Here is a 144,179-nt window from a genome sequence, read left to right as displayed (position 1 = left end):
ATTACATATTTCATTCAGAATTTTTTGAAAGGTAAAACCAATGATTGAACGTAGTTCATGGGATGATCTGGTCCATATTCATCTACCATGATTTAACAAATTTTTTTTCTCATCTATTGATGAGGAAAAAATTAAGGGGAAATGTAGAAATGTAAGGTAAATGATCTGCAAAGAAATACACACAGGAGGTATGTGGGAATGTAACAGTGTAGGTCCGCAGGCAAACTAGGTGAAGGAGGAAGGTGAGGAAGAAAGGCATTTAAGACTTACTCTTTCTGTTTTCTTCTCAATTTTAAAGCCTGATGGAATATAATTTTCTCTACAGTAAATGTTGAATGAAAATCAGTTTTGTATGTGTTAATAATGACTTCACCAAGAGCATTTGAAGCTCTGTCTATCATATTTTGATGCTCAAAATAAAACATTGTTTTTATAGCTTAATAGTCTCATACAGTCAATTATTGCCTCCCCTCCAGACTGACACTTTGAACATTATTATTAACACTGCTGTCCTTAAACCATCATCGGCCTGCAGTGCAGACAATTTATTGATAGCTAATAAAACAGTGTTCAGATGCTGCCTGAGGGCAGGATTCAGAATTGTCATACCTATGCATAACCACATTTGATCTTTTGGAACAAGTTCCATTACTTAAAAATTATGGTTTCATTTTCTTATTTTTATATCTAGATTTTAACATTATATGCATGCCTATATAAGCATTAAATATGTTATTCAGTTATGTGTGAGTGTAACTCAAATTTCTTGTAAAGTGTATGTACAGTTTAATATAAGACAGATTATTGATTAGGAAATAGTTAACAATTAATAATAGACATTGGCCAACCTCAATTACTAAACCAGAAAATAAGTTTATTTATTTATTGTATTATTTTTTTATTATACTTTAAGTTTTAGAGTACATGTGCACAATGTGCAGTTTATTTAAATGTATTGACTGTTTTTTAGTCACTACACAAATCATCTAAAAGAAAATACCACAGATGAAACCTGCAGATCCACTAACTAGTTATCAGTTTATCAAGACTGATCGTGTCCACTCCCTTCAGAAATCACATGGATTTGTGCATTATGCAGATCTTTTTTGGTCTTCCCCATCTTTTCCCATCCTGAACTAGAAGTAGAAGCCTATTGCATTTTTATCTGGTACTTTCTTTTGCATTTAGTAGAAATACATACACATACTACCCTAGGCTACTCCGCAGTACATTAAAATTTCCTTTTGCTTTCCAGTAATTTCAAATATCTCAACTAAATATCTCAGTTGAAAAATCAAAGTTTTAATTCTTATCCATCTTTCAACATAAAAACTTTTAATATTGATTATAATGTGTTGCCTGCACTTTTGTTTTTTTTTTGTTTTGTTTTGAGACGGAGTTTCACTGTGTTGCCCAGGCTGGAATGCAGTGGCTAGATCTCAGCTCATTGAAATGTCCCGAGTTTAAGCAATTCTCCTGCCTTAGCCTCCTCAGTAGCTGGGATTACAGGCAAGCACCACCATGCCCTGCTAATTTTTGTATTTTTAGTAGAGATGGGGTTTCACCATGTTGGCCAGGCTGGTCTCAAACTCCTGACCTCAGGTGATCCTCCCGTCTCGGGCTTCCAAAGTGCTGGGGTTACAGGCGTGAGCCACCCTGTCTGGCCCAGCACTCTTAATAGATATATAAATCTTACTCTATTAATTGAACTAAGAACATCTTTATAATTTTCCAAATATCATTTATAATTATTAAATATTAAAACACATTTATTCTGCTTAGCAAACTTTGCATCTCCTCAGAATGCCTAAATATTTTGCCATATGAAGGTTCCAGTGGAAGTTTCAGACAATACATTTTGATGGCAAATGGTGAATTTTCCTATTGAGAAATATGTTGATTACAAGAAATAAGAGAGACAGTAGATTTTCAAAACCTTTTCAAACTATTTCAGATGAATATTCAGAATTATTTTACTTATAGATTGCACTCTTCTAAGGCACTTACATATTCTGACAACTATGTGTTTTTGAAGCAAATTTTGACTGAATTAATAAATGACAGCACAGATCAAAATTTAAAAACTTACAAAATTCTCAATAGATTTCACAATTGTGCAAAGTCCCATGCTTTCTTTTAATATTGTATACTTACTATACTTTTAAGGGGTACTTTTTAACAGTTGATTTATTATCAAATAAACTTTCTATAATTTGACAGAACAACATAAATTCTTGTTTTTCTCCTTTCTACCTAGAACATACATATGATAGTTGAGAAAGACACATATTCTGATCATGAAGAAATAAACACAAGTTAAATATGACTAAGCAGAAAGATGGAAGGACCAGGAACGGTGATGCTAACTTGGAACCACGATGCAGGCTCTAAACTCCTCTACAATCATCCCCCCTTGTGAGAAAAATACGTAAGTCACTTTTAAAATAAATAGAAACCTGAACACACTTCTTAGCTGGTTTAAGTATTTTAAAAACATTGATGAATTAAACACAGAAATATGGGGAAATCTCATTACTTACCTTAAATTTTGAAATTTTCTTTACAGATCATGAGTTACTTAATGCTCTTTCACTCCTGAGTTTACATTGTAAATTAAAGTTATGTCAGCTTTAAAAAATAACCAATTAAAAATAATGATCTAAATTTATACTTTAATTTTAACGAATAGTATTATCTCTTATTATTTACCTCTGATAAAGTCCAAATGTTTGTAGGCCTATAGCTCTGGTTATATACAATGAAATATCTTTCTCATGAGTGTAGAATATCTAGATTATATTTAATGCATTTACTTTTTGAGGAAAAGGAAACCCTTAATAAAATAGCTTCAAATATTTGGTTTTAAAAAATGAGAAAACAAATACATTACAGGACTTTTGGATTTATCACCAACATGTGAAGGGCTCAGAAGTTGTCATTCCTGGCCTTACAATAATAATAATAATAAAAGCTATACAAATTGAAAATCAATGACATTTCCACAGTGGGAGACATATTTTATTTAGGAGACAGCAGTCTATTTAGTTTTTGAGAGCTTAATCGATAGATAGTTCAGGTTTTCTAGTGAACCAAAATCTAAATGCCTACCCATTGGTTTTGGTAGCCAACGTCAATATCCAACTGCTCTTTCACACAACATGACTTCAAAGGCTATGTAACTAACATCATGTCACTGCACCTATGTCTTTTTAAAGCCAAGTACCTCTAGTGCCCCTCATTATAGCTCATATTTCAAGGTTTTCTGTTCCTGCATTAGTTTGCTGAGGATAATGGCTTTCAGCTCCATCCATGTCCCTGCAAAGGACTTGATCTCATTTCCTTTTATGGCTGCATAGTATTCCATGTTGTATATGTACCACATTTTATTTACCCAGTCTATCATTGATGGGCATTTGGGTTGATTTCATGTATTAGCTATTGTGAATAGTGCTGCAATGAACACACACATGCATGTATCTTTATAATAAAATGATTTATATTCCTTTGGGTACATACCTAGTAATGGGGTTGCTGGGTCAAATGGTATTTCTGGTTCTAGGACTTCGAGGAATTGCCACAGTCTTCCACAATAGTTGAACTAATTTACATTCCTACCAACAGTGTAAAAGCATTCCTATTTCTCTGCAGCCTCAACAGTATCAGTTGTTTCTTGACTTTTTAATAATCACCATTCTGACTAGTGTGAGATGGTATCTCATTGTGGTTTTGATTTGCATTTCTCTAATGATTAGTGATGTTGAACTTTTTTTTTGCATGTTTGTTGACCACATAAATGTCTTCTTTTGAGAAGTGCCTGTTCATGTCCTTTGCCCACTGTTTAATAGGATTGTCTGTTTTTTTCTTGTAAATTTGTTTAAGTTCCCTGTAAATTCTGGATATTAGACCTTTGTCGGATGGATAAATAGCAAATTTTTCTCCCATTCTGTAGGTTGTCTGTTCACTGTGATGATAGTTTCTTTTGCTGAGCAGAAGCTCTTTAGTTTAATTAGACCCCATTTGTTAATTTCTGCTTTTGTTGCTATTGTTTTTGGCATTTTTGTCATGAAATCTTTGCCTATGCCTATGTCCTGAATGGTATTGCCTAGATTTTCTTCTAGGGTTTTTATAGTTTTGGATTTTACACTTAAGTCTTTAACCTATCTTGAGCTAATTTTTGTATAACGTGTAAGGAAGGGGGTCCAGTTTCAATTTTCTGCATATGGCTAAAGTTCTTCCATAGTTCTTCCAGCACCATTAATTAAATAGAAAATCCTTTCCCCATTACTTGTGTTTGTCAGGTTTGTTGAAGATCAGATGGTTGTAGCTGTGTGGTCTTATTTCTGAGTTCTCAATTCTGTTCTATTGGTCTATGAGTCTGTTTTTGCACCACCACTATGCTGTTTTGTTTACATGCTGGTTTGGTAGCCTTGTAGTGTAGTTTGAAGTAAGGTAGCATGATCCCCCCAGCTTTGCTATTTTTGCTTAATATTATCTTGGCTCTACAGACTCTTTTTTGTCCATATGAATTTTAAAACAGATTATTCTAATTCTGTGAAAAATGTCAATGTTAGTATAAGGGGAATAGCATTGAATCTATAAATTACTTTGGGTAGTATGGCCATTTTAATCATATTGGTTCTTTCTATCACTTCCCTTCTTAGCTGTATTCCTAGGTATTTTATTCTCTGTAACAATTGTGGAATTGGAGTTCTTTCATGATTTGGCTCTCTGCTTGTCTGTTGTTAGTGTGCAGGAATCCTTGTGATTTTCACACATTGATTTTTTATCCTGAGATTTTGCTGACAATGGGGTTGAGACAATGGGGTTTTCTAGATAAAGGATCATGTCATCTGCAGAGACAATTTGGCTTCCTCTCTTCCTATTTGAATACCATTTGTTTCTTTCTCTTGCTTAATTGTTCTTGCCAGAACTTCCAATAATATGTTGAATAGGAGTGGTAAGAAAGAGCATCCTTGTCATGTGCCTCTTTTCAATGAAAATGCTCACAGCTTTTTCCCATTCAGTATGATATGGGTTGTTAGTTTGTCATAAATGGCTCTTAATATTTTGAGGTATGGTCCTTCAATACCTAGTTTATTGAGAGTTTTTAAAATGAAGGGATGTTGAATTTTAACATGAAGTGTTGTTGAAAGGCCTTTTCTGCATCTATTGAGATAATTATGAGGTTTTTATCTTTAGTTCTGTTTATGTAATGGATTACATTTATTGATTTGCATATGTTGAAACAGCCTTGTATCCCGGGGATGAAGCCAACTTGATTGTGGTGGATAAGCTTTTGGATGTGCTGCTGGATTTGGCTTGCCAGTATTTTATTGAGGATTTTTGCATCGATGTTCATCAGGGATATTGGCCTGAAGTTGTCTTGTTTTGTTGTATCTCTCCCAGGCTTTGGTATCAGGATGATGCTGGCCTCATAACATGAATTAGGGAGGAGTCTCTCCTCTTCAATCATTTGGAATAGTTTCAGAAGAAATAGCACTGGCTCCTCTTTGTACATCTGGTAGAATTCCACCATAATTCCATCTGGTCCTGGTCTTTCATTGGTTGGTAGGCTATATATTACTGCCTTAATTTCAGAACTTGTTATTGGTCTATTCAGGGATTCAACTTCTTCCTGGTTCAATCTTGGGAGTTTATGTGTCCAGGAATTTATCCATTTCTTCTAGATTTTCTAATTTATTTGCATAGAGGTTTTTATAGTATTCTCTGATGGTTGTTTGTATTTCTGTAAACTCAGTGTTCATATCCCCTTTATCATTTTTTATTGTGTCTATTTGATCTTCTCTCTTTTCTTATTAGTGTAGCTAAAAGTCTATTTTGTTAATTTTTTTCAAAAAAACAGTTCCTGGATTTGTTGATTTTTTGAAGGGTTTTTCCTGTCTCAATCTCCTTTAGTTTTGCTCTGATCTTACTTATTTCTTGCCTTCTGCTAGCTTTGGGGTTTGTTTGTTCTTGGTTCTCTAGTTCTTTAAACTGTGATGTTAGGATGTTGACTTGAGATATTTCTGATGTGGATATTTAGTGCTATACATTTCCTCAATGCTGTTTTAGCTGTATCCCAGAGATTCTGGGACATTGTCTCTTTGTTCTCATTAGTTTCAAATAACTTCTTGACTTCTGCCTTAATTTCATTTTTTACCCAGTAGTCATTCAGAAGCAGGATGTTACATTTCTATGTAGTTGTGTGGTTTTGAGTGAGTTTCTTAATTTTGAGTTCTAATTTGATTGTACTGTGGTCTGAGAGACTATCAAGATTTTAGTTATTTTGCATTTGCAGAGGAGTGTTTTACTTCCAATTATGTGATCGATTTTAGAGTAAGTGCCATGTAGCTCCAAGATGAATGTATATTCTGTTGTTTTTGAATGGAGAGTTCTGTAGATACTTATCAGGTCCACTTGATCTACAGCTGTTTGAGTCCTGAATATCCTTGTTAACTTTCTGTCTTGATAATTTGTCTAATATTGACAGTGGGGTGTTAAAGTCTCCCACTATTATTATGTGAGAGTCTAAATGTCTTTGTAGGTCTCTAGGAACTTGTTTTATGAATCTGGGTCCTCTAGAATTGGGTGCATGTGTATTTAGGATAGTTACCTCTTCTTGATGAACTGAATACTTAACCATTATGTAATTCCCTTCTTTGTCTTTTTTTATCTTTGTTGATTTAAAGCCTGTTTTCTCAAACACTAGAATTGCAACCCCTCCTTTTCCTGCTTTCCGTTTGCTTGGTAAATTTTCCTCCATCTCTTTATTTTGAGCCTATGTGTGTCTTTGCATATGAGATGGTTCACCTGAATACAGCACACTGGTGGGTCTTGACTATCCAGTTTGCCAGTCTTTGTCTTTTAATTGGGACATTCAGTCCATTTACATTTAAGGTTAATATTCTTATGTGTGAATTTGGTCCTGTGATTATGATGCTATCTGGTTATTTTGCAGACTTGTTAATGTTGTTGCTTCATAATATTATTGGTCTGTGTACTTTACTGTGTTTTTGTAGTGGCCGGTAATGGTTTTTCCCTTCCATATTCAGTGCTTCCTTTAGGAGCTCTTGCAAGGCAGTCTTGGTTGTGATGAATTCCCTCAGTATTTGCTTGTCTGAGAAGGATTTTATTTCTTCTTTGCTCATGAAGCTTAGTTTGGCCAGATATGAAATTCTGAGCTGGAAATTCTTTTCTTTAAGACTGTTGACATGAAGTCCTTGCCCATGCCTATGTCCTGAATGGTAATGCCTAGGTTTTCTTCTAGGGTTTTTATGGTTTTAGGTCTAACGTTTAACTCTTTAATCCATCTTGAATTGATTTTTGTATAAGGTGTAAGGAAGGGATCCAGTTTCAGCTTTCTACATATGGCTAGCCAGTTTTCCCAGCACCATTTATTAAATAGGGAATCCTTTCCCCATTGCTTGTTTTTCTCAGGTTTGTCAAAGATCAGATAGTTGTAGATATGTGGCGTTATTTCTGAGGGCTCTGTTCTGTTCCATTGATCTATATATCTGTTTTGGTACCAGTACCATGCTGTTTTGGTTACTGTAGCCTTCTAGTATAGTTTGAAGTCAGGTAGCGTGATGCCTCCAGCTTTGTTCTTTTGGCTTAGGATTGACTTGGCGATGCGGGCTCTTTTTTGGTTCCATATGAACTTTAAAGTAGTTTTTTCCAATTCTGTGAAGAAAGTCATTGGTAGCTTGATGGGGATGGCATTGAATCTGTAAATTACCTTGGGCAGTATGGCCATTTTCACGAGACTGATTCTTCCTACCCATCAGCATGGAATGTTCTTCCATTTGTTTGTATCCTCTTTTATTTCTTTGAGCAGTAGTTTGTAGTTCTCCTTGAAGAGGTCCTTCACATCCCTTGTAAGTTGGATTCCTAGGTATTTTATTCTCTTTGAAGCAGTTGTGAATGGGAGTTCACTCATGATTTGGCTCTCTGTTTGTCTCTTTTTGGTGTATAAGAATGCTTGTGATTTTTGTACATTGATTTTGTATCCTGAGACTTTGCTGAAGTTGCTCATCAGCTTAAGGAGATTTTGGGCTGAGACAATGGGGTTTTCTAGATATACAATCATGTCGTCTGCAAACAGAGACAATTTGACTTCCTCTTTTCCTAATTGAATACCCTTTATTTCCTTCTCCTGCCTAATTGCCCTGGCCAGAACTTCCAAAACTATGTTGAATAGGAGTGGTGAGAGAGGGCATCCCTGTCTTGTGCCAGTTTTCAAAGGGAATGCTTCCAGTTTTTGCCCATTCAGTATGATATTGGCTGTGGGTTTGTCATAGATAGCTCTTATTATTTTGAAATACATCTCATCAATACCTAATTTATTGAAAGTTTTTAGCATGAAGGGTTGTTGAATTTTGTCAAAGGCTTTTTCTGCATCTATTGAGATAATCATGTGGTTTTTGTCTTTGGCTCTGTTTATATGCTGGATTACATTTATTGATTTGCATATATTGAACCAGCCTTGCATCCCAGGGATGAAGCCCACTTGATCATGGTGGATAAGCTTTTTGATGTGCTGCTGGATTCGTTTTGCCAGTATTTTATTGAGGATTTTTGCATCAATGTTCATCAAGGATATTGGTCTAAAATTCTCTTTTTTTGTTGTGTCTCTGCCTGGCTTTGGTATCAGAATGATGCTGGCCTCATAAAATGAGTTAAAGCAATGGCAACAAAAGCCAAAATTGACAAATGGGATCTAATTAAACTAAAGAGCTTCTGCACAGCAAAAGAAACTACCATCAGAGTGAACAGGCAACCTACAAAATGGGAGAAAATTTTCGCAACCTACTCATCTGACAAAGGGCTAATATCCAGAATCTACAATGAACTCAAACAAATTTACAAGAAAAAAACAAACAACCCCATCAAAAAGTGGGCGGAGGACATGAACAGACACTTCTCAAAAGAAGACATTTATGCAGCCAAAAAACACATGAAAAAATGCTCATCATCACTGGCCATCAGAGAAATGCAAATCAAAACCACAATGAGATACCATCTCACACCAGTTAGAATGGCAATCATTAAAAAGTCAGGAAACAACAGGTGCTGGAGAGGATGTGGAGAAATAGGAACACTTTTACACTGTTGGTGGGACTGTAAACTAGTTCAACCATTGTGGAAGTCAGTGTGGCGATTCCTCAGGGATCTAGAAGTGGAAATACCATTTGACCCAGCCATTCCATTACTGGGTATATACCCAAAGGACTATAAATCATGCTGCTATAAAGACACATGCACACGTATGTTTATTGCGGCATTATTCACAATAGCAAAGACTTGGAACCAACTCAAATGTCCAACAATGATAGACTGGATTCAGAAAATGTGGCACATATACATCATGGAATACTATGCAGCCATAAAAAATGATGAGTTCATGTCCTTTGTAGGGACATGGATGAAATTGGAAATCATCATTCTCAGTAAACTATCGCAAGAACAAACAACCAAACACTGCATATTCTCACTCATAGGTGGGAATTGAACAATGAGATCACATGGACACAGGAAGGGCAATATCACACTCTGGGGACTGTTGTGGGGTGGGGGGAGGGGGGAGGGATAGCATTGGGAGATATACCTAATGCTAGATGATGAGTTAGTGGGTGCAGCGCACCAGCATGGCACATGTATACATATGTAACTAACCTGAACAATGTGCACATGTACCCTAAAACTTAAAGTATAAAAAAAAAAGACTGTTGAATATTAGCCCCCAATTTCTTCTGGCTTATGGGGTTTCTGCTGAGGAGTCCACTGTTATTCTGATGGACTTCCTTTTCTAGGTGACGTGGCTCTTAACAATTTTCCTTCATTTTGACCTTGGAGATACTGACAATTATGTGTTTTGGGTTGATCTTCTCATGGATCTTACTGAAGTCCTCTGAATTTCCTGAATTTGAATGTTGGCCTGTCTTGCTGGGTTGGGGAAATTCTCCTGAATGATTTCCTGAAGTATGTTTTCCAACTTGGTTTCATTCTCCTCATTTCTTTCAGGTACCCCAATCAGTTGTAGGTTTGGTCTTTTTACATAATTCCATAGTTCTCTGATTATTTTTCATTCCTTTTCAGTTTTTTCTCTAATCTTATCTGCCTGTCTTATTCCAGCAAGATAGTCTTTGAGCTCTGAGATTCTTTCCTCTGCTTGGTCTATTCAGTTATTTATGCTTGTGGTTGCATTGTGAAGTTCTGGTGTTGTGTTTTTCAGGTCCATCAGGTCATTTATGTTCCTCTATAAACTGGTTATTCTGGTTTACAGTTCCTATAATGTTTTCATGGTTATTAGCGTCTTTGAATTGTTTTAGAATATACTTTAGCTCAGCAAAATTTGTTATTACCCACCTTCTGAAGAATACTTCTGTCAGTTCATCCACCTCAAGCCTCCACCCAGTTCTGTGCCCTTGCTGGAGAGGTGTTGCAATCATTTGGAGGAGAAGAGGCATTCTGGCTTTTTGAGTTTTCAGCATTTTTGCATTGATTCTTTCTCATCTTCATGAGCTTATCTATCTTCGATCTTTGAGGCTGCTGATCTTTGGAAGGGGTTTTTGTGGGGCCATTTTTGTGGATGTTTTTGTTGTTGTTGTTTTCTGTTTGTTTGTTTTTCTTTCAACAGTCAGACCCCTCTTCCTTAGGGCTGCCGCAGTTTGCTGGGGGTCCACTCCAGACCCTATTCACTTGGTCCCTCCCCTACCTGGAGGTGTCACCAGTGGAAGCTGCAGAACAGCAAGGATGGCTGCCTGCTCCTTCTTTTTTGAGCTCCATCCCAGAGGGGCACTGATGTGATGCCAGCAGGAACACTCCTGTATAAGGTGCCTGGAGACCCCTGTTGGTGGTCTCAATCAGTTAGGGAGTATGTACAGGATCGGGGACCACTTAACAAAGCACTCTGGCTGCCCCTTGGCAGAGAGGGTGCACTGCACTGGAGGGAATCTCCCTTGTCCAGAATGTCCAGACCCTTCAGAGCCAGCAGGCAGGAAAGACTAAGTCTGCTGAACCGCAGAGACTGTGGCTGTCCCTCCCCACAGGAGTTCTGCCCAGGAAGATCAGAGTTCTGTCCATAAACCTCTGGCTGGAGTTGGTGAAATTCCCACAAGGGGGCCCCACCCAATGAGTAGGGATGGATCCAGGTTCCACCTAAAAAAGCAGTCTGGCCATGATCTGCCACAGCTGCTGTGCTCCCGGTCTAAACCTCCCTGTCTCCCCAGCACCACCAGGGGAAAACAGCCAACTGATGCCACAGTGATAGCAACCACCCCTTCCCCTGGGAACTCAGTCATCTTAGACAGTCTCCAGTCTGCTGTCACTGGCCACAGCCTGAGCGGTGATGAGAGTCTGCACAGCTCTGTGCTTGGCACCCAAGGCCCTGGTGGTGTGGACTCACAAGGGGATCTCTTGATCTGTGAGTTGCACAGATCCATGGAAAAAGCATGGTTCCTCAGGAAAGGGAGCACAATCACTCACTGCCTCCCTTGACTGGGGGTGGGAGTGCCCCTTGCCCCATGCAGCTCCCAAGTGAGGCATTGCTCCACCCTGCTTTTCCTTGCTCCCTGTGGGTCAGGCCAATCACCTTGTCACTCCCAGTGAGAGAATCTGGATACCTCAGATGAAGGTGCAGAATTCACTCGCCATTTTTGTTCTTCTAGATGGGAGTCACAGACCACAGCTGCTTCTAATTGGCCATCTTGGCACCTCCTCATTTAACCTTCTTTTCTCATCTAAAGGGGATAAAGGATGAAACTGTCCCAAAGAAAAGTTTATAAACCAATTAAGGGAGAAAATAAAATTCAACTAGGCTTGCAGAATAATCAGTGGCAATCATGAAATCCACTTCCCAATTTGGCCTACTTCCTTGTAGCTAGTTACTTCTTACTCCCCCAAGATAGTGTAGCCCTTGTCACAAGAATGTGTTCCTTTTCTTTTCTATAGATAAGATCTAAGGCACATGAGATGATATGCTTTCTGTTTGAGTTTCTCCTTTATGTTACGCATACTGATAAAATTGTTGATGCCAGTTGATCTGAAGGTCCCAGCAAGGAGCCGACTCACAGAAGAATGCAGTTTTCACATCATGATGATTTAATCTTCCTTGACCTGAGCAATTGACAACCCCAATTCTCCAGAACCTCACCCGCCACAATCCCCTTAAAAACCCTGGCCCAGAACCCCTCAAGCAGACAGATGTGAAGCTTGAGGATTCCTTCATCTCTTTGCCCAATGGCATTGTGATTATTAAACTCTTTTTCTGCTGCAAATTATGATGTCTCAGTGTATTGGTCTATTGCTGCTCAGTGGGCATATGAATCTGGCAGTCCTGTAATAGGGACAAAAGATAAACTACTGGCAAAACACTCGTAAAAGTCATAACCTAAGACATAGGCCCACTGAAAGGCGGATATTCAATCAGAGCACTGTAGAACATATTTCTCTGCTCATACCATAAAATTTAAACCAACATGACTCCAATATAAGGAGACAGACAAAAGAGCTATAAGAAACAGACACTGTTTGAAGATGAGTACTTAAGGAAACCTAAAGTTAAGGGAGGAGACAAAAACAAGGACACTAGAGGAATTTGAAACCTTCAGAAACTTGAGCTATAACAAATATTAAATGCAGTTCAACTCCAAGACAGATTAACATATATCCTCAATTAACTTTATCTCAGTATCAATTTATCTCAGCATCAATTTATCTCAATATCTATTATGGATACCACATGTCTAGCTCTCAACAATGGCAACAAAATTACAAAACATGGTAAAAGGCAAGAAAAAAATTAACAATCTGAAGAGACAGGATGATCATCAGAACAAGACTCAGTGATGATGATGCATATTTTGGAAATAGCAATCAAGAAATTTACATAACTATGATTAAGATGTTAAGGACACTAGTGGAAAATGTAGAAAATATTCAATAAAAGATGATTAGTATAAGCAGAGAGATGAAAATTCTAACAAAGAACCAAAATAAAAGGCTAGAAATTAAAATAACGCCAATAGATTTTTTTAAAATGCTTTCAATGGTTTCATTAGTAGACCAGACATGTTTGGGGAAAGAATTGGTGAAACTAAAGATAGGTCAAAAATACATTTTAAAACAAAGTGCCAAGAAAAAATAAACGGAAAAAAAAAGTGAAGGACATCAAAGACCCGCTGGGCAGTTTCTAAAGTTGTACAAAATGGGAAACTGGAATAGCAGAAAGACAAGAAAGAGAGAAATGAGGAGAATCTATCTAAATGAGTAATGGTCAAGAAATTTTAAAACATAATGACATGAAACAAACAACCGGTCCGGGAAGCTCAGAGAATACAATTCATGACAAACAACAAAAATACAGCACCAGACATAGCATTTCCTATATGTAGAATAAAATAAAATAAAATAAATCAATAAATAGACAAAGAGAAAATCTTGACAGAATCTGGAATGAAAACTACATTCCTTGTAGAGAAAAAAGAGCAAGGATTTCAGCCCACTTCCAGTAAGAAACCAGGCAAGAAAGAAGAGAGTTGCGGGAAATGTTTAGGAATAAATGCACCAACTTAGAATTCTACATCTAGCAAAATTATACTTCAAAAGCAGAGGGGAAATCAGAATTTACCAGACAATAAAACACTAACGGAATATATTGCCAGAAAACTTTCCTGCAAATGTGTTAAAAGAGGTTATTCATGGAGGAGAAGAGTGATATAGATCAGAAACCTGTATTTACAATAAGAAAGCAAGTATGTTGAAAAAGGAAAAAAAATTTTTTATTTTTCTTATTGTAAATCTTTTTAAACTACATGTTTGTTTAAAGTAATATTAGTAAATGTTTTGGGCAATTACAGCATGTGGGTAAGTGAAATGCCTGATGGTTATGTTACAAAAGATATGAAGGATGAACTGGGACTATTCTATTAACGTGTCCAGAATTGGTGGGTTCTTGGTCTCACTGACTTCAAGAATGAAGCTGCAGACCCTAGTGGTGAGTGTTACAGTTCTTAAAGATGGTGTGTCCGGAATTTGTTCTGACGTTCAGACGTGTTCGGAGTTTCTTCCTTCTGGTGGGTTTGTGGTCTTGCTGGCTTCAGGAGTGAAGCTGCAGACCTTCGCGGTGAGTGTTACAGCTCTTAAGGCAGCACGTCTGGAGTTATTCATTCCTCTCAGTGGGTTCCTGGTCTCACCGGCCTCAGGAGTGAAGCTGCAGACCTTCCCGGTGGTTGTCACAGCTCATAAAGGCAGTGTGGACCCAAAGAGTGTGCAGCAAGATTTACTGCAAACAGCAAAAACACAAACCCTCCACACCACGGAAACGGACCCAAGCCGGTTATCACTGTCCCTTGTGGCAGCCTGCTTTTATTCCCTCACCTGACCCCACCCACATCCTGCTGATTGGTCCATTTTGCAGAGAGCTGATTGGCCTGTTTTGACAGGGTGCTGATTGGTGCATTTACAAACCTTGAGCTAGACACAGAGTGCTGATTGGCGCATATACAATCCTCCAGCTAGACACAAAAGTTCTCCAAGACCCCACCTCACTGGGGAGCCCAGCTGGCTTGCCTAGCAGATCCTGCGCTGGGGCCGCTGGGGGAGCTGCCCGCCAGTCCCACGCCAGGTGCCTGCACTAGTCAGCCCTTGGGTGGTTGATGGGACCAGGCGCCACGAAGCAGGGGGCAGTGCCGTTGGGGAGACTCCCGCTGGCCGCTGGGAGCCCACGGGGGAAGGCGCGGGCGGGGAAAGGCTCGGGCATGGCGGGCTGCAGGTCCCGGGCCCTGCCCCACAGCGAGGCGGCTGAGGCCTGGCAAGAATTCGAGCCTAGAGCGGGCGGGCTGGCAGTGATGCGGAACTCAGCGCATACTCCGCAGCGGCTGGCCCTGGGTGCTAAGCCCCTCACTGCCCAGGGCCTGTGGCACCAGTCTGACCGCTCTGAGTGCAGGGCCGCCCCCGCGTGTGCCGCGCGCAGCCTCAGTTCCCGCCTGTGCCTCTCCCTCCACACCTCCCCGCAAGCAGAGGGAGCATGCTCCGGCCTTGGCCAGCCCACAGACGGGCTCCCACAGTGCAGCGGTGGGGCGAAGGGCTCCTCAAGCGCGGCCAGGGTGGACGTCCAGGCCGAGGAGACACGGAGAGCGAGCAAGGGCTGCCAGCACGCTGTAACTTCTTATTAAGGTACCTGCACTATATGTGAACTGGTGGAGTGCTATTTGAAGGTGATCTTAGATTAGTAACAAATGTGTATTGGATACTCTGGGGAACCACTAGAATAGTTGAAAAAGAAAGCATGCTTTACATGTAATGAGTGACATTAGGTTTGATAATGGATTTTTAGATATAATATTAATACGAAAAGTTCTAGCTACAAAAGAAAAAATGATGTTAGAGTTTGTTAAATTTAAAATGGAATTTTCTGCTCTGTGAAAGACTCCAGAGAGTTAAAAGACAAGCCACAAACTAGAAGAAAATATCTGTAAACCATATATCTAATAAAGTATTGGTATCTAAACATACAAATAACTCTGAAAACTGAATAATAAGAAAGCAAACAAGCCAATTACAAATGTGCATAGAATCTGAAAAGACACCTCACCCCTGCCCCCGAAATACCCATGGCAACTGGCATATAAAAATATGCTCAGTATTTTTTTTCTTTAGAGAAACACAAATTAAAACAATTGTGATACTACCACACATTAGTTAAAATGGCTTAAATCCATGAACCGAAGTATTACAAATTCTGGTGAAAATGTAGAGCAATAGTAGCTGTTTGCTGAAGGGAATTTTAAAAATGGTACTGCACGCTGGAAGACAGATTGGCAGTTTCTTACAAATCTAAATATCGTCTCACCACGTACTTCAGCTATCATTCTTCTAAGTATTTATCCCAATGATGTGACAATTTATATCACATAAAAATGTGAGTGTTTATCAGAGTTCTTTTTTATAATTATCAAAAATGGACAGCAACCTACATGGCCTTAAACCTTAAGTAAGTGAATTGATATACTGGTACATCCAGAAAAAAGAAATAAATATAAATCTACAGGAATAAATACATGAATATTCAATATTTATTGCTCTGTGAAAGAAATTGGTCAGCAAATGCCTCGTATTATATATTGCTAAATATATGACATGGTAAAAAAGGCAAAACAATATAGTATAAAAGATTAGTGCTTCCAGAGGTGAGAGGAGAGGAAGTAGGGTTAAATATGTGAAACATGAAAACAAATTTTTTACTGTACTGAAACTATTTTATATGATATTGTAATGGTGGACATAACATTATGCATTTCTCAAAATCCATAAGAGTTTTTGAGCTTGAGGAGGAAACATTAATTTATATAATTTTAAAAAAAACTATCCTTTAGGAAGTAGAGGGATTGCAAGATGGAATGCAGAGTGTGACAAAATATTATAACTGTATTGAAAATATATGAAACAACCTCACTGAGATGGGTGGGAAAAAATGCGTTGAAATAAGTAATTTCAGAAATGAGAGGAGACTGTAAAATTAAAGGTGAAAGGAAGTGTATACAAGCACAGTGCTCCAGTTAATAAAGTTGTTTCTCATGGAAGTATGATGTAACGTTTCTGACATCACCGTATATGTACACTGTGAATGAACAATTAAGAAAGTGAGTGATGAATGGTGGCCGGGAACAAGTAGAGGGTTATTCTTGATATTCTCCTCAAATTTCTTTAATTAATTAGTAAATGAATTAGCAAGTCCCTAATGGCCTTTAGAGTCTGCTGAAGGAGATGAATAAACAGCTGACTATTAATATAGCATAATATAATATAGTGTTTAATATAAACAAAGGGCTATGTGAGTGTGGACCAAGAGACTATTATTTTCACCTTTTATCTAAAACCTTGAAAAAGTTGGCACTTCTACCTTACCTTAGATAGTAAGCAAGAGTTAGATAAGTTGAAATGACACATTTTTCATGCAGAAAATATTACACACGAAGACATGGAGGTTCAAAATTTCCAGGTTATAGGGAAATTGCAGGATGCTGAAAAATGCAGGTTGCTGAAAGGAATGCAGTATGATGCAAGATATTTGATGTTGGGCAAAAATAATTTTAACTTCTATTATACAGTCTGTAGAGAATGGGCAACATTGAGGGGTAACAGAAGCCTTTGTTACTCCATCTTTGAAAAATAAATAATAATAATTATCCCATTTAGATATTAAAGATTAAATAGGTTAGTGAATTCAAAGTATGCCATATAAATTCTGGCAAATAATATGTTCAAAATAAATTGTAACTTTGATTATTAAAACATATGTATACACACACGTACATATATATGTATGTGTATATGTATGTGTATGTGTGTGTGTATAACAGAATTAATTGTATATCATAGTTGAAGTAAAAGAATGGGAAGAAAAAATACTTTAATGGGCCTCCAAATAGGACAAGACTATATACATATAGTCTTGCATATATATATATATATATATACACACACATCTAAATAAAATGTATCAATACACACACACACACATATTCTCAGTACATGGGGATAATCAGAAAGATGGCTACAAAAATACAACCCTCTTAGTTTTATATAACCCTTTATAAATATATAAAACTAAGAGTAGAAAGAATGCCTTCTGAAGCACTGTAAACTAACCTAAGCGGGGTAAAGTCAGAGGATTTTACTATGTTGGAACTGAATTTATTAACATAGTTATAGAAAGAGTCTGTCAATGAAAGGAGAATTAGTTGCCTATGGAAACTGAGCTACAGATGAATCTTTAAGGCATAAATCTCTTTTCCACCTAAGTGGAAGTCCAATTCCTGAGGCAGGAAGTCTGGGCAAGTGAAATTGCCAGTTAAGTTGGTAAGCCTTCCTACAATAAAAATAAATGCATGTGCACATTTATATTAGCTTGATGGTGTTAAATATTCTAATCATTGAACTTTATTTTTCTGATCTAATACATACCCAGCTATCATGTGACTACATTTTGTTTTCCCATACAGATGTGCGTTTGGGTGGAAAGTATGTACTGTTTATGCTGAAGTAAGAATTTTATTTTATATAACATAGTTCTTGTTATAAATTAATAAACTAACATTCTGATTGTTTATAGTCATTGTGTGTTGAATCGAGTCTCCAAAATGAAATACTAATCCCAATACTTGTGAATGTGACCTTATTTGGAAATAGGTTATTGCAGATGTTATTTTGAAACAGGGTCATATTGAAATGGGATGGGCCCTAATTCAATGACTGGTTTCTTTATAAAGAAAGAAAATATGGACACAGAGAGACATAAAGAAATATAAGGAAGAAGGCCATGTAATGACAGAGGCAGACAGTGGGGTGATGCATGCACAAGTCAAGGAACACCAAAAATTGCTGGCAACCACCAGAAACTAGAAGACACATGTGGAACGGACTTTAAGTCAGAACTTTTCAGAAGGAACCAATCTTGCCAACACCTTGATTTCAGGCTTCTAGCTTACAGAGCTGTGAGACAACAAATGTTTGTTTTTTTTTTTTAAGCCACCTATATTGTGATACTTTGTTATGGCAGCCCTAGAAAGCTAATACAATAGTCAAAGGGAAATAAATTATCTCCCTGTAGCCTAAAACTTTAAAATAATTTTTTTTTCCCAGAGGCCTTTTCTTTCATTTGTTGGTTTTGGTTTCTATACAATAGATCAAACATCTTCACTAATAGTTTTCTTAGACATTATTTTTGGAAACATTTTTAAAGGACTCATGGAAATCTATAATCTATGCTGATTGACTACTTCCATGTAAAGAATTTGATATTTTTCATAGTTACTACTGGCTGTTACTGTGCTATTCCTAATTGTCTTGAATGTTGCGTATGTAGCATGAAATCCCAATTTTTATTGAAGTAGGATATATATATATATAACTCTTCTATGGTTGTCTTCAAGCCGGAGCCTATTTGTTAGCACTGCAGGGCATCGTGTGTGTGTGTGTGTGTGTGTGTGTGTGTGGTAGAAGCTACTATATGAGAAATGTGGAGATACGCCTTTAGTTCAATTCTTTAGCTGCTAACTAATTTAGAGTTCTTACTGTTGTTTTAGTCAGGAAATAATGAAATATATCATCAATAAAAAGTTAAAGGAACAAGGTGAATCAGTCCAATGGGAGAATCTAAATCTTCCCAGGGATCTGTCCAAATCCATAAAAAGAGTACCATTTGATAGGTAACAGCAGGGGATTAAAGACTGAAGCAGTTTGCTGCAGGCTATGAATGACCTGATCCCTTAATCCATCTGTCTTTTTATATGAGAATGTTATGCTAATTAGCTGAGTAAATTGTTTCCTGATGATATTAATTTTGTGCCTTTCTGTTATTCTAGGCTTTGACTTTCACTGTGATAAAAATATACGAAGGGGCATTTTCAATTTAGATGGTTCCTATCCTGATAAATTCCAACACAGCAATGTTGTGGGGGAAACATGTATAAATAGCAAACTTAATCAATCCCGAGGATAGACATAGATGACTTTAGCTTCCTATATAATCATTCCCTTTAGCTTCTAAAGCATTACATTAACACACTTGAAATGTTAAAACATAATTCAAGGAGAATTTTAGGAAATGCAATTTTCATTGCCCCATTTTCTTTGGAGAAAATCAAGACTTGAATTCATTAACATGGAGGAAGTAATGGAACAGATAGTCGTGATGTGAAATCCTGCAGGTGTTGTGTTCTGATAATGCATATCCTTTACAAGTTTGGGTAAATTATTTGCTTTGCATATAAATTAACTCCAAAGCTGAATCAACATTAGAATAATAAAAATGTAGAGAATATTTTTATTCCAAGGAAGCAAAGATTTATAGCAAAATATATCCAAATCCTAGATGCAATTTCAGGAGGATAGATTTAAAAATATTTATCATACTCCAAAAAGAAAAAGGAGAAAGAAAAAAGGAAAAATACATACAATTGAGAGAAAGGAGGAATGGTTTTGGAAAATACAATATTATGTTATTATTGTTACATTAGGGAGAAAATAATTGAGAATCGATACATTTGTTTTTCAGTATAAAAACAAAAAGATGGCACTTATTTAACAATTCTTAAGTGATGTCTTCTGAGCTCCACTTTATTGGGTATGTATTGTTCCTAAGCTAAAATCTAATTTCAAAATATTACGTATTACAGGTGTAGTGTTGTCTTGGTCTGTGTTGTGTTGCTGTAACAACACCTGAGACTGGGTAATTTATAAAGAAAAAAAGGTTTATTTAGCTTATGGTTCTGGTGGCTGGAAAGTCCAAGACTATGGCATTGGCATCTGTTGAGCTTCTGATGAGAGCCACATGCTATGTCACAGCAAGGCAGAGAAACAAAATGGAAATCAGGCAAATCATTGCTTTATAAAAGAGGCAACTTTCTTTAGAATGACCGGCTCTTATGAGAACTAATCCATTATCATGAAAAATAACCCAGTTTCACCAGAAATTTATTAATTTGTCTTAATGACCTAATCACCTCTTCAAAGCACGATCTCCTAACACCTTACATGGGAAATTAAATTTCGACATGAATTTTGGAGAGAATAACCCATGTCCAAACTATAGCAAGGGTAAAGACCCCAAATTTACTTAGACATGGGGATTAATAATCATGTGTCATTGCCAATAAACGTTTTCTTTCTTTTGCACTTCCAAAGAATTTTTTCACCACCTATTTTCCTCTATGTTTTTCTTTCTCTAGTATTTCTTTCTCTAAAAATTTGTGCTTGTGTAAATAATTTGCAAATGCAACTTTTTTCTTCTTTGAAATGATAGCTAAATTCAAATTACTTTTATCTTATTCAAAATTCAGAGAAAAATTCAGAAGTGACCTATTAGATGTTTGAGAATGTGCTATACTACATCAGGTGCACAAGTTCCTGTGAATAAGAAGCAAAAAAGCTAGCACTTTCCCCACTTCTGTTTTTAAAGAATAAGCTTATCAATGGATATTGAGGAAAAAAACTACTGGTAATATTTAAATGGTAAAATGGGTATGGTAAAATAATATTACGAGCATTTTTTCAAGTAATACATTTTGAACTTTAAGTTTTCTTCTGTTAATTTTATCTGTTTATAGGAGTAATCCTGTTTTGTTCACTTCAGTATATTCACTATTCCTTTCCCTTACAGTCAAGCATTGGACATGGCCTTGATATTGCTGGTGATTACCCATAGGGCTCAATGTTCATCTTTTGTTTCTAAATTCCAAAAGCAAAGTTGATTCTAAAGGATGATAATAATCATTAATAATTCATAGAATACCTATCTCCAAAACAGAATCAGGAATGCTATAGACAATAATAAGCACACATTAAACCAACTGGGCACTGTGCCCAGAAGATCAGCCAAGTACACACAATAGGCAAGAAAAGAGCTTGTATGTGTGTAAGGAGAAATAAGAAAGGGAAAGCAACGCGTAAAAGGCTTCCAAACAGAACAACCAGGGAGTCAACAGATTTTCAAACTTTCACAGAAACCAGAAATATTTTGAAGTCATTTCTGCTGGGTCTACTAACTGTCTTACAATGTAAGATAGCCATGAACCCCAATGGAAGAAGTAGAAGCAAATTGAGTATATTCTAAAAAATTCAAAATTTGTAGGCATATTAAGTTTTAGGTTTTACAAGCTTACAAGTGGTGAATTACAAGACCACAATATAGGTGTAGGTTTATGGGCTTTTTTATTTGTGATGATGACTTAAACCAACCTTCTTTTTTCTATATGATTTGTTGAAATTAAAGCACTGTACATGTGATTATGACAAGGAACAAGGAGTCTCATGTATATGTTTTCTTATATTATAAAACAGCACCTGAACTTTTTCATGTCAGATCTCTGCTGGCAAATTAAAGGAGGAAAATACCCCCATGAACTGAAGAAACCTATGGAAGTTAGCTTATTGAAATGCTGCCGGAGTCTTCATTTAGAGGGGTTTTTATAGGTAGTAGGTCTAAAGGATACTAGCAAACAAAAAATGCTAACAACATTTTTTTTCCCAAGGGAGAAGTACCCCACCAAATTTATTCCATGTAGGCCTGAGGGTTGGATACTAATTTACTTACCATGTATTTATTATAAAACACTACTTAGGCAGGTGTGACCAAGCTATAATTGGCAAGAAACCAGGGATGTACATTTGCTTTTGTTATTATAGCTAAACTAGAAGAAGACTAAATCCTTTAATAGGAATAAAAAGTTAACACAATGATTTAATTTAGTTCTACTTAGTATAGATAACATTTGGTAGAGCTTCAGGAACTTACTATATATTTTAGCCCTTAATTTGTAATGAAGGCATTGACAGTATAAATCTTGGGATAAACTAGGTAAATAAATTACTTTTTTTGAATATGAATGTTCTTTTTTATTTATCCTGGAGTCATATTCAGTGAAGTGAGAAATGCATTTTGTTAAACTGACACCTAGATTTCAGGGAGAATATACTCAAATGATAAAATATTTATATCAAGAAAATAACTTTTACTCCATGACATTATATTATTTATCAGATATAAGTGTCATTAAAATTCATTTTCAAACTGTGTAAAAGAGAATGATTCCTATGCCAATGTTTTCTTACAGTGTGAAATCTTATATTGATAAAAGTACAATATTTATATATGAAATTTTGGAAAGCTTTGAGCATAAAGTTCTCAGTCACATCATAACATTTTCTCTGACAGTGTGTGTGTCTTAGGGTAGGGAAAGAGAGTGGTTGAATGTCCATATCTTACTAACTAAGATGGTATGCCCACTGTCTTAACAATTTACTTCCTGTATTGACTCGACTAATTAGGCTGCCATAACTTTATTTCTTAATTGTTAATATGTTGGGGAAATTATCAATAAGTATAGAAAATGACAAAGTTATTGTTTCTGAAAAACTATGAAAAAGAGGATAGCCTTACTTATGCAGAGCCTATTAAAAAGAGAGTACTTTTTCTTCTTAAAATGCATAGCTTGACCAGCTCCATTTAACACTGTTTTTTAAAAGACGTGTTAATATCCTAATGGTATAAATGAATTCAGTCATGACTAGTTGAGTCAAAGAGATTTAAAAATTATTTGAACTGTTTTATCAAATTTCTAGCTCATTGTTTAGTGCTAGATATTCACAAAACAAATAGTTAAGTTCCTAAGATTATTGTTGCAAACTGTGGGAACTAAAAGTCTTTAATTACATTACTTTGAAAGCAAAAAGTGATTTCCATGCAAAATATTTTAAAGGATTTCTACCCAATGTCAAATTTTCTCATCTATTCATTTAATAAGAATTGATTAAATATCTGTTGTGTCTTAAAAATCAATGACGAATAACATCCTAAACTTCAGCAAGCATATGGTTGAACACTAAATAAAGAACAAAAACCAAGGTAATTACAGTAGAGTGTTTCAGTGATATATTACCACCAAGAACAGAGAGCTATAAAAATCACTGGAAGAACAACTAACTGAATCTTTGGGGAGTGAAGAAAAGCTTTCTTTGGAAAATAACCTCTAATCTCATATCTAAAGGACCAGTAGGAGTTATCCATAAAAAGGAGAAAGAAAATTCCAGGTAGTTGAAATGGCTTGCTGAATTGCAAGGGCACAGATTACTAAAATGTTTAGTAATACTCATGGTAATTTTGTTTATATTTTTGAAACAGATATCATGTAGTCAACACAATAGGTCAAATCAGGACCTTTGGTACACATAACCCTTTTTCTGTAAGGTGTTGATAGGTATCATTTGAATAAAATTGGTGATATTTAGTGTTTATTGGTGTTTGGGAAAAACATGTGCTTCCTAAAATTTTAGCATATTTTCCTATATGATTTCTCATTAATAAATTAATGCACAAAGCAAATATCCAGGAGGTGTTAATAGTAAGCAGTAATTTCCAAAATTGCATGACCAAGAAACTTTTTACTCATAGAATAACTGAAATACTTTTCTCAGGAATATACTTTGAGAAATATTGCTTAAATACATGTGGAAAAAAAGTGTTCTAAATCCAAGTTCTTTATGATGGAGATTACTGAATCCAAGTGTTCTAAATCCAAGTTCTTTATGGTGGAGATTACTGAAAAAGTATGGGAGAAAATTATACATTTTGATAGAAAATCGTAAGAGTTGAATGGTGTTTGCCCAAAAGGTTTGTCCACCCAGAATCTCACAGTCTGACCTCAATCGTAATAAGCATCTTTGAAGATGTAATAAGGTAATAAAGTGTGCTCATCCTCTATTACAATAAATTCTAAATCTAATGAGTGTCCTTATAAGAGATAGAATAACAGAAAGACACAGAAAAAGCGGGGAGGCATGTGAAGACAGAGTCAGAGAGACTGGAAAGACAAAAACCGCTAAGAATTGCTGACAGCATGGAATGGGTTTTTTCTGGGTCTCCAGTGGAAACCAATACTGCCAACACATTCATTTGTCTTCTGGCCTCCAGACCTGTGAGAGAATCAATTTCTGTTGCTTTAAGTCATCAAGTTTGTTGTAATTTGTTATGACAACCCTGGAAACCTAATACAACAATGTGATGCTTTAGAACCAGTTGTGTTCGAACAAATTTAAGCCTTAACTCATATTCTTACCAAACAGTCCCCAATGAATTATGGATGTCCTTTGATTTCATGTCCTTGCATTATCCTCCCAACCAGACAATAGATTAGCCTTGTGAATTAGTTGAGCCATGAGAATGCAGCTAAAGAGACACTGTATAAGTTTCAGTCCTAGGCTTAAGGAAGCTTTATAGCTTTTGTTTACTCTGTCTTTTACCTTGAGCCACTGTGCAAAGATGTCTAGGTTAGCGTCCTTGTGGATGAGACACCTTATGATGAAAAAGACCAGGAGGAATGAAAGACTGGGAAGATAGAGAGGAAGACCCAGTTAGTTTCTAGTCATTCCAGCACAACATATGAATGGGGCCAGCTAGGATCCTCCAGTCCCTATGGAGCTGCCTCTAAATACAAACATATTAAATAGTCCAGCAGAAGACACCATCTAGGGAAGAGATGAGCCACCCAGCTGAGTTCAGCCCAGATTGAAGAATCATGAGCAGGTCCATCTGTGCTACTTAGCTGTTTTAAGCTGCTATGTTTAGACTGGTTTATTATGCAGCAATAGAAAGCTGTAACCATCTAATATGATTATCAAGTATGTGTTTTTAAAACAAAGACAAAAAAGATGAACAGATATAAGATTAGGTTGTGTGCTGTAGCAAAGGTGGATTTGACCTTTTTTTAAGTTAAGAATTTTGATAATCTACCATACATTTTTAAATTCTTTCTTGCATTAACTTTATCTCTGGATAAAAAATTCAGGCCACCCGTAAGTAAATAGAAACAGTAGGCATAAATACACAAAAGGAAAGTTATATTAAAATTCTGCAGAAATGTAACAAGAATAAAAAAGCTGAACTGGATTTTTAGGATGTTCTACACTCAGCTTTTATGAGAAACAGACAAATGACAATCTCATGCCAAGGATTTGTTTTAAAAGGCTGTATAACAGGTAGACCATTGACTAACACATGTTTTACCACCTTTATCTTCAGAGTACTGCAGACAAATGATATTCATAATGACTCTACACGATACTGAAATGGTATCTGAATATTAACAACTAAATTCTGACCAGTTATGATTTAAAACATTTAGCTATTTATTGATTGTTATTTTTTTAAAAACTTGGAATGTGCATTATATGTATATTTAACTATAAAGTCACTGAACATTTAATTAACATATGTCCTGTTTTTCAATCATTACTAGGAGTAATCTTTATAGAAATACAAGTAGCAACCATTACCACAAATGAATTCTCATAAGAAACAGTTATTCAAGTCTTTTTCTCTCTCTCTTTGTCAAACGCATGTGCACACACACACACACACACACACACTTTGTATGCCTGTGGATTGTGTGAGAGAGAGAATGAGCCTGTAAATACAGAATTATATCAGAATTCTTGTAGCAAATAAGCTATCAGGAAAATTGAGCCAACTTAGTCTTGGTCTTGTGAAGGACATTTTCTCTTTTCTGACCTAGTCTTTTCTATTAAGTGAAAGATGTCACACAATGACCACTCATCTATTTTTGATGGATACATGAATTGTACATTACATGGAAAGAAGAGAGAAAATAATCCTAATTTTATATAATGTACAGGTTAGAAAGCCTGATACAGACTAATATAAAATTAATGCTTTGAATAAATTTGTTTATACTATTGCTCTGTTAGTGTTGCTACTTTTGGTTTGTTTTTCAATTGTTTTTCCAATATGTATTTAGTTTGATTTTTAATAATCTTCTCTCTCTCTTTTTTCTTTTCTTCTCCTTTACCTCTTGCTCCTCTTCCTTACTCTCCTTGCCTTCCTCCTCAGTCTCCTCATCCTCATCTTCCTCCTCATCCTCTTTCTTTGTTTTCATTACAAAATAAAATAAGCAATCAGAAAAGTTCATACAGATATTGTTACTTGTCTTTAGGGACCTGGATCTAACTTAGTGCTGTTGCTTCTGTTTCTTCCCTTTTGTCCTCCTCTTCTTTTTCTCCTTTGTGTTCTGTTTTACTTTTTAAAAATAGATGCCACAACTCTGATTTTTAATCTGATTGTGTAAATGATCCTTAATAGTAAAATCAATTTTAATATCTTACAAAACAGAAGCACAGCAAAGCATTTTGCAGAATTTACCATAAAGTAAATAATAACCATTCCTAGTATGATAATGCTGCAACTATTTTTCTTTCATCCTCTGCAACATTTTTATCTGACACAGTCTCTGCTGTTTCCAAGTTCAACGTCCTGCAGCAAGCCTTGCCAGCAATACAGAATACTTTCAATTAGTAGTTCTCTACTTCTCTGGTAGCTAAGCAACTGACCTGTGGTGAAGAATACATAATGATCTGCATAGACACCTTAGAGCAATAGAAAGTACAAGCTTCACAATTTCATTTGCTCTCTTGTGTTGATGTTACAATAACCAGTTAAATGCATGGAAATATTTGATAGTAGTTTGCTATAATAAACTTTAATAAAGATTAAAAGAAGCCTTGGAGAAAGGTAGAAATAAACACAACATAAAATATTGTATTTGTCATTTGTTCATGTATGTCATTTTATTGTTTATAGGGAGGGCAAGCAATCAGGTTAATATTTTATTAAATGTTTATATTCTAGCTACTGTTTAAGACAGAATTCATCAAGTAGCAGAAGTGATGGAAGGGCCAAGGGGAAGAAAGATGGACAAAACCTGAAAATTGAAAGTGCAATAAAATGAAAATTACAAATGAAAACCAGTATGCCTGAGTTATACATGACTGTTTAGTAGAGTGTCTTCATGTGGGTTAAAGAAGAAAAGGAAATACCAGCTGGAATCAGCAGAACAGATTTAGCACTTGACCCTTGGATACTTTTCATTCTATTTATCTATCATATTTTTATTGGTTTGTATTCCATTGACTACTATATGCACCGACCCTCAGCAAATTCATTCAATAGAGAGGAGAGATTATATCTCCACTGTATCAGTGGAGCTGCTTAGGAACATTTCTCCCGCTTCTTGCATGTATTTTGTCCTATTTGTACATTGTATTTTATGAGCTGCTTTAGAATAGTAGAATAACTTTCCTTTATATGGTATAGAACTTTTGATATATCTCAAATAAATTTTTTAAAAATGATCAATTGAAATGTATGTTCTCATACTGTATGTGCAAATATCAGTAGTACAAACACTAAGGATTAATGAAAATGAAAATCCTAATATATTAAACTTAGAAAAATAGACTAAATATTTACTGAAAAGAAACAGATAACCAAAATTTCGTGATACACAATGAAAAGCCTTGAGACATTAAAGAGGACTTTCACTGCCTTTGATGATGTCATCCTTTACCTATTAGGTTCTTCTAGCATGGTAACTAGAACTAAACTTTTAACTTCCTTTTAAACCACACACTGAATGCATCTGTGAAAAAGACCTGCATACTACAAGATAACTTTAATTACATATCTTCTGTGGGGTCCGTGCTTTTAGTTTAGTATAGGTTTATGCAAAGTGATACTATTGGTAATGTGTAATTTAAACACACACACAAACTAACAGGCCCTGCCGCCTATCAATGTCTGGGTGATATCAGAGAAGGCCGTGTGGGAATCTAGAACTTTCTTCTCTGCCAGGTAGTTACAATGTGCCCCGTCCTTCTCCACCAGATTCCTTAGGTGTCAAAGTAAACTAAGTGAGAAGTTGGAACTTTCACCATCATCTAGTGGTAAAAAGGTCCAAGGCCTCCTGATGTTTGCCTTCCCTTCAGTGTAGGCCATAGTGGGAGCAGAAACAAGAAAAAAATCCCCCACTCTCCAAAGGTGGTTGAGCAGGGATAAATTTTTATCACCACCTAGCAATAACAAGGCACCCCCACTTTCACCATGTGTGGTGTCACAGGAGGTTTATTTCCAAGAGTTAAAATACAGAGCCTCATAGCATAATATCCAAATTACCCTAGATACGTTGAAAATTACTCAGCATATCAAGCACCAGAAAAAAAATCTCATCTTGAATGAGATAACACATGCCAACACAGTGATAACACATAAATTAGATTTATTCACAAGGATTTTAAAGCCACCACCATAAAAATGTTTTAATGAGCAATTGCGAATATGCTGGAACAAATGAAACAATGGAAAGCTTTACAAAGAAATAGAAGATGCCAAGAGACAAATAGAAATTTTGGCACCGAAAAATATAATTGAAACTTTAAAAAATACTTGATGGCTCAATAGGGTAATGGAGGAAATAGAGAAAAGAATAAGTGAACTTGAAAATAGGACATTAAAAATTTACTAATCCAAAGACCAGAGGGAGTATAGACTGAAATTGAAAAAAAAAAAAAGAACAGAGCCTCAAGGACCTATAAGACTATAGCAAAAAATCTACTATTCATGTCATCAGAGTCCTAGAAGGAAAGGCAAAAGTGGGTTGGGCTAAAAATATATTTGAAAAAATAATGTCCAAAACGTTTTCGAGTTTGGCAAAAGACATACAACTACAGATTCAAGAAATGAGAAAATCTAAAACGGGACAGATACAAAAAAATCAACAAAGAAACAGGTCAATTTCAGAAAACAGCAGAAGAAAAAATCTTGGAAACAGTGAGGTAAAACAATGCTTCATCTCTCCAGAAGAAAAACAATTTGAATGACAATGATTTCCTGTCAGAAATAATGGTGGCCAAAAGGAAGTGATATATTTTTCAAGTACTGCAAAACAAGAACTGTCAAACCAGAATTCTGTATTAGGCAAAAATGTCCTTTAGAAATGAAGGAGAATTAAATAAATTCTCAGAAGAAGAAAAATTAAGAATTGGTTGCAAACAGACCTACCCTAAAGAAAAGCAAAAAGTTCTTGAAACATAAAATGAATAAGGGGCCTGAAATCATCAGAAAAATGTAAGAGTAACAGAAAGAGCAAAAATATGAATAAGTACAACAGATTTTTCTTCTTGAGTTTTCTAAATTATGTTTGACTTTTGAATCAAAAACTGTAACATCGAAATGGTTATCAATACCTAAATGAAAAATTTTTAAAATTATATAAACAAGGATGGGTAAAGAGACTTCCAACGAGATAAGATTTTTACACTTCACTAGAAGTGTTAGATATTTTGATAGTGGTAGTGGTCACAAGAATTTACACATGTAATAAAATGACAGATGTATGCATACACATTTTTTCAATATCAATTTCTTGGTTTTAATGTTTTACTGTAGCTACAAAAAAAATGTAACCACTGGGGAAACTAGGTGAAGAGTATGAGAGACCTCTCTGTACTATATTTGCAACCTTCTGTAAATCTATAATAATTTCAAATCAACAGTTAAAAAATAAAAATATATCTAATAGACCAATAGTTTCATATGGAGGGCAGAATGATTTAAAAAAATGAGATATTTTGTTTATGCATACCTGTAAAGGCATCCATGAAAGGTATTATTAACATTTGAAATTATGTAAGTCCAATGCTGCAGGAACATGGGCATACTATAGCTTATTTTAGATGCTTTAGAAAGCCAAAGTCATCTCTGGTAAGTTCTACATTGATGATAATAACCTGAGAGACTTCTCAGTCTCCAAAATTGCACTATTTCTAAAATATAAGTAAATATTCCCTTCATCCTAAATCTTTCAAAGTTTAAGAATGTCATTGATAGTCTTCGCTTTAGAGGAAAATACAGAGATCAAGAAAAAAGGTCTGGAAAAATGAAAAAAATAATTTTAAAAGCTTCCTCAGAGAGAAAGAGTTTCAGACGGATATAGTTTAACTATATTAACTCAGCCATGAATTTCTTACTTCTCTTCTAGTACCGGTTACTCTTTTGCTGAATGAATCTACCTTATGAACACAAGTTAAAAAAAATGTACCCATGATAAGTAAAACATTATTAAATACAGCTATTTTTATAAAAGTTTCAAGTCAAAAATGGATCCATTTCTGTTCTTCTTCTTACAGGGAGTTGCTTATTTCCCATCCTTCATTAAAAGGGCCAAAAAGTATACTCATCTGTAGTAGAGAATATGCATAATGTTTATTAACTCATGCTTATTATAATGTTAACACATTATCTGCCACTCCAAGAATGTGGGCATATTTAGAAAATGTTCAATATGGTATCTATAAATTATTCTATGGCAGACTTTGATTTAATTCTTTTCATCTTCATTTAATAACAGTGGAGTGGTTCTTAATATCATATTTTCATTATTTGCATGTCCTTTGCAAGAAGGCTTGGGAACCTATTTACCCCAAAATAAGTTCCAAACAGGTCAGACTTCTAATTGTTCATACAAATAACTAAGGATTAGAAATATAGATGCTATACAATTCTAATATAAATCTTTTGGTATTAACCCCTCACCATTGAAAACACATTAACTGACTTGTAGTGTTTGATCGTTTCCACACAAAGAAGATGGATCACTGTATGTCTCTTAATATCTACATAGCCTTAAACCAGAAGATAGAACATGATTGTTCAGGAGAGTCACATGATTTCAATCAAATTATTGTAAGTATGTCATTTGAGCAGAAATAACACAATGTGCAGAATACTGCAAGTGAATTTTCTTTTCGCCAAATAGTGTGAGCTAAATCATGTTTACTATAGTGATAATATTAATTATTCGATGGATATGCTAGAATTATTCTACTGATCTTATGTTGTTTTCTGACCACATTTTCCAAAACACTTTAAATTGTGCTTTACCCTTTCATACCCTTTTATTGTTTACTGATTCATTCCACAAATTAAAATTAACTATTGGTACTAATGTGTACTGAAACAAAAAACAATAATGTCACTTCAGATTGTGACTGATTCTTAAAATATTCTCCATGGTCTTCATGGCCTAATGGTTTTAAGTTATACACACAGTATTTCACTTAAAATATTATGGAAAGCAGCACCTGGAGCTTTAAACAAGTTACTTAGTTTATATCTGTAGTTTATAAATCATGATGTGTTAAACTTTATTATGATCTTACAATTTGAATTTAATTCTTTTATAATGTCTCTAGGTCCTCCTGATGATAGATAGATAGATAGATAGATGATAGATAGATAGATAGATATTTTCCTTTTAGAAAACCTCTTGCTTTTCTCATATCCCACTCTCTGACAGCATTATATTCAAGAGCAAGGGTGGGAAATGTGTTTACTGCCAAGGTATTAGATAGCTAGGTTAAATGCCAAAATTAAACTGATATAAAAAGTAATACAGAAACAAGAAAAAAAAGTGGAAAATGAAAACATAACCTTGTAAAGTTTTTATTCTAATATACAGGTATGTTAATGAAAATAATAGAATGGTTTCTGAAAGACATAAATGGACAGTATTGTTTTATGAATACATCAGTAAGAAAATACTTTAACAGGAACGGGAAATTCTCCAGGTTCAGTGTGAGATTTCCACCTATAATTTTCATTTGGCTGGCGAGACTGACTTGCGTTACTTGAGTTATGCTATTTTAAAAGTATTTGTCACCAGTATGTATCCCTTCTTTGATATTTTTCCTCCCTTCTACAGTGACTTTTAAAATCCAAATCTAATCAAGCTGCCACTGAGGACATATTGTTATATTAAACATACAAATGTTTAAGCCTTATTAAATACAGACTGGGTTTCAGTAAATCAGAAATGGTTAAAAAAAACAAACAAAAAAAAGAGGCCAGGCGCGGTGGCTCACGCCTGTAATCCCAGAATTTTGGGAGGCCGAGGCGGGCGGATCACGAGGTCAGGAGATTGAGACCATCGTGGCTAACATGTTGAAACCCCGGCTCTACTAAAAATACAAAAAAATAGCCAGGCCTGGTGGCGGGCACCTGTAATCCCAGCTACTCTGGAGGCTGAGGCAGGAGAATGGCGTGAACGCGGGAGGCAGAGCTTGCAGTAAGCGGAGATCGCGCCACTGCACTCCAGCCTGGGCGACAGAGCAAGACTCCGTCTCAAAAAAAAAAAAAAAAAAAAAAAGTGGATGAAAAATAGTATAAAAGGAATTACTCCCTAATTATTTATATTGTGCTAAATAAAATTCCCAGTTCCAAAACCAAAATGTAATGACTGCACCATTTTTCACTTTTTCTAGATGTGGTCAGAGACTTTAAATGAGAGAAATGATACATGCATATACTTGGAGAGTAATAGGTATTGCTGAATAATATAAAGTTTGAGAATACACTTTTGCTTAAAACGTAAAATTGGTGATTTATATTATTTTATTTTTAAATGTAGAAATAGCTAAAGTATAAATTTTGTATAATGCAAGTGCTTTTCCTAGGTTTTAGTTTTGTTTTAATTTAGGAGTAAGGGTAAAGAAGCTATTTATAAATAGTACTAAGTCCGTGTGTTCTTTTCTCTAAATACATCTTGATGTGTTACGAAGATCAAATGTTCTGAAAAAGCAAATTTCCTCTAAACCTGAGTCCTCTCTTTCACTAGCAGAGAGAAAAAGTCTCTGCTAAAGTTACTGGATGAAAACAGAAACTGTATACTTGACTCTATTAAAGGAAAAAATAAAATGTTTTTTATAATATTAAGTCAACTTGAAATAAAAGAAAAAAGTTAGCTATTCAGGCCTGTCCCTAACATTTGTGGAAGTTCAGAAGTATTGCAAATCTAGACCCACATATTAATGACTACATATTTATAAGACATCAATCAAGCTTAAGAACTGTTAAAGTGTATTGAAATTCCTACATTGACAACTTCATAACAACTTAAAAAATTAAATTGAAATCTGCATTCTTGGACTGCCAAGAGAGGTCCACAATGGAATGTGAGGATTGGAAAGAGGCCCCAGGTCATAGCCAATTTCATTCTCTTTCCACCCCTCTTTCCATCTTGCTGGATGAGGGGTTTGTTACATCCAAGATACTGCAGCCTATTTGTCCAGCATCTCCTCATGAGACATCCCTTTGACCAAGGGTTGTACACACCAGTCCACCTTCAAAAAGGCTGATGTAGGGAATGGCCTTGAATAGACCTTGAAAGCAATCTTAGGACCTTTTATTTCTCCTAAAGAGGAATCCAGAGTCTTGAGTATTGGTACATTGGCATAGCACATGGATGGGCATGAGTCTTGTTTCACATGAGCACATTCACTTGTTTTGTGGACTCATCGCCACTTCCCCTTCTACTCTCCTTCCCAGCCCCCATGGGAGGAAGGTGAAAGTGGTTTGTGGTTCACTCTAAAGGGCTGGCCTAGAACCTGAGTTCCTCTTCCCTTTAGTCTAAGTTTAGCACTGCAACTATCTTGTTCCACTGTTCACATTTACCACGAAATGGGTCAAACATACAAAGAGAGCCTAAAGACACTTTTAATACATATTCGTAAATGAAAGTTTATTAATAAAATTGAAGGAGACGTATCAACACATAGTCACTTCTTTTCTAGAAAACACTCCCTACTTTATAGAATTGCTATGTGTATAGTTCCTCAGTAAGTGCTATGTGTGAACAGAAGATGTAGAATACAGATCTTTTATCTTCAGGTCACTTAATATCCAAGTCTGAACATAAGAAACATAAACACAAAAAAGTAACTTTCAGAAAAGTGCTATGCAATATATATTGGGGATCTTCTAAGGAGGGAGATGCCATCGTGGACCATGATGATCAAAGAAAGGTTAATAGAGCTTCCTATTATGTGATACTCTTCAACAATATGGGGAAGAGGAAAAGTGCATTATGGATTATTCAAAAGACAAGTGCAAATTTGGTGATAAGCATAGAAAACATTCAGAAGTATAGAATGCATACATTAGAATAATGTGATTGTTTCAGAATATTTGAATATACAATTAGAAGTAAATGTTGGGACAAATTATGAAGGATTTAGAATATTAGATGTGAGAATTTGAACTTTATTCATAAATAATCAAAAAAAGAAAATGATTTTAAATTGCTCAAAAAAGGGCTATCCATCAAAAGGAGAGTCAGGGAATAACATGTATTTTGTGCATTCAAAAAAAAAAATCAAAAGACTGTCTTCCACTTTCACCTTTTAAGTGTAAGGGTCACAGAAGGTAAAGAAAGTAGAAATAAATTTGAGAAATCATTGAAAAAAAGAATTTAAGTATATGAGTAGGCATAGGCAAACCAAGGTAATGACAATGTCTGTGACCACAAATTTTTGATCAGTTTGACAATAGTACCTTTGACATAAATAGGAGAAACTTGAGTCAGGAACTTTGTCCTTTACTCATAGCACCTGGCATAAGAGCTGGAGCCAGTTTTATGTTTTTGCTAGTTTTTGTTTGTTTTCTTTATACATAAAACAAAGTAAAAAATGAAAATGGCCAGAAAAAAGTTGGAAATTTGAGACTGGATCTCAGGATAGGTATTATGATGTATTTTTAGTATACTCATTTACATAGAGATGATGGTTTACACTATTTTGAGAAAAAGTAATGGTTTAGATGGAAAGTTAAAAATCAAGAAAAGAAATAAAGCATTAGACAGAAACAAAAATATTCAGGATAGGTTCATGTTATAGAAGCCTTAAAAGGACAGGTTGATAGATTTTAAAAATATTACAGTAAATAATAATGTTAGAAAGAAATTGATCACAAATTTCTCACCAAACATGCTATCACAATCAGATTACCTCAAACCAGAATGTAATCAAAACCATTGCCTCTTTCTCTAACAACAAAGATTACTATTTACTACTGCTGTAGCATTTTGATACCTTCAGGTCTATAGGAAAGGAATAAAACACCAAATGATTCTCAGCACAAAAATGGATAATGAATATCCATTTATTGTTATTAAAATAATGGGCATGATTATGCTAATAGGTAACATTCTTTCTTTAGTATGAAATTGCATTGTATTGTGTCTAAGAAAAAGTGTTGGTTGTTTTTGCAAAGTATAATTCAGGAGATTAATTGTATTCACCAATCCACAGTTTTCACTAATGAGAAGTGAACTGGAATTTGAAAGCACATACACTTTTCCCCTTAAACAATTGCCCACTCCATTTTGCAAGCTGAGAAATGGAGAAAGAGGGATATCAATCTAGGTAAAGTCTGAGGTGCTACTTGTATTAACAGGACTCAGGAATCAAAAATCTGTACTTCCTCCCATAAAAAGGGGTGCGATTTTTCCCTGTAGACAGTGAGTTAATGTGGCTGCCTTCAAAGGCAAACAGACTTCAATGTGACTAGAAGAAAAGGACAATGGAGTGTCCCCAAAAGAGAGGCATGTTTTTTAATGAATGAAAAACCAGAGATACTTTTCAAAATAATAGAATAACATGGCTTAGTTATTTTCATTACATTACAATACATTTAGTAGACTGTCCTGTCCTTCAGAAATAAGAGCCACAGTGAAATGACAATAATACATAGTAACACTTTACTGTGAGCCTAACACTAAAAATATTACTTTGTATTTATTGTTTTATTTAATTTTCACAAAAATATAATGCCTATACTACCAATACACACTTTTGCAGATGAGAAAATTGTATCAGAAGATGTAATGAAATTCTTCAACTTTACATACCTAATAACTGCTAAGATTGACATTTGAATATACTTTGTCTGATTTTAGAGATTGTGACCTTAACCACTATGTCATACTTCCTTCCTGAAGTGTTACTGATTCACATAGACACACAAATCTGGGCTTGGCTAGGTTCCTTTTCCCAAAGAGAGAGATGGGAAAATCTACTCCTTAAATGGACTATCAAACCAAACTTTAGATATCTTAGTCACAGAATACTATAAGTTAGTATATTTTATTTCTTAGTAGGTTATTAATGAAAAATTTTAGGAAGAAACTTAAAGCATAACAACACATTGTTACAATAGGGAGTTAGAGATGAAATATTTTTAATAAAGGAAGGACTATGTAATAGTAGCCATATCAAGGAGGTCTTTTGGAATGGACTAGCATGAGTCTGCATTAGTACAGGAGGAACCACAGAGGATTAACAGCTTAAAGCTGATAGAGAATATTTGATGCTAGAGATAAAAGGAATTGATTGAATTTAAAGTTCTAGTGGAAAAGTTAGTCTGGACAATGGGCACTGAAAATTCAAGAATGGGTGATTTCAAATGTAGGAAAATGTGAGCTAGGATGATTTATAGGTACATAAAGGAGCTCTTTATAGATGGTCACTGATGGTTTCAATAAAGTAGAAATGAGTTCATTTGTCAAGAATAAAGAAATTGGGACCATTGGGAGCTTAAGGTGATTAGGCAAAGCTTGGCATAGATGCTGACAGAAGTGTATCAGAAACGTAACAGGTCCAATCTTACTGATCTACCTTTATTGATTCATTTGTTTACTTGTTCATTCACTTTTTATTTAACAAAGAATTTAGTCATAACATTTTATATTATATTTATGTATATATTTAAATTATATTTATATTTATTTAGCTCCCCACCCCAAACAGGCCCCAGTGTGTGATGTTCCCCTGCCTGTGTCCATGTGTTCTCGTTTTTCAACTCCCACTTATGAGTGAGAACATGCGATATTTGTTTTTCTGTTCCTGTGTATTTTTGCTGAGAATGATGGTTTCCCACTTCATCTGTGTCCCCAGGAAGGACATGAACTAATCCTTTTTATGGTTGCATAGTATTCCATGGTGTATATGTTTCACATTTTCTTTATCCAGTCTGTCATTGATGAGCATTTTTTTGGTCCCAAGTCTTTGCTATTGTGAATACTGCTGCGTAAACATACATGTGCATGTGTCTTTATAGTAGAATGATTTATAATCCTGTGGGTATATACCCAGTAAAGGGATTCCTGGGTCAAATGATATATCTGGTTCTAGATCCTTGAGGAATCACCACATTGTCTTCCACAATGGTTGAACTAATATACATTCCCACCAACAGTGTAAAAGCGTTCCTATTTCTCCACATCCTCTCCAGCATCTGTTGTTTCCTAACTTTTTAATGATATCCATTCTAACTGGCTTATGCCAGATGGCATCTCATTGTGGTTTTTTTTAATTATACTTTAAGTTTTAGGGTATATGTGCACAACATGCAGGTTTGTTACATATGTATACATGTGCCATATTGGTGTGCTGCGCCCATTAACTCATCATTTAACATTAGGTATATCTCCTAATGCTATCCCTCGTCCCTCCCCCCACCCCACGACAGGCCCCGGTGTGTGATGCTCCCCTTCCTGTGTCCATGTGTTCTCATTGTTCAATTCCCACCTATGAGTGAGAACATGCAGTGTTTGTTTTTTTGTCCTTCCGATAGTTTGCTGAGAATGATGGTTTCCAGCTTCATCCATGTCCCTACAAAGGACATGAATTCATCATTTTTATCTCATTGTGGTTTTGATTTGCATTTCTGTAAAGCCCAGTGTTGAATTTTTTTCATGTGTTTTTTGGCCACATAAATGTCTTCTTTTGAGAAGTGTCTGTTAGTATGCTTCGCTCACTTTTTGATGGGATTGTTTTTTTTCTTCTTGTAAATTTGTTTAAGTTCCTTGTAGATTCTGGATATTAGCCCTTTGTCAGATGGGTAGATTGCAAAAATTTTCTCCCATTCTTTAGGTTGCCTGTTCACTCTGATGATAGTTTCTTTTGCTGTGCAGAAGCTTTTTAGTTTAATCAGATCTCATTTGTCAATTTTGATTGTTATTGCTTTTGGTGTTTTAGTCATGAAGTCTTTGCCCATGTCTATGTCCTGAATGGTATTGACTAGGCTTTCTTCTAGGGTTTTAATGTTTTAGGTCTTATGTTTAAGTCTTCAATGCAGCTTGAGTCAATTTTTGTATAAGGTGTTAAGGAAGGGGTCCAGTTTCAGTTTTCTGTATATGGCTAGCTAGTTTCCCAGCACCATTTATTAAATAGGGAATACTTTTCCCATTACTTGTTTTTGTCAGGTTTGTCAAAGATCAGATGGTTGTAGATGTGTGGCATTACTTCTGAGGCCTCTGTTCTGTTCCATTGGTCTATATATCCATTTTGGTACCAGTACCATGCTGTTTTGGTTACTGTAGCCTTGCAGGGGTTGCAAACCTAGTATCTGATAAAACAGACTTTAAAGCAACAAAAGTGAAAAAAGACAAAGAAGGACATTACATAATGGTAAATGGATCAATGCAACAAGGAGTGCCAACGATTATATATATATATATATATATATATATATATATATACACCCAATATAGGAGCACCCAGATTGATAAAGCAAATTCTTAGAGACCTACAAAGAGACTTAGACTCCCACACAATAATAGTGGGAGACTTTAACACCCCACTGTCAATATTAGACAGATCAAGAAGACAGAAAATTAACAAGGATATTTAGGACTTGAACTCAGCTCTGGACCAAGCATACCTAGTAGACATTTACAGAACTCTCCACCCCAAATCGACAGAATATGCATTCTTCTCAGTACCACATCACACTTACTCTAAAATCGACCACATAATTGGAAGTAAAACACTCCTCAGCAAATGCAAAAGAATGGAAATAATAACAAACAGTCTCTCAGACCACAGTGCAATCAAATTAGAACTCAGGATTAAGAAACTCACTCAAAACCGCACAATTACATGGAAACTGAACAAGCTGCTCCTGAGTGACTACTGGGTAAATAATGAAATTAAGGCAGAAAGAAATAAGATCTTTGAAAACAATGAGAACAAAGACACAACATACCAGAATCTCTGGGACACAGCTAAAGCAATGTTTAGAGGGAAATTTATAGCACTAAGTGTCCACAGGAGAAAGCAGGAAAGATCTAAAGTTGACACCCTAACATCACAATTAAAAGAACTAGAGAAGCAAGAGCAAACAAATTCAAAAGCTAGCAGAAGACAAGAAACAACTAAAATCAGAGCAGAACTGAAGGAGATAGAGACATGAAAAGTCCTTCAAAAAATCAATGAATCCAGGAGGGGTTTTTTTGAACAGATCAACAAAATAGATAGACCACTACCCAGACTAATAAAGAAGAAAAGAGAGAAGACTCAAATAGACACAATAAAAAATGATAAAGGGGATATCACTACTGATCCCCCAGAAATACAAACTACCATCAGAGAATACTATAAAAACCTCTACACAAATAAACTAGAAAATCTAGAAAAAATTTATAAATTCCTGGACACATCCACTCTCCCAAGACTAAACCAAGAAGAAGTCAAATCCCTGAATAGATCAATAACAAGTTCTGAAATTGAGGCAGTAATTATAGCCTACCAACCAAAAAAAAAGGCCCAGGACCAGACGGATTCACAGCCAAATTCTACCAGAGGTACAAAGAGGAACTGGTATCATTCCTTCTGAAATTATTCCAAACAATAGAAAAAGAGGTACTCCTCCCTAACTCATTTTATGTAGTCATCCTCTTTTTAAAGTACATTCTTATCATGATAAATAAAATAGGAATTTCTTGGTTTATTTTATCTAATTATTTTATCTTGCCCTAATCTCTAATCTCTATTTTTATTTCCTTCTGCTTCTCCCTCTTACTTCAATTGCATTCATGTGTTTGTGGTAGACCCTTGAATATGCATTTTTTGAAAACTATAAAATTTTGTGGTTGTTTTTGAGTTATATGTTGTATATATAGTTTTTACTTTTGTAAATCCAACACTATATTATTAAGACCTATTATTGTTATCGTGTGTATCTTTACCTCATTTTTTTTTCATGCTGCACAGCACACTATTACTTCTTCTTCTTTTTTTTTTTTTTTGAGATGGAGTCTCGCTCTGTTGCCCAGGCTGGAGTGCAGTGGCGTGATCTTGGCTCATTGCAACCTCTGCCTCCCGTGTTCAAGCGATTCTTCTGCCTCAGCCTCCCGAGTACCTGGAACTACAGGCGCGTGTCACCACGCCTGGCTAAGTTTTGTATTTTTAGTAGAGATGGAGTTTCACCATATTGGACAGGCTGGTCTCAAACTCCTAACCTTGTGATCTGCCCGCCTCGGCCTCCCAAAGCACTGTGATTATAGGCATGAGCCACCACACCTGGCCTGTATTCCATTTTTATAAACAATTGTGTGTGTGTGTATTACAGTGATAGATTCTTTGCCTCCTTCCAACTTCCTGCAACAACAATTGTCTCTACTGGATATCATATCCTTTCATGAGTTTAAACTTAAGTTTATTTGCCATGTGGATCAAGAGTAGGACTGCTGGTTCATAGGTTTGGATTTCATTTCACTCCACATTGCTCTCTGGATAGTTGCATCAGTCTGTACTCCCATCAGCAGTACATGTGAAGTCTAGTTTTCTAAATTTAAAAAAAAATTTGTTATTATTTGAACATTATCTTCCATCTCACTAATGAGCACTCCTCAAATTTAACCCTTCTGCTGTTTATACCATATATTTAATCCTTCATTTCAACAGATATGGTTTTCATACTGAAAAAATATTTTATGATTGCTAATTTCTTCTTCAGGTTCAAATATTGTGCCTTATGTCTTTGAGAACATTTACTATACATATTTTTGGATTTATTTTAACTTTTTTTTTTCTTCAGAGACAGTGTCTTTCGGTTACTCAGGCTGGAGCAAGTGCAGTGGTGACAGCCTCCTAGCTAACTGCAGCCTTGACCTCCTGGGCTCAAGAGATTCTCCTGCCTCAGCCTCCTTGGTAACTGGGACTACAAGTGCATGCCGCCACACCTAGGTATTTTTTTAAATTATTATTTATTTTGTAGAGACAGGGGCTCTCTTGGTTGCCCGAGCTGATCTCAAACTCCTAGCTTCAAGCAATGCTCCTGTCTTGGACTCCCAAAGTGCTGGGATTACAGACGTAAACCACCACATATGGTCACATATTTTAAACTATTGTTAATTTTTGTAAATCTGGTTGTCTTTGATATACATGTATTTTATTTTAGAGTCATTGAATTCCTTTGAGGCCTATTTTTTCCTAGTAAGATTTATTATGCTGATTAAGAATACATGGCACTAAAATCAGGCTCAAGATTGACCCACCAGAAGTGTTTAGAATGAAGGACTCCTTAGGAAATAACTGGATTCTGCCACCCTTTGTTTGCCTTCCTCCTCCATAAAAGTTGGTGTATTCACGTGTCCTGGGTGGTGCTGTTTACCAAGACTGGTCTCCCTCAGTTTTAATCACCATCCTAACACTCATTGTATGGAGTAGCTGGGTTAGAGGAGAATGCCTAGGGTTCAGATGGTCTTTCTGCATTTGTCACTATTTCCTCATTTTCCAAGCTAGGTTGAGTCATATTCTGCCTGGCCGACTCCAAAATGGCTTTAAAGGAGTTAGCAGTGGTCTCTTTTCAACTCTAGTTTTGCTAGAATGGGAGCTCCATTTGGTCAAAGTTTTGTCTTTCTGGCTCTGTAGTGTATTCTCAGTATTTAGAAGAGTGCCTTGCACACTGTGGGTACTCTAACTATTGAAAGAGCAGAAAAAAATACAGGAATGCAATGAAAAGGAATGATGACCACTAAAAACTTCCGCCCCAGCATATTCTGGTTTCCTTACATCTCAGTTTTCTGCTCTTTGCTGTCATTTTTTTCTCTACTCGCAGACTTTACTGTAGTTTGTAACTGCAAAGGTTTCTCACATCTTTTAGTATTAGATGCTGATTTCTGTGTCATTTCCAGGGTTGTGGTCACAGAAAGAAGCCCACATCATGTTAGTTCTCCATCTTACCAGATAAAGCTTAGCTTAATGTACTTCTATGCCAATTTCTTTGAATAACTAAACTTTCAATAATTTAATCAATCACTGATTAATCCAAGATTTGTCTCAGATGGGGCACAACTTCCACAACCTAATGTAGCTTCCACAACCTAATTTTTAATCCCCAAAAATGAAATTTACCGATTATTTTGTTAAATCATACAAATATAAAAATTCTGAACAGTGAAATAAAGAAAGTATCTCAAAAGTAAGAGTACTCTTGGACAACAATAGCTAAAAAAGTGTAACAAATATGAAAATATGCAGGCTCTGTTTCTGACCTTTAATCATTCTATACTTCTGGGGAGCAGTTATTTTGAGACTCAGTTTTTACAGAAGTAAAATGGGAACAAAAACAGTTCCTCTGCCTGGCTCATAGAATTTCTGTGAGAATAAAAGACAATTAATCTTTCTAAAGATATATTACATATATTGTAAAGTACCACAATTATAAATACAGGAGAATACTTGCTTCTCTTCGTATCCATTTTTCTGTTTCCAATGCTTGTTTGGTTTTTAAAATTTAATAGTATTTTCCTGCTACTCAATGTTTGACTACTGAAATTCTTATATAAATGTTTTCTGCAAAAAAATTTTATGGACATAGAATAATAATTGTATGTGCTCAGTTGCTTGATTAAAATACTTTATTGTGATTATTTTGTAAAGAAAAGAATTGCACTATAATTTCGATGTTGTGCAAATTATAATAATTAAATATTTAGGCTAAAAAAGATAATGCAAGAAGGCTAAGTTGTATTGTCATATTGTTAAGATTACTTTTTATTTAATGTTCCTAATCAGAAGTGAACCATTATCTATGTAAAAATAATTTAATTCAGAAAATTTTGGTCTCAAATTTACATAATGCCATCATTACCCTTTTTATGTTCTGGAAAATTTATTCTAAATTACCTAGAAAAAAAGGTTGATTCTATAGTGTTATTTTTTATTCTCTATATCTCAGGTAAGAATAAAGGGAAACGAGTAAGTAAAGGAAAAACAAAGATGAAAAAGGAAATTGTACTCAAGTCACATAGACACTGAAGTCTCAGATGTATGTGGAACTTTCTGTTTGGTAGAGGATATAGAAAAGAGAAAGGGATATCGAATTTCTGACAACCTACGTGCTTAGTGCTTTGTCTACCAATGTGATGAGGACATATTTATTTTTTCCTTGTGCTTTCTGCATTGAGACAAGTACATTATAAGCTTATCATACAAATGATTCAAAAAAAATACTCGCCATTTATTTTCTATTAGTTCTTTTTCTCCCGAGGTTACTGCCCTACAAGGAGCTATTTTAACCTCCTCCTGTCTTTGCCAGTGAGAACATCTTGACATGACTCCAATTCCAATTCTGATGTACTGGAAGAATAAAAACACATTTATTTAAAAAATCTAAAGCATATTAATGATGCCATAGAAAGACATCTTGCTTAAGATAAACCCATTAATTTTACCTTTGTAAACATGTTTCAGCATGACTGTGTGATTAAGGCTTCATTCTGTGCAGACTACAACTGTAGTAACGGCAGCAGCCAAGAAAAAATAGCAAAATATTTTTAAAAACAGAAGCAAACAGCAAGGCTTTCACAATCCATTGTTTAAATTCATCTTTTATATCTTGTTTTATTACGTTTTTCTCTCTTACTTTATGTGTATAATGAAATACCATTATCACTGTCATCATCCCCAGATTAAAGCTTCGAGAAAGAAAGAAAGCCTATCCTAGAATTGATTTTTAGGCCATTTTGCTTGAGATGATCGACAATAAGAGGATTTTCATTTGCTTTGTCAGTGTAAGCTGGCTGCTGTGCATCTGCAGTGAAGGCAGCACAGGTCTCTGTTTGCATTCTGCGGTTTGTTAGCAGCAATGACCTGTCACAGAAAGGCTCTACAGCACAATATTTACACAGATCATTAGCAGAGCAGGCCCTGTTTGCCAGATCGCTAATCAGTTTTGTGACTGCCCCAGTTTCATCAAGACTATAAATAAAATAAGCCATCGGAAAAAGCTCCAAAATGGGCATTGTCAGAGCTGGTGACACTTCTGGCAGCTCTAGGCATATAAATCCTCTGATAACAATGCAGTGGTAGTGACAAATAAAAGACTGCATTTAAACTATGAGTCTGAAAATGAGTGTGTGTGTTACTTCAAGAGGACCTTCTTTTCTTTATACTCTGTCGATTTCAGCTTACTCTAGCCCTATGGTGTAAACAAGCTAGCAATAGTCAAGTAGGATTTGCTTTTTTCTCCTTTCACTCACGATTGAAATTTGTTTACTGCAGTTTGCGATGTAGAGTCCATGACATGTGAACCCATGGTGAAAAGCCACAAAAGAAGGGGAATTCGTAAGTGAGAGGGCACGCTGGACTTACTGGCCTGTCTGACCTCCGTTGAAAATATTACTCACAGAATCAGTAGCATTCAAAATGCTGACAGAAAGATTGTAAGAGGTCAGCAAAGGGTGAACCTGTATAAGAGCCTAGGGACCAACCTTTAAGAGTTATGATAAACTATTAGCTGTATGGTGGCCACAATTGAAATGCAACTATTTATTTATTTCTCTTTTTTCATTTTTTGATATGTGCCCAAATCAATAGTGATTGCTTTCTCCTTTGTTGTAGAAAAAAAGTATATAAAAGACTCAGAAGAGTCAAGACCTGGGATGTTTTAATAAGAAGTTGACATTGAATAAAAACATTATTTGCAAAGAGAGTTTATTAAAGTCTTTCAGCTTTGCTCCCTCTGTCTCCTTTGTCACTTGACTCTTACTGAGAACCACAAGGCCATCTAGTAAAGATTACATGGTAATCATTAGTAGACAGATGCAATTTTGTCTGCCATGTAATCTTTACTTTCTGTTCCAGGAAAATATGAGTATTTTTAAAGTTAGTGGAAATTTACAGATTTTCTATATACAGGGCATTGGCAGGCCAGAGAAACGCTAATTAATTCATGTCATAAATGTTTATTGTGCAGCTACTATGTATACTGGATAGAAAGTAGTATCTGACAGACATGTTCCTTGCCCTCTGAAACTCAGTTTAGAAAAGAGAATACAGGTTCAAATATAATGAACATTTGTTTTATTTTATATTACATAATATCTTTTTTTGTTGTTGTTTCTATCTTCATTTTCACCAGGGGAAGGGAATCTGTGTCTATTGGAACTCTTTTCCTATATTCGTTTTAGGATTGCCATACCTCTGGTTTCCCAGGTATAGTTCATCAAAACTAGGGACAGATCTAGTCTTTATGGGAACTGCAACTTATAAAATGTGGAGTTCCTCTTTAGGAAAAAGGATATGCAGCCCTAGAAAATGAAAGGATCCAAATTTTTGAAGAAAATGAACTTAGTATGGTATATTCTTACTTTTTTTCTGAGTGAAAGATATCTTATATATCATACCAATTCCCAATAAGTTTCATCCTTTTGTCTGCGTTATTTTCAGTTTTCAGTAAAATAAATGTGTGTATACCACAACCTCTAAGTACTTCCTTTAGACCTTATGGTTTGAATTTGGTATGAAAGAGGAAGCTTCTAAAAGTGTTTTCTATGTGCATGATGATTTATAGGCAAATATACCGGCACATATAGTTACCTTAAAACTTAGATATTTAAGTATATGTTGGATGAATGAAAAAATTGAAGAACAGAAAAATGTAAAAACAAAAGAAGGTAAGTCAAACATTTTGAGAGAGTTCTTGGATGAAAAGTAGAAATTTAAAATGTAAGGTTGTAAAAAATAGCAATGTCCAGTAAATGCATGCACATAAACATGAAATAACTTAAATGTCATTATGCTAATTTTACTTGCATAAACTTTCAGGACATGAATACAGATAAGGACATAATTACAGTAGTTAGAATGATTAAAAAATAGTATGCCCCATACTATGAATTTCACACACAGTTTGATTACTGGGAGACATTTAGAGCAGCAGACTAAATGTATAGGTGCTATACTGTAAATTGTAAGTTGGATGGGAGGCCATCAACTTTGGTATTGGCTATAGCACTTCAATTAAAGAAAAGTGGCTGGGCCTGGTGGCTCATGCGTATAATCCCAGCACTTTGGGAGGCTGAGGCTGAAGGATTGCTTGAGCCCAGCAATTCAAGACCACCTTAGGCAACAAAGTGAGACCCTGTCTACCAAAAATTCAAAAAATTAGCCAGACATAGTGGCACGTGTCTGTGGTCCCAGCTAAATGGGAGGCTGCCTTGAGAGGATTACTTGAGACCAGAAGGTCAAGGCTGAAATTAGCTGTGATCATGCTACTGCACTATAGCCTGGGTGACAGAGTGAGATCCTATCATAAATAAATAAATAAATAAAATAAAAAATAAAGAAAAGTGTCATTTACATCTTTTTACGTTTTTTAAAATCCTGTTTGAGGTATTTTCTTATCACTATACAAAGTCACTAAACATATGCATTCTATAATAGGGTAATCAAGTAAAAAAAAGAGAAATTTATTTTTTCATAATATTTTTGTTAAAATTCATTGAAGGATATCTTACAGAAAATGTGACATTCTTACATTCTGATTATCAGGGCACAATTTGATAAAATTTTATCAAGTGAACAATAATCTGGTAATCAGAATGCAGATTAAGAAAGAGAACACTAAAACCTCATAACCCTACCTTCCCTGCACTATTTACTCTAAACTCCATTCCATCCATTAAAGATAGTGATGACTGAATTTTTTTTTTTTTTTTTTTTTGGCTATTCTTCTGACTCTAGTTTCTGAGATTTTTTTTTAAATTATACTTTAAGTGTTAGGGTACATGTGCACAATGTGCAGGTTAGTTACATATGTATACATGTACCATGCTGGTGTGCTGCACCCATTAACTTGTCATTTAGCATTAGGTATATCTCCTAATGCTATCCCTCCCCCCTCCCCCCACCCCACAACAGTCCCCAGAGTGTGATGTTCCCCTTCCTGTGTCCATGTGTTCTCATTGTTCAGTTCCCACCTATGAGTGAGAATATGCGGTGTTTGGTTTTTTGTTCTTGCAATAGTTTACTGAGAATGATGATTTCCAATTTCATCCATGTCCCTACAAAGGACATGAACTCATCCTTTTTTATGGCTGCATAGTATTCCATGGTGTCTATGTGCCAAATTTTCTTAATCCAGTCTATCATTGTTGGACATTTGGGTTGGTTCCAAGTCTTTGCTATTGTGAATAGTGCTGCAATAAACATACATGTGCATGTGTCTGTATAGCAGCATGATTTATAATCCTTTGGGTATATACCCAGTAATGGGATGGCTGGGTCAAGTGGTATTTCTAGTTCTAGATCCTTGAGGAATCGCCACACTGACTTCCACAATGGTTGAACTAGTTTACAGGTGATGACCGAATTTTAACATAGACTCAGTTTGCCTGGTTGGACATTAACGTGTGTGTGTGTGTGTAACTCTTATTTTTATATACTATGTTTTTTTGAGATGGAGTTTTGCTCTTGTTGCCCAAGCTGGAGTGCAGTGGCACAATCTTGGCTCACTGCAACCTCCGCCACCTGGGTTCAAGCGATTCTCCTGCCTCAGCTTCCCGAGTAGCTGGAATTACAGGTGCTCACCATCAATTCAGGCTAATTTTTTGTATTTTTAGTAGAAACAGGGTTTCACCATGTTAGCCAGGCTGGTCTCGAACTCCTGACCTCAGGTGATCCACCTGCCTCAGCCTCCCGAAGTGGTGGGATTACAGGTGTGAGTCACCACGCCCAGCCATTTTGACATAATTTTAAACTTAGAAAGAAGTTGCAAGAATAGTAGAAGAAAGTCCTATATACCCTTTTATCCAGATTTTTTTCTAAATTACATTTGAATATATTGGTAGTGTGCTCTCTCTCTCTCTCTCCTTTCTATACTATTTGCAAATTGGAGCCATCTTATTATTTTAATCCTAAGTACTTTATTGTATATGTCCTAAAAACCAGAACATTCTCTTAGGTAATCACATTTTATTATATAATTCCTACATAGTTTAAAAAATCAGGAAAATTTAGACTATATTTTAGTGTTTTTTAAAAATATATACTAAGTATGAATTATTTCTTAATGGGTTAAACATAGACTTGGAACTAAAAAACTCTAACTAGGGCCACTCTTTCTTTATAGAAGTTATTGACATTTTCTCAAGGAGAACAGATGAAATCCTAGGGGGCATGCCTTGCAAATTCATCATTTAATATGAGAACTGCTACTGGTAGAGCAACAGCTATTTGGCCCTATATTTCAGTGAGGCCCTAAATGGCAACAATTTTAGAATTAATGGCAAATGTAGTCCCTGATTCTTTTTGTTTGTTTTTGTTAATAGACTCACTTCAGCGTCCATCAAATATTCCATTAAAGTTTGTCTTCTTGGTTTCTTGATGTAGTTGCTGTTGGTGATATTTCTTAATATATTAAGATGGAACAACTTACCATTCCATTTTGAGTCATATTTTAATTCATTAAGCTAAAATGTTTGAGTAAATACAGGGTTTAGCATAGTATTTTGCACAGAATACTTTAAGAAATACAGATGTTTAAAAAGCAATCTTGCTCTTAAGGACCTTCAATGCTAATAGAAAGACCACTCCTATAAGAAGAATATGTGATGTAATCCCAAGTGCACTAAGGATTTTGATGAGGGAAAAATTATTTCTCCTTGGGTTTATCAGAGAAGATCTTGAAAGAGCTGGCATCTGAGATGTGCTGTGAAGTTATGTAGGTTTCTACAGGTGATAATAGAAAAAGAGTGTATCGAAATGGGTATGTGTGTGATGCCACAAAGAAATTTTAGTAGAATTTAAGGTACTGAATAGTTTGATGAGAAGGTGGTTTAGCATGAGCAAGAAAAATGAAATATTACCGGAACAATTTTGAAAGGCTGTAAATTACTGGCTAAAGAGTTGGATATTTCTCAGAAAATGTAGGGAACCGTGAACATTATTTTTTGAACAGGTGATGCATTTACATGATACAGAATTGGAAAATTCCACATTCTATCCTTTTCTATTGTCTGCCCAGTTCTTACCTCTTAACAACAGCTTCTTGGTGTCTTAAGTATTTTATGTATATATAAGAGATAACAAAATACATTATTGATTTCCTTTATTTGGACAGCATAACACGTATCCTTTTGGCACATTGCTTTATTCGTTAGCAATTTATCTTGAAAAACTTTCCACGTTAATACATATAGAAAATTTTCAGTATTTTTACTATTGCAGAACATCAAAGGGATGTGTCATCATTAAGTCGTACTATATTAAAAACTTTGTTGTTTTCAGAATCTTGTTCTTATATATTTTTCTGCAATGAATATAGTCATATATGTCGTTTTATATGTAAGTAGTTATTTAGGATAATCTGCCTAGAGTATAATTGATTGGACATGCACACATGCATTTTTTATTTGATAAATATGTACTAATTTATACTCCAATCATGTGGATGCATGAATGGTAGTACCTACTTCTCTATATGTTTGCTGAAGTTTGTGTTATTAAATATGCTATTCTAATAAGTGAAAGAATATTGATAGAGTTTTATTTGTAGTTTTATTATGGTTGAACTTGAATACACTTTTGTATACTTAAAAGTCATTTGCATTTACTTAATTTTTTATTTTTATTTTATTTATTTATTTTTTTGAGATGGAGTCTCACTCTGTTGCCCAGGCTGGAGTGCAGTGGCACAATCTTGGCTCACTTCAAGCTCCACCTTCTGGGTTCACGCCATTCTGGGCTCACTGCAAGCTCCACCTCCCGGGTTCACGCCATTCTCCTGCCTCAGCCTCCCGAGTAGCTGGGACTACAGGCACCCGCCACAAAACCCGGTTAATTTTTTTTAGTAGAGACGGGGTTTCACCGCTTTAGCCAGGATGGTCTCGATCTCCTGACCTCGTGATCAAACCGCCTCAGCCTCCCAAAGTGCTGGGATTACAGGTGTGAGCCACCGCGACGGCCTGCATTTACTTTCTATCAATTGTTTATATACTTGCCTATATTTCTTTTGAGTTTGAGTCTTTTGCTCATAAATTTCTAGAAACACTTCATATAGTAAAGAAATTATACTATATGAAGAGTAAATATTATTCTTTACTTGATTACTTGTAGTTTCAATTTGTTTACAATATTTCACTTGATCTTAGCCAAAAGACTGAGAAGTGAATGTTTACAATATTTTTTCATGAAGTTATTGTTACTGTATTCACATATACCCATTTTTTAATCTTTTAGCTTCTAGACTTTTAGTTATAATTACTTATACCTTAACCACTTAAAGGTTATAAAGGAAATGTCCTATGTTTACTTCTAGAGCCTTTGTGGTTTTATTTTCTACATTTAATGCTTTAATCTCTTTAAAAATAATCTTACACGCAGTAGGGGCATATGAATCTACCCATGTTATTTTTCCACAAAGTGGTAACTCATATTTCTTTACTGGTTTGAGCATTAATATACACTTTTTGGGATATTCTATTCTTTTTTATTCACCAATCTAGACTCTATTAAAATTCTCACAGTCCTGCTTTAAAAAAAAAAACTTATTTTTTCTTTTATGCTGTCCTCTATCAGTCACATTTATTTACATCTTTGGCCCTTCTGGTTTTAATTTGAAAACAGCCTGTACTTTCTCATCCCTAGTAGGCAGAAAAGAATAGCTGTTCACCATTTCAAGCCTCTTTGTTTGAAAAATGCATTCAGTGCCAGTGAGATTTACATACATTTTTAGTAATAAAAAAGTAAAAGTTTTTTCCTTAACGGCACAAATCAACCTGAGTTACTGTAAACTACTTTATGAAATACTTTTATAAAGTATTAGTACTTGCTTACAGCTTATACCCTGCAAATAAAGCCCACCTAAACAATGAAGAGATTGTATATTATATATTTGAAGTAGATAGGTAGAAAAGTTTTCAGCTCTGCTTGATTTATGGTTCAGAGATCTCAGCAAGGAAGCACATTCTTTCTGCCTCTCCACCCTGCAGTTCACCTATTAGCTTCATCCTACTTCTGCTTCCCCTTGTAGTATGCAATGGCTGGTAAGAGCAATGAGCAGTACAGGATTTCTCATTCAAATCCAGTGAATACAAGGGAAAGAGTTTTCCCCTTTTATGAATAGAAGTCTTTCCTTCTTTATATTATAATAGAAACTATTTGCACTGTCTGGTTATTCCCAGATAACAATTTACAAACACAGGTACTGACTGATGTATGTCTGATTTTTTGAAACAACCAGGAGCAATGGGAAAATAATTACCCACATTGTCTAAGAGTAACTGAGGCCCAACTCTGGAACTGGGGAGTTCTGTTTATTTTATTCAGATATCCCTTCTATGGATAAAGCTGATCTTTCCCTAAACACAGGGACGATTTACAGATAGAATGGATATCTGAATAAAATATGGATTCTGTTAAAAAAAAGAAAGATAAGGAAAATGTAAGAGGGTTAGGCAGCCAACTGTGTGCACTAGAAATTGTTTTCTTGAGAATTCCATCAGGGGCATTCTCTGCATTCTCTACTTTATATTTGTGGTTAATCCACTATTCTGTCTCTCAAAGAATGTATCTATGTGTGAACTGGTTTTGTTACTCTAATTTCTGTGTGTCCAGAATGGCAGCTAATTACTTGGTAACTTTCTCTAACCTAAGATTTTGAATAGCTCATAAGACATATTTCTTTTAATTGCGGAAATGAGAAGCTAATGACTTGATTATGATGTAAAAGTGAGTTACTGTGTTCACCCGCATTTTATGTTATAGTCTATATTATGACACATATATCTTAAGATATATTTGCTCAATCCAAAGCTATGAATAAAACGGTAAATACTTTTACTACAGGAGAAATACTTAAAGTAATATATTTTTTTTGGATGAAAAGTTACTTCATTAGCTCCAAAGTGAATTTTATATTTTTAGTACACTTAAATTCAGGTTTGCATATAAATTGAGTCTGTGATATCATCTCAGAATTCACTAGGAGTAAGAGTTCTTCTTTAACACAGCCTTTGTGAAGCTTTGTCTCTTACTCTTCCTCATTACTTCCCACTTGTTCTTTTGAAGCTGCTCTATTCTACAGACTTTTGAGGCATTTAGGGGCTGAATGATTGAATTTATTTGCTCTCGTGAGATAAAATTCAAGAGTTTTTTGTTTTTTTTTGTTTTTGGAAAACATAAATCCTTCTTCGTTGAGAAAAAAAGGATGGGAAGCAGATCTGCTATCTAGGCTCTTCCTTTATATAGAGGACAAGGAAATAAAAGTCATATCCCTGTTGTTATGAAATAAATCAAGTTCCCCTATAACCTATATGTTGAGTCTCTAACCCGCAAAGTGACTGCATTTGGAGATATGGCCTTTAAAGAGGTAATTAAGGTTAATTAAGGTCATATGAATGGGACCCTAGTCCAATAGGACTGGTGTCCTTTTAAGAAGAGGAAAAGACACCAGTGAAGTGCTTGCATCAAGAAAAGGCAATGTGAGAACACAGTAAGGAGGCAGCCATGTGCAAGCAAAGGAGAGAGGCCGCAGGAGGAACCAAACCTGTTGACACCTTGATCTTAGACTTCTAGCCTCCAGAACTGTGAGAAAATAAATTCCCACTCTTAAGCCACCTGGTTGATGATACTTTGTTATAATAGCCCTAGCAGACTAATACATTTGTAAACATGCTAAAAGCAGACTTTTTGCAAACAAGCTAGTTACGTTAGCTAGTGGGAGGGTTTTTATCTGCAAGGTGTTTTTAGCAGCATGTACTTGGTTGTTTAGCATCTCCTGTGTTAAAAAAAAAAAAAAAGCAACCCTAGAATCTATGGATATATGGGGCATCGCTTCCTGGAAAATATTATGCATCCTTTGTGCCTATTTGATTATAAAATGGAAGTGTTTATTACTGATACTTTTTATCTTTTGTGTAAGTAATGTGTCAGAACTTATTTATCGTAGTAGGAAGAGATCCAGTGAATACTCAACCTCTCACCTTAGTTCTCCCTGAGCCTCTAGACACTAGACTTTTATATCCTAAAAATGATTAAACATTTCTATTTCATATGAGTCTAATTTGACAGTTGAATTATTTGTACCATCTCACCGATGATAAAATTAGCAGTTATATTGTGTAGAATATACAGATAGGTAGGTTATAATTTTTCTATGTTAAGTTTATATAGAGAAGAACAAATGCCACTTGTAACTGGTGATGAAGCATAGAACAATGACTTTTCTACATATCTAATTCAATAAAAGAGTTTACATGTGGAAATTCAACAAAGTAACTATACTCTGGCAATGCACATCAACTTAACTGGTGGGAATATTTCCTGAGGTGGAAATACTTCAGTTTTATGGTATAATCTACCAAGGATGAGTATAGTATAATCCACCAACTAAGATAAATTGTCTCCAGTTTTATTAATCAAATGAATATTATATTGGAAGTGAGCATTTAATATTTATATAGTTGTCTACTTCAAGAGTTTCTGATTATATACATCAGAAAAATAAAATTTTTGATAATAAAATATATTCAAAGGATCCTCCCAAACATCCCACAGTAACACAGCACATGATCTAACAACCCTAATAGTCACAACAGTCCACATAATGTCTCATTGTATATGCTTCCGGTTTTAATTTGAAAACAGCCTGTACTTTCTCATCCCTAGTAGGCAGAAAAGAATAGCTGTTCACCATTTCAAGCCTCTTTATTTGTTTGAAAAATGCATTCAGTGCCAGTGAGATTTACATACATTTTTAGTAATAAAAAAGTAAAAGTTTTTTCCTTAACGGCACAAATCAACCTCAGTTACTGTAAACTACTTTATGAAATACTTTTATAAAGTATTAGTACTTGCTTTTAAAAGTTATGCTGTTCAAAGAGATTTTGAAAATACCTTAATGAAACACACAAAGTGATTACCTGTAGGTTAAAAGAACCATCCTAGATGGAAGAAACAATGTAATGTATGTATTTATTGTTAAGGATTTCTATCTTGCCCATATCTCTATCTTAACCACCCTAGCTGTATTAGTCTGTTTTCACGCTGCTGATAAAAATATACCCAAGACTAGGCAATTTACAAAAGAAGAAGGTTTAATGGACTTACAGTTCCAGGTGGCTGGGGATGCCTCACAATTGTGTTGGAAGTTTAAAGGCAAATCTCACATGGCAGCAAATAAGAGAAGAGAGCTTGTTCAGGGAAAGTTCCCTTTATAAAACCATCAGGTCTCATGAGACTTATTCACTGTCACCAGAGCAGCATGGGAAAGACCTGCCCCCATGATTCAGTACCTCTCACTGGGTCCCTCAAACAACACATGGCAATTCAAGATGAGATTTGGGTGGGGACACAGCCAAACCTTATCATTTCACCCTGGCCCCTCCCACATCTTATGTCCACACACTTCAAAACCAATCATGCCTTTTAAACAGTCCTCCAAAGTGTTAACTCATTTCAGCATTAACTCAAAAGTTCACAGTCCAAAGTTTTATCAGAGACAAGGCAAGTCCCTTCCACCTATGAGTCAGTAAAATAAGAAGAAAATTAGTTACTTCCTACATACAATGGGGGTACAGGCATTGGGTAAGTACAGCTGTTGCAAATGGAAAAAACAATGGCTAAAACAAAGGCCCCATGAAATTCTGAAATCCAGCAGGGCAGTCAAATATTAAAGGTCCAAAATGATCTCTTTTGACCCCATGTCTCATATTTGGGTCACACTGATCCAAGAGGAGGTTCCCATGGTCTTGAACAGCTCTGCACCTCTGTCTTTGCAGGACACAGCCTCCCTCCCAGCCACTTTCATGGGCTGGCATTGAGTGTCTGCAGCTTTTTCAGGTGCACAGTGCAAGCTGTCGGTACAGCTACCATTCTGGGGTCTGAAGGATGATGGCATTCTTTTCACATCTCCACTAGGCAGTGCCCCAGTGGGGACTCTGTGTGGGGGTGCCCACCCCACATTTCCATTTCACAATATCCTAGCAGGGGTTCTCCATGAGCACCCTGCCCCTGCAGCAAACTTCTGCTTGAACATCCAGGTGCTTCCATACGTTCTCTGAAATCTAGGCAGAGGTTGCCAAATCAATTCGTGACTTCTGTGTACCCTCAGGCTCAACATGTAAAACCTGCCAAGGCTTGGGGCTAGCACCCTTGGAAGCCACGGCCTGAGCTGTACCTTGGCCCCTTTTAGTCATGGCTAGAGCAGCTGGGATGCAGGGCACCAGGTCCCTAGACTGCACATAGAGGGAACCTGAGCCTGCCTCATGAAACCATTTTTTCCTCTAAAACCTCCCAGCCTGTGAGGAGAAGGACTGCCACAAAGGTCTCTGACATGCCCTGTAGACATTTTCCCCATTGTCTTGGTGACTAACTTTCAGCTCCTTGCTACTTATGCAAATTTCTGCAGCCAGCTTGAATTTCTCCTCAGAAAATGGGATTTTCTTTTCTATCACATTGTCAGGCTGCAAATTTTCTAGACTTTTATGATCTGTTTTCCTTTTAAAACTGAATGCTTTTAACACCACACAAGTCACATCTTTTTTTTTTGGGGAGTCTCACTCTGTCACCCAGGCTGGAGTGCAGTGGGGTATGATCTCAGCTCACTGCAACCTCCCCCTCCTGGGTTCAAGCAATTCTCCTGTCTCGGCCTCCCGAGTAGCTGAGACTACAGGCGCACACTACCATGTCCGGCTAAAAAGTCACCTCTTGAATGCTTTGCTGCTTAGACATTTCTTTTGCCAGATACCGTAAATCATCTCTCTCAAGTTCAAAGTTCCACAAATCTCTAGGGCAGGGGCAAAATGCCACAAGTCTCTTTGCTAAAACATAACAAGAGTCACCTTTGTTCCAGTTTCCAACAAGTTCCTCATGTCCATCTGAGACCACCTCAGACTGGATTGCATTGTCCATATCACTATCAGCATTTTGGTCAAGCCATAGAACAAGTCTCTAGGGAGTTCCAGACTTTCCCACATTTTTCTGTTGTTTTCTGAGCCCTCCAGACTGTTCCAACCTCTGCCTGTTATCCAGTTCCAAAGTTGCTTCCACATTTTCAGTTATCTTTAGAACAGAGTCCCACCCCACTCCTGGTACCAATTTACTGTATTAGTCTGTTTTTATACTGCTGATAAAGACATACCCAAGACTGGGCAATTTACAAAAGAAAGAGGTTTAATGATCTTACAGTTCCATGTGGCTGGGGAGGCCTCACAATCATTGCAGAAGGTGAGAGGCATGTCTCACATGGCAGCAGACAAGAGAAGAGAGCTTGTGCAGGGAAACTTCCCTTTATAAAATTATCAGATCACATGAAACTTACTATCATGAGAACAGCATGGGAAAGACCTGCTCCCATGATTTAATTACCTCCCACCAGGTCCCTCTGACAACACATGGGAATTCATGGTGAGATTTGGGTGGGGACACATCACTAGATAACAGCAAAGCTGTACAATTCTTAAACATTGTCATGGAAAACTAATTCCACAACTCTACTTTGAACTATATGTGATGTTGTTTACATTCATCATACCCTCTTTATGCTAAACTAAAATATTTAGCTGTAATTTATGATAACTATTTATAGTTCCTCTTTCTTTCCCTCTCTGAACTTCCTGCAATACCCTGCAAAGTTGGTATATTATCTACCTTTTTCCTTTACTTTTACTATTTTTGTGAACAAAAATGTCAGAAGATGAAGTATTTTAAGTCAATTTTTTTTTAAATGGTGAAAAATTTTAAACACTGTGAGGGGCCAATAAAAGAGATTATTTTCATTGTGAGGGACATTTTAGCATGAGTCAAATCACATGACAGTCAATTTTGTTCTTTGATTAATGTACAGGTACAATGAATTTAAGTTATGGGAGAACTTCTCTTTTTCCTTTGACTTATTCTCTCAATTTTTGCACTCTCATTTTTGTTTTTTTGTTTTTTTGTTTTTTTTTTTTTGTAAAGAGTTTCTAGTAAGGACTATGTGTTAATCAGTTTTAAGAACACAGATTTTATCAAAGAAAATTATCTCTGTAAAATATTTGCACTAATGGAAAAATATGTGAACCACCCAGTCTTATTTTATTGGACCCCAAGTTAGTTTGTGTTTGTGTGTATGTGTGGGTATTTATCTGATATCAACCATTATCTTTTAACATCAGCATGAAACAACATGCTGGTCTGAAACATAAAAATATATATCACTCTTACCAAAGCCAGTCTGTATTTTAATTGCTTTTTCCTGAAAGTGGAATCATGTAAAACTTAAAAACAGATTGAAATGAAAGGGAAAAATTTGATTCTGTAATTAACTTACCATGTGACCTTCACCACACTGATGGTCCTTACAGATCTAAATTTCTATATCTGTAAAATAAAGAAGGTTGATTTTACATGATTTCAAAAAATATATCATTTTTTTGACAGTCATAGAAGTTTTATATAATTCTCTATTCTAGTCTACTGCAAAGGAATAGCAGCAGGTGAAAACTATAATGTTTGACCCTGAAGATTATTATGTGATATGTGTAAGGGTCTTAATGTGTACAATTCCATTTTTAGGGGCTCAAGAGATAAAATTTCTTTTCCAAAATGGATAAATACAAAATCATTTTTGCAATAAAAATGTATTGTGAGGGAATCTTTTGAATCAATGTGATTACTTATTGTGGAAGATACAGGCCATATCGCATAGCGTCTTGCCTCAAGGATCTTATCACTTAGTGAGTGAAATAAAACAATTACACAGATAACTGCCAGTAGGCAGCACTAAATGTCTTAAGTGATGGATAGACAGAGAGGTAAGAAGGGTCCAATCAAATGCTGAAATGTTAATAAAACCCAGATCACAGGCGGTGATGATCAAATGAATTGAACAGGCTTAGGAGAAATCCGTGAAAGAAAGAAATCTGTATCCCTGGGATCTTTCCATTTTTGAGAATATATTACATTTGAATCTCTTAGGGATGTGTGATTCCCCTTCCCTTTAAAATAGTTACAGTATAACTTTCATTAAAATCTTGGATTTTGTCAGTCATAGCAGACAATAGCATTTTATGTCCTGTGAAGAATTGTATGCATAATTTTGGAAACAAGACAAAGGAAAGAGGCTCTCTAAGCTGTTAGAAACAAAGGATTTTTAAAATCTTTCTTCTCTCATACCTCCATTAAGGTTGTCTTTTCTCCTTTAAAGCTATAAGAAATATACTGAATACTAATGTGACAGAACCAGATGCAATCCCCAAATATCATATTTACTTAATATAAATTCATAGTCCTTACCTTTAAGGAGATTTGACAATTCACTTTGTCTTTTAGCCTTGGGGTAGTCAGGAAAGTTAGGCACAATGTTTTAATGCTCATTCCTTCTCTTTTGCTCTTAGCTGTCATTAATCCCTAATGCCTGGAACTGCATAAATTTCTTCTACAAAGGAAGCCCACAGGTCGTTTTTATTTGGAGCACTTTTTTTAATATGCGCCACAATATATTCCGGTATGTATTACCTCGTCTGAATGCAAAACTGTTTTATATGCAGATTTAAGGTAGTGAGCAGTCAAGTTTAAAAAATGGTTCTGGTATCCTGTAGCTTCTCAATAATAATATACTCTTACATTCCAACAGAGAAGGATGGATTATGGGTTTTTCAATTTGCATCAGGCATATTAATTGCAGAGTAGGGCTTCCACATAAAATATCAATGTACTGGAACAAACTGTTAATGTACCAGAATATGAACACTTACATTCATTTCTGGAGCTTTAAAAGGAATCATCCCCCTCCCCCGCTTTTTAATATCTATACCTCTGGAGATGGTACAGTTTTTTAGTCAGTTAATGAGAACTATGTAACCACCATTTCTCCAAAAATCCCTAATTAGATTAAGTGCAATAGGGCTATTTTAGTAATTTCTGCTGGGGAAGAATACAACAAGCCATTAGGGAAAGAGAATAATTTAGAAGGTTTGAAAGAAACTTATTTTAGAGTTACTTTTAAGAAACATGACATGGAAGATCAACTTTATGTCCTAGTTGGAGGCAGGGAGGCATACTCAACTTTTATTTGCATTATATTTCTCAACTATGAAGAGAATACCTAAACTAGTAAAAGTTTAATTGAAAGTTTTATAAGTAATTTTCAGCTGACGTTTAGCACTGTAGGTTTGATTGTAGAGAACTGGTACTTTATTTCATGGGAGTACTTGAATTATATATTCTCTTGTAAGCATAAAATTGTGAATGTCCATATTTTAAAAAAGCATTATAATAATAAAAACTCTTGTGTTTTAATTTGTCTAATACATTTGGTAACTAATATAAATTATAGATACTCTGGTTAGACTAGAATATAGATGAAAATATTTTTAAATATGTTCTCTTTTTTCTTTAATGTGAATATTTCTTATTTTTCAAAAAATAAAGCAAGGGGAAGAAATAAAGTTGAGATTTAAACACGGCTACATTTTTTTCCCTGAGGCTTGTACTTAATATGCAAATGCTAAGTATTTGGTAAATATTCATTAAGTAAATATCAGACCTTTCACATTTATATTTCACTTTTCATTTTTGATACATGACAAAATTTGTGATTTTATTATTTTCTAACAAAAATAGAATGGGGGCCCACTTTTCAAATCCATTCTGCAAAAGACAATGTTTGAGTTTTTATACCACAGCTGTCCTAAGTAACGAATTATCTCACCAGAGAAGAGAAGAAATGCTAACCACATAATCCAACAGGAGACTTGATTCATTTTGTGTCTGGAACAGTCAGTGCAATGTTACAAACTGAAATGAGTTTCCTTTTCAATCTTCAGGTGAAAAAAGTAGTGAGAATGTCCCGCTTTAAAAAAAAGAAAATCAATGTGACCTTTTTTTTTTTTCATCTTCCTTGAGAAATAATGTGTGTTTGTGTGGGGGGGTGTGTTTTATTTTGCAGTGTTAGTTTTGACCTCATTATGCTCATTATGCTGTTGTAAGGCTAAGTATGTCATGGGTCAAAATGAAGGCAAAATAGACCTTTCTCAGCATTAAAGCACAACCTAATTTATGGTAAAAGTAATTTCCATACTGTTTTAAAGAAATAGCCCTGGACAACATGAATCTTCCTTTGCTGTAGCATGCTGGCTGAAAAACGGGTTAGATATGCATTCCATGAAAAGAACAGGGAAAATCACTAGAACTGTAAACTCTGCATTTGCTGGGTGCTAACATTTTGAGAAATGCTGAAAGTGTGTTATTTTGGTTTTGTATTACATTTAGTAGGTGTATTTTAAACTCAAAGAATTTGATTTCCAGTAAGAAGCCCAAATCAAGTGTTGCAATTGTTTTATTTAAGGTCAATTCTTTCAACTAAACACCTTTTATTTCCAGATGTGTTTTCCCTCTTGTTTGAAATGCCACATGACACAAAATGCTGCCTGTTTTGTGTGCTTTTTTCTACTGCATGCATAGATAGAAAATAGGTTCAAGTGCTTCATTTGAAAATCTTTTACTTAATTCCACCAATTGAAACGATGACATCATGTTTTCAGAGTTTACCTTTCTTGGTAAACATCACCAACAAAAGGTTAATGTTTATGAAGGACATCTTAAATCTTAATTTGATGCATACAATAATTTAAATTTTTATAAACTTTTACTAAATTAAATAAAAGCTGCTTTGAGGTTGTAAGTGATAATGCTAGAGGTAATGATTAAAGGCACCTGCCCCTCCTCCTGATGCATCTACCTTCTGTATCCTCTGATAAAAATCAAATGAAAATTAATCTCAGGTTCAAAGTGGTGTTAACTGTATTCAGGAGTCTTAGGATGTCCTTTACTTCCTTTGAAGCATTACCTCATGACCTAACTACAATTTCAGCATAGCTGTTGATTTTTGATTGTAGGTTTTATTTTGTTTTTTTATTTTTACATTCTTGTGGGGAGGGGGATTTAATCTCTTAAACTTTGTTGGCAAATTACATTGATGAATGTGTTCTGACAGGAAGCTTTACTGAAATGAAAAGGAGTTGTGTGTAAGGGTGGGAATAACTATTCTAAGAGCTTTTTCATGGTTCTCGTTGCCAGGGAAACCACTGCTTTGTCTGTACATGTTTGGAATGGCTGCCTCATTAGAACTCAGGCTCCTAGACAGTCACTTGTAATACTGGTAAAGTGAAAGGAATGAACCTATTTTAGTTGATTAACTTCAAATTAATAAAAATAGCATATTTAAAAGATAGATGTTTAAAAGCTAAACATATAGAATTATGGGGGAACAATGAAGTTAATATTGATTAGGCCTATTCAGCCACTTGTGTGAGTGGAAGAATAATTTTATTTTTTACTTTCTCTTTGCCTTTTTACATATTTATGGGGAGTAAGCAAATGGACTATTATATGTTAATGCCACCAAATAAACTTGGGATATGATAGATCCTGATTTTTTCACAAATATACAGATTTTTTTCTTATGAATTCATTTTTTTTTCCTTGCCATGACTGGCCTGTGTCATGGCTAAAATATTATCAAAACAGACTGGATTTACTGGCTCTCAGGGGCACAAAAGGTAGTGAAAACCTAGATTGCAAATCCATCTCTGGGTAGTTTCATTTTTCTTGAAAGAACAAAAGAAGCAGCACACTAAGAAATTATATGAATCAATATTAAAAACAGAGGATAATATAACAGATTATTGCTCTAAATTTAAATTATTTTTAAAAAGACAAGAAACGGGCATAGACAGAAACATCTCAAGTTCAAGGAGCTGAGACTAACTCTCAATATACTACTACTTCTTCCTTTTTTTTACTATAAGCCAAATTTCCTTTGGAAATTTATTGACATTTAAAATGTTTGTTTTTAACTCATGACAAAGAGATGAAATCTTTTTATAAGTTTTTTTCTTCCAACAACAGAAGTTCTTTAAATTTCTTGTTCTATCATTCTATCTAAATATACTCAAAGTACTATAATCTTAAATATTATTATTTAATACTCTTTCCTAAAGGAACAAAGAAAAACAAAATCCAAAGATCTTTTTAAAAAGTCTATATTATTCAAATAAGTTTGCTTCAAAAAATTGGCAATACTGATTTTTTATTTGTAGTACTATTTTAGGAAAAAATGTCAAAATGATATTTTGGACTTTGCAAGTCCTGTTTTGGGTAGAAATGTCAAAAACTTAATTTTATGTATGTTAAAACTTGAAATGGCCATTAGACATTCAAAAGAAGATGTTTAAAAGGAATATTTTATAAATGTAGGATTCATGGGATGTGGATTTTATTTGAGTGTGGAATAAGAGAAAGGTGAGGATAAAGTCTGGGTTTAACATGACTCCCAGTCCTGGATGAGCAATTGTGTGGAAAACAGTGCCATTCATTGAGATGAAACTACTAAAGCAATGGTTTTCAACCTTGCCTACACATAAGCATCACCTGCGGAACTTTAAAAAAATACGAATTCCTGAAATCCAACCTCAGAGATTCTTATTCAGTTGAAATGGGTTTGGGTCTACAATAGTATTTAAAAATTGCTCTCCTGGTGATTCTAATATGAAACCACCTTTGAATACCCTGATACTAAAATTCATTCTTGTGCTTCCTAACTTTCAGATTGCCTGAACCTTTTAGGGGCACCTGAAATATTTTTAAAATCTCAATGTCTAGGTACCCCAGATCAATTACATCAACATTTCTGAAAGTCAGACTCAGAATTTTATTTTTATTTTATGAGACAGAGTCTCTTTCTTCCTCTGTTGCCCAGGCTGGAGTGCTGTGGCACAATCTTGGCCCACTGCAACCTCTGCCTCCTGGATTCAAGTGATTCTCCTGCCTCAGCCTTCCTAGTGGCTGGGATTACAGGCGTGCACCACCATGCCAGGCTTAATTTTGTATTTTTAGTAGAGATGGGGTTTCACCACGCTGGCCAGGCTGGTCTCAAACTCTTGACCTCAGGTGATCCTGTCGTCTCGGCCTCCCAAAGGTACTGCTGGGATTACAGGCCTGAACCACTGCACCCAGCCCAGTCTCAGAATTTTAAATTTCCTCAAGTGATTCTCATGAGTGTCAGGGCTGGGGAATCATGATACTAAAGAAAGAATAGTTCAGGTGGAGAAGCTGCTGTTTGACAGAAACGTGGTATTTGAGGTGGATCTGGAACACCATTCTGGAAGGACTTAGTAGGTTCTTTTTTTTTTTTTTTTTTTGAGACGGAGTCTCGCTCTTTCGCCCAGGCTGGACTGCAGTGGCGCTATCTTGGCTCACTGCAAGCTCCGCCTCCCGGGTTCACGCCATTCTCCTGCCTCAGCCTCCCAAGTAGCTGGGACTACTGGCGCCCGCTACCACGCCCGGCTAATTTTTTTTTTTTTTTTTTTTTTGTATTTTTAGTAGAGACGGGGTTTCACCGTGTTAGCCAGGATGGTCTTGACCTCCTGACCTCGTGATCCACCCGCCTCAGCCTCCCAAAGTGCTGGGATTACAGGCGTGAGCCACCGCGCCCAGCCATTAGTAGGTTCTTAAATGTGAATCTGATGTTATACAGCAAAAGTCTGTACGGGCTACAGAAACATAATGTGTAATAATGGAACCCTGCAAGAGGAGGGAGTCATGAGGGTGCTTACAAAGAAGGACGAAAAAGGAGCAAAGAGCAGAAGGTTGGGAAACAGTGGCCTTTGAGAGGAAGGAAGGATAAAAAGAACCAGAACTGAAAACTGAGAAAAATATAGAAATGGATTTCGAAAGAATGATGTCATAGAAAGCAAGGCTTTTAAAGAAAAGTTGAGACTCAGTATGAAAAAATAATACAAAAACTAAAAATAATTAACTGGACTTGGAAATCAAGGGAGATATTAGTGCCCTTCAAAAGAACTGTTTTAGGGGAGAAGTAGAAGTAGAAAGTATTTGGAGTACATGAGAGAGGAATGAGAAACCATTGTCTGAGTTAGTAGAACAGTGGTTTCAAAATACGGCTGCGTATAAGAATCACATGGGAAGGGCCGGGCACGGTGGCTCACGCCTGTAATCCCAGCACTTTGGGAGGCCGAGGCGGGCGGATCAAGAGGTCAGGAGATTGCGACCGTCCTGGCTAACACGGTGAAACCCGTCTCTACTAAAAAATACAAAAAATTAGCCGGGCATAGTGGCGGGCGCCTGTAGTCCCACCTACTCAGAAGGCTGAGGCAGGAGAACGGCGTGAACCCGGGAGGTGGAGCTTGCAGTGAGCCGAGATCGCGCCACTGCACTCCAGCCTGGGCGACAGAGCGAGACTCCGTCTCAAAAAAAAAAAAAAAAAAAAAAAAAAGAATCCCATCCCATGGGAAGTTTAAAAACAAACAAACAAAAAACAAAAGAGAAAACCACAACAACAACAAAATTATGCCTGTCACTGTACCCTAGACCAACGGAATCAGAATTTCTTGAGGAGGGAAAAGGACATCAGTGTGGCTCAAAACCTCCCCAAGGTGACTCTAATGTGCAGCCAGATTTGAAAAACATTTCATAGAATATTCTTTTCAGAAACTTGACTGAAAATGAAAGGCGAGGATTTAGGGTAGTTTCTACTCGGAGGTGGAAATTGTGAGAGAAAAATAAGAGACTTGACTGTAAGAACTATGACAGAGCCACCGTGTCTGAACATTAGTTGAAAATACTTGAGATCAGAATTCAGGTTATGGTAGAAATGAAAGTATAGAAATCAAAGTCACTGGTGGAAAAATCCCCTCTAAAAAGGGAACGGTGAAAAGCTCATCCTGTGGGCCTATAGAAAAAGATGTGAAAATGAGTAAAATTCTAATTCGGCTGCTTTTCTTTTTATTTGTTATATAAAGAGATACAGACAGGACATTGAAGGAATCTTACTAATAACCACAATTTCCCATATGATTATATTCACCCTTTGCATTTGTAGCGGTGGAAATATGAGGGACTTGAGGTGCTTTGTATCCATTTGGAATAACTTATGTGGGAAATGGAAAAGGTGACTGATAAAGATCATGTTTAACTAGTTCATATAGACCAGATGAGGTTTAGAGTGTCATAATCTACACAAATACGTGGTTTCCTCTAATGTCATTCTGATATCAAGATACAGAAAGAGAAAAAAAATTGGTACAGTGATCCAGTACTTGTGATCATCATGGAAGGTAGAACATAAATGAAGAGATTTAAACACTAAGAATGTGGGCATGAAATTTCTGTTTTAAATGGTCCATCATTTGTTTAGATGAAAGAAAAACTATGGGGGGTGCTTATAAACTGAGATAAAAAGGGAAGAATCTGAATCTTTCAATTGTACAAAAAACAGATAGATACAGAAGTACAATCTTCTTTTAGTATTTGTGAAGTATTGGTTTCAAGACCCCTCAGATATCGAAATCTGCAGATGCTCTAGTCCCTGATTAAAAATGGTATAGTATTTACATAAAACTCACACACATCCTCCTATATAATTTAAATAAACTCTAGATTACTTATCATGCCTAATACAATGTAAATGCTCTGTAAATAGTTGTTATGCTGTATTTTTGTATTATTTTTATTGTTGTATTGCTATTTTTATTGTTTTTTTCTCAAATATTTTCAATCTGTGTCCCTTTGAGTCCATGGATATAGAATCCACAGATAGGAAAGACCCAGTGTAGCAAAGAGGTGAGCAGGTAAAATATTAAATTAATTTTACTAACAGTCTTTTAGAGATTGAAGCTTTAAATTTGAAATAGTTTGGGATAAAGAATACTCCAAGAATGTCTAGGAACACCATAATCCAAGATAATCATTCTAGGATGTAAAGTATGAGAGAAAATTAATACATTTAAACCGAAGAATTTAGAATTTATATTACTGTACACTTATAAACCTAGATACTATTCATGATAAAAGCATAATTCACTGTGAAAAGAAATAGTAAATGATCAATGAGTGGGGCAGTGAGGGAAGGAGAGAGAGAGGAGATAGGAGGCAGGGGAATGTGAATAATCTGGGTTCTTGATGTTTCAGCTTCTGATAGCACCACAGCTTCCTGCAATGGATTATATACTGCCCCTAGAAAGATCAAAAATCACTGGGAGAAGCCATCTTTGGTTAGATCTATCTTTTTAAGTTTAGAAATATCCATAAAATACTGTTTTTCTCATGGAATAACAGTAACTCAAAGCAACTCTGAATTTCTAATTCAAAACTACTCTAGGTTTCCAGCAATAAGAAAAGGTGTTTTTTTGTTTTTTTCCCCGTCCCACGTATGTATGAGTTTCACTGATGGGAGATTACAGGGCTTGATTAAGTAGGAGATTTTGATAATATATCTTAAGGTATTAGAGTGATATGAATTTCACTAGAAATATTGATAGTTTTGTTTTATTTTATTTTATTTTTTGAGAATGAGTCTCTGTCTGTTACCCAGGCTGGAGTGCAATGGTGCAGTCTCGGCTCACTGCAACCTCTGCCTCCTGGGTTCAAGCAATTCTCCTGCCTCAGCCTCCCGAGTAGCTGGGACTACAGGTGCACACCACCATGTCTGCCTTATTTTTGTATTTTTACTAGAGACGGGGTTTCACCATGTTAGCTAGGCTGGTCTCGAACTCCTAACCTCAGGTAATCCACCTGCCTCGGCTTCCCAAAGTGTTGGGATTACAGGTGTGAGGCACAATGCCCGAACGATAGTTTTATAAAACCTGGATTTAAGGCAGAATTTAGAAACAGAAACTCTAATAGGAAAACCTTTTTCTATATTATTATTATTATTTTTAATGTAAAAGTAAACTTTAGTGTCGAAAATGCAAACTTGGGGAGGGCAGAAAGATCACACATAAGGCTGCCACCTCACACCTGGAGGGTTGCATCGTGGTTGGGCAGAGGCACTCCTCACTTCCCAGGGGCTGCGTATGAATCACAATGTAGGGGATAAAGCGGTTAGATAAAAATCTTGAAAGTAAAAGTGGATAAGAGAAAAATGCAAAGGAGTTTAGAGTGATGTGTGAAAGAATTCAATAATAGATTATCTTTTACAAACAAGAATGAAGATAAAAATATGGTTTCAAAATACCATAAACAACGTACGGATTTGTGTAACAGGTTATTGTATATGATAGTTGAAAGAAAATAATGATTTGAGATGGGAGGAAATCATTTTTATTAAGACATAATAACTTTGAATTTAATGGCTGAACATTTATGTGGCTTTTAAAGAGTCAGTGCATTTCCAAAGTGGTACAGCAATATATGGAAAATGCCAGTACTGGAGATGTTGCATGCCATCCATGCAGAAGTGGACATTCAAATCTTAAGAATGGATGAGATCTCTCAAAAGGCAATTATAAATGATGACAGTAAGAGAACTGAAGAACGTTGAACCATGGTATTAAGGGCACATGTAGCATGGCGTGACGAGAGAACATAGTCTTAGAAATCAGACTGAATTGTGTTTGTATTGTGGCTTCAGGATTTACTATCTTATCTTGGGCTTTCCTATTAAATGGACAATTTCATTGTATTCTTATTATAAATTAGAAATAATAACTTTCTAACAGGATTGTGGAAGTGTGTGTGTGTGTTTATGTGTACACACAGAGAGAATATAAATAATTATTAAATAAACATTTCTATTTTATGGTAGATCGTAAATAGAAACTAAGTCAAAAGTTAAGTCAAAGTAGTCAAGAAGATTATAAGGTATAAGGAAAATTCAGTATTTTAGAAACCGAGAGAGGGTTTTAATGACAATGGTTGGTCAGCAGTTTCAAAAACCATTAAGAAAAATTGCTCCTAGAAGATAAGAGAATGAGTCTATCCCTTACAATAAGCCTAGGATCACATTTCTTAAATTATTCCTCTCAAAATTGAAACATAAAGTACTTCTATGCATATTGTCTTATTTGCCTTATGTAAAAGAAAAAAGGAAGCAAATGGTTTCCAAATGTTTAAAAACATATATTGTCTCTCTCCCCATTCTTCCCTCTCCCCTCTCTCATCTCTCTTTTCTCCCCTTTTCCTCTCCTCCCACTGTATTTCTCCACATTTTCTAGACCTATCAGTTTTACAATAGAGAAGTTGCATTTGAAGATGTATTAGAATCTTCCCAAACGGGATTGGTCGTGAGAAAAACTAATATATGGGATCCCTAATGCTGAACCAATTAAATTTGTGGTTTTGGCATAGCAAGATTTATTGACTGATCAATGCCATGTGTATGGTGGATATGCTTGCCTTGTCTCACAGAAAGGCAAACAAGCAGCCCATTATATTAAAGCATGTGGATTACGTTTTAGTCCCTATGGAAAAATAATATAACTTCCTTATTCTTACTCCAATCTTTAAGGATCTCAAGAGAAAAATAATTGCATAATTCATCGTCTTTTGTGATTTGAGACATACATGATCATGTTATTGGCAGAAAATGAATTGGTTTTATACATTTTATTGATAAGTGTTCCCAAACGTTTGTAATTAGTTGGCCATATTCTTGTTTCTCTATCTTCAGAAGAACTGGTTATTATGATTACTTTTTATGAAGGTGGTAATTACAAAATAGAATTGAGCTGAATGAAATTAAAGAGAAACTGAAAAAAGAAATTCCCTGCCAGGAAATAATTTCATTTGAACGAGTACAAAGTTCTTTGCAATTCTTACTTAGCTGAAGTGTATTTCTAGTTGTGTTTCCAGATTTATATCATTATGAAAATAGCCACTTCCTAGGTTCTCATTTTTCATATACAAACAATGTTCACTAGCAGTAAATTTCTTCCCTGGATTCAATTTCTGAATATTCACAAGGTGAAAATTGTGTTCACCTCTTTTCAGATGGAGATTCTCTGAACTGTAATTGGGTGACTATTTCATAGATGAAATCTCAGCACGTATCACTTTAAAATGATATAGTGTAAAAGGGCCCAAATTGTGTGTGTACACCTGGATGTGTGTGTGTCAGCATGACGTGGAATCTATGTGGATAGATAAATATCTAAAATAATAGGTATGTAGATAGCATGATGTTCCAATAATTACCAATAAGATCATGTCTTCAGTGGAGAGTAATACATACCAAATTTTTAAATCTTTAATTTTTTTCATATCTGATTATTTCTACTATGATCTCTTTTTTATCAGAGGAGTTACTAAAACTATGAGTAGATAAGAATACATTTGAATTTTTATGTGTATGATAACTTTAAAATTTTGCCTACTTTATAGATTTCTCAGTTGGACTTACATTAAATCTCTATTTTTGTTTTTAACTTGGAATAAATTATCTAAGACACTAATTACTAAATTGTCAGTATTTATAATGTAAACATTTTAAATCCCCTAAATGTCTACTACAGAAAGAATAAATGGTGATGTGTCTGTGTTATGGAATACCCTGAAAACCATGGAAAATAATAATAAAGCTCTACGTTCATTGACATGGAAGGAATAAATTAATAAATTGTTTCACTGAATGAAAATCATCCAAGTTGTGTAAATAAAAATATGTACCTGTAGGGCTGCAACAGTATGCAACTCAAGCAAGTATATAATTCAGCAGTGCTATTAGGTATGCATTATAGATATTTCTGCATACAAATATACAGTGAAGAGAAATAATTCATATTTTAAAAATGTATATATGTTTATACATATGTAGAAAAAGTTATGAAAGTAAATACTGCAAATTACTAACAGTGGAAACTCTTTTAATAGGTAGGTGTGAGGTTAATTTTGCTTTTTATTTTGCGTTACACACTTTCGTATTGACTGAATTTTAAAATTAGATTTGCTTTACCTTTTTTTCCTAAAAATATAACTATAATTGAAAACCTAGTTTCTGAATTGTACATTCTGTTTAACTCATGTTCTTTCTCTTTAATCATCAGTTTCTTCACTGACATCACAAAAATACTAGGAATTTTCCAATTGAAACAAAAAACCTAAAAATCAGGAAAATAAAGAAGTATTTTAGAACCAAACCTTCTCTTAGTGTCATCACTCTTTATTCCAGGCCTCGAAATGAAATGGCACAGACTGTTTTTGTCTCCTCTCCCGAAGATGCTTGGTTTATTCAGTAATCACCTCCCAACTTTGCAATGGCCCAGAAAGATAGCCTTTACTTTGCATACCTTCTAAAATACTAGCCTGATTCAAGTATTTATCATTCTTGAATTATAGCTAGTAACTTCTTCACTGGTTTCCTTGCCTGTAATTTCTTACCTTTGCAGTCATCCCCAGATATTGCCATACGGCTATCTTCCTAATGCAGAGATCAAATCATGTTGTTATACTTAAAATATTTTTGGCTCTATCATCCACAGAGTAAGTTTCAGATTTCCAGACATAGCATCATGACCTTTCATGTCCTATTGCCAGATTGCTCTTTTAGCATCACTTCAAACTTCACTGTTTTTTTTTAATATATATATAACTTTTAAGTTAAGGGATAAAGGTGCAGATTTGTTACATAGGTACACTTGTGTCATGGGGATGTGTTGTACAGATTATTTCATCACCCAGTTGTTAAGCCTAATACTCATTAATTATTTTTCCTGATCCTCTCCCTCCTCCCAACTTCTGCACTCCAGAAGGCCCTGGTTTGTGTGTTGTTCCCATCTACATGTCCATGTGTTCTTATCAATACCTCCCACTTAATAGTGAGAACTCCAAGTGTCCATAAATATAATATACCATTTTATGCCTTTAAGTCTTGTTGTTTACATCTCTTATTCTTCTAGTCTTTCAAGGCCCACCACAAATATCATGCTTATATCTGACAATGGAAAGAAATATTCCTGCTCTCCTAGGGCACTTTGCTTTACCTATATTACAAATCTTATTTCATTTATACTTACTTTAGTTAGCTTTCATTTGTTTCACTCAGCACAAAATAATGTAGTCTTGAAATCAGGACCCACTTTCGATTGATCTCTGACCTAGAGTCCTTATCTGAATTCAATATATTTGTTTGCCTTGCTTTTAACCAAATATATTTGGAATCCGTTTATCCATACACTTATGAGGAAACAGTATTGAAAAGGTTGCTATCCATTAATATGGCTGTGGAAAAAAAATGTCACCTTAGTTCTATTTTAAGATAGGAAAAAGTCTTATCTATTTTTAGTAGATTTGATAATACTCGTATGAGTTTAAATCTTACTGATGCTGTACAGTTGTGCTATCCAATATGGTAGCCAATAGACGCATGAGGTTATTTACATTTGTATTTAAATTAATCAAAATAAAATAAAAGTTCCATAAATATACCATTGTATGCCTTTAATTCTTGTTCCAAGGTTTCAGTATATTATAGAAATTTTTATTGTCACAGAATTTTCCATTTAAAAGCTCTGCTCTAAAGTTTAAACTCAAAATATAAATTACTCCTGTGCTAACTTGGTAAAATCCTGATACAGAAATGGCACAGTTTACAGTAGATTTTTTGCATTGTTTTGATCTAAGTTGAATATAGTCACCAGGCAATTGTTACAGGGAGTCATCATTTCTTTTTTTTCTTTTTTTTTGAGACGGGGTCTCGTTCTGTTGCCAGGCTGCAGTGCCGTGGCGATCTTGACTCACTGCAACCTCCGACACTCCCAGATTCAAGCGATTCTCCTGTCTCAGCCTCCGGAGTAGCTGGGATTACAGGCACCTGCCACCACGCCTGGCTAATTTTTTTTGTATTTTTAGTAGAGACAGGGTTTTACCATGTTGGCCAGGATGGTCTCGATCTCCTGACCTCCTGATCCTCCCGCCTCGGCCTCCCGAACTGCTGGTATTACAGGCGTGAGCCACCACGCCCAGCCTCATCATTTCTTTAACACTTTAAAACTTATTCTAATGAACTCAGTTGATTGCATATACCCCTTTACCCATCCAGGTCATATGAATCACTGTAGTAGAATCAGCTACTCTGGGGGAAAAGAGGAGAAGAGGTTGTGCATGTTTGTGGAGTATGTATTATTAAACAAAAGTCCCAGTTCCCTGTGGTAGCAGATCTGACCATTCTGACCATCCTGTGGCTCAATTTTAGGAAATAATGTCTAAGAAGGAATCAAGAATGAATGGATGTACTGCACTGAAAATATAAATTTGTTCTCATCACTAGTGTGGATGTGTTCCATCCTTACTCAGTAATTGTATACAGTGTCATGCCTTCAAACCTTACATAATCGTCTGTACTTCATTCATTCTCATCCTTCAAGGTTCACCTTAAACTTTTTTTTTTCCTAGGTTTTCTCCACACTAGCTAGGAAGTTTGCATGTACAGAATGTAATGAAAAAATGAAATTTCTCTATGTAGGAATTCGACATTGTGTGTTGAATCCTGTGATAACAGCATTTCCTATGCAGACTCAATATATATTTGATCATCTAACATGAAAATTGAAACTGGCATCTGTTTGTAAACCACCACTTTGCTGGCTCAATTTTAGACCTGCAAAGGAATTTGCTGCCCTTTTGTTAACTAGATAAGCTATATATTTCACTTTGAAAAGACATGTCTCTGCAACTTTGATGGTGAGATACTGCCTCATAACATTCATTTTTCTCTATTAAGGTATTATAGTTTTGATTTAATAATTTTCAGCAAAGATTCATTTAACACTAGAGTGAATGAAAATCTAAAAGAGGATCAAATGGTTATTAGTGGAAACAGAATAACATTTACCAGTTGACCTTCTGTAATGGAGAGACTCCTCAGTGGGAAGAAATCTTTCATGTTGAAACTTTCCTGATAGAGAACTCTTTGCATATATAATCAATAAGGTATGGGCATAGCTTCATCTTTGGTATGAATAACAAAAAAGTTGTCATAGAAAGCTGTAGAATTAAAATTTATTTTTCAGAAGGAGTATTGTTTGCTTCTTTCAAAAGTGGAGGTAAAAATGATACAGGGGAAGGTACCCTCAAATAAATTAGTATAACCAAGTAATAGTTTTTCAGAAATAGATTAGAAAATATTCATCCCCCAAAATTAATATTTGCTAGTTACATTTATCAATTTCCTTTCTACAATGCTAATTTTAACATCACAATGCTTTCATTAGTGCATTATATAAAATATCAGGTATATGTAGATTGGTGTTGTTGAAATAAGGTTTTGTTGTTTAAAAATAAGATATCCATTCAATATACATGTATTAACACTAACCACAGCAAAAAATCAAAAAGAAAAATTAAGAGCACTTTTTTCGCTACTCCCCTTGAACACACTTATCTCTTATGCCTTAAATTAGATTGTATATAACAATTCTAATATATTGGTATCCATATAATTATAAAACTTAATTTTAATCAGGGAAGCAAATGAATATTCCTCATCATTTTAAACCTTTTTATTGTTATACCATTTCCTTTTTCCCTGTTTTTATGCTTTTGCATGTTTAACATAATATGAAACCTCAAAAGATATCTCTGGGCAACTTCTGAAGATTGCTATGTTAGCATTGCTAAACAAATGTATTCAAATGCATTTTCATGACTGAATATTATGCAAGTTCAGTGTTAACCTTTTCCTTGCTTCTTTGAAAATTGTTTTAGGATGTTTCTGAAAATAACATCATCCAGATTAAAATGATGAAAATACCCCAAAACATATAAGGCTCATAAAGAGTGTGGGATATAAGCGTGCCAGCTAATCTAGTTCTCATTCTCATAAAGGGCAATAGTGGCACTTAAGAGCCAGTATACCTATTCCTTTTCATTGTAATAAAACCATTCCTGAAAGTGACTTTGTCCAGAGCAAATGACTCTAACATGTTGTACTTCAGAGGTAGATTGTCATAACTCACTAAAGAAAGTGACCATTGTATATCTTAATAAAAAAATTACCTGTTTATTCAAGTATTTTTTTTTTCAAGCTGAAGATATTTTCTCCTGCCCTCCCAAAACTTAGCACAACGCTTCAGTAGAAAGGGGTATAATCTAACTGCTGTCATGGCCAACAAATGGAAAGGAATGCAGAAGAAATAAAGAAGTATGTGTTTTTTCTGTTCTAATAGAGAAACAAGTTAAATACATTAAATCATAAAAACAAAAACAAAAAACACCCTGACAATATAAAACACTGATGAAAAGTCTACTGGTTAAAAGTGAAAATTTTGAAAGCAGTAGTTGTATATAATCAGTGGATATGCCTTGCTTCTTTTCAAACAAGTGGTTTTTAAAGGTGTGTTGCATTATGCTCAAATGATATGTATTTATTTCGTAAATTATATAAGTCTTCTTAAGCTGAATCACTCAAATACAAAAACTTGGGCTTTATTTTAATGTTTTTGTAAAATGGTTTTTTCACATGGATTGCAAATATCATATAAACTGATGTTTAACATGAATATATTAAAGATTTCTTTGGATTATAATTATATGAAAGAGTTATACATTTGTATTCTCAAGACCTTTGTTATACATTGTATAATGACACTTTCTACCAAATATGAATGAGAAATAGTAAATAACTATTAAGGCAAAAGACCAGAAGAGGAAAACTATGAGGAAAGACGATATAAATATTCCTAGTTTTTAAATTAATTTTTAATTCTGTTCTTTCTGATGACTTAAAACAATGAGGATCTGCACACCTGTAGTCTGAATTCAGTGTTATCCTCTTTTGTTAAATTGAAAAGGAGGCAAGGATAGAAAAATCATTCACTGGCTAGAGAATGCTTCTGGTCAGGTCATGGATTCATGCTGTTTTCAGTATATAATTTCATTGTCAATTGAAACAAAGTGCTAATTGAGCACAATATTGATGGGTGGTTCAGAGGTGAGACTAGTATTGTCCTCTAAAAGGGATTAATAATAACCACTCCTGTTGCAGCTTCCACCAACATGTCTAGGAGAGGCATGCAGGCAATTATCTGTTCCTCAAAGACATTTCTCCTGGTGCATAAATTATCGGAGGCCTAGACTAGTGGCCCTATAGACCCAACCAATAGCTCTTACTGTCTCAAAGTGGTTTATATCATGAATGGCCTTTGTTCTGATTTGGTCAAAATCTTCATATATTTTGAAACTGTTATAATTTAAAGACTTCACAAAGGGACACAATACTAGTCTCTCATTACATTCAGTTCTGTAAAGGCATCTACTGTGTTACTGCTGGATAATAATAACCTTCAAATGATTCTATAATTTTAATATGTTCATCATCACAGATTTCAAACTTTGGTTTAGGTTTGCCTTCTGAAGCAGTACTGAATACATTGTTTCCATTTTGACAAGTCAAACAACCTTTCAGATATTTGGGGAAAACTAAGTTCTGTGGTTGATTGATAACTATAATTTTGGTACCCCATATTCTTCTTCATTTTGCATTGTCTTTTAACGTTTCCTTTGAGACCTTATCCCAATGCCGGGTGCTTCAGAGGAAGTTTTGTCAACCTCACCACTATTGATATTTCAGACCAGATAATTCTTGGTCATTGGGACGTGTCCTGTGTATTACAGACTGCTTATGAACATTCTTGGGAGTGTTTGTGGTGGTATGAAAATGTTGAGAAAACTATACTTCCCAATTTCCTGAGCAGTTGGGAGAAGCTACTTGATGCAACTCTGGCAAATGAGAAGCAAACAAGATACTAGCCGATGCCTCTGAGAAAGCTCTTTAAAGGATATAATCACTTCTTGTTTGTTCTTTCTCACTGAATCTTATTCCGTAAATGCATTGTCAAGTGATGTGACAACAGTGTTATGCTTCAAGCCTAAGCAAGACTCTAAGAATACTGGAGTGAGAGGATTCCACCAGTCTTGGTCCTTGAATCTTTCTTTGCTCATTCTGGCACTCAGTCCCCAGATATCTTGTTGGGGGAAGAATAGTGGCAGGAACTAACTTTTTTAATCTACTAGTTTTATTTTGTCTTCTATAAAGAAATTAAAATCTACATAATCTCTAACTAATAGTAATAGCTTTGCTTTAGGAAAAAAACAAGTGTCCATATTATAAATATCTCAAGCTTCTTCTTATGTTCAAGCTGTTTTCAAATGTATTTTTTTTCAGTCATTCCTATTTATCATTTCTCAACTACAATGGGCAAGGTACCCTACTAAGCTCCAGAGATAAAGATAAAAGAAACAATATTATTATTTCCTCAGAAAGTCTCTGAGGATAGTGAAGACAAAATTAGTGGAACTGCTAGTGTTTTGTGATAATTGTGTGTAAACTATCAGGAGAATAGGAGAATATTAGACAAGATAGGAAATGAATCTCAATAAAAAAGAAAATACAATAAAATGTCACTGTTAAATCATTTAAAACATATGATAAAGGCAGGAGGAGCTATTGCTGACAAATTCCTAATTTTATATCTGTTACCTCAGCATCATATATGAAGACATAAAACAAAACCTGAGTTTTAAATTTCCAAAACTATCTGTTGCCTATCCACATGATTTTTCTTTTACTGTGTCACAGACTAGTATATTTTCAAGTGCCTAGCTAGGCTCAATTTTATTTTTGTTTCAGTTTTATAGTATTTAATAACATCTTTTCTCCCCAAAGACCTTTGCTTAGAAACCAAGAGATACACAATGAGGAGCAAGTGTTGTGCTAAGTACCCCTCTGTGGCACGACCTGTGGGCATGCACCTGCCTTCCTCCCAGTGTGCTGATTGCATTCCTCTCACTCCCGTTGTCAGATTTGCTTCCTGAGCTCTAGACTTTGTCATTAGTTATGACTCATCAATTGTGGCATAATCATATCAATTCCAGCCCAGTGTCTTCTGTCCTCATTTAAATACAAATTTTTCTTCTATTGCCAAGCTATCAAATATGTTTCATTCACTGAGTCTTTGTAATAAAAGGTGAAACAGCACAGTCTGCACTCAACAGCCAGATTTTTTTTAAAAGGTTGTAACATTCGAATGATTTGCAGGCATTTTTCTAACACATTCTTTATTTTTGAAAACCTAACATCTATGACACCACATATGTATATCTGCTGATTGTAGTTAGCAGTCTCATTCAACACTTATTAAAAAACATGAAATTGTCAATCCTATCAAGTTGTTTTTTGGTTGTTTTAAACAGCTCTCAGCCATCTTGGAACTGACCCAGAGTGTAAAGGTCTTGAGGATTCTCTTCATCAGTATTACCTGAATACAAGCCTTCTGAAAGGAAAAAGAAACTCTAGCTTTTCAAACCAGAAAGTCTAGTAAAATTCAATATTGTAAATTGAATTTCTTTATTTTTAACAAAATATAATAAATGGTAGACAAATCCATTCTTACAGTTCTATTTACAATCCTCTTTCAGTTTTATCTACGTAAGCACCACCATGTAGGTTTATTATATTTTCTGTTCACATTTTTTTCCTACATTTTATTAGTTGCATTTCCCCCTACATTTTTATTTTAGTGCTGACCTTCAATTTCTCAGGGGTCAGTTCCTTGTACATAAATAATACTTCCATGTTTCATGAGGTCAGTTACCGCTCAAATCGGCACAAATGGCAGAAAATAAAAACAACAGAATCCAAAACTTCTGCCTGAGATTTTATCACATGTTATAATTTTAGAATTCCCACTTTGGTAGCTTTTACTTTATTGACAGATTGAAGTTTAACTGTAGCCAATTTTAAAAGACAGAAGTACGACTGAGTTATCATATAGTTCAGTGACAAATCATATTAACATTATATTTTGATATATCTCAATACAAATACAGATAATTCTCTGATATCTTAGACCCATCTCAGATACTTTTGTTTCTACATTAAAAATAGAAATAATTCAGGAAAATAAAATTGGTGAAAATTACAAAGCAAATATCCAATTTTTTCGAAAGAACAAACTTGTCTCTAATTGTCATTCAATGCAATTTCATTTTTGTCTTCTGTAGTTCTTTAAATATGTATTCAGGAAAAGTTTCCAGATCTGTAAAAAAATCTAGCAGCTTTCATGACTTCTTTTGGTTATTGGTATTTAACAGATAGTTATATTATGTTGTAAACTACAATTTTATTTCAGAAATTATAATATGAATTTCTATATTTTAATTAAAATATAATTCAGATATGTTTTCTCCCCTACCTCTTTCATCTGTAGGCTGTGGGAAGGGGTCATTCTTGGTTTCTTTTCCTTTTCAGCAGTTTTCACCTTACTTACCCCCTCTCCTATTGGATAACTGCTTCTACTGACCACTCTAGGACTGAAGTCTGGAAATAGGAGTGGTAATGAAGAGAGAAATTTCTTTCTTAACTGATAGTAAGTGATCATTTAATCTACAACTGTCAATTCCCATGAAACTTTTCACTTTCTAGAATAAGCTTGTCCAACCCACAGCCCAAAGGCCACACACAGTCCAGGACAGCTTTGAATGAGGCCCAATAGAAATTGGTAAACTTTTAAAAAACATTATGGGATTTTTTTTGGTGATTTTATTTTTCTTTAGCTTGTCAGCTATCGTTAGTGTTAGTGCATTTTATATGTGGCCCAAGACAATTCGTCTTCTTGCAGTGTGGCCCAGAGAAGCTAAACGATTGAACACCCCTGTTCTAGAAGTTCATTCCATGCAATGGAATCCCACCCAAGTGTTCTTAAAGCACACTTGGCTTCAAGCCATCTGCCATCTTTCATTGCTCATGTGGATCATTTCCGATCTGGGTTAAAAGGTAATGCATTCGTGGGCCCTGAAATCCAGAAAGTGAAACCCCAGGTCAGCTACTTAATTTGCAGGATCCCTTTTACAAACAAAAGAAAATATAATAGAATTTTTTTTCCTGTGGTTTCTTTCTTGACCTGTCATGATGTTTTTTCTTTGCTCTTAATTTCACTCTGCCTTGGAAACAGGGATGCTCACAGAGCGCTCAAAATTACTCAGGATATGACCCTGAGTCTCCTTGTATTTGGCCTCAGACCCCTGCTGGGTAAGAGGTGGTGTAGTGGTCTCTAGGTATCAGTGGGGGAGCAAGATGGCAAAAGGTGAGATCACATGTGAGCTGAGGCCCCATGCTCCTGGCTCATGCTCCATTGTCCCATCAGAGTTCACTTACAAAACACAAATTCAAAGATAAAATTATTAAGGATTTCAAGACAGTAACAGTAAAGTTTTGAAGGATCCACTGAATGTGGGTTCTTATACAACTACAGTGGTCACAAACCCATGAAATTGACAATCTAAATGTATTAGCAGCTGTTCTTTAATTTACCAGCAAAACAGCTTATCAGCCTTTGTCTTTTACTCTAATTCTGGAAAATAATTAATTAAACATCAGACTCCTGTGCCACTCCTAAATTTTGGAGATATTCATCGAGCTTTATAAATACTCTCCCCTCACCTGAGTGGAGAAACATTGCTACCCTCCCATCCAATGTGGCTATTCTAGAACACCTTTCCCAACTAAACTTTTCATGAGAAAGAAAATTCTTATTTTCCTCAATTCTGGTAATTATTTGTGGTGTTTTGCATTGTGTCATCTTGAGTAGGCAAAAAAGTACATTTTTTTTCAAGATGTCCTTCTCTGTATTATCCAAAAGAGGAACTTGTACGTAACTAGGAAAAAGGAAGTAAGGTGGTGGCCCTTATTCTCTGAAGGTCATCATAATCAAATGCAGTATCGGATCAATGCAGAGGTTCCAGCCGGCTTGCAACCTGTCCTAAATCTGCTCTATTCCACGTTCAACACCTTTGCCTACTGTTGCCTCTGTCCATCAACAGCAGCCCAAGACTCACCAAAAGATTCTTAGATGTGAATCAACAGAGGTTGTAGCTACACAAAATCACAGCCTCTCAAAGGGCATCCCAGGAGCAACCCTTACATAAAGAGATATGTTTGGTATTTCATATTGACTTGTTAGTGAGAGGTCCTCTGATTCTTGAACTTCCCTTTCAGACCTTGAGTTTCCCAGCTACTTGTACAGCTCTACACATCTAATTCCTTTAATAAGTCCTTTATCCCATAAAACACATTACTAACTTTGCTCCCCTGTCTGACTCCTGTCTGATATATCATTTTGTACTTGTATTTTGAGTTAAGCAAGTTCTTACCAAGTAATTTTAAAATCTACATCTTGTAATTCTATTGATTTATTTCCTATGGTCTTAGTCAAATTTTTGATTTTATAATCTAACTTTACTGGCACTAATTCTTTATGCTGTGGTCATTGTATCGGAGACAAAATCAAAGTGTCATACATCAAAAAAGCAATGTGGAAAGGAGTAAAGAAGTCCCTGGAAATACTAGGTGCTCATATTGTAAAAATTTACCTTGGGCAGTTATCCCTAGGCTTTCTACAAAAAACAGGTTGACATTAGATCTAGCAGTTTAATCTGTATTGTCTTTTATTTGTCACAAATGTGTGTCATGCCTATAATTCCCAGAAATTACACTGCTTCAGCCTCACTGATAGTAAACCTGTGTGCTCATAGCTCTTATGATATATATCTAATTAGTGCCTGCAGGGAAAATACCCCTAAACGTTCTGTCCTATGTTCTGATAACGGATTCTTTCACTGTTACTTCCATGAAAGACGTTTTCTTCTCTTACAATAAGAAGACCAGGATATTCTGCCTCACTATCAGTTTGTGTAGAGGTTGATCTGTTCTCCATTTTAGAAAATCAGCAGTTGGACCAATATTGCTTCTGAAACTGTGATATATGCACTTTGCATTTTATAATTTTATTCATTCTGAGAACATCAGACATGAAGATTTTGCTTCATCATATATTCCCTGACTTTCTCCCCATTTTTTTTTTATTCCTTCCTTCAGCTTGACTCAGGCTATGCACACTCTGGGCTTTGAAGATATGGCCTAGCTTTGGTCTCTGGGGACTGGTTGTGCTGTGCCAAACATTTCTTGTGCCATGGTCCCTCTTTCCAGAATAACTTGTTTTTACTTTTATTATTGGAAGTGATTGTGCAGAATCGATATAATTTCCTGATTAAATGTTTGGTAAGATTTAGCAGTGAACTTATCTAGCCCTGGTGCTTTCTATTTAGCAGGGTATTAATTATTAATTCAGTTTCTTTAATAGATAAAGGCCTGTTCAGATTATCTATTTCTCCTCATGTGAGTTTTGGTTGATTGTGTCCTTCAAGGAATTGGTACATTTCACCCTCGTCATTAAATTTTTGTGCATAAAGTTGTTCATAATATTCCTTTACTATCCTTTAATGTACATGGGATCACTAATGATGTCCTCTCTTTCATTTCTGGTATTAATAATTTATGTCATCTCTGTTTGTTTTAGTTAATCTTGATAGAAGTTTATCAATATTATTGATGTTTTCAAATAACTAGCTTTTTTCTTTCATCAGTTTTTTTCTATTTATTTTTTGGTTTTAATTTTATTGATTTCTAATTCAACACAATTTTGAAAATGCATAAAGGAAAGCACAGTATTATAAAAGGTACCAATTCTGTTGAAACATACTTAAATATTTTTTAAATAATTTTTAAAATTATACTAAAAGGTTTTTTCTAATGCATTAATAAGACAACATGTATGAACTATAAGCAATAAATTTTATTTGTTAAAGGCAGATTAGTGTTAAGGTATTCTCTTTAATTTGAAGAAATTATTAAACCATGAGGTAAAATTTGATAAATCCTCATATATATCATGTTAGATATCTAAATGATTTATTTTTGTTGTTTCTTTATAATTTATTTTTATTGCTTGTCTGTTTACCAATGTTAAATATATTGATTTGTAAGGATTTACTCTTCCAAGTGTAACTAAGGTTTTCATAATTCACACCAGATGAAGGCAGGTGTCTCTCAAGAAAACTTCAAATTTTACAAGATTATTTGGTGAAACTCCAACTAGAGTAATTTTTTTCTGCTAAGATTTAAAATGGAAATTCTTAATATTTTGCATCTTGGAAGAGTAATTTCTAAAACCTCAGTGTGATTTTCAGCTTCTGATTAGGATGTAGAAAGGTGAAAAGAATGATGCTCCCACCCTTAAGGTGAGAAATATTTGAATTATCTACAAAGTCATAAGTTGTTTTCAGCCCATCAGAGATGAAGTTGCATGGCAACCAAGTAAACTGATTCCAGAGAGGGACAAGCCCTCAAGGATGGAAAGGACACAAAATGAGTTTCATCTTTGACCAATCAAAAAATGAAGAGGAAGTCACCATATAATCATATAAGAAATCAGCTAAACTTTAATAAATTCTTAAAGGCTAAATGTGGGTAAATTGTAAGTTTAGAATAGCAGGAGGCCTCAGGCACAAGAAATGGTCATTTCTTAAACTCTTTTACACGGAACTTTGTCTGTTGAAGGGAAAGACTGGGAACTGGGCAGAAGATGAGAGAGACCCTGCTGCATAGTGCAGGCTTCGGGTAATAATCAGTTGCTGCTGGGGGACTGGCAAAAAGCCTTGCCCACTACCCCAGAACATTCTTTCTTAGGAAGCAAAGCTTTAAGCCACTATAGAAGAGACAGCACAACTGTCATTTCCACTAATCACAGGCAAAGATGCACTGAGGCTTGGGAACAAGTGGAAGAATGCATCCTATATCTTTGGAAGAGTGCTAGGAAACAGTTGTGGCTAAGATTCTATACCAATAACAAGAAGAAGCCTTTAACTACTATAGAGTGGTAAATATTTCCACCCAAAACCAACCACAGATCCAAGACAGAGTTTCATTGTCATAGATGAGTTGGACACAATGCAAGAACACTAAGAATGCCCCATTTTGAGAAAAAAAAAAAATTCAGCTTAATTCAATGACAGTAGTCTAAAACCAACATAACAAAAAGACAAAAAGGAATGAAAACTTGGACTTTTTTCACACAGGACATACCTAAGATTGAATGAGGCTGAGACAGGGCAACATAAAACACCCCACTTTTTACCCCTATGCCAAGCCTGATACCAAATAATAAGCATCAGCTGTCTACGTATTGAGTAAGGGAAAGAGGAAAGACAGAGAACACCTCGGCGGTGCAGGAAGGTAAGGATGCTGAAAGCTGAGAGGGGAACAGAGGTACTAAACAAAATCCTCCAGCACCCCAGGACCCACCTTAAACCCAGCCAACATCAGCCATTCCTATAGGAATTTGAAGCCTGTGTGGACTGAAGGTAATGATAATCACGATAAAATCTATATCTAGCTCAAACCCCTGACTAAAACAGTTTGCTGTCTCATACAAATTGTCGGACAAAATGATGTGCTCTTTTGCTGGCATAAATATTATTTTAAGAGTAATTACTGCTACCTACTTGATTTTGGAATAAAACATATGCTAGCCTTAGCTAGGCAATTTGTTTTTCCATATTCAGAAGTAGCATAATAAATAACAGATTCTTAAAATTCTGATAGAATTTACTTATCTGAGGATTTGAAGGAATGATCTTTAATAGACTAAGAAATAAATATTGAAATGATTGTTAGATACTTCCTGTAAAATCCTATATTCTTTATCTTTAGTTCCTATTATTAATACGTCTTAGTTGTTACAGTCCTTACATCTTTCCATCTCTAGCATTCACATTTATTACAATGAAGCTATTTTAATACTTAAAATTTTTTAATTGTGCATATTACACAGTCTCTCTTATTGTCTTGGTTAACCTTCCACAGGTTTCTGTATCCTAAATGTTTTCTCAAAAACTAACTTTTGGTTAGATTAACATTCTTTGTTGTTGCTTTAAAGATTTTTGTTCATTAACTATTTCTATTGGGTTTCCTCCACTGCTCTTTCTCCAATTTTTAATTGAAAAATAGAGCTCGTATAATTTTAATCTTTAATAATAAATGTATTTCAATGTACATATTTTTACCTTAAATTATATTATGTCATGTTGTCATGTAAATATTGCCCCTCTAGCTTTTTAGTATTTAAGCCTGGTGTGTTATAAAATAATTTTAATGTTAGTAGTTATATACATATATATTTTCTTTTAAATTTTAACTTATGTCAACAACATGTTTTGGCTCTTATTAAAAAATTTATAAAAGTCAGGATCCTTTAATTACTGCTTTTAACTTATTTGCATTTATTGTCATTATTGTTACATTTAACTTAGTTCGGCCAATTTACATCATATTATACATTTACTCACATTTTTAGTTTGTTTCCTTTCCCCATTTCTTCTATTGTTTGTCTATAGAATAGCTCACTATATTAGTTTAACAAGTATTTAAATTTATCTCTGTGGTAATTAACTTAACATTTTAAATAAGAAAATAAATATTACTTTCTTAAACTATTGATATCTGTATATTGTATCTAAAGATACATTTGCTTTGTCATAGTCATATGTTTCTTAGATTTCAATTTCATCTTTCTCATTATATAGATAATTTCTATAATTTCAATTCTGAATTGCTTTTGTTTTAAAATTTGCATTCTCTTTATTTTTTTCCTTGTTTTTCTCTTTTCTCTAAACTATAAACTGACTCTCTACTCAACTCTCTTCTTATGAAAATTGTATAAAATATGCATGGAGGTATCAAAAATATTCCAAGGCATTAAAGATTACAGGGCTAAAATACCGAAGAAAACAGCACTTCAGAGAATTGAGAACAATATGGACTATCCCTTGACCCATGAAAGATTTTCTCACATGTATGTGGCTATTGATAGACGAAAAACCTAAGCAGAAATATTCATAGTCTTATAGTTTTAAGAGAATAAAATATATGGCTCAAGACTTATCAATGAGAAAGGCCGATTTATACACCCCAGGCTTCATTTGACACTTCAAAGGTTTAGGAATATTAATGGAAATAAATAGATTATAATTCACAATAATTGCAGTTTGGTCTCAAACCAGCTTAATCACTGATTATATGAATATGAACTGTAACACACCTTAGATAACCCTCCAAAAAACAGAGTTAGAGTTAACCAGAATTAACTATTGGCTGCAATTTCATTAGAATATTAGAAATATTAAGGGCAAAAGCCACATTTAAATAGGTAAACTTAACATTTTTCAAAAATGTTGGAAGCCAGGCATGGTGGCTCATGCCTGTAATCCCAGCACTTTGGGAGGCTGAGGTGGGCGGATCGCCTGAGGTCAGGAGTTCCAGACCAGCCTGACCAACATGGTGAAACCCCGTCTCTACTAAAATACAAAAATCAGCTGAGCGTAGTGGTGGGCACCTGTAATCTCAGCTACTTGGGGGTTGAGGTGGGAGAATTGCTTGAACCCAGGAGGCAGAGGTTGCAGTGAGCCGAGATCGTGCCACTGCACTCCAGCCTGGGCAACAAGAGTGAGACTCTCTCAAAAAAAAATAAATAAATAAAAAATAAAAAAAAAGATGGAAAAACTGTAAGTCACAGTCTCAGGAAGTGCCAGAGTGAAGCATGATAAATATGGAGACAACTACATAGCTCATATTAGAGAATTAACGACAAAGAGACTATCTCAAAAATAGTTCTAGGAAAAAGCATATTACCTTCAAAAAGTGGCAATATGACTTAGGGATGACTTCTCAAATGGAAGCCAGCTGGTAACTAGAATTTTATTCCTAATAAAATATTATGGAATATGAGAAAAAAATAAATTCATGTTCAGGAAAACAAAAAATAAGGGAACTATCTATATCATTTATACATTACACCAAATGAAATAATAATGTCTTTCAAGCAGAAGAAAAATTATTTTACATGTAAATGTAGAAATTTAGAAATGAAATCAAGAAAAGAAAGGACAAAACATCTGGATAAATCTAAATAAATAGTGACTATATAAATAAAATCCATCATATAAAATTTAAAATAAATATCAACAAAACTACCTAACAAAATATCAAAAGTATTATAAGATCTTCATAGTCTAAGAAAAGTAATGAAAATTTTACTTTATACTCAGACACTAATAAGTCAAGGAATCATGAAATAATATCTAGGGCAAAATCAAAAGATACTTAAACTTATAGGAGATTATAAGGGCATATTGGAGAAAAAAATGCTTAATTGAGAAAAAAGGCAAGAAAGAGCAAGTCGAAAATACAACAGATGGAAAAATAGCAAAGTGGTAGACCACAATCAAAATATCTTGAGCTAAATATAAATGATTTTCATACTTCGGCTAATAAAAATATCTAAAATGAATTTTAAAAGTAATTGAATGTGTTTTATTAAAAATAAGAACTGAGGAAGTCTGAAAAAAAAATGTAAAAATGGTCTGTTAGGCTGACATAACCAAAAGAAAGCTGAGATAGATGTACTAACATCAGATGAAATAAATTTAGTGGCAAGAAGCAGTACTAAGACAAAAGAATACCTTTCAAAATGATAAAATGAGCAGTATACCATGATGTGACAATTTAAAATTTGTATTAATGTAATAATGGGAGAAATATAATGCATCCATATCATACTGGGGACTTTTGCCCACTTTTCTTACACGGTTGGAAGAAGTAGAAAAAAATGTAATTAAGAATAATAAAGAATTAGATATCTCTATTAGCAAATTTGATCTAATTGATATATATAGCATAATATTAAACTCGATAAACTTAAAATTGAATATGTAATGTGAATGCACATTTAATATTTATTCAAATGCTCTATATTGTGTCATAGATCAAGCCGTGACAAATTTTCATAATTGAAAATAGAAATAATACATTTTCTGACATCAGTTAAACTGTTAGAAATCATTTACAAAAGGACAACTTAATCCACAAATATTTTAAAATCAAGCAACATATTCCTAAATAATTCACAAGTCACAAAATTAGTCTCAATGGAAATTAGAAAATATTTTAAGAAAATGAGAATAAGCCGGGCGCGGTGGCTCACGCCTGTAATCCCAGCACTTTGGGAGGCCGAGGCGGGTGATCACGAGGTCAGCAGATCGAGACCATCCTGGCGAACACGGTGAAACCCCGTCTCTACTAAAAATACAAAAAATTAGCTGGGCGTGGTGGCGGGCGCTTGTAGTCCCAGCTACTCGGGAAGCTGAGGCAGGAGAATGGCGTGAACCCAGGGGGGCGGAGCTTGCAGTGAGCCGAGATCGCGCCACTGCACTCCAGCCTGGGGGACGGAGTGAAACTCCGTCTTCAAAAGAAAAAAAAAAGAAAGAAAAAGAAAGAAAATGAGAATAAATGTATGACATATTGAAACTCAAGAAAATGGATATCCTTGGTTACACAAAGTCATACAGATGGTAAAATGGTCATTGGAGACTCAGAGCGGGGAGGGTGACAGAGGAGTGAGGGATGGAAACTTGCCTAGTGGGTACAGGGTACACTATTCAGGTGATGACTATATTAAAAGCCCAGACTTCACCACAATACAATAAACCATGTAACCAAAAACCCTTTAGCCCTAAAGCTATTGATTTTTTTAAAAAAACTATAGCCTTAATGGTGATATTGCAAAGAATAAAAGATTAAATGCCAGTAGTCCAAATACCCACAGGTTGAAAATAGAACATGCTTAAAAATGGTACATTTAAAGAAGCTGAAAACCAAACAGTAAACCAAATCCAATGAAAATAGAAGTCATACAAGAGATATTAATGGAAAATAATACATTCAAAAAGAATCACATAATCAAGGGGATCAAAAAAAAGCCAAAAGTTTTTCCTTGTAATAATGTTAAAATAATCTTTTACAAAATTCAGAGACCAAAAAAAAGTGTGAGAGAGAGAGAGAGGGAGGGAGGGAGCACAGTAATATAAAAAGAAAAGGTATTACTACTGATCCTACAGAAGAAAGAAATTCAAAGTTATGAGCTACATTATTGCAGTACATATTTGACAGTTTCAATAAAATTTGTAAAAAACTTGAAAAAGTCACTTACCAAAACTGACATGAGAAGACATAAAAATCGGAATATTCCTGTAACTATTTTTAAAATCCATAATAAATAACTTTTTCTCATATATGTACAAAAGTTCTAGGTCCAGATGTTTCACTAGAGAATTCTCCAAAACATATTAACAGGAAAGAAAACTAACATTACTTACATATTTCCCCTATTGAAAAATTTCTCAGCTTGTTTTATAAGGTTACCGATAATTTTAACATAGAAATGTGACAAGGACATTAGAAGAAAAGACAGTAACAGTCCAGTCTCTCTTACAACCTAGCTAAAAATAATTTAAATATTATACATAAAACTCCGCAATATGTAAACCACAAACATAGGTTGGGCTTGTTACAGGAATGAACGTGTTTTAATATTCAAAATTTTAAAACTGCAGTGTGTTTTTCTTAACAGAATAAAAGCCAAAAATCATATGACATTCTCTATAACTAAAAAAAAAAAACTCCAAAGTCTATGAGTGACAAAGCCTATTACCTAAGTTGCAATGATGAAAAAATATTTAAATTATTAAAGGCTACCTCCAAAATGACTGTGATGAGCACCTCTTTAATGGCAAAGTGTTGAACATTTTCCTACTGACATTGGGAATGAGAAAATGATACTGACTATGATCAACTTTGTTCAACCTTACACCTGACAAAATTGCTAGTGAGAAAGTAAAGAAGAAATAAAAAAGATATAAGAACTTGAGGAGAAGTAATTAAGATAATTTTTCACCAAAAAAATGAACAATTTACAGATAAACTCTTATATGAATACATTTACAAGGTATGTGCCTATAAGATAATATTTGAAATCAATTGCATTTCTTTTTTAAGGAAAGAAGAACTTCTAAAATTGAAATTTGAAAAAAAAGATACCTCTAACAATAACATCAGAAACATCAATTATACAGGAATTAATTTACTAACTAGAATACAAAATCTGAAAATGAAAACCCAGAAAGCATTATGAGAAAATTGTTGAAAGTCGGGACATTAGTTACCTGGAAAAGGTAGGCAAGTATTATCCTAGGAATGAGTTTAGGAGAATTCTGGGTTGTCAGTAATAGCTAATTCCCTAACCTGCATGGTTATTTATGTTTATTGCAAAATAGTAGCTTACTTTTTTTAATTTTATAATATCCATTGAATGTTTATTATGATATACCCATTGAGATCTATGTTTATGATTTGTATATTTTTTAGGGGTGTGAAACAACAATAAAACGTTTATTTAAAAGAAAATTAATGAATAACAGTAAATTTTATTATGACATCAGATGATTTGTACATCTGATAGTTCTTGACATATCATCTATATTTGAATTTCTTGTTTGAATAATTTCTCTAAAAATGTTTTTAGTACCCTGCTTTGGGTAGCAAACCACTTGAGGGAGGATGAGTCTGGGAATATTTTTTAAAATGCTCTCAATGTTCAACAGCATTTCATTTGGATATAAAATTCTACATTATAGCTGTTTTCCTTCTATAATTTTTTTATAAAATATATTTCCATAGGTTATTGGGGAACAGATGGTGTTTGATTACATGAGTAAGTTCTTTAGTGGTGATTTGTGAGATTTTGGTGCACCCATCACCCGAGCAGTATACGCTGCACCCTATTTGTAGTCTTTTATCCCTCACCCCCTTCCCACCTTTTCCCCTTGAGTCCCTAAAGTCCATTGTATAATTCTTATGCATTTTCATCCTCATAGCTTAGCTCCCATTTATGAGTGAAAACATACAATGTTTGATTTTCCATTCCTGAGTTACTTCACTTAGAATAATAGTCTCCAATCTCATCCAGGTTGCTGCAAATGCCATGAATTCATTCCTTTTTATGGCTGAGTAATATTCTATCGTGTGTGTATACACACACACACACACCACAGTGTCTTTATCCACTTGTTGATTTATGGTCATTTGGGTAGGTTCCAGGTTTTTGTAATTGCGAATTGCGCTGCTATAAACACGCATGTGCAAGTATCTTTTTCCTGTAATGACTTATTTTCCTCTGGGTAGATATCCAGGAGTAGGATTTCTGGATCAAACGGTAGTTCTACTTTTAGTTCTTTAAGGAATTTCCGCATTGTTTTCCATAGTGGCTGTACTAGTTTACATTCTCACCAGCACTGTAGAAGTGTTCCTTGATCACCGCATCCATGTCAACATCTGCTGTTTTTTGATTTTTTGCTTAGGGCTATTTTTGCAGGAGTAAGGTGGTATCGCATTGTGGTTTTGATTTGCATTTCCCTGATCATTAGTGATGTTGAGCATTTTTTCATATGTTTATTGGCCATTATGTATATCTTCTTTGGAGAATTGTCTATTCATGTCCTTAGTTCACTTTTGATGAGATTGTTTTTTTTCTTACTGATTTCTTTGAGTTCCTTGTAGGTTTTGGATATTAGTCTTTTGTCAGATGTATAGATTGTGAAGATTTTCTCTCACTCTGTGGGTTGCCTGTTTACACTGCTGACCATTCCTTCAGCCTTGCAAAGGCTTTTTAGTTTCATTATTTCCCACCTATTTATCTTTGTTTTTATTGCATTTGCTTTTGGGTTCTTGTCATGAAATCCTTGCCTAAGCCAATGTCTAGAAGTGTGTTTCCAATGTTATCTTCTACAATTTTTACAGTTTCAGGTCTTAGATTCATTTATTTATTTGTTTATTTATTTTTGAGATAGAGTCTTAGAGTCTTGCTGTAGCCCCAGGCTGGAGTGCAGTGGTGCAATCTCAGCTCACTGTAACCTCTGCCTCCTGGGTTCAAGCGAGTCTCCTGCCTCAGCCTCCCAAGCTGGGATTACAGGCACATGCCACCACACCTGGTTTACTTCTGTATTTTTTTAGTAGAGATGGGGTTTTGCCATGTTGGCCAGGCAGGTCTTGAACTCTTGACCTTAGGTGATCTGCATGTCTCAGCCTCCCGAAGTGCTGAGATTACAGGCGTGAGCCACAGCGCCCAGCCAGATTTAATTTCTTAATCCATTTTGAGTTGATTTTTGCAGAAGGTGAGAGACGAGGATCCCGTTTCATTTCCTACGTGTAGCTAGCCAACTATTCCAGCACAATTTGTTGAATAGGGTGTCTTTTCCCCACTTTGTGTTATTGTTTGCTTAGTCAAAGATCAGTTGGCTGTTAGGTATTTGGGTTTATTTCTGGGTTCTTTTTTAATATGCCATTACCTTCTTGCAATCCAGTTGCAGTAAAAGTTTGATAGAATGCTTTGGTCCTCTGCAGGTGACTATTTATTCTCGGTTATTATTATCTTATAGTTAGAATTTTGTTTTGACTTAACCGAATTGGCTTAGAAACAGAAGGCACATTATTTTCAAGAGCATATAGGATATTTTACAAAATAAAACAACCATATGCTGGCTGTATAGCAAGTCACAGTCAATTTCAAGGAATTTAAATCATTCAGATTATGTCCTCTGGCCAAAACATCTGGAGAAAAGCACCACATTTTGTTTCTTTGTTTAAAATTCTGTAGAGCATATATGTATAATTTCTGTTATTTCTGATAAATGTAAGATAGTGTTAAAGTGGTTTAGTACTTCTTTTCTGTCCTCCTTGCACAGTCACCCTTACTGTTTTTGGATTTCTTGTGGTTTGTGTTGTGACACAAGCCTAATTTTTCCTCAGGTTTTAAAGCCTGCTACTTGTTTCTGAAGTACTGAGTCATTGCTCAAGCGAATATTTTAATACATATATCCATATCTTATCATTTCACCAAATTTAGATAGTTAAAAATTTTCAAAGATGACATTGATACATTTCTCCCAGTAGTTACATTTATTATGCCTTAGAAAGCAATAAGAAAAGGACTAAAAAACAGACTGGGATTTGGCAATTCAGGAATCAAATAATTATGTTTTAAAAAGATATTGTCGATTCTCCTGCCTCAGCCTCCTGAGTAGCTGGGACTACAGGTGCCTGCCACCACGCCCGGCTAATTTTTTGTATTTTTAGTAGAGATGGGGTTTCACCGTGTTAGCCAGGACGGTCTCGATCTCCTGACCTCGTGATCCACCCGCCTCAGCTTCCCAAAGTGCTGGGATTACAGGCGTGAGCCACTGCACCTAGCAGAGCTTACAGTGAGCCAAGATCGCGCCACTGCACTCCAACCTGGGCAATAGAGCGAGACTCCATCTCAAAAAAAAAAAAAAAGAAAGAAAAATAAATAAAAAGATATTGTCTAAAGAAATGTAGACAAGCATGACATTTGTCACTACAATGCTTATTCTTCACAATTTAGACATTGATTAGGTAAGGGTTATGAGAGCAGGAATGAAATAGAGACAAATTAAAATAATATGAATGTAAACTTAAGGTTGACTGTAGATTTCCAAACCAAAGAAACTGTTATTTATTATAATGAAAAATGAAGAAAAGGTGCAAATTGTGAGTGAAGTGAATTTACAATAGATGAAAACACTGAGCCAAGGGAATGTCTCCCAGACTCAAAATCATGAAATAAAATGAGCCAGTGAATGTAACAGTGAAAACTTCAAAAATTTGAAGCAGAACTGTAAACCTGCTATGTCACAGAAGACAAAGGCTTCCATGAGTATTGGCTATAGCAAATAAGCAATTACTTATGAACATAAAGAATAACTGACTTGGGAAAGTAATGACTATTATTTCCTAGTTCCTGAATATTTCTGACAAGAAAAGCAATAATTTGGATCAACCGTTATATTTTGATAAATACTTTACTTTCTAATTCTACATATTTCTGCATTTCAATTTAGGTGGGATGGCTATAGTAATTTTTAAATTACCTATTATTTCCTTTCTATCTAGTTGAATTGTTTTTGAAGTCAAAGTCAAACCTCTTTTGACTTTATGTATGCCATCTAGTTCTTACTGAGGAGCATCAGCATGCTGCTGAAACCTCTATTTAAATTACCTATTTTTAAAGTTTTTCTAAAATCCTTTCATGAATATTATTTCTTTTACTAGAAGTAAAAGAAATATGTAGAAGTGTAGAAGTGTTACTACATCACACTTCTCAAAAAATTATATACCAAGAAATACAGCTGGGCACATGCACAAAGCAATGCAGTAGTATCAAGGAAGGAAATTGAGGAAGAAATACATATATCTAAAACAATCCTTCATTAAACCAAGATAATTAAAAGATAGACTAAATTTAATGAAATTTTAAAATCACATATTACTAGATGATGACTGGAAAAGAAAACCTTTTGAAAAATAAAGACTCATAATTTTGAACTACTTTATATTGAATTAGAAGTTCGGTTAACAATAACCAACCAAGTAAATTTTAGTAATTGAAATGAAGTACCAGAAGGAATAAGTCAAGAAGGAAAGCAGAGAAAATTTAGGATAATTAAAGAAAATTATGATTCAAAGTTAAATAAAATTTAGGCATTGAGTCTATGTAAATGGAATAGAATTAAATAGTAAAGAGAACAGAATGTAAGCAATAACAGGTAAAACAGGCACAAGGCCGGTCGCGATGGCTCACGCCTGTAATCCCAGCACTTTGGGAGGCCAAGGCGGGCATATCACGAGGTTGGGAGTTCGAGACCAGCCTGGCCAACATGGTGAAACCCCATCCCAACTCAAAATACAAAAATTAGTCGGGCACGGTGGCACGAGCCTGTAATCCCCACTACTGTGGAGGCTGAAGCAGGAGAATCACTTGAACTAGGGAGTGGAGTCTGAGGTTGCAGTGAGCCGAGATTGTGCCACTGCACCCCAGCCTGGATACAGAGTGAGATTTCATCTAAAAAAAAAAAAGTAGCTTAATGTTATATTTTAATATCAAATGGAAGATACAGAAAAGAAGGATTTTTTTAAAGAAAAAATAATTTTATGAGACCTCTTTATAGCCCACTTACAGAGTAAATATGTCAAAGAAATGTTTGCCATTTGGTTGTTTTTATGTTTTGGTCCCATTGTTCAACACGAAAAAGGAAAATAACATTTGCACAAAACAATTGTACAAGTCATTTTACATGAAAATTCAAATTATAGTTACCAATTGGCTTTTGCTTACAGAAAAAGAAGTTTAGAGTAGTATAAAGTTTTGATAATATGGGAATATAACTGTAAGTAAATGTGTTGGTTAAGCTCTATAGAAGTGGTTCATCCTTTGAGAATGTCAATAAATGCTCCAGGAAGAACTTTTTTATTTAGGAAGATAAAATATAAATAAACTAAAACACTAAAATATGAACTAAAAACAAAAGTGTGAAACAACTGAAAAGTTGAAAGGAGTATATTAGTAAGTGGAGAGGGAGGCAATTTGATGGGGATATTTGAAAAAGTTGGAGGATACATGGATTGAGAGAAAGAAAATCCAGGATGGAGGAAAACTTTAAAAACACTTGAAAACCACACAGAAAACACGCAAGAAAAATACGAAAGAAAATATAAAACCACAACTGAGAACTATAACTGAAATTATAATCATTTTTCACAATATAATAATATATGTTTTTACCAACCCTTGGAATAAAGTTTAAAATTTGAATTTATTTATATAGAGAATAATACACAACCTTACAACAAAATATATAATTTAAAAATCCTACCTATTTGATTTGAAAGACTTGTAGAAATTAACAAAATTATTACGTAGGTTTGATTTCTCATATTTTTTACTTAACATTAAACTCAATTATTTTCTAACAGTTTTGTACATCAAAAGTCCAGGCAGACTCCACCGGTTTTTTTACTTAGGAACTCACAGGGTGATACTGAAGATATGGCTAACTTTAAGTTTTTATCTGGAAACTAGGGGAAAAGTCACCTCTAAGCTCATTCAGGTTGTTGGAAGAATTCAGTTTCTTGTGATTGTAGCACTGAGGCTCACATTTCCTCTGGATGTCCACTTGGGATTGCACAAGCTGCTAGAAGACACCCTTTGGTTCTTGCATGTGGCCCCTTTCTGTCTTCAAAGGCAGCAACAATACACTGAACCCTTCTTGTGATTCAAATCACTTTGACTTCTCGGGCTGCAAGCCAGGTAAGACTCCTTTTTTCCTTCTTTTAACTTTTATTTCAGGTTCAGTGGTACATGTGCAGATTTGTTATATAGGTAAACTCGTGTCACGAGGCTGTGGTATATAGAACATTTCATCATCCAGGTACTAAGCATAGTACCCAGTATGTATTCTTTCTAAATCCTCTCTCTCCTGCCTTCCACCTTCTAGTAGGCCCCATTGTTGGTTGTTTCTGTCCACGTGTTCTCCTTATTTAGCTCCCACTTATAAGTGAGAACATGCAGTCTTTGGTTTTCTGTTCCCGCATTAGTTTGCTAAGAATAATGGTCTCCAGTTCCATCCATCTTGCTGCAAAGGACATGATTCCATTCTTTTTATGGCTGCATATATTCCGTGGTGTATATGTACCACATTTTCCTTATCCAATATACTGTTGATGGGCCTTTAGGTTGATCCATGTATTTGTTATTTTGAATAGTGCTGCAATGGACATATGTGTGCATGTATCTTTATGGTAGAACAATTTGTTTTCTTTTGAATATATATCCAGTAATGGTGTTGGGTCAAATGGTAATTGTGTTTTTAGTTCTCTGAGGAATCACTACACTGCGTTCCACAATAGCTGAACTAATTTACACACCCACCAGCAGTGTGTAAGTGTTCCCTTTTCTCCACCACATTGCCAAAATCTGTTGCTTTCTGATTTTTTAATAATAGCCATTCTGACAGGTGTGAAATGGTATCTTGCTGTGGTTTTGATTTGCATTTATCTAATGAGTGGATGTTAAGGTTTTTACATATGCTCGTTGGCAGCATGTATGTCTTCTTTTGAAAAGTGTCTGTGCATGTCCTTTATCCACTTTTTAATTAGTTTGTTTTTATTTTTATTTTTTGGCTTGTTAATTGGTTTAAGTTCCTTATAGATTCTAGATACTAGACTTTTTTCAGAAGGCTACTTCGCAAAAATTTTCCCCCATTCTTTAGGTTGTCTGTTTACTCTGCTGACAATTTCTTTTGCAGTGCAGAAACTCTTTAGTTTCATTAGATCCCATTTGTCAGTTTTTGCTTTTGTTGCGATTGCTTTTAGCACGTTCATCATGGAATCTTTGCCAGTTCCTATATCCAGAATGGCATTTCCTAGGATATCTTCCAGAGTTTTTATAGTTTTGGGTTTCACATTTAAGTATTTAATTCATGATGAGTTGATTTTTATATATGGTATAAAGAAGGAGTCCAGTTTCAATCTTCTTGCATATGACTAATCAGATATCCCATCACCACTTATTGAATGGGAACTTCTTTCTTTATTGCTTGTTTTTGTTGGTTTTGTTGAAAATTAGATGGCTGTAGATGTGTGGCATTATTTCTGGGCTCTCTATTCTGTTCCATTGTTCTACGTGTCTGTTTTTGTACTAGTGTTATGCTACTTGGGTTACTGTGGCCCTGTAGAAGAGTTTGAAGTCATATAATGTGATGGCTTCAGTTTTGTTCTTTTTGCTTAAGATTCCCTTGGCTATCCAGGGTCTTTTTTGAGGGCTAGGTGAATTTTAAAAATAGTTTTTTTCTAGTTCTGTGAAGAATGTTGTTGGTAGTTCTATAGCAATAGCATTGAATCTGTAAATTGCTTTGGGCAGTGTGGTCATTTGAATGCCTAAATTTATTGAAGGTTATTTAACATGTAGCAGTGTTGAATGCATCTATTGTGATAATCATGTGGTTTTTGCTTTTTATGCATCTATTGAGATAATCATGTGGTTTTTGTCTTTAGTTTACATGATTAATCACATTTATTGATTTGCATATATTGAACCAACCTTTCGTCTTTGGGATAAGGTCTACTTGATCATGATGAATTAGCTTTTTGATGTCCTGCTGCATTCTGTTCGCTAGTATTTTGTTGAGGATTGTTGCATCTATGTTCATCAAGGATATTGGTCTGAAGTTTTTTTTTATTTTTTTATTTTATTTTTTATTTTGCTGTTTCTCTGCCAGGTTTTCGTATGAAGATGATGCTGGTCTCATAGAGGATGATGCTAGTCTCATAGAATGAGATTGAGAGGAGTCCCTCTTCTTCAATTTTTTAGAATAGTTTCGGTAGGATTTGTACCGGCTATTCTTTGAATATCTACTAGAATTCAGCTGTGAATCCATCTAGTCCTTGGCATTTTTTTTTGGTAGGCTATTTATTACTGATTCAGTTTTGAAGCTCATTATTGGTCTGTTCAAGGATCAATTTCTTCCTGCTTCCATCTTGGGTGGATGTATGTGTCCAGGAATTTATCAATTTTTCCTACATTTTCTAGTTTGTGTACATAGAGGTGTTTAAAGTAGTTTACGGTGGTTATTTTTTTTTTCTGTGGGATCAGTGGTAACATCTTCTTTGTCATTTCTGATAGTATTTATTTGGAGCTTCTCCTTTTCTTAAAAGTCTAGGTATCCATATATCTATTTATTGATTTTTTCAATGATCCAACTCTTGGATTTGTTCATCTTTTTATTTTTTTTTTTTATGTCTCGAACGCCTTCATATCAGCTCTGATTTTTGTTATTTCTTTTCTTCTGCTAGTTTTGAGGTTTGTTTGCTTTTGCTCCTCTGGTACTTCTAGTTGTAATGCTGGGTTTTTAGTTTGATATCTATCATTTTGATGTGAGCATTTAGGACTACAAATATCCCTCTGAATACCACTTTAGCTGTGTCCCAGAGATTCTTGCTTGTTTTATCTTTTTGTTATTTTCAAAGAATGTCTTGATTTCTTCCTTAATTTTATTGTTCACCCAAAAGTCACTTAGGAGCAGGTTGTTTAATTTCCATGTAATTGTATGGTTTTGAGTGATTTTCTTTGTACTGAATTCTGTTTTTATTGCACTGGTTTTTTTTTGTTTTTTTATTATTATTATTATACTTTAATAATAATAGGGTACATGTGCACAATGTGCAGGTTAGTTACATATGTATACATGTGCCATGCTGGTGTGCTGCACCCATTAACTCGTCATTTAGCATTAGGTATATCTCCTAATGCTATCCCTGCCCCCTCCCCCTGCCCCACAACAGGCCCCAGTGCGTGATGTTCCCCTTCCTGTGTCCATGAGTTCTCATTGTTCAATTCCCATCTATGAGTGAGAACATGCGGTGTTTGGGTTTTTGTCCTTGCAATAGTTTACTGAGAATGACGATTTCCAATTTCATCCATGTCCCTACAAAGGACATGACCTCATTATTTTTTATGGCTGCATAGTATTCCATGGTGTATATGTGCCACATTTTTTATTGCACTGTTGTCTGAGAGTGTCGTTTGTATGATTTCAGTGTTTTTTTTTTAAATTTGCTGAAGATTGGTTTATGTCTGATTGTGTGTTCCATTTTACAGTATGTGTCATGTGGTAATGAGAAGAAAGTATATTTTGTCATTTTTGGATAGAGCGTTCTGTAGAAGTCTATTAGGTCCATTTGATCAAGTATTGAGTTCAAGTTCTGAATATCTTCATTAATTTTCTTCCTTAATGATCTGTCTAATACTGTTAGTAGGGTGTTGAAGTCTTCCACTATTATTTTGTAGAAATCTAAGTCTCTTTGTAGGTCTCTAAGAACTTGTTTTACAAATCTATGTGCTCCTGTGTTGGGTGCATGTATATTTAGGATAATTAGGTCTTTTTGTTTAATTCAACCTTTTACCATTATGTAATGACCTTCCTTGTGTTTGTTGAGTTTTGTTGGTTCAAAGTGTGTTTTGTCTGAAATTAGGATTGCCACCTCTGCTTTTTTATGTTCTCCTTTCGCATGGTAGATTTTTTTTCCATCCATTCATTTTGAGCCTATGGGTGTCCTTGCATGTAGGATGGGGCTCTTAAATTCAGTATACCATTGGGTCTTTTTCTTTATCCAGCTTGCCACTCTGCCTTTTCTTTGAGGCATTTAGGCCATTTACATTCAAAGTTATTATTGATATATGTGGATTTGATCCTCTCATCCTGTTCTTAGCTGATTATTATGCAGACTGGTTTGTGTGGTTGCTTTATAGTGTCACTGGTCTGTGTACTTAAAGGTGTTTTTGTAGTGGCTGATAACAGTCTTTCCTTTCCATATTTACTACTCCTTTCAGGAACTCTTGTAAGGCAGTCTGGTGGTAATGAATTCCCTCTGAATGTGTTTGTTTGAAAAGATCTTATTTCTCCTTCACTTATGAAGCTTAGTTTGGCTCCATCTGAAATTCTTGGATGAAGATTTTTTTTCTTTAATAATGTTGAATATAGACCCCCAATCTCTTCTGGCTTGTAGGATTTCTGCTGAAATTTCTGCTTTTAGCCTGATGGGGTGCCCCTTGTAGGTGATCTGCCTTTTTTCGTTAGCTTACTTTATCACTTTTTCATTCATTTTGGCCTTGGAGAATCTGATGATTATGTGTCTTGGGGATGGACTTCTTTTTTAGCATCCTGTAAAGGTTCTCTATATTCTTTGAATTTGAATGTTGGCCTTTCTAGAGAGGTTGACGAAGTTTTCATAGATGATATCCTGAAATATGTTTTCTAAGTTGGTTGCTTTCTCCCCATGCGTACAGCACACCACAGCCACCATTTAGAGAAAAGCCCCATTTCTTGCTGCTATGGGCCCTTGACCCCCTGTTCCCCAACAAGCAGAGCCTCTAGCTCAGGCAAGCAGTGCAGCTGCTTCACCCTCTGGCTGAACACTCCCAGTAGCAGCAGCTCCACATTTCTCAGAGATGGAGCTCCCAGGGGCAACCAAAAGTCCCTCTGCCACTGCCTCTCCAGTTTAACTTCCCTGTTTACCCTTGAACTAGGGAAGGAGCAAAGACTCCGAGTGCTTTATCCCGCAAGTTGTAGTTGCTCTAATGAGAGGAGGCCAGTCTGTCTCCCACGGGTCCTACCCACATTCTCTGCTAGTCACCAGACAGGATCCCCCCAGCGTGGGCTCACAGTGCAGCTGCCCCATGTCAGGCTGATCATGCTAATTGATTGCAGTTCTGCATCTTTCTGCAATGGAGCCCCAAGTGACAAGAAAAGACGTTGAGCCACAGGGTCTCCTCTGCTGCTTCCAAGCTGGGGAAGTAACATAAAGCCTATGATCATTTCAGAACTATGGTGTGCAGCCTGGATGCACCAAGCCAAGATCTGCAGTGAGCACTCAAGTGGGAGAGGAGCCTACACTGACTTTCAAAACATTGAGAGGAAGCATAGCTGCAACCCATGAGGAAATACGGAGGAGCCACATGACTGAGCAGGAGCCTACACAGTGACCATTACACTTCAGCACCAGCTACTAGATCACACCCCAAAACTTCAACACCAATAATACTTTGCTATCATACCCTGCTGTGAAAAGAAAGACAAGAATTTAGCTACAAATAAAGGCCCTAAACAAAGCCTTAGGACTCTGAAAACATGGAAAGAAGTCTACTGACTGTACTCAATTTACACTGCAATTAAAGGAACACCCACACACACACACACACACAGATGAGAAAGAACCTATGCAAGATCTCTGGCAACTCAAAAGACCAGCATGTCTTCTTTCCTCCCAAAGATCACACTAGTTCCCCAGCAAGGGTTCTTAACTAGGCTGAGATGGCTGAAATGACATAAATTGATTTCAGAATATAGATAGGAACAAAGATCATTGAAATTCAGGGGAACATCGAAACCTAATTCAAGGAAGCTAAGTGTATTAGTCTGTTATCACCCTGCTATAAAGAACTTCTGAGACTGGGTAATTTATAAAGGAAAAAGATTTAATTGACTCATAGTTCTGAATTGCTGGGGAGGCCTCAGAAAACTTATAATCATAGCTGAAGGTGAAGGAGAAGCAAGTAACTTCTTCACAGGGTGGCAGAAGAGAGAGAGAGTGAAGGGGGACAGTCACTTTTAAACCATCAGATCTCATGAGAACTCACTCACTATCATGAGAACAGCACGGGGGAACCACCCCCATGATCCAATCACCTCCCACCAGGTTCCTCTCTCAACACATGGGGATTACAGTTCCAGATAAGATTTGAATGGGAACACAGAGCCAAACCATATCACTAAGGAACAAACACAAAAAATAATTCAGGTGCTGATCGGTGAAATAGCCAGTATAAAACAGAACCAAATTGACTGGCTAGAGTTGGAAAACACACCACAAGAATTTCATAATGCAATCACAAGTATTAACAACAGAATGGACCAAGTTGAGGAAAGGACCTCAGAGCTTGAAAACTGGCTCTCAGAAATAAGACAGTCGGGCAAAAATAAATAAAATTTTACAGAGCTCATTGTATTAGATTAGGTACACTTGGATAATCTTCCTGTCTTCACATCAACTGATTATTAACATTAATTACATCTGCGCAATCCATTTTGCCATGTAATACAATATAATCATCAAAGTAACACTGGGAGGCTAAGGTTATGACCATCTAATATTCTGTATACCACACAATTGTATTGCTTTCTGAGGTCATTGAACACTTTCAGAATTCATGAAAGGTGGATACTCACTATAAATAAGATAGATATGGCTAGCAAGAAGAAAAATATAGGGATTCTATACTTAAAAGATACAGCTATTTCCATTTATATAATTGTCACAATAAAAATTTAAATGTGAATAAGTGAATAGCAAGTATAGAAAGTTTAGCAAAATAATGAGAATTAGATATATAAATGAATTTTTAAGATAGTCTCAGAAAAAGTGTAATATTTGTCATTTATCCTGAAATGTCAAAAATTTTCCTAAGCAGAACTACTCACCACCAATTTCTCAGTTTCATCCCTGAAAAAAAAATCATTCAAGTGGATTTATTTTGGCAAAGTGAAACTGTGAATTGCTTGGCTCCAGAACAGCTGCCCATACTCAGCAGGACTGCATTCCCACACTCCATTCACCCTTACCCCATCCCTTCCAGGAACACTTGGACTAGGATCCAGCTCTAGATCTGCAAGAAGTTGTGTTCCAGCTCTTAAATCATTAGTAGGACCAGATTTTACTCAAAAAACTATTCTAGCATTTGAAATTATTTCCACTGCTTTGTTGCTTACACTGAAATCGTCCCTCAAAAAATATAAGAAATAGAATATGAGCCCTGCTTATTCTTTAGGACAAAATTTAGGATGGTGTATCTAATAAATGGATTGTAATTAGGAAGATGGTTTTACATTTGTCCCTAGATTCTTCTGTTTTTCTCAGGCCTCTATGAATCTTTCTCTCTGAGAGATCCCGACTTGCTGAGAGCAAGAACTATTGAAAGGAAATGAAATAAATAACTGATGGTTGCCCATGGCAATTAGGAAAATAAAGAGCAAACTTCCCTCTTTGAATATTACTTAGTGTCAAGACTTAATTATACTCATTGACTATACAAGTCTAAATATTTGGGCACTTATATTTTTGTATTTGGGCATATGATATTACAAAATAATTTTGAGAGCTAAGAGACATACGTATGTATTTTAGAACTCCAATAGCAGTAACTTTCTCAGTAGCATATAGTTTTCCAATCTGTTGGAAAAAGCTTGGCTTCAACTAGGAGAGATAAGTAATAGAGCTAGAGTTTCAATTCTGTTCAATATGAATAATAATATTTCACCAGTAGAAATTAAATATGTATAATCATGTGACAGTAATACTGATATGATCTGAGAAATGCATTATTAGGCAATTTTGTCATTATGCAAACATCATAGATGTTTACAAAACCTTGACAACATAGTCTGCTACATATCTAGGCTATATGAGATATAGCCTATTGCTCCTAGGCTACACACCTGTACAGCGTGTGACTATACTGAACATGTAGGCAATTGTAACATAACGGCAAGTATTTGTGTATTTAAACGTATCTAAACATAGAGTAGGTATAGTAAAAGTACAGCGTAAAAGATGGAAAATGTTACGTCTATATTGGGAACTTACCATAAATGGAGCTTGAAGACTAAAAGTTACTCTGGATAAGTCAGTGAGTGAATGGCGAGTGAATGTGAAACCCTAGGACATTACCGTATATGACTGTGGATTTTATAAAAATGATACACTTAAGGACCATGAAATTAACATTATCTTACTATACCTTTTAATCTAATATATTTTAACGCTTTTATATGTTTCAACGCTTTGATTTTTTATAATAACATTTAGCTTAAAACACAAACACATTGTGCAGCTATACAAAAATATCATCTTTTATAGCTCTGTTTTATAAGATTTTTTCCTTTTTCAGCTTTGTACACCTTTTTGTTAAAAAGTAAAATGCAAACACACACATTAGCCTAGGCCTACACACGATCAGGATCATCGATATAATTGTGTTTTACCTTCACACCTCATCCCACTGGAAGGTCTTCAGGGGCAATAACATGCATGGACCTGTAGTCTGCTGTGATAACAATGCCTTCTTCTAAAATATCTCCTGAAGGACCTGCCTGAGACAGTCTTACAGATAATTTTTTTTAATAAATAAGAGTATACCCTAAGATAACATTAAATAGTAAAGTATATACATAAATGAGTAACATAGTAATTTATTATCATTATCAAGTATTATGTGTTGTACATAATTATATGCACTATTCTTGTCTATGATTGGCAGCACGATAGGTTTGTTTATATCAGCATCACCAAATGCACTTGAGTAATGCATTGAGCTTTGAAGTTATAATGGCTATTATGTCACTACATGGAAGATATTTTTCAGCTCCATTAGAATCTTATGGGACCACTATTTTAAATGCAGTCTGTCATTGACCAAAGCATTATTATGTGGGGCATGACTGTAAACGTTTCAAAGAAATTGGTTTTCCCTTTCATTCTATTACTGTTCCACCACTAGCTGTTTTGTACGTTTCTCTTTCTGTGCTGTTCCTTAAATGTAGAACTCCTCTAAATGTATTTCTTTTATTTATCCTGTCCCAGAACAATCTCATTAACATTCCTTGGAAATGTTTCCTCTCATCAGGAATGCTCTTCTGAGGCCTGTACCTGAATGACCATTTGTCCCCATTAAGACTCATTTGGGGGCAAGTAACATAAATGGAAAAAAAAAGTAGACTAAAGTAACTAAGCCCAAGGGTAGTATGATTTAAGCTAAAGGTGATTTCAGGCTCCAAGTAAAGTAATCAGGGTTCAGCTTATCTCCATTTGTTATCTCTTCTTCTAGTGGGTTGGACCCATTTTCAAAGAATCCCTTCCCTTACATAGCAGTCCATATAGAATCTCACTTCAAATACAGTTTAAAGAAAAAAAAAATTATCTTCAAAGGCAAAAGCAAAGTCTGGAACCAGATTTCCATTGACCCAGCCTGGATGCTGGTATTGGATGCTCTATTACACTTAAGTGAGATAAATAGCCATTTCTGGCCCTCTTTTTATTTGTTTACAATGCCCCACTTTGGAGAAATGCTGGAGTGCATTTAAGAAGGTTCTATTCATGAATAGAAGAATCTCAGTTGTATAGAAAATGATTTATTTGAAATTACCTGCTATAAAAACTTCCCAGGCTCATTGCTTTTTGGATCAACTCTGTCTCTTCTACTTCCTTGTACTGCTGTCTGGAAGAACCCTGGCTCACAATGGTGCAGAACTTTTTATCCTGATATCTGAAGTAAATTGATCTGAGTTTATATTAGGTTGGATCTTAGTGCCCATATTATCTACTGGGAGTTTCCCAGCCTGGTATGATGGAGCTTAGAAGAGAGTAAATTAGCTTTTACAAGTCAGTCTCTCAATATTTATTTAGTGAGTGAGTGGACAAATGAATGAATATTTCTTGGAGGTATTATTCATTTTGTGTTCCCTTCATACTTCAAATTATTTTTTACCTTTAGTAAGAAATGGATACTGACATGGCTTTAATGAATCTCCTCCAAAATTCAAGTGTTGCCAATGTGATAGTCCTAAGAGGTCAGGCCTTTAAGAGGTGTTTAGGCCATGAGAGATCCTCTCTCATGAATGGGATGAGGTGATCTTATAAAGGGTCTTGACAGAGAGAGTTGGTTCTCTCTTGCCCCTTCCACCTTCCACCATGTGAGGATGCATCAAGAAGACCTCAGAGCCTGGTATCTTGATCTTGGACTTCCTAGCCACCAGAATGGTAAGAAGTAAATTTCTGTTCTTTATAAATTACTCAATCTATGGTATTCTGTTTTAGAAGCACAAAATGGTCTAAGACACATAATTTTACCCTTTCTAAATCCAAATTGAATGCAATTTTATCATAAAGTTTTATCATTTCTCTAATAAAAATGTTTTTAAATTTTTTGAAAGTCCACAAATGCATATATATTTACATGCATATCTATATGAAGGTCCAACTTTGATTCTGCTTTGTTTTGGCTTTCTTTTTTGTATTACTTTTCTCCAAAGAGTAAAATACACACTTGTTTTATTCTCTTATTCCTACAGCACCTAACATAATTCTTACTAAAAAATATTATTTAATGAAGAAAATTATTATATAATACATTTTGTTGATACATTATTTTCTACATATTATGTGTCAATTTTGTTCCTTACTATCCTCAGCTGGAATCCATTTGAAGAGACAGAACTGTATTGTGTAGATTCAAGCAATACATAGTAGGATACCATACATACTGTAGGGTTTGGCTCTGTGTCCCCACCCAAATATCACCTTGAATTGTAATCTCCATAATCCTCATGTGTCAAGAGCAGGACCAGATGGAAGTAAGTAGATCATGAAGGTGGTTTCCCCCATGCTGTTCTCATTATAGTGAGCGAGTTATCTTGAGATTTGATGGTTTTATAAGCATCTGACATTTCCCCTGGTTGCACTCATTGAGTCTTGCCACCCTGTGAAGAAGGTACCTGCTTCTCTTGCATTCTGCCATGATTGTAAGTTTTCTGAGGCCTCCCCAGAACTGTGAGTCAATTAAACCTATTTTCTTTATAGATTACTCAGTCTCCAGTCTTGCGTATGTCTTCATGGCAGTGTGAGAATGAACTAATACTCATATAATGGATACTAACAAGTAAATCTTTATTTACCACTTATTAGAAGCTTGACTTAACCAATTATCAAATTTTATATAAGCTTTAATGTTATTGGGAAATATCCTTTTCCTGTAAAAATAAATGAGATTACCTACCTGAAGTACCTTAGGCCTTTCTAATATTTTCAATTTTCATTAAATGTTTATTTTTATGTATCTATAGATATCTTGAATATGTATTGTAAATATTATATGTATGTAGAATATATGTATTCTAGTATTTCTTCCAGATAGCACTTAAAAACCAGTGTTTGCATTTTTGCATGTGAGTAAGCAATTCCTACTTACAATGATGGAAGAAATAGATACCCTGGAAGAAGGAAAATTAAATTCATGCTTTCAAAGCATCCTTCCCAACAAATCCAATTCATCTTTTGCACAGAAGGAATAATTAGATGAAGATATATTTTAAGTCAGATTGTTAGTATTTTGGCCACATGGCTACATCATAAGTGTAGTTTAAAATTCTGTTCATTTTTATTTTTTTAAATCAAAACACTCATTGAACTGTACTTAATTTTTAAATGCAAAATACATAAAACTCTTGCATTTCTTGGAAATAAATTCTCTTTATTCTACTAATAAATAAACATTGTTACCACCATTGAGGCAAATGACAGAAATTCTTACAATTGATTATCCTATATGGGTATGAAAACTTTAACATGCTCCTCTAAGTAACTGAATACTACAGAGTGATTTTGGATCAATGTGGCCTTATTTTGAATATAACATACAAAATCATTGAGTGTTTTATGATTTATCTTCATTTTAAATCAAGCTTTGGGATATATGAAGACAGAAGATAAATCAAAATGTGTCACGTATTATATTTTCTGAAGTTATTAACATATATCTAGCAAAAGGTAAAATAGCACAGATATACCAACCAAATTTTCATGTGAAGAAAATATTTTATATAAATAATGTTTCTTCTTTTATATGAAATCACTGCAAAAATGAGAAAGCTACTTTTTATATTCCCCAATGAATATTCCCCAGTCCTGTGATTCCAAGTTCAGTAAAATTTAGAAAATCATGGCCAAGAAATTTAGTAGACCGAATGTACCTTCACTTTCTGGAATGTACTTGTAACCCTACATTCACAGTTAGAAATTTGCTTGAATGAAAAAGTGTTCAAAGTAATTATTATCTTGTATTTGGCTTCTCTGGGTACCTGTTTGGCTTTTATTTCTAAATAAAAAAACAAAACATGCACAATGTAAATATTTTTAGTTTGTAAAATTTTCTTTCCAATTACATATTTTGAGATGTTGTATATACTGTAAACATTTTGAAGTAATTTTGCCCAAATTAAGAAAAAAAATTCATTCATCTTTTTATCTTATTTTTATTTTGGTTCACTTTTCATCTGGGTATTAATATGGATGTTGCAGAAAGAATAGCTCCTATAAATGATAGGTTGCTGTATGGATATGCAACAAAACCATCTTTATTTTACAGAAAGGTCTCATTACTCTAAAAGAAGGCCAGTGAAGAAATTTATATTGACCTTTTGGCATGACCTTTCTAAACCAACTGTTCCCTAGTACCTAAACTAGTGAGTTTACTGCATAGAGACACCCAAAGGAGTAAAACATGAAGTGGGAGACTTTGGCCCTATTAGAAACCTTAGGGCCAGGTTCTGTTCCTTATCACCTATGAGATTTCCCTTGTTAATGATGCTGAGTTGGGCATATTTATTTTTTAGCCATTTCATCAACAAGTTTTGCTTATGACTAAGGATGTCATTTCTTGTTCCCATCACATGGTGTTTTAGGACATTCCTGCTGCTTTAACAAAATATCTTACTTAGAGTAATTCATAATTTATAAAAATTCCTTATACATTCTTTATAGATTCTGACAATTCCATAAGTGTCATGAATTTCAGTAGGGAAGTGACTTTTCAAAGTGAGCTCTGGACAGGTAGCCATAAGTAAGACTACGGTGGCACGGATATGCTGTGCTTTGATCAGTTGTGTGGTATGCAATTTTTATTATAAATATCACTGAACTCCATATGACAAAAATTACTCATCAACTTTTCTTTTTTTTTTTTGAGACGGAGTCTCGCTCTGTTGCCCAGGCTGGAGTGCAGTGGCGCGATCTCGGCTCACTGAAACCTCCGTCTCCCGGGTTCACGCCATTCTCCTGTCTCAGCCTCTCCGAGTAGCTGGGACTACAGGTGCCCGCCACCACGCCCGGCTAATTTTTTTGTATTTTTAGTAGAGACGGGGTTTCACCGTGTTAGCCAGGATGGTCTCGATCTCCTGACCTCGTGATCTGCCCGCCTCCGCCTCCCAAAGTGCTGGGATTAAATTAGATGTAAAATGTTGTTCAGGTTTATTAAATAAAGAAAGAAAAAGATTGTTAACTAGATGTCTTATTTTGTTTTTCTCTGACAATGGCTGTCTTGTAAATTGGTATATTTAGATCATGCACATTTAAAGTAATTATTGGGTGGTAAAAAAGTTGGGCTGGTATTTATTATGTTTATAACTATTTTCTATTCATATCATTTATTCTTTGCCTCCCAACAATCACTCTTTTTCTTATTTCTATTGTTTTAATTGACACTTAAAATAATCCCATTACATTTCCTCTCCTAGCATGTCAGTTATACTTTAGAACAGTTTTAGTGATTTATGTGAGTTTGCAATACACATTTTTAACTAATCTCAATCTACCTTTAAATAAGACTTTGAATAACTCAACACAAATATCACTTTACAAGAGTGTTACAGACTCAATATTTGTATTCCCCTATTCCCCCAAAATGTGTATGTTGAAACCTAATCCCTATGGTAAGAGTATTTGGAGATGGGTCTGTGGGAAGTGATTAGGTCATGAGGGCAAACTGTTATGGATAGAATTAGTGCCTTTACAAAAGAAACCCTAGAGAGCTAATTTGCTCTTCTGCCGTGTGAAATCCCAGTGACCCATCCTCTATGAACAAGCCCTTGCCAGACACTTAATATGCACATGGCTTGACCTTGGACTTCCCAGTCTCAGAACTGAAAACTGCATTTTTGTTGATTATAAGCCACCTAGTGTATGGTATCCTGTTATAAAAGCCTGAGCAAACTAAGATACAAGTAATCCCAATTCCTACCATTATTTATGACACTACTGCCATTTAATGTATTCATTTATATACTATATTCATTCAATACATTGTTACAGTTATTCCTTTTAAACAAAATATTATCTTTTAGGTCAATTAAGAATAAGAAAATAAAACATTTTATTTTAGTTTCATTCATTCCTTCTATGATATTCTTCCTTTCTTTATATAGACCAATTTCTGACCTATACCCTTTTTCTTCTCCCTAGGAACTTCTTTGAACATTCCTTGCAAGGCATGTCTACTGACCATAAACTTTCTCAGTTTTTGTTTGTCTGAGAAGGTCTTTATTTCTTCTACACTATTGCAGGATAATTCTATTAGATATAGAAATGTAGGCCAGATGCGATGGCTCACACCTGTAATCCCAGCACTTTGGGAGGCCGAGGCGAGCAGATCACGAGGTCAGGAGATTGAGACCATCCTGGCTAATACAGTGAAATCCCGTCTCTACTAAAAATGCAAAACTAATTAGCCAGGTGTGATGGCATGCACCTGTAGTCCTAGCTACTCGGGAGGCTGAGGCAGGAGAAATTGCTTGCCCAGGAGGTGGGGGTTGCAGTGAGCCAAGATTACACCACTGCACTCCAGTCTCCAAAAAAAAAAAAAAAGAAAAGAAATGTAGATGGTGTGTGTGTCTCTGTGTGTTTCACTTTCAACACTTTAAGTATTTCCCCCCACTCTCTTCTTGCTTTCATCTAATGAAAAACCAACTGTAATTCTTAGCCTTATTTATTTACAGGTAAGTTTTCTTGTTTACCCTTGGCTCCTTTCAGTATGTCTCTCTGTCTTTGATTTTCTTTGGTTTAAAAAATATATACCTAAGTATAGATTTTTGACATTTATTCTGCTTGGTATTCTCTGCACTTCTTGAATCTGTATTCAGTATCTGCTGTTAATTTTGGAAAATTCTTAGCCATTATTACTTTAAATATTTATTTGGATCTGTTCTTCCTTTCTTTACATTCTGGTATTCAGATGTACCTGCTAATATTCTACTAGAAAGAAAATAAAATATAAAATTGAGTAAAATAAAACAAAATAAAATAAGGAGTAGCAACACAATGCATTAAATTCAATGCAACGGATTAAATATGTTTTGATCTGTTAAAAAAATCAATCTGAACAATGATGTGGTTTACAGTTAGTATGCAATATAGAACTCTGAATTTAATTGTTTTTATTTTTCTACAGTGGTTTTACAGTAAAAATAATTTGAGTTTAAGTTTGGATTGTTACTTTTAAAAACAGAGCTAATTAGCATTGTTTATTACTTTCTCACCTTAATTTTCTTATATATATGTGTGTGTGTGTGTGTGTGTGTGTGTGTGTGTGTGTGTATATATATATATATATATATATATATATATATATAAAAAGAGATTATAGATCTGTAATGCTTAGCATAAGTCCTGGTAAATTGCATCTATTCAATGAACATTTGTTCTCCCTTTAATTCCTGCAATCTAGATGGTGGTTCATGGATATAGTTGCTCTCTAATTTTTTGAGCATATTAAGGACTTAAAAGCTAATGATGGTGTATTGTTATGTCAAGGCCAGCAGAGCATATCACTTTAAAAAACTGGCAATAGAAACTTCTCTTTAAAAATTGTAAAAGTAAGTAAAGTTTAGAAACCAACCAAGTACGAGCAATGCAATGTTAGCATCTCATTGGTTCACACCAGTGAAAAGTATTTAAGAACAAAGAAATGGTATACTGTACCACACAGAAACTTGCATGCAAATGTTTATTGCATGTGCAGCTATATTCTTACTTACTAAAACTTAGAAGCACCCAGCTTATCCTTTAATAGGTAATCATTCCTTAATTAGATAAACAAACTCTGCTATATCCATACAATGACATAATTATCAGGGGTAAAAAAATAAGCCATCCAGTCATGATTAGACATGGAGGAAATTTGAATGCATATTTCTATGTGAAAGAAGCCAGTCTGAAAAGTCTACATATTGTATGAGTCCAAGTATATAATCTTCTAGAAAAGGCGAAACTATAGAGCTAGTGCAAAGTTTAGTCATTACCAGGAGTTGGGCATGTGGGGGATAAGTAGGTGGAGCACAGGGAATTTTTAGGGCAGTGAAATTATTATCTATGATTCTGTAATGGTGGATACATGACATCATGCATTTAGCAAAACCCATGGAACTGTATAATACAAAGAGTGAACCCTAATGTAAACTCTGGTCTTTAGTCAATAAATGCATCAATGTTGGCTTCTTAATGCAATTTCATTTTAAAATATAAATTTTCTTATTTTTTCCACATATTTCTTAGGGGAAAATTTTAAATAATTTCTAGCTTCACTGTTTTCTAATGGATAAAAGCATAAATTAAATATGCTTTTATTACTGAGAGGATATGACATTGTAGTAACAGATTTATTAATAATCAAGAATGTATTAACATATTTATATAAGGTAACATTCTGTGGATTTTTGTTTCCAAATAACTCAGAATTGACAAAATAAAAATATAATTATTCAATGATGAATATCACAATGAGCAATATTGATCTATTTCATAAACATTTCATCCTGTCAATCACAGGGATACTCAGTTCAAATACATCAAAAGAAAACATTCTTCAGGTAAATTGAAATTACAATAGTTTCAATTTTTACAAAAGTTTAGATGTTGATAACAGTTTCAGAGCCACTTCTCTGTATAGAAAAGCTTTCTGGGGATGTCATGGTTGTAACTAAAAACAAAAATACAGATTTATAGATAACAAAATGAAGAGAAATCTGTTATAAATATTGATTGTATGATTATGAGGTCTTTAGAAATTACAAATTATTTTATCAGTATATTTTAAGTGTAGGATATACTTAATTTGAATACTAATATTTATTACATATGAGCTTAATTGTGTCTGTTCAAAAGATACAATGAAGTGCTAAACTCCAGTACCTTAAAATGTGAACTTATTTGATAATAGAGCTATTGCAGATGTCACTAGTTAAGATGAGGTCAGGTGAGTGCTGTCCTTATAAGAATTGGGCACAGAGATACATACATATAGGGAGAATGTCCTGTGATGACAGAGTCACAAACTGATGCAGTTGCCTGCCAAAAAATGTGCCAAGAATTGATAACTGGCACCTGAAGACAAGAGGTAAAGAAGGATTCTCTCCTTCAGGTTTCAGAGGGAGCATGGTATTGCTAACATCTTGATTTTGAATTTCTGACCTCCAAAACTGAGAGAATAAGCTTTTGATGTTTTAAGCTACCCAGTTTGTGGTATTTTGTATGACAGTCCTAAAAAATGAATACAAATAGTAAACCATAAGCAAAACTACAAGCATGGAAATTTACCCTAATTCACTTTCTGCGTAACACTTATGATTCAAAAATTGATATTATATTTTGTATTTTTAATTATCTTTCTCACGTAGGAGAACATAAACATCCTGAGGGCAAAATCTTTATTCAGTTTTTATTTTACTCATAACACTTAGAACATCGAGTGGCAATTGATGTGTTTGCTAGTCAGGATGTTATTCTGGTGAATACTGTTCATTCTATGTAACAAGAAACCACTGATGTATCAGTAGTTTATGAAAGGTTTAGTTTAACTGATGCTACCTATCCAAAACAGGCAAAGCAGTGGGACTTCCCCTTCCTGCGAGTCAGGTAAAATATTTGATACATGTTTTCATAGCCACAGAGATGGGGGGAAACAGAACATGGCAAAGAATGACTGGACTCTAAAAAGTTTTATATTCTGGATTAGTCAGAATTTCAACAGAAAACAGTTGGTAAATACAACTAAGAATAATTTGAGGAATGCTTCCATACAAAGGAAGGAGCATGAAAGAATTGTAAGCAATAAATCTGGAACTGGCGCTCAGTGAGGATAAAAACAAAACATGGAAAAAGAAGGAGTAGAAGATCAGACCACCTGGAGAACAAAAGTGACCTTCTGTAAAGAGACACATGTAGGGAAGACAGCCTCATGGGGAAGAGACCAACAGAATAAACACCATGACCCTTTTCTCCTCTTCCTTTCTGCCTTCTTACAGGGTTCTCCACAGGCTGAACCTAACCTGAAGCCAGAGGATGAGGGAGCCTCCTAATGTATTCCTGAGAAGTCAAAAAAAAAAAAAAGGCCAATGAGTCAGGAAGAGTGGAAAGGGTTGCATTAGAAGATATTTTACACATTACTTTCCTTTTTTTATGTTACCATTATAAAGTGATATATCTAGAAGCAATCTTGCACATCAATCTTTATCTACATCTCAGATTGTGTAAACTTTATAGCTTACTGTTTCCCTCATGAAAAGTAAAGTATCCCATTGTAAGAGTAAGACAATATACAACTATGTTATATAGTGTTAACTTCTGTTAATTGTTTGTAAGACAAATTATTGGGGTGATTACATGAAATAAGGAGGTCTAAATTAAACTTTCAATGACAGAAAACCAGCAATATATAAGAAACAGAACAAACATTCTTAATGTATTTAATGTATTTCAATCTGTGTATTTAGCATCTACTTATAATTTTTTAAACAATTTAACTCTAGTTTTTAATATAGAGACCATTACACCATTTCTTCTTATATTTTTAAATTACATTTTATATCATCTTTATCATTAGGATAAGCAGGGGAGAAATGTTGAATATATTGATTGATGTATCTGATATATACACTCATGTGCCACATAATTATGTTTTGGTCAATGACAGACCATATATGTATGATGTTGACCTCATAAGAGTCTAATGGCCCTGAAAAATTTCTATCATCCAGTGATATTGTAAGCCACCTAACATTGTAGCAAAATGTATTGCTACTGTTTGTGGTGATGATGGTGTAAACAAATTTGCTCTTCTTTCAGTGATACTAAAGTACACATACAATTGTGTGCAGTACATAGTATTAGATAATGATAAACTCTGTTACTGGTTTATTTGTTTTATATACTACAATTTTTATCATTAGAATTACCCCTTCTACTTATGGAAAAACAGTTAAATCTGTACAATAGCCTCAAGCAAATCTTTCAGGAAGTATTACAGAAAGAAGCATCATTACCATAGGAAATAACAACTCCATGAGTGTAATTATCTCTGAAGCCTTTTCAGTGGGACAAGATGTGGAGGTTCAGACAGTAATATTGATTATCCTGACCTCATGTTGACATAGTCTAATGTGTTTGTTTGTCTTTTTTTTGTTTTTTGTTTATTTTTACAAGAAAGGTTTACAACATAAAAGAAAAAAAAAAGAAATACCGAAGTGGTTCCCCAAGGCACCAATTTAAAGTGTATATGTGCAGTGCAGGGTTACTGGACCAAGGCACAGTGTAAACAGCGAAATTTTATTTTTTGTTTTCTTTTTCCTAAGATGTTCCTTACTCCCAGTTACATAAAAATGTGTATTACAAGCAAACAAAAATTAACAGGAATAGAAATAACTATAAAGTATATTCACATTAAAATCAGCTTTGCTTTATCTATTAAAGGATGTAACACAGTTGTGGTTTTCAGGACCTTGTAACTCCTGGTGAATTGGAAAGCACAGAAATTCTTCAGAGCCTCAAGAGTTGTGTTTAATGCATTATTTAAATAGTGTCCAACCACTAGTTAGATAGCTTAACACTCAAATAGCTTTTGAAATCTCTGTAGACTCACCTCAATTGAAGAGTCCTGATAATTTACAGAAGTGTGTAGTGCACTAAGAGATCCCTGCTGTACGATGCCTGCCTGTGGAGTGTTTTATGTGTTGATCCACTGGAGTGTGTGTGTGTGTCTGTGTGTACGTGGGTGAGTATGGGTGGGCACGGATTGTGTGTGTGTGTATGTGTTTACATTGTGGTATGTGTCTGTTGGGGTGCCGCCATTAGGGATTTGGAAGAGTGAGGACCATAAACTTGTCAACATTCCTACATGCCTGCTTCATAACAAGTGTACTGAACATGGCCAAAATAACTAAACCAAGTAAACAAATTAGACATTAATTAAATTTAATGCTGGGCAGGAAAGAAGTAGTCAAGGCCAGGTAAAATGAAGAAATATAACCAAGTGAATGAAATTTTTACATTGATTCGTAGAATGAGACATGAATATTTTTTAAAATTTGTAATTTCTAATGACTATCAGTATATAAAACTAAGAATTATATGGCTGTCAACTGACTAAAAACTGTACATAAGATTAGAGATAGTGAAACAACCATATATGAACTTCTATTTCCACTTTTCTGTCTCAAGAATGACTTGTGAAAATGATGTTTTTTTTGAAATTTTACATTCTCATTTTGAAAGAGCTTCACAAAACTTACGTGAGAATCTGGATGCTCATAAGAGGTCTGATTTTTTAATGGCATGTTTGTATTTCTGTTATGTACATCAATGTCAAGCATTCGTTTCCTGAGCTGTTCTCTACAACACAATTTAACTTGTAATAGACACTCAATAAAAGGTCGGTTGGATATTCAAATCAACACCTTAGTTCCATCAATTTTCATTTCATATAAAAATGCCTGATCTTCTATACTCACCAATGAAACAGAGAGAGATGAAGGAGGGAGAGCAGTTGAGACTGAGAGGATGACGAGCAGACCTCATTCTGCAGTGGATTTCCTACACTCTCCACTTCTGAATGCTTGGAAACACTTGCCATGCTTAGAAAATATTGGTATTTCCTAGGCAGCAAATGGGAGTTAAAGAAAGTCCATATTTCTATATTACAATAACTTACACTATAATACACAGACAACATACATTTCTAAGCTATTTCAATTCATAGAAAATGTAGATAAATTTAGGTGAGCAAGGTGTAGGAGAAGGGTTAGTAATCAAGCTGAGTGTGATTGTGAGATTAAATCTGATATTATGCAATTATTGTATAATTGTATCAGTTGACATATCTGTTGAAACAGAAGGTGGGAGAGTTTTGCATGCGCTTCCGAAATGTACTGGATGATGTTAGGAGAGAGGCGGGTCAACGTGGCTAGGCCATAAGTGTTTACTAATTGAGGCTTAGGAAAGTTAAGTTCCTAACCAGAGACTGGGAGATAGAGGCGCTAAATTGTATAACATTTATATTTAATATATATTTAATAATATATAGTAAAGTCTTAAAATGCCAATTTTAAGTCTTTTCATTTTCTTCTTAAAAACAGAGGTTTTATTGCGTTTGGTCCACAGTCGGTATTTCACATTATCTCATAGCGCAGGGCCCCTGGGTGGAGGGCTCTGTGCAGTACTTGGCGTGGCCTGGGGCCGGGAGAGATAGAGCAGTAGACCTGGTCAGGCCCGGAAGGGGAGAAGGAGGGCCGGGGCTCCTTAAGACCTACTGAGGGCCTGGGCGCGGTGGCTCTCGCCTGTCATCCCAACACTTTGGGAGGACGAAACAGGCGGATCACATGAGGGAAAGAGTTCCAAACCAGCCTGGCCAACATGGTGAAATCCCGTCTCTACTAAAAATACAAAAAATTTAGGCAGGCGTGGTGGTGGGCGCCTGTAGTCCCAGCTACTCTGGAGGCTGAGGCAGGAGAATCGCTTGAGCCCGGTAGGCCGAGGTGCAGTGAGGCGAGATTACTCCAGTGCGCTTCAGCCTGGGCGACAGAGTGAGACTACATCTCAAAAAAACAAAAACAAACAAAAAGCCCTACTGAGGGCCACGGAGGTGGGGGAGCAGGATGGAGATGGGTCAGGCTTAACCCTGACAACTCAAAATTCCACTACCTTGTACGGGCCTCAGTTTCCTCAAGGAGCCCCAGCGTAGGTCTGAGGTCTGTTGGTCTGAGGGTCCTAGGGAAATCCAGCTGCTCAGGAGCCTGAGATATTTTAGCATCGTGGCTGAGCCCCCTCTCCCAGGGGACACACTTCCTAGCACCCTCTCCACTGTCCCCGCCCCATTCCTCGGGGAAAAAAAATTTTTTTTATTTTGTTAATACTTCCTGAAACTTTTGCGGGTACAGAAACCACTTACTGATAGGCTGAGAAAAGGGGAAGAGGAGAGGCAACCAGAAACCTTCAGGGACCGGTTCCCTCCATGTCCAGGTCTCTTCTCTCCAGCACAGCTCAGCCTACAGCCTGGAAGTGCCAGCGGGCACCTTCACCCTACACGCATCAGGATATGGCCTTGATCCCTTCCCCCACAGCCCGGTGGCTCAGTCCTGAGAAGGAACCAAAGCAGGGGGAGGTGGGGGAAAAATCCCTGCTGCCTGATCCCACGCTGCCACTCACAGACCCTCGGTTGACTGGCAGCACTGAACAGGTTTAAAAAAAAAAAGATGAAAACACAGAAAAACCCAAACACCCAGAGGGGAGATCATGTGTGGAGAGAGCGTGCTGGGAGCCTCAGTAGCCGGTCTCCTCCTGGTAGTAAGGGAGATATTCAGGGGCCGGAGCCCGAGGGAGCGCCGTGGGCCACTGGGCCTCCCCAGTAGTACCTGGGGTCGTATATCTGTAGGCCCATGCCGAAGGCCTGGCCGCTCTGATGAGCGCCCTGCGTGTATCCCATCTTCAGGGACGTGGAGGAGTTGTCACACTTGTCGATTCCCAGCTTGGTGTCATAGGTGTGCTCATTACTCCTATCTAGCTGTAAGTTTGTATTTGTTAACCAACCTCTCCCTGTCCTCTTCTCCCTGTTGCTCTCCCCAGCCTGTAATAACCAGAATTCTACTCTCCACTTCCATGAGCTCAGTTCGTTTTTTTTTAGCTCCCACATATGAGTGAGAACATGCAAGATTTATAATTCTGTGCCTAGGTTATTTCACTTAATGTAGTGTTCCAGGCTGATCCATGTTGCAGCCAAGGACAGGATTTCATTATTTTTACGGCTAAATAGTACTCCACTGTGAATAGATACTACATTTTTAATCTATTATGTTTTTGGACATTTAGGTTGATTCTAATCTTGGCTACTGTGAATAGTGGCTGCTATAAACATGAGGGTGCAGGTATCTCCTAAATATGCTGATTTCCTTTCCTGTAGATAAATGCCCCATAGTGGGACTGCTGGAAAAAGAAAAAATTCTTTTTCTTTAAACCTGATCATGTCTGTCCTCATAAATGCATGTTACACCCATCTCTCGCCATCAATGCAACCCGACCCCGAGCAGTTGTTCACTCTTCTCTTCCCTCGTTCTCGGCACACCGTGTGCCTCCATACCCCAGCCTCAGGCCTTTCTATACCACTTCCCATTTGAGGCACTGTGTTTTTATTCAACTTTGGTACTGTCCTTTGAGAATCTTCAACGTGATTTGGATATGGCACTTTTTATCAGGATGTTACGTCAGAGTTGATAAATTCAAAGTAATATCGTTCTTTTTCCTGCCAAAGTCAGCTCCTCCTTTCCACTGCACTTTCCTGCCGATGCCACCACTCTTTCTCCTGAATGTTCTCAGAGGACACCCTTGTACCTGGACTGGTCATTACATAGGTGTAAGTTTTATTCTCTAAAAGGGGTGAGTGAGAGTTTATACTAAGGTTGTAAGCATCCCTCAGGGCAGACTCTGGATGTATATTACAGAACTGCTGAACTTGTGGAATGTGCATGTTTAATACTGAAAATATTTAATGCCACATGTGTAAGACTTTTGCCAACTGGAATCTGAACATCAACAACTTTGAAGGGCTTATTCTACCTTCTCGGCACAAAAATACTTTCTATGAATGCACATATTTATGTGCAAACGTATAGAAAATTGACTTTAAAGTGTACAACAAATTTATTTTAGCAATTGGGCCTGGGGGACCTAGAAGGAGAATGAGATTGGAGTGGTAGGGGTGGAACATTAGCTAATAATGATTTATTTTATTAAAAGTAATTACTGAAAACCAATGCAATAAAATATTAACATGTTACTTGAAGGGGTTGGGAGTATAGTGCTTATATTCTTCTTTACATGTTTTAATATCTTTAAAATTCCTTGTTTTGCTTTTGCTAAGGAAGTCACAGTTTAATTGGCAGTATATCTCTAATGGTACATGAAATAATGTCTGATTTCTAAACATTGACATTCTACATTAGATGAAATATATTAACTATTAAGCTTTGATATTACACTATAAAATTAATTGAAGAAAGCCACCCCTCTTTGTTTCTTTCTTTTTTAGTTATTATGTGCCCCATGTGATCTGCAGGAGTTTTTTTTCTAGGCTTTGAACATTTTAAATAAAATCAGAATTTGTTCAAGTTCAGTTAACACTCAGCTGTGAACCCTATGGTACTGGGGTCTTTTTCAATGGGAGATCTCTAAGCATTATTCCAAACTATTCTATGCTAATTGATCTATTGATAATTTATAATTTATTATGAAATACATTAAATTTCTTAAAAAGAAAAAGGAAAGAAGTAAAGGGAAACATTTATTACAATTTAAATAAAGGAATTAGCAGTTGAAAACAAGAAAACCTATTCTGAGCATCCATACTTCTCGGCAACCAAAACAATCAATGAAATCAATGCATTGGGTTAAACAGTTCCCAATTGCCCACTATGTTACCAGGAGAAAAAAACCCTTTATCATAGGGTTAAACTTTGGGAAGGATTTTCCATAAGGATCTTAATATAAAGGTTCTTGAATGGCATAATGTATAAGGTCTTTGATAGCAACGCTACCCACAGTGCAAAGATGTTTTACTAGTCCTGTTGGTGTCTCAAATTGGCTCTTGGTAAGTAATCTGGACATATCGTGAAATTATAATTCTGTGTAGACAATTCGACTTACCAGGTTAGAGTGATGCAATCCAAATAGATGGCTTTCTTCTGATCTGGCTTAACAGAAATCTTGAAAAATCTGGAGGAGTAAATGTTTAATATACCCTCAGTTCTCAACCATTCTTCTTCCCCTGAAAGACAACATCACAGGCAGGACATCCTCCCAAGTGTACACGCAATATTATGTACAGTTCCCACGTGAGAAAGCACATCATAATCTTAGTGAGAATGATGTTCTCATAAGGTCAGTTATACTCAGTGTGCATAGTTGTCCAAGTGTGAGTATGAAACCAAGTCATTCGCAAGTACCACTAGTCTGATTATTAGTAATAATAATCCACTTGTGACATAGTTTTTCTTTGCTGAAATAAAATATTGTTTTGACACCATGGTTGAAATGTTGGTCTTAGGTCAATGCTCTCTATTATCTGTTGTTGTTGCCAAGCCTCTGAGAGGTGTTTTATGTGGGGCAAAAGGTCCCTTCCTGTGTCTTTGGTCAAAGCAAAGGAGGAGTACAGACGACTGAGAGAGTGATCACGCTGCTGTGCCCACCTATGCGGTAGACCTTGTTCCTGGGTTGGGAGATGTTTTATGATCAGGGTGCAGTAGAAGGAGCACACTAGTAGCAGTAAAGAGAGGTGACCCTGGCTGCAGTTCTGCCTCTAACTTCCTGAGTGACCTCAGGCTAGTCACACAGTGACTGCTCCCCACATTTCTTTTTGTAAGCTGCAAGGATTGAATCAGACAATAGCCTCTAAGTTTCTTCTGAACTCTCATACTCAGGGATGCCAACGATGTTGGTAATAAAATAGTATGAACATGCCAAAAAAATAAAAATAAGGAAGAGAAATAGGTATGTAACTTTACTCTGGGACTCCTGTGGTATCTCACAACACCATGCTTCATGAACCCCAAAGAAAGCAAAAAATCCAGCTAGTGTTATAAATCCTGACCAGCTGAATTCTTTCACATGTTGCAGCCTGACTCAAGTTATTCATCGCAGAGGCTAGCAGCTCCCTGATGCATCCTTCCTTGTCTCTGGACAGGATAAAAATAAGAAATTGGCCATTGTGAGACACTCTGAGTTTCGTGGGATTGAGCAGAGCATATTTTATATTCTTCTCTTGGAACTGCCTCTTGTTGGTAGTAAATGGTTGCCAGCACTGTTGTTTCTCAATAGACAAGTCCTAGAAATAAAGATAATTCAATTTTCATTCACTCTTAGCTCTTCTGCTACCAGTGTTCTTCTTTGACACTGACAGGGCTGCACCTGTCTCCCTGGCCTGACATAGCACTTGTATGGTTTGCCACTTGCCAGAAAATCCACGAGTCATTCTAAAGACCTTTTGCCCAGCAGAGACCACTCCAGTGAGCACAAATTGTCTAGTGGTTTTTTTTAGATGGTCTTCCTCCTTGGCTCATTTCTCTCCAAGAACGAAAGTATCAAGGTGTTCATTTAACAGCAGCTCCTGAAAGACAATCCAGCTTGATTTAAATCTTTAACGGTTTTCATTATAATAGAAAATATAATAGCAACAGTAGCATCCTCTTTTACATTGAAATTAAATTGCAATTCTTTCACTGTTGGGGTGGCAAGTATAATTCCTATCACTTCTTTGGAAAGCAATACAACTTACTAAAGATCACCAAAATGTTTATACTTTTTGGAACCAAAAACCTCACTGAAAAAAATTTATTCCAAGAGTATGATTCAACAGAAAAAAAAAAGTAATATACATGTGCATGTTTCTCCCTGTGAAAACAACAGCACAGAATTTACTAGACAAGTTTTGAAACAGTTGGCTATGTGGTAACATGGAACAACATTCTCCTATAATGTTGAAGGATAAAAGCTTAGAGAATAGAATATATTCTATGACTGCAACTGTGAAAGAAAACATAGATCTACATAGGGACAAAGATGATAAACATGCGAAAACAGGTGTTAGATTCATGGATTATGTGTATTTTTCCTGCATTCAAATTTATCTTTATTATTGCTTTTTTATGTTCCCCTCTCCTCCCCCCAAAAAATCCTAAAGATCTTGAATATGCCCCTGTCAATATTTAACATTTCTTCTGAAACTGAGTCTAGATACTCAATCTGCTCCAGTTTTTTGAACAAGATGAGTAGCAAGGTTATTCTTTCCATTTTTTTGTTTGTTTGTGTTTTTTGTTTGTTTGTTTTTTGTTTTTTTTTTACAGCCAGACACAGGTCTTGAATTGTACAGCTGACTGCTTTGTTTGGGATACGTTACTTTCAATCATTTTCCTGATCCTCTGCATGATTTACAGAAGCCGAGTGGGTGGCTTTAGCATTTCCATGGTCCTCCCTCTCCACTATCATGACATTCTTAGGTGAATTTTTTTTAGAGCCATTATTCTCCATTTACAAAGGCAGAATGCAGTGGCAGGAGCTGGGACTCTGGGAAACCAACAGCCAAGAATTCAAACTACAGCATACTATGAAACACTCAGATAAGATGTCCCCATCATATTCTATTATTGGGCAAAATAAAAGGTAAACCATGTGCTCAAAACAGCAAATATTGTGGGTGACAGTGACACTGGTATTCGGAAAGATGAAGAGATGCAATTAAGAAACCTGGCAAAGAAGTAAACATGCCATGTAGCTTACAAAAGACCAGCCACATTGTGTGTATTTTAATATTGTTTAACAGTAACACCTAATAAAGAGAGCATCATGATTGTGTGAACTACATTTTCGGTCATAATGAATGCTACAAAATTAACCTCCCAAGTTTAGACAGGCTACAACGTCTTGGGAAATATGCAAGAAGAATTATTTGATAAAGGTGACAGTTTTTCACACCTGAAAATGATCTTCTCCCAGCCTATCTTGATCAACAGCCAGCAGCAACACATTGCAGATATAATCTCAAGACCTTGTGGCATGTACTTCTCACTACATGCATAACTTACTATGGACAGAGGATCATGGAGATTTTGAATATAATTTCCCACATGACAGGAGATTAAATAGACCACATTGGAAGAAGCTAGGTCTCTGGAGAACCAAAAAGTAAACTTCAGCCAGTTCTGGAAGCAGATAAACAGCAGGAAATGTACTTTCAGATGGGCTACTTTCTCAATAGTTCTTTCTTGCAAGAGCTCTAGGGAAAGTATGAGTTACTGGGTAAGAATGTAATAGAAAAGGGGCCAGCCTTGGAAAACTTTGCAATGGAAGAAAATCAGTGTCTCCTCATTTACATCTTTCTTTCTCCTCTTCCTTTGTAATGCCACCTTTCTTGGGATATTCCTTCCCCTAGAATACCCTGCCTGTCACCCCACGAGAACCTGCTCTTGAGACTGCATTTCTAATACCTATAATGAGATGTTATGTCAATGCCTTATCTCTCAGTGTGTGTATATACATATTAAGCTTTCTGTCTATGTTGTGCTTTCTCATGCAGGAATATCAGACATTAATGAACCAGTAAAGAAGATACTGAGGTGCAGAAGAGCTTTCCCAGTGTCCCGGGAGCCATTCTACACAGCATCCTACAGAATGACTGTGGATCTGCTGTGCTTAGTTTCTTTACTTGTGAAAACAGAGTAATAGCAGCACCTACCTCACAGGGTTGTTCTGAAGATTAGAGGGGTTCTTTCATGGGAAGCTCTAGAGCAGTGCTTGAGACATGGTAAGTGCTCAACATGTGTTCATTATTATTATCATTATCAATATTTGATGTAAAAGCCTTTCTGAAAGAAATCACACAAGAACATGATCAGTTAAAAGATATATATGAATGAAAGTATGTTTGGCGCTGTCACAACACAGAGTGGCATAATGGTTAGGAACATAGGCTTTGGAAGTCAACCATCTGTGCTCAAAGCCTAGTGTCACCACACAGCCATTGTGGGACACTGGGCCTCAGATTTCTAGCCTGAAAAATGGGGGAACAATGTCTGTCATATAAAGTTGCTGTAAAGATCAAACTGGATAAGAAATGTAAAATACTCAACAGTGCCTGACACAAAATAAACACCAATTAATGGTAGCAGGAAGAAAAGAGCACTCTTCACCAACATTTTACCTTCAGAAATTGGTTAAGAAGAAATGAGTGCTTAGGAACCTTCCTGTTAGAGCTGGGAACACAAATAACCCCAAGATATGACCCAACTGAGAAAAGAGATACGAGAGTCAGCAGGTCTCAGGACTCGAGAACATATCATAGATCTGGGGCCAAGGGGACCTCCCAATACCTCAGTCTTGAATTAGCCAGATGTGCCTTTCAGTCCTTGGCTGAGCTGGACTGAGGCCTCCTCCAAAGGGAGAAATAAATGCGCATCCTGAAGAGAGCTGACTCTGAAAGAGAGAGAAACCCACAGAGGCTGAGTTTCACCAGTACAGCTACTTTCAAGCACATTCCTCAGTTAAGTCATTTCTCTTCCCAAGGGGAGGACTGAATGAGCTTATGGTGAGAGGCCAAAAGCTTTTCTCCTTTGTTTTTCCCTCATGGGAGAGGACGGAAGTGCTATCCTTTCTGTGGGAACCTGCAGACTATGGACGTTTCCCCCAGCAGTTGGCATTGACTGATTTATCTGCATGTTTCTCTGTTCACATCCTCTATATGAAGAATCGAAGTGGGAATAGCCCCCAAGTAATCTGATAGTACCAAAGCACTATTCTAGTTTTGTATAATTTTTAAGTCTCTTCTTTAAATTTTTTTTTGCAGACTCCATCCCAGACACAGCATACCAGAGTCTCCAAAGGGCTAAGCTCAGCAATCTGTTCTCAAGCTCCCAACAGGAGTCTTATATAGTCAGGCAGGCAATGATCATATATGGGGACCATTAGAAATAATCTAATGCATACCCTCTGAACTTCAAATTTTTAGTATTCTCATTTTCTGCTCAAGCTCAATTTCAACACAGTTCACAGTTTCTCATATCCACCATGGCATTCTGCCAAGGAACTACAACTCGTGTTCTCTAAACCCATCTGTTCTAAGAATGCTGGGCTGGTTATCAATTTCTAATGTACCTGCTTAAACTTTCCTCTCTCAATATGTCCCTGACTGAACTGCAGAAGACAGAACAACTGTACTAGCCATCTCTTTCTGCATATCCCATGTCCCCACAGAGGCCACTGTGTCTTCATAAAGCTAACTGCCACGATTTTCACAAGTGATATTTTTCCTTCATGATTTTCCATTTTCTACTTGGGCATTAAAATACCAGGGAGAGAAGGAAGATAATCGTTTAGCAGCTGGGAAAATAAGATATGTGCCCCAGCACAGTACATGCTAAGTATTCAGAATGTATAGTTATAGTAGATAACTATAAATTAGATAACTATTAAAATAGTTATATTAGATAAGCAATATTTTTCTCATCTTCAAGACTTAAAAAGTTAACTGTTTTAAGTGGTATTCAAAAAAGGAAGGTACTCACTCACATCAACCCTATTGAAACCACATTTCTATAGCTGGATGTAACAATCTTAATCCAAATCATTCACCAAAGTTGTTTAACTTTCTTAAAGTAAGGCTCTAGACATTTGCTTCTTTACAAGTATCTTGCAAAGCCATTATGAGGTAGAAGAAATGTTTAAATGCGCCACATTTTCCTACTGCATTGTAACTAAAATTACTACTCACAGGACGTGTATAGCTTCTGCATTTTGGTCCATCACATTTTCCGCCATCAAATGAGTGTATTCTTAAGGTTCTCACTTTATCATCAGCATAACATATTTTGCTTCCAGAATGCCCAGTAAGGCTGAAATTTTTCATTTAAAGTGATAAAAAAGTTCCCCAAATATCTACTTAACAATCTTAGATCTGAGTTTTAGCAAGACAGTTTAATGCATACACAATGAAAACACTATATTTCTCACTCTCTCTCACATGCACAGATTAAAACCCCAAAGTTTTCACTATATTTCCTCTTTCTTATACAGCTCAATTTTTAACATGCAGCTTCCTTATAATCTAAAAACAATTTTAAATATGATTATCATAAAAATATTTTAAAACAGAGATGAAATGTGTAAAGGCAGATATAGATCATCCATGGTTACATTGGTTACATCACATTTCTTTAGAAACAGAACTGTTTCTACTCCTGTAGACAAACTTCTCTCTCACACATTTAAAGTGAGGTTAGTGCTGACATAAAATTATCGCTCTACTCACCATCTGAGTGTTTGCACTGTGTTTGAGGTACATTTTCTTCATTTTCACAGCCCCACCACTCTTGAGAGTATGAGTCAACAGAAGTTTGCAGGCTAAAACCATTCAATAATATTTTCATCAATACTGGAATGATAGTAAGTAACATTACACAACATCAGAGGCCAAAAATTTTTCTTTGTTGAAGCCCAAGATTTTAACTTATTCTTCATTACCTGAAAATACTGCTCATTTAACCTCTTCAGGAAAAAAAAAAATTCTGTAGATGAATAATTCCTGCCTTAATGCTTCACCCAAGACAGTTCCTTCATACTTATCCTCCAATGCTTTGTTCTTTTCATCCATTTGATGTAGCAGGCAACAAGAATCACCTTTCCTTTGGTGATCTGACATAGCGATCTCTTATGTTTTTGCTAATTGTTTGATAAATATTTAGTAAATTTTTCCACGGTATGTATGCACTATTTTTTGTAGTTCCAATTCTAAAGGTTTTATTAATGAATGAACATTGTCATCTTAAAAGAACAATTTCTCAGTGCTTCATAAACAGCTCTAAATGCTGGTTGCTTATCATCATGGTAAACACCTCTGTTCCCGTGAAAAATAAAGATTCCTTCTTCTGCTTCTTGGCAACTGCTTCCATATAGACAGTGATCTGGACGACACTTCCATTGACACGGAAAGACAAAAAGGCTTTCTGGATTATGAAAAAACAGGATATCCAACAGATCTTGATCGCCCATGTAATGTTTAACTTGTATATTTTAAGCCATGTCATAAGTATATCTCCTCATTGTAGTCACACAGTTGTCATATTATTCTTGAAATACTTCCTTCTCATTCAAGTCATGTTTGTCAACATAACTCCAGAGTTTACTCCAGCTTTTCCACACTATGGATGCCTAGCAAAGCGACTATACCATCCTATTTGACATTCCTTGTGTTCTGGGGCCATTGCAGAATTTGTGTGGAATTAAATTTCTTTAGTAAAGACCAAATATTATCAGCTGGTCTTTTAAAAAGGCTATCAGTGTGAGAGTCAACTTCTTTCAGGAATAACGGCAAGGACAATCTCTGCAAACCACATGGTTTAAAGAGTTTTTCCACTCTGCTGCATTCTCACTTGGAAAGGTTATGGAGTATATTGTATAATTAAATATTTGTAGAAATGACCCCTGTCAAGCCTTCCTTTAAAGCTATGATGTAGTTGATCTTCAGCAAAAATCTGGAATTGAAGAGGTTTGATCCTGAAAATAATAGCTGACTTCAACATGGTCATAGTTTCTTCCAGTCTTTCACCTAGATACATTTTCTCAACAGGCTGTATTTTCAGACTACACCTGTCCCACCTGCGGGGATGAGCAGCGGGACAAGCGCTGCTCGCGCCTCTCACCGCACCGCATCCGCCTCCCGCCAGCCAGGAAGCCACTGCGGCCTGCGGCTTCCCGCCACCACGGCCCGCTCCTTCCTCCGGGGACACGGGGAGCTGGCTGAAGGCGTAAAGGAGCGAGCAGAAGCCTCAGGCCAGACACAGAGCCACCACGCGCGGTAGCGCCGCATGGCCCCAGCGGCGTTCCTCGGTCTCCGTCTCCGCCGCGCCCGCCTGACGAACTGGAGCACAGGGACCATAGTTCTGGAAATTTATCCTTTTTCTCTCCATGGATTCAGCAGCAGCGTCTAAAAGAAAAAAAATCATCAATCAATCATTTATATATGTTTTAATATAAAGATATAAAACAGTGGAACCAGTGGAACTGGATAGAAAGTAATTCAGTTTTACAGAACACATCTGTTTTTCAGGCTCTTACTTTTCTTAAACATAAAAGAGCCATATATATTTCTATGGAATTCCCCTTTTACTTAAGAATTCATTATCAGCGAATTAGTGTAACGAGGCTGTTTTGTTAGAGGCTGTGGTTGCATTCAAAAATTAGAATAGGAACAACGACTTGTAAAAATTCAACACTTTATTTTATTTTTGAGACAGTTTCACTGTGTTGTCCAGGCTGGAGTGCAGTGGCTTGATCTCAGCTCACTGCAACCTCCCCCTCCAGGGTTCAAGCCATTCTCCTGCCTCAGCCTCCCGAGTAGCTGGGATTACAGATTTGTGCCACCATACCTGGCTAATTTTTGTATTTTTAGTAGAGAAGGGGTTTCACCATGTTGGCCAGGCTGGTCTTGAACTGCCAACCTCAGGCGATCCTCCCCGCTCAGCCTCCCAAAGTGCTGGGAGTACAGGCGTGATTTAACATTTTAACATTTTAAACTACCACTTACTACATTCACTGTGTCTGTGATTTAATATACCTTTTTCAGTGGCCACAAAATTATAAAATGGATACAGAATAGTCTCTTCAAAACATTAAGGAAGTTCTTTCTTTTTTCTTTTTCTTTTTCTTTTTTTTTTTTTTTTTTTTTTGGTTTGAGACGGAGTCTTGCTCTGTCGCCCAGGCTAGAGTGCAGTGGCACAATCTTGGCTCACTGCAACCTCCGCCTCCCGGGTTTAAGGAATTCTCTTCTTCAGCCTCCCGAGTAGCTGGGATTACAGGCGCCCGCCACCACGCCCAGCTAATTTTTTTGTATTTTTAGTAGAGACGAAGTTTCACCATCTTGGCCAGACTGGTCTTGAATTCCTGACCTCATGATCAGCCCGCCTCGGCCTCCCAAAGTGCTGGGATTACAGGCGTGAGCCACAGCGCCCCGCCGCAAGTTCTTTCTTCTTGAAAGGATTATAAATATAATTCATACTGGCATGACACTTTTACTAATATAGATTGACTTTTCGCTTCAAATAACCCATTCGTATATCGAAATTAATTTTGGTCAGTATGTGTGTGTGTGGATGTATGTGTGTGTGGATGTGTGGATGTATGTGTGTGTGGATGTGTGGATGTAAATGGCAGTAAAGGGTAAAAGGGAAGGTGGAAAAAAGGGAGATGGTCTAACATTTTCCACACATTTTTAAATACACAAAATGTATATTTAACACAATACACATACAATAAAATATGTAGTAAAACAATGGTGTGGTGAAAACAAAACATTGCGAACTAGAAAAAAGACTTAGCCGCTGGTCCTGTCGGATCCGCCCCGCGGTGGCCCTCCAGCCGTAAGCTCCACGCAGTTCAACAAGGGCCCCTCCTACAGGCTCTTGGCGGACGTCCAGAACAGGCTTCTGCCCAAATATGACTCCCAGAAGGAGGCAGAGCTCCGCAGCTGGATCAAGGGATTCACTGGCCTCTCCATCCGCCCCGACTTCCAGAAGGGCCTGAAGGACGGGATTATTTTATGCACACTCGTGAACAAACTGCAGCCGGGCTCAGTCCCCAAGATCAACGGCTTCCGTGTAGAACTGGCACTAGCTAGAAAACCTCTCCAACTTCCTCAAGGCAATGGTCAGCTACGGCATGATCCCGTGGACCTATTTGAGGCCAACAACCTGTTTGAGAGTGGGAACAATATGCAGGTGCGGGTGTCTCTTCTCGCCCTGGCAGGGAAGGCCAAGACTAAGGGGCTGCGGAGCGGGGTGGACATCCGTGACAAGTACTCAGAGAAGCAGAACTTCGACGACACCACCATGAAGGCCAGCCAGTGCGTCATCCGGCTGCAGATTACCAACAAATGTGCCAGCCAGTCAGGCATGACCGCATATGGCACGAGGAGGCATCTCTACGACCCCAAGAACCGCATCCTGCCCCCCATGGACAATTCGACCATCAGCCTCCAGATGGGTACAAACAAGTGCGCCAGCCAGGTGGGCATGACGGCTCCCGGGACCCAGCGGCACATCTATGACACCAAGTTGGGAATCGACAAGTGTGAGAACTCCTCCATGTCCCTGAAGATGGGCTACACGTAGGTTGCCAATCACAGCGGCCAGGTCTTTGGCCTAGGCCGGCAAATATACGAACCCAAGTACTAGCCAGGTGGCCCAGTGGCCCACGGGGCTCCCTCCGCCGGCAACTGCCCAGGGCCAGGGGAGGCCCCTTACTACCAGGAGGAGACCGGCTACTGAGGCTCCCAGCACGCTCTCTCCACACATGGTCTCCCCGTCTGGGTGTTGGGTTTTTCTGTGTTTTCATCTTTTTTTTTTTTAACCTGTTCAGTGCTGCCAGTCAACCGAGGGTCTGTGAGTGGCAGCGTGGGATCAGGCAGCAGGGTTTTTTCCCCACCTCCTCTTGCTTTGGTTCCTTGGCAGGACTGAGACACCGGGCTGTGGGGGAAGGGATCAAGGCCATATCCTGATGCGTGTAGGGTGAAGGTCCCCGCTGGCACTTCCAGGCTGTGGGCTGAGCTGTGCTGGGGAGAAGAGACCTGGGCATGGAGGGAACCAGTCCCCGAAGGTTTCTGGTTGCCTCTCCTCTTCCCCTTTTTGTCAGCCGATCAGTTTGTGGTTTCTGTACCTGCAAAAGTTTCAGGAAGTATTAACAAAAGAAAGAAAATTTTTTTCTTCTCCGAGGAATGGGGCGGAGACAGTGGAGAGGGTGCTGGGAAATGAGTCCCCTGGGAGAGGGGGCCCAGCCACGATGCTAAAATATCTCAGGCTCCTGAGTGGCTGGATTTCCCTAGGACCCTCAGACCGACAGACCTCAGACCCTCAGACCTATGCTGGGGCCCGGTGAGGAAACTGAGACCCGTACAAGTTAGTGGAATTCTGAGTTGCCAGGATTAAGTCTGACCCCTCTCCATCCTAGCTCCCCCACCCCCGTGGCCCTCAGTAGGGTTTTTTGTTTGTTTTTGTTTTTTGTTTTTTTTGAGATGTAGTCTCACTCTGTCGCCCAGGCTGAAGCACAGTGGAGTAATCTCGCCTCACTGCACCTCAGCCTCCCAGCTTAAGCGATTCTCCTGCCTCAGCCTCCAGAGTAGCTGAGACTACAGGCGCCCACCACCACGCCTGCCTAATTTTTTGTATTTTTAGTAGAGACGGGATTTCACCATGTTGGCCAGGCTGGTCGGGAACTCTTTCCCTCATGTGATCCGCCTGTTTCGTCCTCCCAAAGTGTTGGGATGACAGGCGAGAGCCACCGCGCCCAGGCCCTCAGTAGGTCTTAAGGAGCCCCGGCCCTCCTTCTCCCCTTCCGGGCCTGACCAGGTCTACTGCTCTATCTCTCCCGGCCCCAGGCCACGCCAAGTACTACACAGAGCCCTCCACCCAGGGGCCCTGCGCTATGAGATAATGTGAAATACCGACTGTGGACCAAACGCAATAAAACCTCTGTTTTTTAAGAAGAAAATGAAAAGACTTAAAACTGGCATTTTAAGACTTTATTATGTATTATTAATTATATATTAAATATAAATGTTATACACTTTAGCGCCTCTATCTCCCAGTCTCTGGTTAGGAGCTTAACTTTCCTAAGCCTCAATTAGTAAACACTTATGGCCTAGCCACGTTGACCCGCCTCTCTCCTAACATCATCCAGTACATTTCGGAAGCGCATGCAAAACTCTCCCACCTTCTGTTTCAACAGATATGTCAACTGATGCAATTATACAATAATTGTATAAGATAATATTAGATTTAATCTCACAATCACACTCAGCTTGATTACTAACCCTTCTCTTACATCTTGCTCACCTAAATTTATCTACATTTTCTGTGAACTGAAATAGCTTAGAAATGTATGCCATCTGTGTATTATAGTGTAAGTTATTGTAATATAGAAATATGGACTTTCTTTAACTCCCATTTGCTGCCTAGGAAATACCAATATTTTTTGAGCATGGCAAGTGTTTCCAAGCATTCAGAAGTGGAGAGTGTAGGAAATCCACTGCAGAATGAGGTCTGCTTGTCATCCTCTCAGTCTCAACTGCTCTCCCTCCTTCATCTCTCTCTGTTTCATTGGTGAGTATAGAAGATCAGGCATTTTTATATGAAGTGAAAATTGATGGAACTAAGGTGTTGATTTGAATATCCAACCGACCATTTACTGAGTGTCCATTACAAGTTAAATTGTGTTGTAGAGAACAGCTCAGGAAACGAATGCTTGACATTGATGTACATAACAAAAATACAAACATACCATTAAAAAATCAGACCTCTTATGACAATCCAGATTCTCATGTAAGTTTTGTGAAGCTCTTTCAAGATGAGAATGTAAAATTTCAAAAAAAAAATCATTTTAACAAGTCATTCTTGAGATAGAAAAGTGGAATTAGAAGATCATATATGGTTGTTTCACTAGCTCAAATCTTATGTACAGTTTTTAGTCAATTGACAGCCATATGATTCTTATTTTATATGCTGTTATTCATTAGAAACTACAAATTTTAAAAAATATTCCTGTCTCATTCTATGAATCAATCTAAAAATTTCATTCATTTGGTTATATTTCTTCATTTTACCTGGCCTTGAATACTTCTTTCCCGCCCAGCATTAAATTTAATTAATGTCTAATTTGTTTACTTGGTTTAGTTACTTTTGGCCATGTTCAGTACACTTCTTATGAAGCAGGCATGTAGGAATGTTGACAAGTTTATGGTCCTCACTTTTCCAAATCCCAAATGGTGGCACCCCAACAGACACATACCACAGTGTAAACACATACACACACACACAATCCACGCCCACCCATACTCACCCACCTACACACAGACACACACACACACACACACTCCAGTGGATCAACACATAAAACACTCCACAGGCAAAGACATTATCCATCAGGGATCTCTTAGTGCACTACACACTTCTGTAAATTATCAGGACTCCTCAATTGAGGTGAGTCTACAGAGATTTCAAAGGCTATTTGAGTGCTAAGCTATCTAACTAGTGGTTGGACACTATTTAAATAATGTGTTAAACACAACTCTTGAGGCTCTGAAGAATTTCTATGCTTTCCAATGAACCAGGAGTTACAAGGTCCTGAAAACCACAAGTGTGTTACATCCTTTAATAGATAAAGCAAAGCTGATATTAATGTGAATATACTTTATATTTACTTATATTCGTGTTAATTTTTCTTTGCCTGTAATACATATTTTTATATAATGGGGAATAAGAAACATCTTAGGAAAAAGAAAACAAAAAATAAAATTTCACTGTTTACACTGTGCCTTGGTCCAGTAACCCTGCACTGCACATATACACTTTAAATTGGTGTCTTGGGGAACCACCTCGGTATTTCATTTTAATAGCGCATCCTGGAGAATATATTTGAGTGGATCACATATTACAACTGATTTAAATTTTGACCCATATAGAAATGTTTTCAAAAATATGTCTGAAGCCTGGATACTGTAAAAATGTTTATCATCATAGAATAATAAAAGGCTAGCCATTAGTTACTCAGAAATTGTTCAGTAAATCTAAGATGACTTAGACATAAATAGTTATGAGTGAATATAGTTCATCATTAATGTTTGTAAAAATTAATGCTGTCTTTTATGGTTGAGAAAAACTAGAAATGTAACTTAATTTGATAGAGATAAATGACATAAACTTTACATAAAGCAAGAGAATAATAGATGTGTAAAAATGTTTTGTAGATAAGATTTTAAGATGAAATTGTGCTGAACGACATGAATCAAATGTGTTTTGCATACTACATCTGCAGCTACAACATCACAGCCTTTTAAGTATTTCGTTAACTTCAAAATGTAACTTATTGCTGAAACAATCTGATTTAATGAATTGGGATAACGGGTAATGATTGGTGTCAGCTGAAAGCAATGCTACAATTTTAAAGTTAGATTTCTTTGTGTATTAATACAAACACCAGAGAAGATGGTCAATAAAGTAATTACTGTACAATGCCTATCATAATACTTAAACCTGGAAGAAAATCAGAAAATGTTAAGTGAATAGAATTGGTGAATTGTTTCCATTTTATACAATTTTTTGTTCATTTTAGGGCTTACCAAAACTTGCAGCTCTGAATAAGGCCCAATTATTTACTCCTTCAAATAAAACAAGACTGCAAGAATAAGAGTGAATGCTTTGTTTTGTTTTGTTTTTCACTGAAATATTCCAGTCTGTAGCAGCTCCAAATCACACTGATCTTTCTAGAGTCTGATACAGGTCCTGGTCTCAAGGCCAGTGTTACCATAATCACCATCTTTTGTGCTTCAAGGTTGAGCCCTCCTAATTTACCTGCATGAAATTGGAAAAGTCCTGTTTCATACTTTAAGCAACCTAGATGTCTCTTTCACTAAAAGTGGTATTCTTCTTGTGTGTTTTTTTTTTTTTTTTGCAGCAAATGATGTCAACTTCTACCTACACCTGACATCTCAATTAATTTTTGACATTTTCTTCTTCACATTTCCATTTCAAATCACCAAGTATTGTCAGATTTTACCTTCTCTCTATTTCTTGAATGAATTTTTCTCTTTCTATCTTCATTGCCATCATGGATTCCAGCCCATCACTCTCTCACCTGGGCTATGGTGCACACCTCTAAAGTGCTCTCCCTGATTCTCTCTCCAAAAATGGTTCTGTGCTATATCTGGAATGATTACTTGAAATGTAAATACAATTTGCATTGTAAATTGCTTTGCTTAAAAACTCCCAAAGACTTCACATTAGTACTAGGATAAATAGCAAGAGTCCAAAAATGGGTTCAAGCAGTACAAAATTTGTTTCCTTTCTCTTTCCCCCCTCTTGTGGCATGAACATTGTTGAACTAAATGATTCAGATGTATTTCTTCTTGTCTCCTGGACTTTGGTCTTCTTACTCATATGCTTTTCCCACTACCATCCCAGATTTATATAATTAGCTCTTACTGGGTTTTTTTGTTTGTTTTTTTTGAGATGGAGTCTTGCTCTGTTGCCCAGGCTGGAGTGCAGTGGTGTGATCTCAGCTCACTACAAGCTCCACCTCCCAGGTTCATGCCATTCTCCTGCCTTAGCCTCCAGAGTAGCTGGGACTACAGGCGCCTGCCACCTCACCTGGCTAATTTTTTTTTTTTTTTTGTATTTTTAGTAGAGACAGGGTTTCACAGTGTTAGCCAGGATGGTCTCGATCTCCTGACCTCGTGATTCACCTGCCTCAGCCTCCCAAAGTGCTGGGATTACAGGTGTAAGCCACCACACCCAGCCAGCTCTTACTCTTATTTTAGTTTGCTCTTCATCTTCCCCACCAAGGGAAACCTTACCTGATATCCCTAAATATGAAAGGCTTTCATAACAGTGCATAGCTTTTCTCTGTTATTTATAATATTGTTTTTAGGTTTTTATATTTTTATTACTATTTATAATAGATACATCTGAGCATGCTCTTTGATAATAAGTCTAATAAAGTTTTGATGCATTTAGTAATTCAGTACAAAATTGTTTTCTATAAGCCATGATTCTAGAGATTGAGGGGAAAGTGCAGTGGTAATCTGTCCCAAATGGAAGGACAAATAGCCAAGCAATGTTGACCTACCCATTCATCTCTCAAAAACAGAGTTAAGATATTGATTCTCCTGTTTTCAGGATGAAGCAGGGACAGGGAGTTTCTTGTTATCCTCTCAACTCACTCTTTTTATGGAAAAAGTAATTAATCTGATAAATGACACAAAAGATTTTGATGTTCATTAACAAGGTGGTGATTCCAAGAAGTTGAAATAAAAAGACTTCAGAGCCCGTCTCTCTCAATCACTATCTTTGGTCTCTTGAGGATGCTTGTGCACAAAATAGGGAGCACCCATGTAAGAGCTGCATAGGCAGGCTCAGTCCAGCAACTGGTTTCATAAATCCAACTTTTCCAAGCATGATGGAATGTCAGAATCCCGTGAGCCAAAAGTTTTATGATGAGAGAGGAAGAATGATATTTACTCCCCAATCTAATTTTTAAATTAAATTTTAAACAAAGTTAATAAAGTTAACAAACCTGAATACACACACACACATGCATATATACCCACGCACATGCACACAGGCTTCTTGCATTCTTTTTTTTGTTTAATCATTCATGAGAAATGGTTGGATTTTGTATTTTCTATCTACCAATACTTGCACAAACTCTGGCTGCAAAACTTTTGTTGGTCAAATATTAGCATTTGGGAAACCACATCCCTGCTGAGAGATAGAAGATCTTGATACAACCTTAACTACATCATCAGTAGACATGGGACTGTTTTTAACCAGAAGGAGGCAAATGTCTTCCAGATGGTTGTGTAGCTGGTTTTAACAGTAGCCTGCAGTGGCTTTTTGACAGACATAAACCTTACTAGTTATTATTAGGCTTCAGAGCATTAGTATGAAGTTTTAATTTGGCTTATGTTAGGGATGAGAAGGTAGCACTATCCTAGATGCCCTAAATATTGCTCCTTGTCACTTTTTCCCCACTGAATTCAGAGGTAATCTGGGGACTGTGTCTAAAATGGCCTTATATTCATGTGTTTGCCATGGGTTTCTGAAGCTTTCATTCTGAACATGGTCTCAAGTTGGCTCTTGAGGGCTAATTTCATTACACATGATCATAGGCATAAATTTAAATTTGTGGAGGATTGTTTTGTACATCCCACATGAAGGGGTGACCTGCCCCTCCACACCTGTGGGTTTTTCTCATTGGGTGGGATGAGAGACTGAGAAAAGAAAGAGACACAGAGACAAAGTATAGAGAAAGAAACATGGGCCCAGGGTACCGGCACTCAGCATATGGAGGATCCACGCTGGCACCAGTCTCTGAGTTCCCTCAGTATTTATTGATCATTATCTCTACCATCTCAGAGAGGGGGATGTGGCAGGGCAATAGGGTAATAGTGGGGAGAGGGTCAGCAGGAAAACATGTGAACAAATGTCTGTGTGCCATAAACAAGGTTAGAAAAGGTGCTGTGCTTTGAGGTGCACATACATAAACATCTCGGTGCATTAAAGGGCAGTATTGCAGCCAGCATGTCTCACCTCCAGCCTTAAGGCAGTTTTCTCCTTATCTCAGTTGATGGAACATACAATCCGGTTTTACACCGAGACATTCCATTGCCCAGGGACGAGCAGGAGACAGATGCCTTCCTCTTATCTCAACTGCAAAGAGGCCTTCCTCTTTTACTAATCCTCCTCAGCACAGACCCTTTATGGGTGTCTGGCTGGGGGATGGTCAGGTCTTTCCCTTCCCACAAGGCCATATCTCAGACTATCACTTGGGGAGAAACCTTGGACAATACCTGGCTTTCCTAGGCAGAGGTCCCTGCAGCCTTCCGTAGTGTGTAGTGTATTGTGTCCCTGGGTACTTGAGATTAGAGAGTGGTGATGACTTTTAACAAGCAAACTGCCTTCAAGCACTTGTTTAACAAAGCACATCCTGCATAGCCCTAAATCCATTAAACCTTGAGTCAACACAGTGCATGTCTCTGCCAGCACAGGGTTGGGGGTAGGGTTACAGATTAACAGCATCTCAAGGCAGAAGAATTTTTCTTAGTACAGAACAAAATGGAGTCTCTTATGTCTACTTCTTTCTACATAGACACAGTAACAGTCTGATCTCTCTTTCTTTTCCCCACACCACAGAATCTGGATTCACTACCAAGAGACTGTAGCATTTATCAAAAAGAAGATAAAGAGAAATAAGAGTTCTTGTTGTCTAGGGAATATATCATCTTCTTTAGGTAATGCTTATTAATGCTCCTCAAAATAGCTAGAGCATTCAAGCTTTGTACCGAGTTCACAATGAGAGAAGTAGCTTCTACTAGAAATTAAATATGTTACTTCTTTCATTGAGTAACTATTGCTACAAGAATACGTTTGCTGAATAAATTAGCACATTTATTGATATAATTGATTTGCATACTGTGGCAGCACTTCATGGACCAAACCCTAAGTCCCATGAAAAATTGAATAGAATTATTTGACAGTTAAGTATCATTGGAAAAGCCTGGCTCTAGTTCTCAGGAAGCAATCTGGTTGATTATGTGTTTTCGGTGTGTAGTCATAATACAACTGTATATCACTAGTGTACATTAGACACTTTGTGCACTCTACATATATTTTCTCATTTGATCCTTCAATACATGCATAACAGAAGAAATAGACGTGGATTTAATTGCTCCACTAGGGTCAAAGACCAAAAACCTCATTACAATGCCAATGTTAGAAATTCTTCTTCCAATTAAAATAAAGTTACCAAAGACAATTGCTCCTGCCATAATGAGAAAATATCGGATGAACTTTAAAAAATTATTTTTTTTTTGTTTAAAGCCATCAAAAAATTGTGGGTCTAAAGTGTCAATGAACTAAATTTCAGAGAAAAACAAGCCCTTCCTTGGTGATCACAGATTAGCAGCAGAGCCCATCTCTGAGGACATTTGCTGGATCTGGGGCCTTGAGTAGGTAGAAGAACAAGCCTACAATGTGCAGACAGCTGGAACATTGGGAATAAGCAAAATAATCTACAGGGAACTGCAAGAGGGACTGAAAACTAGAAAGATCACGTGTTCTCCTCGCACTTACTTATTTCCACTTAAGAGACAGGGTCTCATTCTGTCACCCAGGCTATGGTGCAGTGGAATAATCATTGCTCACTGCAGCCTCAAACTCCTCCCTCAGGTGATCCTCCTGCTTCAGCCTCTCCAGTACATGGAACTACAGGTGCATGACATCATGCTTGGCTAATTTTTAATTTTTTTGTGTGTGGACACAAAAACCGACTAGGTTTCCCAGGCTGGTCTAGAACTCTTGGCCTCAAGTGTTCTTCCTGCCTTGACCCCCACCCTCTCCAACCAAGCACTGGGATTACAGGTGTAATGACAGGGAGTCATCACATCTGGCCTCCCCTAGCATTTAGATATTAAACTGTTGGAAAAATGAGTAAAAAATAAATGTAAGTAGCATTTTGAGTATTTTCTTCCCATACACCCATGGATTGTTTAGTGTATCTTACTACTTCACATAGGAGACCATTCCTGCATCAAACTATATAAACTAAGTATTTAAATTTGATTTTTTCCCTACAATAAGCTCTATGCTAAAGCTCATTACATTTGATTTTGACAATCTGTTTTTATACCACAGTTGCAAAAAATTAATCACATTCTTTACTTCATGAGACATTATCATTATTGTTTCCTACAAGTTTCTCTGGTTTTACTTGTTTCATTTTTTTATTCCTTATCCCTTGTCACAGACAGGCATGCTAATGTGTTTGATATAGGTTCTTTACTCTTAAAGAATTCTTACAAGATAAGAAGGTTGTTTTCTGAGTGTGTGTATGTGTATATACGTGAGTGTATACATTTTGCTTAAAGAGTATTGTGCTATAAATCTAATTTTATTTCTAATTTTTTCACAGAGCATAACATCCTTCATACATTCCCACATTGCTGTAGGTTATTTTTGGTTGTTTATTCCCCTGTAGCTGCTGCATAGTTTTCAATAAAATGAATCAACCACATTTTCCCTATCCAGTCTTGCAGTAGAATTCACACTGATATCCTGCTACTGAAATATTCACTTCCTTATGGTATCCTTATGAAAACACTTTTTGGTCATGTGTTACAATTTGTCAGGGGCTATGTTAGTCTCTTTATATTGCTATGAAGACATACCCAATGCTGGGTAATTTATTTATTTATTTTTTAATAAAAGAGGTTTATCTTGGTTCGGGGTTCTGCAGACTGCACAGGAAGCAATGCTATCTGCTCTGGGTGAGGCCTCAAGAAGCTTACAATCATGGCAGAAGGTGAAGGGGAGCCAGTGTGTCACATGGTCAGAGAGGGAGTAAGAGAGAGAAGGGGGCAGTCCCAGGCTGTTTCTAACAATCAGATCTCTATGAACTCACTGAGAAGAACTCACTCAAGTGGATTGTGCTAAACCAAGCTTGTCTAACCCACAGCTTGTGGGCTGAATGCAGGTCAGGACAGCTTTGAATGTGGCCCAAATTTGTCAACTTTGTTAAAAGAGAGTTTGTGTATGTGTGTGTGTGTGTGTGTTTGTGTGTGTGTGTGGTTTTTTTATTTTTATTTATTTATGTATTTATTTATTTTAGCTCATCAGCTATTTTTAGTGTATTTTATGTGTGGCTCAAGAAAATTCTTCTTCCAATGCTGTCCAGGGAAGCCAAAAGGTTGGACATTCCTGTGCTAAGCTATTCATAAGGCATCCACCCCATGATCCAATACCTCTCACTGGGCCCCACCTCCAACATTGGGGATCATATTTTAGCATGAGATTTGGAGGGGACACACATCCAAATTATATCAGGGATATGTACCCATCATCGAGACAGGTTGTAGAGTATGCATACTTTCAAATGGGTCCTGTCATGTTATTTTCTGAAATGGTTAAAACCATTTAATTTTCCATCCATTGCCCATAAAGCTTGTTTTCCTCATATCCTCATCACTCAATGTTATCTAGGATTCTTATATTTTCTAAGCAAGTGGTGAAAATACAGATCTCATTTTATTTGTGTACATTTGCATTTGTCAGATTGTTAACAATGTATTGAATTTTTTGGCCCATTTTTCTATTGAGTTTACTATCTTCTTTGTTCATCTGAATATCAATCATATTCACTTTGCCCTAAGCAGTGTCAACATTTTCTATTACTCTGTCATACATCTGATAACTTTGTATGCCAACCTTTACTGAAATGAGCCTTTATGATTTTTATACTTCTAGAGTTTATGTATTTAATTAAATTTATTGGTTTAGTATATATTTTATTAAACTGTAACAACAGTCCCAAATCTATGTTTTGCTGGGTTCATTCAGATTTAGAACTCAGATAACTTTTTGGAGGATAAATTCTTTTTATCATAATGAAGAATGGCTATCATAATGCAATATGATTACTTCTGCCAATGCTTATTGTTTTATAGTCTACTTTGTTTCTGTGGTCAGGAGGACAAGACCTGAATGGCCTTGACCAACTCAGCTTTCTGTACCTCCTAGTTCTCAGAATAACTTTAGAATGTTCCAAGAAGACAATATCCTGAGATGAGTAGAAACCGTCTGGGACAGTCTGGGCTCTGTCCTTGTTGTTCCTAGAACAGGATATTACTGCAGCCCTTAAACTCAGAGAGCCAAGGTGCACGTGGGGTGTGAAACCTAGGGCGGAGCACTCAGGGGTTCCTCAGCGCAGTACACAGTGGGGCATGTGCAGAGGAGACTCCACCAACCCTGGGCAACTTTTCTGACCTCAAGGGTCAGGCTTGCCATAGAACTTAACGGTTTTGCTGATTCTTCCTGCTCCTCTGTGAGTAATAAATTTGGTTTGTCTGACTTACTGTGCGAGCATTGTTCTGTTCCTGGCAGCTTGGTTTATATAAAAAACCTCCTACTAGACCTATGAATCTATGCAATGTGGAAGTGTCATAGAGGTAAATAAGAAGCAACTTAACTGAGTTGAAAACTAACATACATAACATGGGGCCACTGCACCAAGGGGCAAAATGATCCTGCCAAAAAGTCCCATGTGACCATTCCAGACATACTGTGGAAGAAGGATGCTGAAACTCACAGAGATCTGAAGATCTTATCCAAGCCAACAGGAGGCTAATAAAGCAAGAGAATTCCACTGTACTCTGATGCGAGAGTACAAGCTTCACCTCAGAGAATAGCAATGCAATGGCCCCAGCGATCAGACCAGAGAGACCCTCTGCCACAGAGAAAGCAGAGGTCTAGAGAACAGCATGAAGACAATAAGAGACTTCAGATTCACTTTCCCTTTGCCTTGAGGCCACAGAAAGCCCAAAGCATCTGAACATCTTCCTGGAGGCATTTAACTAAAAGAGAGCTATTGAAACTTGAAGAAAAATGTGAATCAAGAAGCTAAATTTAAAGATATGTTACTTTCTCCAACCATCCCCCACCAATTAACCATAGGATGAGTCTAGTGAGATAAAGCATATCATTTATACAAAATACAAAAGTTATATGTCCTTTATGTGGGCAGAAATATGTTCAAGCTTTACTCAATAAAGGTATCTTGTTTTACTACTAGAAATGGTAATTTTCACTTGGTCATTACTTTATTTTATAATTATCTCTATTTAAATTAGTATCAGCTCACTCCTGGGTATCCACCTAGAGGAAAAGAAGTCATATGAAAAAGACACATGTATGCACATTCATAGCAGCACAACTCACAGTTGCAAAAATGTGTAACAAGGTTAAATGTCTATCAGCCAATGAGTGGACAAAGAAAATGTGTTATAGATACACCATGGAATACTACTCAGCCCTAAAAATGAATCAAATAATGACACTTGCAGCAACCTGGATGGAGTTAGAGATGATTATTGTAAGTGAAGTAACTCAGGAATAAAAAACAAATATTGTATGTTCTCACTTATAAGTGGGAGCTTAGCTATGAGAGAGTGAAGGCATAAGAATGATTTAATAGACTTTGGGGACTCAGAGGGAAGGTTAGGGGGGTGAGGGATAAAAGACTACACATTGGGTACAATGTACACTACTTGAGTAATGCGTACACCAAAATCTCAGAAATCACCACTAAATAACTTTTCCATGTAACCAAAAACCACCTGTTTCCCAAAAACTATTGCAATAAAGTAATATATATGAAAACAATCAACATGATAGTCTTGAAGTGCAACATTCACTGGGTTTCATATGGGAGAAAAACAGCTAAAATCAAACACATGGACAGGCAGTCAGAACAATGTCCATCATATACATAGTAAAATTAATACAAGGACAAACATTCATGAGTGGAGTCCATTTGAATCAGCCTGTAGTGAAGACATGTGCCTTAGGGCACACATAACTCATGTTAGGGAGAAAATGTATAATTTTACTCAATGTGAAAACATCTTCAGAAATAACTCAGTCCATGCTGTCCAGATGCAGTTCTGTTCTGTAGAGATGAAGAATAAGAATCATCAAAGTGGAAAAACCTCTGTCCTGCTCCAAATTCTGGTCCACACAGGAGTAGTACTACTGGAGAGAAAAGCCATACATGTCCCAAATGAAGGAAAGCCTTTACGTTATCAGTCATTTCTTATGAGACATATGAAACTTCACACTGGAGAGAAACCTTATGAATGTAACAAAAGTGAGAAAGGCTTTAGATATTCCCTACACCTTAATAAATATTTAAGAAAGAACATTCTGGAGAAGCCCTATGGATGTAAGGAATGTGGGAAAGCCTTCAGCAAGGCTCAAAACATGCACATATAAGGAGTCACACTGGAAGAAACCCTATAAATGTGATAAATGTGAAAAAGACTTTGCAAAGTCACCAGAATTAAAAGCCATCTTAAGATTCACAATAGTGAGAAGCCCTGTGAGTGGCAGGGAAATCATCATTAATTTTTCACCGTACTGAACATGTGAGGAGGACATACTGGAAGGGAGCTCAATGAGTTAACATGCATGAGAACATCTTTCCTGAACTCTCCTATCTTACAGAAGTGTGAAAAGAAACCCTCTGAAGGTAAAGTCTATGGAAAGCCTTTCATCTTCATTCATCGTGAGTAGATATTTGTTCTCACACTGGAGAGAAGCTATGAAAGTAAGGAATATGAAAAAAGCCTCAGTGTTGTCTCAGACTCATAGTTCATACAAGAACTCACACAGCAGAGACTGCTTATGGAAGTAAAAAATGCAGAAAATACCTCTTTAAACACTATCCCTCCTTTATACATGATTCCACACCCTGGAGGGAGACTACAATTGAATAAATATAAGAAAGCTTTCAGTTCCAGCTCTTCACTTATTGGGCATGAATGAGCACAGGGTAGGACTGAAGCACAGTAAACGTTAACAATTATTGACTTTATCATTGTCTTATCCCTCAATTATAACTCAAATTCATAATTTTGTAGTTTTTCCTTTCTTAAAAAATGGTACAAGATGACAGATATCTGTCTTAGCAACCTTTCCGCTCTGCCACCTTAATGTTGCTATGTAGTAGCTTTGTTACAATTCATTTACATACACATGGTTTCATTTTCAGTGGGAAGCCCTTCTGAGCTCCATTCAATTTAGATTTAGAATTCGTATGCTCCATGATACCTTTTTTGTCAGTTTGTTTTTTGTTGGTCACAATTTGACTGCATTATGGTCACATTATGTGGTTTTAATGGTACTGATTTGGGGTACCTGTTATGACTTTCATTTTGGTCTAATGTGGCCAATGCTGTCCATTTCCCTGCTATATCCATTATTCTCATCTTCTTCACTAAGGGAACATAGATTCACTTTTTCCAAGGAGCACTGTTTAAATGTCTTTATTTATTTATTTATTTATGCATATTTTATTATTTTATAATTTTTTTTTTTGAAAAATGGTCTCACTCTGTCTCCCAGGCTGGAGTACAGTGGCATGATCAGAGCTCACTGCAGTCTTGAACTCCTGGGCTCATGTGATCTCCCAGCTCAGACTCCTGAGTAGGTAGGACTGCAGGCATAACAGGTGTGCA

The 144,179-nt window shown here is 36.1% G+C and overlaps 3 long non-coding RNA genes and 3 pseudogenes across 6 annotated transcripts in view; 5 read left to right on the top strand and 1 right to left on the bottom strand.

The window, feature by feature from the left end:
* LOC124902160 (uncharacterized) overlaps nucleotides 1-12,278 on the top strand; it is a 35,296-nt gene extending 23,018 nt beyond the window's left edge. For all 3 annotated transcript variants that reach the window (XR_007061499.1, XR_007061498.1, XR_007061500.1), the window contains 2 exons: nucleotides 2,258-2,428; nucleotides 10,656-12,278. This is a non-coding gene — a long non-coding RNA (uncharacterized LOC124902160). The remainder of the gene's footprint in view (nucleotides 1-2,257; nucleotides 2,429-10,655) is intronic.
* A 5,406-nt stretch (nucleotides 12,279-17,684) lies between these two features.
* LOC107986995 (uncharacterized) lies at nucleotides 17,685-27,702 on the top strand. Its single transcript, XR_001746461.1, has 2 exons — nucleotides 17,685-18,042; nucleotides 27,200-27,702. It is a non-coding gene; the product is annotated as an uncharacterized LOC107986995 (long non-coding RNA).
* A 30,939-nt stretch (nucleotides 27,703-58,641) lies between these two features.
* LOC124902159 (uncharacterized) lies at nucleotides 58,642-127,278 on the top strand. The gene is made up of 3 exons (XR_007061497.1): nucleotides 58,642-58,735; nucleotides 123,150-123,377; nucleotides 127,194-127,278. It is a non-coding gene; the product is annotated as an uncharacterized LOC124902159 (long non-coding RNA).
* On the bottom strand, nucleotides 122,374-127,533 carry GXYLT1P3 (GXYLT1 pseudogene 3; annotated as a pseudogene). Its single transcript, NR_121572.1, has 4 exons — nucleotides 125,877-127,533; nucleotides 123,943-124,045; nucleotides 123,309-123,438; nucleotides 122,374-122,775 (listed from the first exon to the last, which is right to left on the bottom strand). The product of NR_121572.1 is annotated as a GXYLT1 pseudogene 3 (transcript).
* On the top strand, nucleotides 128,947-130,085 carry CNN2P2 (calponin 2 pseudogene 2; annotated as a pseudogene).
* LOC100419690 (zinc finger protein 114 pseudogene) lies at nucleotides 142,338-143,046 on the top strand (annotated as a pseudogene).

The sequence above is a fragment of the Homo sapiens genome, chromosome 9 (assembly GCF_000001405.40).
Source record: "Homo sapiens chromosome 9, GRCh38.p14 Primary Assembly".
NCBI lineage: Eukaryota > Metazoa > Chordata > Mammalia > Primates > Hominidae > Homo > Homo sapiens.
Note: the sequence above shows the minus strand (reverse complement) of the source record. Positions and strands in the feature narration are given on the sequence as shown.